The following is a 122,179-nucleotide window of genomic DNA, read 5'->3' as shown; positions in this document are numbered from 1 at the left end:
TGAAAGATGTTGAAAGAAAATGCAGGGCCACACCCACAGTGTGGTAGTAAAAATTCTGGTACCTCTTCACAGGGGCCACATCATGGCTGTGTTTGACTTCGGGTGTACATGTGTGGAGTGGGCATGGCCAGGATAGGCATGGCCATCTTGACGTCACTTATGTCACAGGCGCCTGTGGTGGCCTGAGCGCTATGCCAGAGAAAACGGTCTCCCGAGCTCCGTTTTCACCTGTGACAGCCTCCTGCAACCCTCTTGCCAGCAAAAACAGGCCTTGTGAGAGTCACGTAAGGACTTTGCAGGCTGAGTTTTCGTTGGCAGAGGCACCTCAGGCCAGTACTTTGCTGTTTCCGGGGCAGCCTTGTAGACTGGATCTAAGCAACCTGTGGGCCACTTCTGGCCCTGGGGCTTTGAGTTTGACACCCCTGTCCTATACGTTTGAATATAACTGACCACGTATATTACATCCGCACGGCAAGCAGGGGGCCTGGAGAAGTGTTCCTGTTGGCCACAGCCAGTCATAGGCTCCTATGGGTGCGGTCATGTATGCAGAACTATTAGAATTTTTTTTTTTTTCCCCATTCTGGGCTCTGGGTATGTTTTTCCTGTTGCAGTAAATGAGGTTGAATGTGTATAATTTTAAAAGAGCTGTACGTGTGTGTGTGTGCGTGTGTGTACATACACATCCAGTATATATAGTAGATTTATATTTTTATGTGCCTGTGTGTAATATGTATGTACACATATGGCATATATACATAGACTTAAATAGTATATTTTGGTTGTTCAGTAATAGTACATAGATAGGGAAATTGTATCTCTTTGAGGCCTGGAGAGGCCAGGCACCCTAACCCTAAGCCTTGACGTGAGTGACCTCAAGTTGGCCAGTCACATGACTTTTTAAGCCACCCCCGGTCATATCATCCTCAAGCTACCCACCACCTGGTCACATGGCCAGCAAATCCACACCCACAAAATAAGCCACTGCCACAGTGTGGTGGTACAAAGTTTTGCAGCCCTTCACTGGTCACAGCTGACAAACACAGCCAGTGGGAGAATAATGCTCCCTGATTAGTCCAGCCGCCGACAGCTGGGTATAAAAGAGCTGTCGGTGCCCCAGAAGCTCGTTCAATCTCCCAACCGCTAGCAAGCAGAGCAAGCCACAGTTAGAAGTCACTCTTAGCCTTTGTTATCAATAAATGTTAAGCATAACTTGCCTTGCGTAATTCTTACCTTGTTCAGTGAATAGAACACTGGCGACGAAGGATGGGATTCTGAGATGGCAGGATTGAGCAAAGCCACTCGAGCAGAATTGAAGTCACTCGACGAGTTGAATCACTGAGCTGTCACTGAGCTGAGCCACAGGGACGAAACATCACAAGAATATGAGCTAGACATTTCTCCCAGCCCCCCAGCACAATGTCTACTCGTTCCACATTTGATCTGTTCAACCAGGTTACAGAAATCTGGGGTTCTTTTTTAGATCACTTTGATTGTTTCCTGGCTACTAACAACTACAAAAGTTTCCCAGGGAATAGAAAGTTACCTGTTTTCCTCGGTGTTTGTGGACCTGTTATGTTCGAGACTGCCCAAGCTATAATGCCACTTCAGAAGGTGCAGGAGGCCCCTTAGGAGACAATATTATTTTTTTTATAGGGCCATTATGCACCCTTGCCATATAGAATTGCCAGGCATTATGCATTTCGTTTCCATTTCCAGGAGGAAGGGGAAACCATTAGTCAATTTATGGCAGCTTTAAGATTTGCTGTCTTATATTGTGAATGTAGGGATCTTGATGATCTTCTATTGAATCAACTAATTTGTGGGGTCAGGGACATTCAGTTGCAATGCCGTTTATTAGCTAAGATGGATGTCCCTTTGCAAACTGTATTAAAGGCTCGAGCCTTAGAATGATTTTTTCAGTCAGTTTCTGAGATTAGGACTTGTAAACCACCCAATCAACAAGGTACCCAGAAATCCACTACTGTAAACCAAGAAGAGGTTGTCCCAGAGCATCCAACTGAGGATACTGAGGAAGACATTGCCAAAAAGGCACTAAGACTTGTTAACCTAAACATGGATAGCTTCTTCTCTAGCAATATTACATTACAGCATTCAAACATTTGTTAGACCAATTCTGGAATACAGCTCACTTGTCTGGAACCATTGCTGCACATTGTACATTAATACAATTGAGATAGTCCAGAAATATTTCACAAAAAGAGTCCTCCACTCCTCTACTCGCAACAGAATACCTAATTCCTCCAGCATTGAAATTTTAGGCTTAGAAAATTTAGAGCTACTTCACCTTCGATTTGATCTAAATGTGGTTTGTGAAATCATCTGCCACAATGTCCTACCTATCAATGAATACTTCAGCTTCAATTGCAATGAGACAAGATTAAAACTCAATGTAAACTTCTCCAAACTTGACTGCAGAAAATATGACTTCAGCAACAGAGTAATCAATACCTGGAATGCACTACCTGACTCTGTGGTTTCTTCCCCAAACCCCAAAAACTTTAACCTTAGACTGTCTACATTCGACCTCACCCAATTCCTATGAGGTCTGTAAGGGGTGTGCATAAGCGCACCATCGTGCCTACCCTCCCTGTTCTACTTTCCTATTGTCCATATTTACCTCTACCTACTTTGCTTTTGTTTATGTTTATACCTGTTATCCTGTACACATTTTGACAAATAAATAAATAAAAGATGTGAGTCTCCTCAAAACAACCCAAAGGAAAGGTTGAGGTTCTGATGGGAAAAAGACTCAGGCACCTTGTACAGGTTGTGGGGGACAACATTTTCGTTCTGACTGTAGATTTAAAGATGCTGATTGTAGGAGATGTGGAAGGAGGAGCCATCTCGCAAGAGTCTGCAGAGCCAATAGGCCAGCAGAAAATAATTCATCCAGACCTACACCTGAATATCGGCCCAGAAATATACAACAGAGAAGAGATGAAAACTGTTAAATATGCCTTGAAGCCATGTAAATAAGTTGAATGTGGATTGAGCGTTCTGATTGGTTGAAACAATGACAGTTGAGTTTAGGCGGGAAAGTGAAAGTATATAAGGAGCGCTCTGACACTGTTTCAGTCAGTCGCGTTCTGAGCTGAACTCACTTTCCAAAAAGAGCTTTCTCCTGCTGAACCAAATAAAGAATTTAAAGAACCGACTGCTCCAGTCTTCTTCAAAAACTGTTTCACTATTTATAAAGATGCCTATCACCTTGAGACAGACATAGATCAGACCGGCCCAAATCTAAGAAAGAAAATTTTCCTCACAGTTCTTGAGGGAAAGCCATGAAAAATGGAAATTGACAGTGGCTCCGCCATGTCAATAATCTTGTGGAGCACCCTTCATCTTAATTTTTGGGGAGGGGTGAGAGAGAGAGAGAGAAAGAAAGAAAGAAAGAAAGAAAGAAAGAAAGAAAGAAAGAAAGAAAGAGAGAAGCTAATAACCACAACAAATTCCTTTACGCAGAGTCCAAGGTCAACTGAACAAATGAGGAAGTCAGTGAATTCCTGCACCGGATTGGTCCACGAGATTGCACTTGTGGGTGTGGGGATGTGAGATGAACCTTAACCTGGGTGGGGAACTGGAGAGAATTTTGTGCTGGTGTGGCCCTTACGAATCCAACGTGGCTCTGCTAATAAATCGAACCTTGTGTGAGAGCACTGGAGGGGAATGTGATTTATTTCTCAGATGCTGTTTCGTTCGCTGACAAATACCAGCACTCAAATCCTACCTTATTTTCACCCCAAAACTCCACCTGAATTTTCAGCCTCTTTTAGGGAGGAAAAAGGTGTGTCTTATACTCTGGATGTAGCTTCCCTCCCCCCCCCCCCGAAGCTTTCCCCCCCCCCAGTCCTAACTAGGTGCTAATGAATAATACTATCTACGACTAAACAACTAAACAATGTTTGGTTTCATGTCAGTTTCACCTTAGAAATTACCAGGGGAATCCTTGTTCTAGGATGCGGAAAGTTTCAAGTCCAGTATAAAACCTTCAGAGGTCAGCTAAATGTAATTGTAGTTGATGGTCGCCTCGGAGCAGTTCTCAGCCTGGGACTTAAACACAAACTCACCAACGCTAAATCTGCCCTTTGCTTTTGCAGTAGTAAAAGTTGTGATTCTAAGTGAGAAAATGGCAGCCTGTGCCACAATCGCTGGGCTGCGGGCACCTCCCTCTTCCTGGGCCAGCTGCATCCCCCTGGGTGGCATTTTCTTTTTCACATGGTGGGCCTAAGCAGAGAACAAACGTGTGTCTCTTGCAAAACCGAGGGGGCGGCTGCAATTGGCATCCCAACCCTCTGGAGCGGAATGCAGAACGGATGGGTCAGGCAGATGGTCAAAGCAAACAGCCACAGGCAAAAAAATCCATAGCCCACCCCGTCACTTCTCTCTCAAACCAGGAAGCTGCATTTAGTTCAGGACTTCTCGATCGCTACAGCTTTAAGTTGTGCAGACTTCAACTCCCAGAATTTCCTATGCCAGTGATGGCGAACCTATGGCGCGGGTGGCACAGGTGGCACGCAGAGCCATATCCGCTGGCATATGAACCATTGCCCTAACTCAGCTGCAGCATGCATGCATGTGTGTGCCAGCCAGCTGAGTTTTGGCTTGCACAGAGGCTCTGGGAAGGCGTTTTTGGCTTCCAGAGAGCCTCCGGGAGGGATGAGGGAGGGCGTTTTTACCTTTCCCCGGCTCCAGGGAAGCCTTTGGAGCCTGAGGAGGGAGAAACACGAGTCCACTGGGCCCACCAGAAGTTGAGAAACAGGCCATTTCTGGCCTCCAGAGGGCCTCTAGGGGGGAGGGGAAGCTGTTTTTGCCCTCTGCAGGCATTGAATTATGGGGGTGGGCACTCACGCATACGTGATGTTCGGCACCAGAGAAAAAAAGGTTCGCCATCCTTGATTGTAAAAAATATGACTTCAGTAACCAAGTTGTCGAAGCGTGGAACTCATGACCAGACTCCATAGTGTCATCCCCAACCCCCCAACAATTTACCCTTAGATTATCCACGGTTGACCTATCCAGATTCCTAAGAGGTCAGTAAGGGGCAAGTACAAGTGCACTAGAGTGCCTTCCGTTCCTTGTCCTATTGCTCTCCTATATCTCCTATACCTTTCTTCTATTCCTATATCTCTTAGAAACATAGAAACATAGAAGTCTGACGGCAGAAAAAGACCTCATGGTCCATCTAGTCTGCCCTTATACTATTTTCTGTATTTTATCTTAGGATGGATATATGTTTATCCCAGGCATGTTTAAATTCAGTTACTGTGGATTTATCTACCACATCTGCTGGAAGTTTGTTCCAAGGATCTACTACTCTTTCAGTAAAATAATATTTTCTCATGTTGCTTTTGATCTTTCCCCCAACTAACTTCAGATTGTGTCCCCTTGTTCTTGTGTTCACTTTCCTATTAAAAACACTTCCCTCTTGGACCTTATTTAACCCTTTAATATATTTAAATGTTTCGATCATGTCCCCCCTTTTCCTTCTGTCCTCCAGACTATACAGATTGAGTTCATTAAGTCTTTCCTGATACGTTTTATGCTTAAGACCTTCCACCATTCTTGTAGCCCGTCTTTGGACCCGTTCAATTTTATCAATATCTTTTTGTAGGTGAGGTCTCCAGAACTGAACACAGTATTCCAAATGTGGTCTCACCAGCATTCTATATAGTGGGATCATAATCTCCCTCTTCCTGCTTGTTATACCTCTAGCTATGCAGCCAAGCATCCTACTTGCTTTCCCTACCGCCTGACTGCACTGTTCACCCATTTTGAGACTGTCAGAAATCACTACCCCTAAATCCTTTTCTTTTGAAGTATTTGCCAACACAGAACTGCCAATACAGTACAATTCTTCTTCTATTCTTTCATTGATATGTTCTATTACTGTATCTTCTTTTCTATTCTTTCTTAGATATATTTTACTATGAGTATCTTCTCTATAACCTTCATCATGTATTTTACTATGTGTATATATATACATATATACCCACTAAAACTCTCCTTGTGTATTGGACTAACTTACTTACTAACTAACTAACTAACTAACTAACTAACTAACTAACTAACTAACTAACTAACTAACTAACTAACTAAACTAACTAACTAACTAACTAACTAACTATAAATAAATAAATAAATAAATAAATAAATAAATAAATAAATAAATAAATAAATAAATCAATCAATCAATCAATCCCTGTCCTATACCAGCGGGAGGCAAAGTTAGCTCTTCTATGACATGTGAACTTCAACTCCCATAATTCCTGAGCTAGCATGATTGGCTCGGGAATTCTGGGAATTGAAGTCCATACATTTTGAAGCTGCTGAGATTGAAAAACATTGATATGGATTATTTGGACAGGTGGCAGGATGCCTCAGTCCCTAGGCAGGAGAAGGGTGGGGGGAGATTCTGAGCTAGGAATCCTTCCAGTGGCTTCTTCTGCCAAAAGTTAAAAGAATCTACTTTATTTCTGGTAATTTGGGGATGCACCTACCCTGCTTTCCCAGCAGTAAAGAGAGACAAACAATATGCTGCTGACTTGTGCCAAGTTTTTTTCTCCCCCTTTACAGTCTAGCCTTGGGATTTCCTTGTGGTCACCCATCCATTCAGATCCAATTCCACCCAACTGTTTGGAGAACAGCCAAGGTGCAATTCGAAAACCCGGGAGCAATCTTTTCTGCCAAGGGCTGCTCCAAATCCAGACACACCACCCCTACCCACACCCCCATTTGGAAATGTGACCCACAGTGTCTAGGCTGAGCGGCTACAAAGGAAGCTGCTGCGCCCTGCACAGCTGTGAAAAGGCGAAACCTGGTCCGGCGCCTCCTGTTTAGATGCAGCCAAATAAGACACACCCTGTAAGGTAACACACAAACGCGCGCGCTTAATTAATGCGTGCCACCTTCCTCTGGGTCTCATCCCTTCCCTTTCCCTCCAAACGACTTTTTAATTCCCCCCCCTCTCCCTTTGCCCCGTTTCTCCAGATCGTCGCTCTTTTATTTTTCACCCCGCTTTGTTCCCTCTATGGAACCTGTTGGCAAACCCACCGATCTCCTCCAAGCTGCCCTTCTCCGCATCCTCGCTGGGAGGAGCGGCATAAATCCGGGTTTTACGCCCCCTGGGACCCAACCTTGGCAGGCAGCCCCCCCCTTTCCCCACCCCGGCTGCTGCCATCCCTTAAGCTGTTTCCAGCCTCTAGATACGCGCGGTTCCCATTTCCCTGTAGACCGGGGATGGTAGTCATTGTAGTCCCCTTGGTCTACGAGCGGCTGGTTAGATCCCTGTTTACAGCATGCAGGCGTTTTAACGCTGGTCGGGCTGGATTATTGATTGATGGATTGATTTGATTTGATTTATAAACCGCCCCACTCATTCCGGACTCTTGAGTGGTGTACAACCTTAGAATGGAATGGAATGGAATTCTTTATTGGCCAAGTGTGATTGGACACACAAGGAATTTGTCTTGGTGCATAAGCTCTCAGTGTACATAAAAGAAAAAGATACATTGGTCAAGAATCATGAGGTGCAACACTTAATGATGGGCATAGGGCTCAAATAAGCAACGAGGAAACAATCAATATTAATAAAAATAAAAACAATATAAAAACAATTAAAACGGTTAAGAATAAAATCATTCATTCATTCTTGGCCGGAGCTAGGATTATGCGCGTCTGAATATATAAAAATATTGTATCCAATAAAAAAGAAATGTCTGTGTCTTTAATCCAGGCGCGCGGACACACAAACACATACACACACAAACACATACACACACACAGCCAATCTCTCTCTCTACCCCCTCTCCCCGCAAGGGGGCGTGCCCCGCGGCGCCTCCAAGCCCAGCCCCCTCTTTATTCTCTCCCCCTTGTGGCCCCGCCCAGCCCTCGGCCGCCGTCGCTAAGCACCGCCCATTATAACGAGGCGCCGCCCATTACGAGGCAACGCCCCGCCCCCTCGCTCTCCCTCCGCCTAGTTCGAATGCTCCTGTGGCGTTCCAACCGGGAAGCCTCGGCCGTAGGAGGGGACGAGGAAGGTGGGCAGGCAGGCAGGCAAGCGCGGGGCGGCAGGGGACCTGCCCGTCATCCGATTCCAGCCCAGAGCCGCGTCCGGCAGGGTACGAGGGAAGGAGGGAGGGAGGTCAGCAGCCTTCCACCACCGCCCGCCACCCGCGGGAGACCCGCCCAAGCCTTGCAGCTGATTCAGCGTTGAGCTCCTGGACTCCCGCCGCAATGTCTCCTGCAGGCCGCCTTGCGCCCGGCTCTTCTCCTCGTCTCCTTCATTGATTCCTGCAGCGGCGTTTTTCCTCCCTCCCTCCCTCCTTCCCTCCCTTCCATCTCTCTCTTGGCTTCTTTTCTCTGGGGGTGGGTGGGAAAAGAAGAGAGAGAGAAGGTAGTTGGGGAAACTTCGGTGACCCTTCTTCTTCCTCTTGGCCAAACCCTTTTGGGGAAACTCCCAGCCTGCTTGCCTCAGACCTCCGTTGGGTCTTTTGATTCCGCCCCAACTCCTAGTTTCTCCTTTAATTTTTTTTTTTTTTAAATCCCCATCGAATCATCTTCTCCTCCACCCCATGGCAAGGGAGCTTCTCTGATGCTGCTTGCTCCTTTAGATGCTGTACATTTATTTCCTGGAGGCAAGCGGATCCCTTTTGGGAATGGGGATCTAAATATCTCTCCTCCTTCCTTCCTGTCCTGCTTTTTGTTTCTAACAGTCAAGAATCATTGTTTTTAGAGGAGTCCAATCTTATTCCCTTTTGAAGGCTGGGATTAAAAGACTAAAGGGGAAAAAAATAAAAGGAAACGGGTTTTTCTTTCTTTCTCTGCCCCCTTTCCCCCCACTCTTATTTTTTGTTTTGTTCTCAGCTATATTTTATAAACTCCACGGCTTTTTTGGTAAGCCAGGAATTTTGGAGAAATACCAGCCCCCCTTCCCTTCCTATTGGCTCACAAACGTTTAACCTTTTCTGTTTGCTTCCCTTCCCACGACAAGCAAAGCCAAGATCTTAGCAAACTGTGATTCCGGTATTGGAGGACAAAACGCCAAGAACAATCAAACCTACGTCCCTACAGTTGTTTGGCAGAAGAAGAAACTGCTTCTCAAGGCACAAACTGGGCTGTGTTTCTCTGTCATTTGACCCCCAAGGGAAGGAGAAACATTTGGAAGGAAAAGGATTTTAAAAAATATATATATCTTCCCATCTTGGGGTTAAGTTACAAACATTTCCATGTTTTTTACAGTATTTTTTTTAAAGACTGAATTATTCACGGATTGACTCAAATTTCCCTTCCTCGGAAATTGTTGCAAATCTTTGAGGGCTATTTGGCCTGAGCGAGCTGCAATGGGGCTTTGAAGCCAATCCTGTGGGAAGTTGAGGAAAAAACCCTCCAGGGAGGAACCGAGTGCGAGATACAGCAGAGACGGAAGCTGTCCCAGCACCGTGAATGGCTGCCAAGGATTATGACCACTTGTTTAAATTGCTTATCATTGGAGATTCGGGTAAGAATGTTCGTTTTTTCATTGTCATCCCTCATTAATCTTATCTAACTCTGTCCTTCTGTAGTAATTAGATTTTCATCCTGCCTTGATTACTTTGTAAGTAACTCGAGGCAGAGAACGTCCACAATACAGGTAGTCCTTGACTTACAACAGTTTGTTTAAATGACTGTTCGGAATTGTAGTGGCACTAAAAAGAGTGACTTAATGACCATTTTTCACACTTATGACCGTTGCAGCAACTCTATGGTCATTTGATCAAAATTCAGATGCTTGGCAACTGATTCATATTTATGATGCAGTCCCAGGGGTCATGTGACCTTCTGACAAGCAGAGTCAAATGGGAAGACAGATTCACTTAACAACCATGTTGTTAATTTAACAACTGCAGTGATTCACTTGACCACTGTGGCCAGAACCACTTAACCACGTAAGATGGGTCAAAACTCACTTAACAAATGTTTCATTTAGCAAAAGACATTTTGGTTTCAATTATGGTTGTAAGTTGAGGACTACTTGTTCTTCTTTCCCTCCTCTTAGGCCGAGAGAAAGTGATTGGACCAAAGTCACCTAGTTAAACTGTTATATGACTAAGACAGAGGTAGAATTTATATTCTTTGATTTCTTGGACAGCACCTTAACCACTACACCAAACTGTCATCTTGTTGACTTCACCCCCCTCCTCCAAACAATTATTTCAACTGTTTTGCTGTCTCTTTTGTGAATTTTCAGATTTTCTAACACTCTTCAAGCTGTTATTCTTTTGCCATTTTCATTCTGAACGTTTAGCCTGGTTCTTTCCAATTTTTCTCCCTTCCTAGGCTTTTTTATGTCAATCTTTCACCTCCTTCCTCCAGTTCATTGTGGGCTGAATGCTCCCCTCCTTCCGTATATATAATCTCCTTCTTACCTGTCCTTTATCTTCCTTCTTTTGTTCTTCCCCACCCTTTCTGCCTCACGTTCATCCCTCCGGCCAGAATAAAGATCTACACAACTCTGAGAAGAAATAGGACCAACAACCTCCTTATCTTTATTTCTTAATTCTAGTTCTCTTGTCCTACAGTACTTTTCAGGAACCATAATTCTTTATAGCAGTCTCAACCGTGTCATCTTTAAGATGTCTGGACTTCAATTCCCAGAATTCCCCTCTTTGCATAGTATTCTGGGGATTGAAGTCCAAACATCTTAAGGCTACTACAGTTAAAAACTGCTCTATATATTCTACTGATTTACAGAAAGATTCACTAAATATGTTAAAGGCTGGATTTTATTTTTGCAACATATTATTGGTTTTCTTAGGACTTAATTCAATTTGTACAATTCCCAGCATCCTTTGGGCTGTAGTTTTCTCAACCCTGGAATATTTTCATTTGGCTTTAGTGATGAGGGAACAATTTTGGTAGTTTCCTCCCTATGATTTTTATTGTCTTGGGATATCATCTCCAAGTGGATGGCCTCCAGCCATGCTGGGACTATACAACCAGGCTAACTTTAATTCTGGAAGATGTAGTACAAGCATATCTGAAACTGAGAATGGGTAATTATCATTCCTCAAATTATTTATAATACTATTTCCTGCATTTATTAAATATATAGGTCATTTCCTGTGTAGTTATCTCAAAGCAGAGCACAAATGTAGAAATAAAACCTATTGCTGCATTAACATTTAAGGGTGACATTGCAATACATTAAAAAACTGGATAGCAAAATAAAGATGTGGGTGGAGAAGCAAAGTGGAAAATTAAGATTAAGGAGGATAGACTTTTCAATTTTCACTTGATTATAGCAGCCCTTTGACATTGGTCATGTGTTTCACATCCTGTTATATTCCTATAGCTCTCTACCTCAGGTTAAGCTGAATTTACTCAAAGATATTAGCCTTTAATCATGTATAGCAGGCATATCCAACTTTTTGCCTTGCCTAGGTCGCTGTAAGTGAATTCTTGCAAATAAAATATGTAATACAGTTAATAAGATGGCTTAGCAGTTAAATATGCTGAGCTTGACAGCCAGAAAGCTTATATCCTGAGTTTAAGATCTGAGCATTGTAGGATAAGGTGAGCTTATGTTATTTGTCCCAGCTCCTGACAACCTACAATTTCGAAAGCATGTAAATGCAAGTAGATAAATAGGTACCACTTCGGTGGAAAGGTCACAGGGCTCTGTGTGTCTTGATGGATAGTCATGTTAACGGAATGACCATAGAAGCATCTTTGGACAACGCCTAAGAAATGGAGATGAACACTTCCCTAGAGTTGACACAACTGGACAAGAGAAAACTTTTATAATGTATATAAAACCTAAATGATCTTGTGAGGCTGTATTACTAGGTGTTTAGGGCTGCATGCAGTCTGTGAGCCGCAGGTTAGCGATTCCTGATTGCACAGGATTGCACTGTTACTTTCTTTACGTGGACTTTTCAATTCTTCAGATATCTTAGATGTTGTCCCTCGACAGCCTCAGCCAGCTTGGCCAAACCAGAGACGGATTTATAATACAAAACATCTGGAAGGCGGCAGGTAGCATATGTTGGGGCAGAACCATTCCATTCAACTGGTCTGGTAAAAGTCCCGTCTTCCATTTTCCAGGCTGCATTTTGAGTTCTAGCATTCTTTGGCCGTAGCTTAAATAAAAGTTTGGCTTCCTGCTGAAGATGGAGCTGCCAATACAGAGAACTGGGGATTTGCTGGAGTGCACCTGCTGTGAAATAGGAGATGTTAGCATGGATGCGGAATTCCTCAGTTTAGGATGAATGATTCATACAGATAGTATTGCAGTTTGTAGACACGTTGTGGTCTCCCACAAACTGCTGACATCACACAGCTGCTTGGGAAGGTTTCAGAATGAGAATGGGATGGGAACTCTACCTTCCAGCTGACTCACTACAAAACCAAGAAGCAGAAAAGAAGACTGGTTGGAGCGGACCTGTCCAGTTGGGTCTGATCTCATCTTCCATGACTAGTACAGGTAGTCCTCAACTTACAACTATTTGTTAAGAGACCATTCAACAGCACTGGGAAAACAAAAAGACTTACAATAAGTCCTTGCATTTGCAAAATCCATATGGCCCTGTGAACAAAATCCAAGCACCTGGCAACCAACATATATTTATGACAGTTGCAGCATTGCAGGGTCATGTAATTAATCATCATTTTAACCCCCTTGACTGACGTTGGACAACCAAAATCAATGCAGCAAGTAGGATTTGCTTAACAACTGCACTATTCACTGAAGAATGCAGCAATTAATTTAATAACCATGGCAAAAAAAGTGTAAAAGTGAACGTGACTCGCCTTGTTTACAATAGAAATTCTGAAATCATTTGTGGTTATAAGTTGAGCACTGCCTATAGTACAATCGTACAGGAACATTTTCCTCTGAACCAGAGGTCTTCAAACTTGGCATTCAAGTTCAAATTCAAAATTCTGGGAGTTGAAGTTCACAAGTCTTAAAGTTGTCAAGTTTGGAGACCCCTGCTCTGAACAGTCACAGAGGTGTTGCAAACTGAACCTTTGTCTCTGCAGCAGTCTAATCCTGTGACAGAAGTGGATTATCTTCCTTAGTTATTATATTCTTCTTGACCATAGTGTTACCTCACGTGGTCTTGCTTCTCTTTCCAGCCAGAAAGGCCAGAGTGATGAAGATTTCAGCTCCTAGCTTTCTCTTCTTCCCCTTTGCAAGTGATGTGGCTTATCTTCTCTCTTTAGGACTTTGGAAAGTTTTAATGGCTCCCTCTGTTTGCTTTCTACACTTGATCAAACTGATTTTGAGATGGATCAAAGTAAGACTAGTAGAAGCAGCAATCTTGGTATTGCATTCACATAGGTTTCTGTGTATCCAAGAATCAGGGTTTGCTCCAATCTGGCAATCATTTCAATCAATTTTGCAGCTACTAAGATTGGTGGCTGAGCAGGGACAAAAATAGCCGGGGAAATGATTGAAGGCTGAGAAACCTGTCCTGTGGCAATTAGCAGAAGTGCTGATTTACCACCAGCTTATCAGGTACTTAGGAGCAGAAGGAAACAACAGCCAATGATTTAATAACCGGCCATCAACACCCCAATCAACAACTAAAAAGTCACACACAGCCAGGCACCATACAAATACTACAAATAGAATAACCCAAAGCATACATTTTGCTAGAGAGAAGTTCCCTGTGGATGGACTCCAGAACAAAATTGAAAGCTTGGTCCCAGTCACCGACCCAGATTGGATCCTGCAACATTATCCTGGAACCAGAGGTGGGTTCCTCCCCATTTGGACCGATTCACCCGAACTGGTAGCAAACCGCTGGTGATATCATGATGACACCATGGAATCAATTCATCTGGTAATTTTAAAAAAAATTGGGAGGGGGATTTTTCCCCCGGGTATTTTTTTCCTCTGTGCATGTGCAGAAGTCAACTTTCTGGCACTGTGCATGCGTCGCCTTCTTGTTTTCAGCTTTGTTGTTGTTGTTTGAATTTGTTCGGATTTTTCAGCACTGCACATGTGCGCGCGCCCATGCGGCTTTGCCACATGGCACGGGAGCAACCAAATCGGCAATGAGGTAAGTTAGAAACCACCTCTGCCTGGGACACATATATTTGCCTTCATTTGTGAAGAAATTGTTTCAGGATACAGTGGACGTGGACATGAATTCTCCGTCCGTTGAAAGTAGATTCTGGCTGCAGAAAAGATAAAATTTGACAAACTGTTTGATGGATAGATTGGCATGGTAAAAAGCTGGTGCAAAAAGCCTGTTGATCTATGGTGATCATATTTCAGTAGTGGAGGATCCCAGTTTGGTGGTGTGCCCTGGGATCTAGTTGGATCAGGTTGTTCCAAGTCATGTCTGATTTACAGAGGATTTTAGGATTTAAATGCCTAGTACAAATAGGCACTCTAAATCAGAGGGACCCACTAAGTTGTAGACTGAGAAGTATTTGGGGGCAGAAATAGGTTAACCTTATTAAAATGTATTCATTGGCAGATGGGGGCAAGGGTCTTCTATTCATGTGACAATTCACATAAATCATTATGTAAAGAATGTAAATTGGGTCACTGGCATCAGTTTTCATTGTTTTCATAATTATGTTATTGTGCTAATCAGTGTGGAAAATTGGTCTGGTGCATGTGAAGGCTGTTGAAAGAGTCTGAAAGAGGGCAGATATTTTAGAATATTAAATGTGGGTTGGGTGGGTCTTAGGTGGGTCTACAGCTTGTTTGAAAACTATTCAGTTTTGGCCACCATGATTTATAAAAGATGTTGAGAGCAATGTTCCCTCTAATTTTTTTTTTGGTGTGGGCGGAAAAGTATAGTGTCTGAGCGGCACGTTTTCATGCCTGAGCACCTGAATTTTTTTCACAGATGTCACCCAAGACAACAACAAAATCCGTGCTATTTGAAACCCAAAGTTATGTTTATTCAATGTACCCACATAATTAAAAATGCTCTATATCAGTATCACTTATAATACTGCAAGTCTGCATCTGCAATATTAAAATGCTGTATGGTATTTGGTGGCACAATTGAAGAGCTCCTGCTGTGCAGTAGGGAGAGGGGGAAGCAACTGGCTACCAATGGCTATGCAAACCTCAGCTGAAGTGAGTCATCAAGACTGCGCGGCTCTTGAAAGTCCTGTGCTAAAGTTTGATTTCCTGTGAGCGGCCGCACAGCTGCTCACCTTAGAGGGAACAGTGGTTGAGAGTCTGGAAAGTGTGCAGAGAAGAGAAACAAAGACGATTAGGGGACCAAAGGCTAAAACACATTAAGAATGGTTGCAGAAATTGGGTACATCTAGTTTAACGAAAAGAAGGACCAGGGGTGACATGGTAGCAGTGTTCCAGTATCTAAGGAGCTGCCACAAAGAAGAGAGGGTCAACCTATTCTCCAAAGCACCTGAAGGCAGAACAAGAAACAATGAATGGAAACTAATCAAGAGAGCCAATCTAAAAATAAGAATATCCTGATGGAACAATTAACCAGTAGAAAAACTTGCCTCTGGAAGTTTTGGGTACCATCACTGGGCAGTTTCAATAAGAGATTGGACAACAGTTTGTCTAAAGTGGCACAAAATTTCCTGCCTAAGCAGGAGGCTGGATTTGAAAACATGCTCCCTTGCAACTCTGTTATTCCATTAATTCAAAATTTGATTGCATATGAGTTAGAGAGATAAGACTGCCAAAATAAAAAATGTAACTGTAGAGTTTTCCATACTACTACTACTAGGTGTTACTCAATTCTGGCTGTTATTCAGCTGATCTATTTATCAAAATATTTTGATGTAGTGATGGAAACATCATCCCCAAATCAGTGTGTTCTTCACTGATACATCACTTTTAGTGTTGTGTTCCTTTCTGGGCCCCACATTTTAAAGATTCGGAGAAATTAAAGCAGATGCAGGAAAGGTTATGAGTAGTCCTTGACTTATGACCACAGTTGAGACTAGAATTTTGGTTGTAATTCCCAATGGTGATATGCTGAGGCTCCATGTGACCGAACCCAATTTTACAACCCTTTTATGGCAGTTGTTAAGTGGATTGTGTTGGTCATAAGTCCAAATCCAATTTTTGCCAGAAACCAGAAGAAACCAGCAAAAAGTGTCACAAATCATGTTCATTATCAAAGCATCAAAGATGGTAAAGGGCCTGGAGGCTAAAATGTATAAGGAATGATTAAAGGAACTAGGTATGTCTCGTCTAATGAAGAGAAGGACTAGGGGTGACGTGAAAACTGTCTTCCAGTAGTTGAGGGGCTGTCACAGAGAAGAGGATGTCCACTTATTCTCCCAAGCATCGGAAGGGCAAGACAAGGATAATGGATGGAGAATTATCAAAGAGAGAGAGCCAGCCAGGAACTAAAGAGAAGTTTCCTGACAAGAAGAACAATTAATTAGTGGAACAGCTTGCCTCATGAATTTATGTGTGCTCCATCACTGGAAGTTTTCAAGAAAAAATTGGACAGCTACTTGTCTAGAATGGTACAATAGTACAGGAACGGTCTCTTGCTTCAGCAGAGCCTTGGACAAAATATCTCCAATGTCCCTTCCAATTCTATGATTCTATGGATCTTGTTTGGCTAGATCAGGTGTAGGCAAAGTTGACCTGTGGACTTCAACTCCCAGAATTCCTGAGCTAGCATGATTGGATCAGGAATTCTGGGAGTTGAAGTCCACGAGTCATAGAAGAGCCAGCTTTGCCTACCCCTGGGCTAGACGGAAGAGACAAGTAACCGATAGGCCTTGGATAGTCTGCCCTTTGTTACTGACCCTGAGATGACAGTGATGGGAACTTGTTTCCATGTTAGATGAGGTAGGATTTGTAGGGGAAGAAAACCTCTCACTAAATCTTGGTTTAGAATTGTGTAGTTCTCGAGTTACAATTATTTGTTTAGTGAAGGTGTAACAGCACTGAAAAATTCTGTCTTGCCTAGCAACAGAAATTTGGGGCTCAATTGTGATCGAAGAGTACCTGTCCCAAATTTCCAGAAATATTTCTATCCCTCATGGCGGGAAGATATTTGTAGGAACCTTGTGAACAAATGTCTTCATCCATTGGGTTGGCCAGCCGGTTACAAGAGCTTCTCCATTCTCTTTCGCTTCACAGAAATGGACTTCAACTCCCAGAACCCACCAGTGAGCAATACAATTGCTTGAGATAGGATATTGCTACCTTTGGAAATCTGAAAGTTGAAGTCCACCCATCTTAAAGTGGCTGAGATTGAGAAACGTTGAAGCTGAAATCTTTAGGGGAAAACTTTCCTCTTTTTTTGTCACATGTAAGAAAACCTACATATTACATGAAAAACTATCCAGTGATTGTATTCATAAATAAGAAGCAGGAATATATAGAAACATAGAAGATTGATGGCAGAAAAAGACCTCATAGTCCATCTAGTCTGCCCTTACACTATTTCCTGTATTTTATCTTAGAATGAATATGTTTATCCCAGGCATCAATTCAGTTACTGTGGATTTACCAACCACGTCTGCTGGAAGTTTGTTCCAAGCATCTACTACTCTTTCAGTCAAATAATATTTTCTCATGTTGCTTTTGATCTTTCCCCCAACTAACCTCAGATTGTGTCCCCTTGTTCTTGTGTTCACTTTCCTATTAAAAACACTTCCCTCCTGAACCTTATTAAACCCTTTGACATATTTAAATGTTTCTATCATGTTCCCCCTTTCCCCTCTGTCCTCCAGACTACACAGATTGAGTTCATGAAGTCTTTCCTGATAAGTTTTATGCTTAAGATCTTCCACCATTCTTGTAGCCTGTCTTTGCACCCGTTCAATTTTGTCAATATCTTTTTGTAGGTGAGGTCTCCCGAACTGAACATAGTATTCCAAATGTGGTCTCACCAGCGCTCTATATAGCGGAAATACCAGATATAATAAACCACGAAGCTCTGGATCATTGGTTCTCAACCTTTCTCATGACCCCTTAATACAGTTCCTTATGTTGTGGTAACCCCCAACCATAAGTCTAGTGCCAATAGTTCCAACAGAGCTTTGGCAGGAAGATCAGAGGGAAACCCCCACTCTAAACGCCTGATTAGTTGGACTGTAAAAATACGTTCCATGGCACCAGAATAGACGCTTTAGTTCTTAACACGGTGGGGAATTTGTCTTTTGTCGTGGTCTTAGGCGACCCCTGTGAAATTTATTTATTTATTTATTTTATTAGATTTGTATGCCGCTCCTCTCTGTAGACTCGGGGCGGCTCACAACAGCAATAGAACAATTCATAACAAATCTAATAATTTAAAAACCTTTTAAAAAACCCCATTATTAATCAAACATACATATAAACATACCATACATAAATTGCATAGGCCCGGGGGAGATATCTCAATTCCCCCATGCCTGGCGGCAAAGGTGGGTTTTAAGGAGTTTACCGAAGGCAAGGAGGGTGGGGGCAGTTCTAATCTCTGGGGGGGAGCTGGTTCCAGAGAGTCGGGGCCGCCACAGAGAAGGCTCTTCCCCTGGGACCCGCCAAACGACATTGTTTAGTCGACGGGACCCGGAGAAGGCCAACTCTGGGTTGGTCGTTTGACCCCCAAAGGGGTCCCAGCCCCCAGGTTGAGAACCACTGATCTAGATAACCTAATTACTTCCATTTTCTTAATTCTAATAGGTACTAGGTCATAATAGTGCCAAAGAGAATAATTTTGTACAGTACCTTCACACAGCTTTGTGGTTAAGAGTGCTCGAACAAAGTATGAAGCTAATTGAAATTAAGTCTTATTTTTTATGAGTCTTGATTTCCTTACATGTATTTAACCCACAATTCTAATTTTGAGCATCCTGGGCAGCTTTTCTGTGTCTGGCTATGTCATGTACTATGAAAATAGGTTGCACATGTATACATACAGCTAACTCACATGGTGGGATACAGACGCCACAGACTCCTTTCCTGTTATGTGCTGACGTTTTTCCCCTTTGAGAGGAACAGAAAGGGATAGAAGAGGGCCATACAGCTGCAAAGCCGTTTTCCTCTACTTCTTGTTTCCCAGCTACCAAGTCTCTTTAAAAATTAACATGCCAGGGAGATAACAGAGATGGGGGTGGATGGAGAACAGCTGTCATGATCCCTTTTCATTTTAACTGGAGAACCTTTCTGAAAGTGAAATTATACGTGTTACAGAATGAATCTTTAGGTCAATTTTCCATTCAGGCAGTTTGCCCTTGTTCTAGTAACTTCCTGGCCTATTTTCTTATTTTGTTTTCTGAATGCCTCTAGCAAATTCTTTGCATTCCATGGCCTTTCGGCTTACTCCATCTTCATTAGACCATTTGGGAGAGCTGCTCCTTCACCTCCTTCCTTTTCTTAAAAGTTTGTTCTTCTGCAAACATTTGGTTTCTCCCGAGTCTGCTTGATATTTCTTTCTTTTGGCTCAGTAGCCCTATTTTGGCCTCCTTCCTGGTGGCATTCCTGCTAAATTCAGTGCTAGAAGGAGAATTAGATTTCAAAGATGGCCTCCATCGCTTTGAGTAGCTCAACATATTCTAGCATGTTCCGTTCCAGGTTTTTTTATCTTTGGCCATTTTCGGTGCTCAAGCTTAGAACTTGTGCCATCTGTATCTTGAATTGGTTTACAAAATGGATTACATGCTTAACCACATTGTGTGGAAAAAACCCGAAGCCATCTTAAGACAGAATAATTAAAGAGAACAATAAATAGCCAAGCTCTACATAGCTCAGTGAATATGTGATTCATACAGTGCCTAAGTTATAATATTGATATAAACTCGGTTTGATTTAGCGTGCTTCATGAAATCAATCAATTACAATAGGCAAACTGATTCCCTCAGCGTTCGCCCAGGTTTGTCTGGTGCACCAGTTGCGGCCCTATTTGGACCGGGAGTCATTGCTCACAGTCACTCATGCCCTCATCACCTCGAGGCTCGACTACTGTAACGCTCTCTACATGGGGCTACCTTTGAAAAGTGTTCGGAAACTTCAGATCGTGCAGAATGCAGCTGCGAGAGCAATTATGGGCTTCGCTAAGTATGCCCATATTACTCCAACACTCCGCAGTCTGCATTGGTTGCCGATCAGTTTCCAGTCACAATTCAAAGTGTTGGTTATGACCTATAAAGCCCTTCATGGCACCGGACCAGAATACCTTCGGGATCGCCTTCTGCCGCACGAATCCCAGTGACCGGTTCGGTCCAACAGAGTTGGCCTTCTTCAGGTCCCGTCGACTAAACAATGTCGTCTGGCGGGACCCAGGGGAAGAGCCTTCTCTGTGGCGGCCCCAACCCTCTGGAACCAGCTCCCCCCTGAGATTAGGATTGCCCCCACCCTCCTTGCCTTTTGCAAACTCCTCAAAACCCACCTCTTCCGTCAGGCATGGGGGAACTGAAACATCTCCCCCTTGCCCATGTTGTTTTGGTGTTTGATTGAGTGTGTGCTTGTTTTTTATATATTCTGGGGTTGTTTTTATGAATTTTTTAGCTTAAAATTGTAATTGGATTGGTGGGTATTGGATTTGTCTCTTTGTACTGTTTTGCCATTGTTGTGAGCCGCCCCGAGTCTGCGGAGAGGGGCGGCATATAAATCCAATAAATCTAATCTAATGTAATCCCTCCCCCCCCCCCCCCCCCCAATTAGTACAAGGATAGCCAACCTTGGCAACTTTTTTAAGACTTTATGGACTTATGGCTGACTGGAGAATTCTGGGAGTTGAAGACCACAAAATTGCCAAGGTTGCACTTCCTTGGTGTGTGGGGTGCACTCAGCCAACTCTAGTTTGTCGACAAACCAATAACAACAGGGTACTGAGGTATATTTAGTAAAACAATGCTAAAATGGCAGTTCAGTTGAATGTCACGTTGAATGACGTGGAGACCCAAGAGGCTCCTACAGAGCCAAAGGAAATCAGCTGACATACAAAGGGGCCTAGCTGGCTTGTGAAATCTGGGAAGAAAAACAGATTTCCGTCAGTGTGTTTATATGTGTGGGAGAGGGAGAGAGAGAGAGAGAGACGGCCTAGCCTACAGCCGAGATCAGCCAAGAAAACTTGCGCTGCGGAACTCAGTCTTGGCTTATCTCCCACTGCAGCTGTAAAGACTGAAGATGCAGTTGTGTACTCTCAACCTTCACAGGAAGAGTGGGGTCTGATCAAGGAGCTATGGGGAAGGAAAGGAAAAGTTAGTTGATCTCCAGGGTTATGTCAACAGGTGACCTCAGAAGAGAGAATTTCTATCCCGTGACATCTGTGGTCCCACCCTTGTTAGGTGGCTTGATTACTTTAAGCCAAGGTATCGAGGTGTGCCTTCCATTTTCTTCCTGCTCACAACCTTTCAGCTTCCTATTTAGAAGCAAAAAAATTGTGACTATTCAGCATTCCACCGGTCCAATTATTATTATTATTATTTATCCGGTGTTCTCACCACTGCCTGAAAGTTCACATCCACGTCCTGGCAGATAATCCGCAACCTCCGATGCCCCCCTCCCCCCAAAACTGTGCAATCCTGTAGTTTTACCCCCTCCTCCTCCTCCTTGTAGTAGGACACAATAGGTTGAGACAGGAGTGGCTCTTTCTGAATAAATACTCCACGGTTGTTTGCTTTGGGCGGGAAGCTTCTCAGCAGCTTTGTCGAGGGCCATCTGTTGCATCAGAAGCAGTTGATAAATGAAGGGGAGGATTAAACTCTCATTTTGAGTTTGTGTGATTTGTTCCTTTTGTTTCCTGTCCAGGGGTTGGCAAAAGTAGCCTTCTGCTCCGATTTGCAGATAACACCTTCTCAGGTAAGGAACTGCCTCCCGCGATGATGATCATTGGATGGGTTGGGAATCCTAATTCTTGCCGTACACCAAAAATGCTTTCAATTTCATCCAGGCCAAGCATCTTTGGCTAAGATGGATTCTTGGATTTAACATCTTATCTTTAAAAACAGTTGCACAATTGTAATTGGCCCACTACAGAAGAACATTTTAATGCAAAGATGCAAAACAAAACAAAAAAAGGGATGGCTGTGCTGATCCATGAAATGTAAAACAAAACAAAAAACCACACACACAATGTCCAACTGGGCAATTAGGAACAAAAATTCCACAAACGAGCATGTGAGTTTCCTGGAGATTTTGCTTAGGTCTTTTCCAAAGAATGTGGAATCTCGCTCCTCTCTTTGTGGCACTTTAATTGATCATAATAATGATATTGCCCAATTGGGGATTGGGGATTTAATTTACACAATGTTCCTTTATTCAGTTTGTAAAAGATGTAAATGGTGCTTTCTTCTCTAATTAAATGTGTTTGTGGGCTGATTGTGTTTCTCTGCTAGTAATGCTGTAATTGAATCCTCGCTGCTATGTTTTTGTAGAGTATTGCAACATAAATTCTTTTCAAAATAAATTCCTTCTCTTTTGTCCCTCCCTCCTCCCTTGGTTGAGTTGCTTTTTTTCCATTTTATTTGGCTTGTTTTCAGTGTGCAAAGTCAGATCATAATTTGCCAGTTGGCCAAAGCGTTGATTAAATGACCAGGGGGAAAAATCTGCCAAAAACGCAGGCTGTATTGATTCTGAGCAAAATTGCTGTATTTTTCCTGTTACAAATCAGTTGCGGCTGTAACTGATATTAGAATCCTGTAAATTCTAAGAATATTATATCCCTTTTCCCCCACTGATTTATTCACTGGGTCCTTGACTTACCATGCATTTACTGACTATTCCACTGAAAAAAATTACAATAGTTTACAGTTGGTCCTCATGCTTGCAGCTGTTGCAACATCCTAATGACACATCATCACAATTACTTGTCATCAGCAACATTTACATTTGCAGCAGCATGAGGTCATATGAACACCCAGCTGTTTTCCAACAAGTAAAGTCAATGGGGGAAGATGGATTTGTCAAATAACTGTACGATTCACTTAACAACTATATTATTATTATTATTATTATTAATTAGATTTGTATGCTGCCCCTCTCCGAAGACTCGGGGCGATTTTGATTTCCTTACACCAGTCCTTCTCAAATAGTGGGGTGCATGTGACCCCAGGGAACATATGTTGTCCCTCTTGATCGATTCCCCCATATGGGGAGTGTTTTCCCAGTTATACATTGCTCCGAGTCCGGAAGAGAAGGTGGCCAGGTGAGGCAGGGTGGCTGCGTGGGTTTTTGTTGTTCTTGGCGGGCACCCCGGTAGCCATTCACACCAACGGCATGGTGTACCTGCTGCTGGACAGGGAGGAGCATCCTCTGCAGCTGGGCAAAAGCTTTGAACAGCACCCTAAAGCCTCATTCACACCATTTGCTCTGACCCTTAACAATCCTGGCCACTGTTTCCCCCCCCCCCCCTTAATAACAACAATATTGGATCACTCTTCTTTTTTGCAATAATGCATCATAACATTTAGCTTTAATATTTCTGAGTTTGTGCAATAAATTATACCGTTTTTCCGATTCCTTTAATTCTTTCTTCTTTCTTCCCTGTGTCTCTCTAGGTAGCTATATCACAACAATTGGGGTAGATTTCAAAATCCGAACACTAGTGATCAATGGAGAAAGAGTGAAGCTTCAAATCTGGGATACAGCTGGACAGGAACGGTTCAGAACTATTACCTCCACGTAAGTCCAGGACGCAAGCTGAATGGAAATGGTCTGAATGCTGAAGAATGGGGATAAATTGATGAGAAGCCTGTGAAAAGGCCAGGGAGAGAGCCTGGGTATTAATTAACTAGAGGGCAGTAAGCAATCTTTTCAGTTTTAAAATTTTACAGGATAAAATAAATCCAGGTCAACTTACGACTAGTTGAGTCCAGAATTTATGTTGCTAAGTGAGGCAGTTACTAACTGAGTTTTGTCCCATTTTACGACTTTGCTTGCCATAGTTGTTAAGTGAATCACTGTAGTTATTAAGTTAGTAACATGGCTGTTAAATGAACCTGGCTTCCTCAATGACTTTGCTTGTCAGAAAGCCATAAAAAATAATCACATGACCCTGGCACACTGCAACCATATAAATTGTGACTCAGTTGTCAAACATCTGAATGTATATCATGTGACTATGAGGAAGCTGCAACAGTCGTAAGGGTGAAAAATGGTTATGTCACTTTTTTCAGTGCTGCTGTAATTCAGAACGGTCACTAAATGAAGTGAAATTGAGGACTACCTATACTTGGACAAGATTCTAGCCATTTAATTTTTTTAATTATTATTGTGGTATTTTAATATTGAAGGGTGTCTTCCCTTCTGAGGTTTTATGGATACCTTAGGGCTAATCACTACACCAAATTTAAATCTTGGTGGAGCTACAGAACCATTTTGAAATCTACCGCTGAAGGGAAGAAAAAGTGGGACTTAATGAATTTTCTCTGTTCAAAACATGTCATTTCATTTTCTTTGGGCGCAGGTATTATCGCAATACTCATGGTGTCATCATTGTTTACGATGTGACAAACGCCGAGTCCTTTGTTAATGTCAAACGTTGGCTGCATGAAATTGGGCAAAACTGTGACAATGTGTGCAAGATTTTGGGTGAGTGGTTTTGTTACCAACCTGTCTTCCCTTCGTCTTTCAGTTCAGTGGCTATTGGCCAAGATTGTGTGTCTTTGTGATTCTATCACGTTACGTTGGAACCTGATCAGGATAATAGAAATACAGTACAAGATGTTTTTTTCCAATAGGTCTTATTCATACTTGAAAGAGAAATGGGTTGTATGTACTCCATGGTGTCCTGTTCTTTTCTCATAGGCAATGAGATATTTTTCTATTTCAGGAATATCCAGTCTAGAAAAGTATATTCAGATGATTGATGTTTCACAATTGCTTAATTCTTCTTAGTTGCTCTAGAAACAAACATAACTCCAGAGATATCTTATTGAAGGTCAGCTAGGGAAACCTGATATAGTCTTTATTTATTTATTGCAATAGAATCATTGGATTTGAGCTGCTAGGGTTGCATCTAGGAACAGGGCAGGTGCTATTGTGCTTCCACCTTACTTGCATTTCAGATTATGAAGTGCTGAGTTGGGCCATTTGAACAAGATTTTGATTGGAGAAAGTATTCTATCGTGGCTTGGTACATTTTGGTACAGGGAATGTTCCAGCTACTTTATGTTGGAATTACAATCCCCACAAACATGTTAGTTAGGGCTAGTGTAGGCTCTGGGCATTGTTTATAGTGATAGGAGGAATAATATACTGAGATACTTGCAGGGTGATATCGTAGTGGGTGTTTGAGGGTTGAAGATAAGCTAGCTAATGCTTGGTTGAAGCCAATCAACTGAACATTTGTCACATGCCTGTCACTTTGATATGAGCGATGGCTTATGACAAAAAAGCATTGTGGCTTACTGACTGTGGGACAATTCTTTCTTTATCTGATACACTGCCAGCTATGAAAATCTGCCAGCGGGTTTATAAAAGGGTAAAATAAAAATTCAGCTGAGACATTGACATAGAACTAAACACAATGATTGCGATTCCTAGAGAAGAAAAGCAATAGGAATCCATTGTATTTTTTATCTCGCCATTCCCTAAAAACTCAACTGTAATAAAGATGAATATATAGAAAATTGATCTAAACAAAATTAAGTTAGGGTTTTTTAGAATCACACCGAACCACTTGGCTTTATCCAAGTGATGAAGAAGTAATCAATCATCCGTTGTGGATTAGAAAGCCAAGTAAATATGGAACTTTGGCTTTGCCTCCTGCAAAAAAAATGAAAGACTTTAGCTGGGATTAATTCTTGCTTTGTTTGCTGTATTGTTCTCTGGTGAGACAAACCAAAACCCAGTATTTGTAGATCATTTGATCAAAGTATGAATGGCTGGTTACCACATCCACTCTAATGAGTGAGAAGGAAGATTTCTTAATGAATCAGTCTTCCATCTAAAGTGATTAGTTCACAAAATTAATGTGTAAGACCAAAGATGTACTCTTTGACATTATCTGTTGTGCCTTGGGAGACATCAATGTTGGGGCATTTATTTGAACAACATGCTGCGCCACTGGACTATTATTATTATTATTATTATTATTATTATTAATTGGATTTGTATGCCGCCCCTCTCCGCAGACTCGCTGTTTTTGTGATGAAATTATTTTGCACACATACAAATTTTAAAAAAACCACAACTCACTGCAGAAATCATTAAAAGGAGCCAGGTTGAGCTGCTTAAGATTAGGGGGAGGACTATAGCCTCTAATAATTGGTCTTAAGATGTCTTAGGTTCAAAATGGAGACACAGCATTCCCGAATTATCTGCTACTTGGGCAGAATGTATCATATATTAAAGGATTTGGGTTGCTTTATTTTTGTTCTAATTCTCTTCTCCCATCCACTCAAATCAGTGGGTAATAAATGTGAGGACCTGTCCCGAAAGCAAGTAGAGACTGCTGATGCCCGTCGGTTCAGTGAGCAAATGGGAGTGCGGCTTTTTGAGACCAGTGCTAAGGAGAACCTCAACGTTGAAGAGGTATTGGAAGAGGTGGTTAGGAGGGCAAAGGTGGGAAGGGAAACTGAAGCCTTCGGTGCTTCAAGAGGGGATGGATGAAGTTTTGGACTTGGGGGGGGGGGGAGGATCAACCTGGTAAGAAAGGTTATTCAGTCCCCTTCCCCTTGTATATTCCATCCGTAGATGTTCAATGCCATTACCAGCATGGTGCTCCGAACAAAACAGGAAAACCTGGCACGAAGGCAACAGCAGAACGAAGTTGTCAAAATCAACAAGCCCAAAAAGAAGCCTTCGGTCAAGAAATGCTGCTGAAGAGGCAGCCCCTAGAGATACCTCTTCCTTCTGGAGGGGAGATGATGAACTGTGGAGAATTGTATGGGTGAAAATCGTGGCTCATATGATGTTGGGCAGAGGTGCTTCTGGATCTTGGCTGGAAGGGCAGGAGAACCAGTATGAATCCTCCTATTTTCTGTTTCTCTTTGCTGGGGGAAGTCGAGTTGTGGGGATAGAAACACTGCGTCCCCTGCCTGCTGATAGATTGGGGAGGTTGTAGGTTGTACTTACAGAGAGGGGGTGGGGGTGGGAAGTACCGAGCAGCATTAAAAAAAAAAAAGACTACTGAAACAAATCATTAAAGTGAATAAAATAAAGAGGATGTGGGGCAAAGCTGAGCCCAAGGAAATTGTCCTTCTCCCCATAACTGAAAAAAAAAAGCCTTTCTCTACAACTTTGCATACTTTCATTTTATTTCTTCATTTGTAGTCTGATGGAACACAACTGGTATTCAAATTTAAGCTCTGGTAAGAAAGCTGCAGGTTGAGGGAGAAGGTGGGCATTATTTTGGAGCAAGCTCTTTCATGCTCTGGAGCTGTGCCTCTGTTTATACAATAATAGGAGGAAGAGGAAGAAAAACGAGCAAAATGTGCCAGAATTTCCCTGCCCATAGTATTAGGAGTTTTCCTTCTCATCTCTCTCTAGGACTTGTTCTGATTATGGAGGAATGGTTTAGGACCAAGCTACACTGCTCTTCCCTTAGGGTTTGAATCTCTTCATTAGCCCTGTCCTTCAATCCAGATGTTGGGAGAAAATAGCCAACTGTGTCCATGTGGTGGGTTTGAAAAAGGACTTCCTAACCTTTGCAGCTATAATTGGGATACCATTCAGTCATTCCGGTTTACCTCCCGAAACTGAGGAATAAAATAAGAAATGGCGGCATAAACTTTAATATAGGAATATGAAATTATGTCCTGATTCAGCTGATAAGTTGCCAACTTATGATTCCTAACTTTGGTATAACAGAGACTGTCCCCTTTCCACATTGGGACCCTCTGTGCAATTTATTTGATTAAATAATTATTTTATAGTCATCCAACTCTGTAGATAACTAAAACATCTCATTTTAACTCACTGCTAATGGCATCAGACTTGTTAAGGATATACCACTATTCAATAAAGACATTTAGATATAAAAAAATTCTGCTTCTTTTATTTCCTTGTTACACCCACTCCCTAGGTACCAACAGGAAGAGTTCATCATGCCAGCTTCTCTCAAATAACATTTGGCAACGCAAAAGTTTCCAGTTCTCTTTATCGAAGCAAAAAGTCAAGGGGAAAAAACCCTTACAATTCTTCCAACTTCAATAGACATTTTAAAAAAAGTGTTTATAAAGAATAAAAGAAGTGGCTAGAATATATTATTCCACCATGGCGGCATTCATCATTTTCAGCCAGTTCCAACGGTCACCTGGTATACCCAAATATGGGAGGGAACATACTGCTTCTTTTTGTCTAACAAGGCAAGCAGCCAAAGTTCGAAATCTAGAAGAGTATTGCTAGCTAATGAGGTCTAAATCATTTGAAATAGATCTATACTAGTCTCCCTTTATTTATCAGTTCTTTGCAAGTTTTTGTGTATATGTATATATGCATATATGTATACACACACACATGGGAAACTATATTTTCACTTTTAAATAAGCAATCAGCAAATGCTTTTTTTATTATTTATTCATTCATTCATTCATTCATCCATCCATCCATTCTACTTCTATGCCACCCAATCCTGAAGGACTCAGGGCGGCTTACAACAGTGATAAAAAATACAATAAAATAGATACAAAGATGAAAGTTGAACATTTCTATACTAAAACATTATAAAATGAAACCCCATAAAGATTTTAAAAAACAGTCACTATCATACACATGCACACCATTCATAAAAGTGGCCATTTAGAGCAGACCTGGGCAAGGGGTGGCCCACAGGCCGCATCCGGCCCAACCGCTGTCTGTGACCGGCCCGCCCGCGACCGGCCCGCCATAGCAGGCCCTCCCACCTTCACACACACACACACAAACACACACACCCCGCTTTTTGAGGCAGGAAATGGCTCGGCCATTCACGTAGCCCGTCTTTTCTGGGGACATTTTTTTTATTTTGCGGGAGATAACGCCGGCTGCCATCCAGGTGGTGAGCTTTCAGCCCTAGCCTGGGTGTATATGTGTGTGTGTGGGAGAAAGGACTGGGTGCTTTGCCCCGTGCAGAAGCGAGAGTCGGAATTCTGCGAAGGAGGAAGGAACCAGGTAGCCAATCAGAGAATCGGGATCGGAATTTCTTTTTTCTTTTTTTAATCCCCCCTTTCATCTTCCCAGCTGGGATGGACGAGTCCATTTTTGCTTTGGGGGGGAGAAAGAATGGAAGCGCCCTGAGGGACTTAGGTGGTTGATCTGCGAAGGCGGATGGGGGGGAAATTTCTGGGAGGGGGGAGGCCTGGAGTGCAGTGTTACAAAGCGGAGCCCGTGGAGCCCTGAGTTGATCCCCATTCCCCCTCCCCGGCAGGCGGGGCAGGAGGAATTGTCTAATCCGGCCCAAGAGTGTCCAAGCTTGGTCGCTTTTAAGACTGGAGAATTCTGGGAGTTGAAGTCTTACAAGTGGCCAAGCTTTGACAGCCTTGGATTAGATCAGAAGTCCACTTTTAAGACTTGTGGACTTCAACTCCCAGGATTCCCCAGCCAGCCACCAATGATAGAGTTGGAAGAGGCCAGAAAGGTCAGCTTAAGTCAGGAGAATTCTGAGAGTTGAAGTCTTACAAGTGGTCAAACTTGGACAGCCTTGAACTAAATCTGGAGTTTCCCAAACTTGGCCATTTTAAGACTTGAACTCCCAGAATTCCCCAGCCAGCCACCAATGATAGAGTTGGAAGAGGCCAGAAAGGTCGTCTTAAGTCAGAGGTTAGCTATGCTATCTGCTTGGTCTAACATATATACAGTATTGGGTAGAACTGAGCTAATTATATTAGTCTGGCCCTCTAAAACAATCCCAATTTTTCATGAGGTCCCATGGTAAAATTAATTGCCCACCCCTGATCTAGAGTGTAAAATCTATGGCCCACAAGCCTGCTGGCACAGCCAGGTCTTCATGGCCTTGCGAAAGGCCAGCAGGGTGGGGGCAGTGCGGATGTCGGGTGGAAGCTGGTTCAAAAGAGCTGGGGCAGCTAGAGAAGGCCCTCCCATGTGGACCCGCCAACCTGCATTGCTTAGTCGACAGAGGCTAACTCTGAGCTATTATTGGTCTCAGGGAGGTATGTGGCAAGAGGCGGTCCCGTAAATAGCCTGGCCCTGAGCCATACAGAGCTTTATAGGTAATAACCAACACCTTGAATTGTGCCCAGAGACTAATAGGAAGCCAGTGCAGCTCGCGGAGCAAAAGTGTTATAGGGATGCACCGAGGTACACCCATGATAGCTCTCACGGCTGCATTCTGGACTATCTGCAGTCTCCAAACACTTTTCAAGGGTAGCCCCATGTACAGCGCATTGCAATAATCAAGATCGGAGGTGATGAGAGCCTGAGTGACTGTATGAAGGGCCTCCTGGTCCAAGCAGGGCCGCAACTGGTGAGCCAGGCGAACCTGGGCAAAGGTCCCCCTGGCCACAGCTGAAAGGTGATGGTCAAAACTCAGCTGTGGGTCCAGGAGGACACCCAAGTTACGGACCCTATCTGAGGGGGAACAATGTTTCCTCTCCCAGAACAATGGACGGACAGATCGAAAAATCCTTAGGCGGAAAAGGCCAGAGCACTAATTCTTGTCTGGGTTGAGCTTGAGCCTGTTGGCCCAGCGGCTTCATGTAGAAATTGAACAGCAGGGGGGAGAGGGCAGACCCCTGCGGCACCCCACAAAGGAGAAGCCGAGAGGACCTCTGCCTCCCCCACTAACACCAACTGCGAACGACTGGAGAGATAGGAGAACCACTGTAAAACGATGCCTCCCACTCTCAATCCCTCCAGTTGCCGCAGAAGGATACTATGGTTGATGGTATCAAAGGCCCCTGAGAGGTCAAGGAGCACCAGGATAGAGGAATATCCCCTATCCTGGGCCTGCCAGAGATCATCCATCAGTGTGACCAAAGCGGTTTCTGTGCTGTGACTGGTCCTGAAACCAGACTGAAAGGAATCTAGATAATCAGCACTTCCAAATGCCACCACCTTCTCAACAACCTTACCCAAGAAGAGCAGGTTGGAGACTGGCCTATAGTTCTTCAGTTCAGCTGGATCCAGGGACAGTTTCTTGAGGTGGGAATCACACCACAGCCTTCTTCAGAGGCTGCGGGAACGGCCCCTCACTCAAGGTAGCATTAATCAACGCCTGGATACAGCCACGTGTCACCTCCCGACTGGCTGAGACCAGCCAGGAGGGGCACAGGTCCAGTAAGCAGGTGGAGGAACACACAGCTCCCATACCTTGTCCACTTCCTCAGGGGTTACCAGGTCAAACTTTTCCCATATGATAGAACCAAGACCTGACCCTGTCACCTCGGTCTGTATTGCCCAATTGGATCCCAGATCCTTCTGAATCTGAGCGACTTTATCTCCAAGAAACTGAACAAACTCCTCAGCCCGCCCCGTCCACTTCCCTGGACACTGTAATATTTTTAAAAAATAAGGGTCAAATGGGCATTTTAGTGAAATGTTTATACCAAAGGTGCTTTTTGTTGAAAGACACACAGACAGACAGAAGTGAATGTGATTTCAAAGAAAAATAGAATTGGAATTGTTGATTCATGTCTCCATTTCCTCTTGGTTTGCCACTGCTTCTAGATTGGGCTGGACCGATGAGGGAGTTATCAGTGTCCTGATAGTATGCAAGAGGGAGTTACTGTGAGGGCTCCATAGGACAACTTTGGTACAAGGATTCCTGTGAAAAATGAGGGAGGAAGCTGATTAATTGTTCATCCATTCTCCTTGTTACAGCTTCCTACAAGTAGCCTTTATCTACGATTGCAATGGAATCTGTTAAGCAAGATGGTCTCGGTTAACAATTCCCACCCCCTGGGTGTCTCTCATAACTTTGAATGACCACCAAGTAACTGGTCACTAAGCAAGGACTACCTGTACTTCATTAATACTCAGAGTATACTCACATAGATAGCAACATTTCTTCAGGGGCGATGCTGCTTCCTTCTTCTGATGTGAAGGAAGATGGCACCAGCATAGGACAGTCTCCCAACATGAATTCACCATCCACAATGACTGTGGTCAGCTCTTCTGTAGAGTTGGTTTCTTCACTTGCTTCATCTTGAGAGAGCCTGAGACGAAGAAGAGGAAGTCATAATATTCTGCATCCCTGAACACACTTTTTTTAAACAGCACAAAGCTGCCGTGCTATCTGGTACCTCCGTTGTAGCTCTTTCAACCGTGCGTATGCCTGCTGCCATGTGGGGTTTTCGCTGTGAACAGGGAAGCCATTAGAACTGTAGATGTGGTCATTGTCCAGGCTGAGGGAGTTAAAACGGGCAGCCATCTTCTCCTCTGACAGAAAATGTTTAGAGTTGGGTTCCCTATTGAGGTGGAGAAAGCAGTGACAATTCAGCCTCCATTCCATAAAATCCTAGTTAGTACTGAATAGTGTCGAGGTCATGATGATTAAAATAACACGCTCCTTATGGGAGGTGGCACTTCATTAGAAACATTTGGAAAGTTTCTGTCAATAGGAGGACTTCCAAAATACAAGATGGTCCTTTATACAGCATTTCTAATAATTTATGTGGCTGCACCGTGCTTAGTTATGTTGTCAGGAGTATCTACACCATCATAGCATGAGAATATTTCAATGTGATAGAAAGTAACATGAAAATGCTGTCTTGTAAACATATAGTGGCTTAACATCTACACCTCTGAACAAAATTTAAATTATTTATTTAAGTTTAAATTATATATCCATATCCATATGCCTTTCTTAGCTGTAGCTTTTATTTTCCTCCATACTTACTGATCTTTGCTTTCCAGACGTCGCTTGAAAGCAAGGGATACTGACTGGCACCTAAAAACAGAAATGAGACTTGCATTAAGAAGCTAAACATCATTCTTAGTTGACACCAACATACCTTTAAAATAAAATATTAACAGCTCTTAGACTATTATACTACTTCATAGTGCTTTACAGCACTCCCTGGGTCAGCAAACTGACCCCAATAATCTGGGTTCTCATTTTACCAACCTCGAAAGGATGGAAAATTTTGAGCCAACTTTGAGACAGCAAGAATCAAACTCCAGGTTGTGGGCAGAGTTAGCCTGCAATACTGCATTCTAACAACTGTGCAGCCACCAGAGTTCATAAACAGAAAAAGATTACTGATGCTCCCATCTTATTGCCTTTGAAAACCCTAAGCTGCAAAACTTTCCTCTGGTGTCAATTTTATATTACTTTGTGGTCCACTCCTAAGCCCTTCACTACTTGGGTAGATAATTTTTGAAATTCTGTACCTGCCAAGTTATTTCAACAGCAGACAAAACTCTTGCCCAAACTTTTATCATCTTTTATGGTTTAACTCTCAATATTTTTTTTAAATTAAGCTGTGCTTTTAAAATGTTTTTGTAAAGAAGGCAGACCAAGCTGGCATCGACTTTTTGCAAATAAATATTCTCTAAGAGTAATACATATTAGGGTGCTACTCAAAAATACCATTAAATATTCAAATAAGCCTGTTGATATGTAGCCTACTGTTGCCTTCTTTGCCTTACCTCCCTTCATCATTTTTCCTTTGAAGCAGAACTGGGGATTTTATAGGACCCCTGGCGATCTCTGTCTGGCCTGCATGAGGTTGATTGGAAATTAGAAATCAAATGTAAATAAGTGTATGGCCTTATTGGTTCAGCCCTCCACAACACTCCTGTTTTTTCATGTGGCCCCTTTGGAAAATTGATTGCCCAGATCTGCTTTGAAGGAAGTTGAGCCACAGAGCCACTCTCTTAACATCTTTTCAAATGCTTCAGCAATGGTCACCTGGCCATGTGTGAATAAATGCCTAATGGATAAATTTTCCTCTATCTCAAATCTACAGAATCTGCTTATATTAATCTGAAAGCCTCACAGCATGATTACCGAGACCTCTGTACACTTCTGAAATTCACCAATCTGTGTCTGGGTTTCATTCGTGGAATTGTGCATGGTACATCAAGTTCCCATCTTGGGATAATGTTGTGGCTACAGCCCATATTCCTTGACAACACAGAGCAGTGCAAAAAATGCCCAGGGGAAACAGTTGATGGTGATCCTGGGCTTATTGTAGGATTCATCTGTGAATTAAAACAAAAGAAAAGTTAAAAAGAATCTGTTTGCCAATAAGGATGTAAATGTCTTGAATGAGTCAAATTCATGCTGAACTTGAACAATTCTAAAAAGGAAGTTAGTCAGAACTGCATAGCATTTGTTTTTATTTTCTTATATGTAGCCTTATTAAATTTCAAAAAACAAAAAAAATAACATAAAAAGAATAGGGGAAGAAATAAAAGGGAAAAATTTAAATGTGGCAAAAATATATAAAACAAATATGTAGAAAAGTAACCTTCAATTCTTTTCAATAATTATAAACTACAGCAACTTCTAAGTTAAAATAAATAATATCTATTCTTAAAAGCCTTTAAAATATTAATCACTAATAAATCTGGGTAACTTTTGTATGGGAGATTTCTATGGGAATCCAAGGCTGTTGGCTAGACTGAGAATTTCAAAAAGTGTTTTTAAAAAAGCCAAACTTTTTTATTCCGCCCCAAAAATCTACATGAAGCAATTATCAGGAGCTGAGCTAAGCTCTGCTAAAAAGTACTTTCATTTTTTAAAATAGTAGCAGAGAGTATAAGAAACTATAGAGAATGCTAAGCAAGACAAGTGAATTAAGTGAATTTTGTTCCATTTTACAACTGCCAGTTAAGTGAATCACTGCAATTAATAACATAGTTGTTAAGTGAATCTGGTTTTTCACTATTGTCTTTGCCTGTCAGAATGTGGCAAAAGATAATCACATGACCTCAGGACACTTCAACCATCACAAATACAGGAGTTGCCAACTGGCTGATCACATGACCAATTGCGGTATGAAAGTTGTCACTTGTTTCAATGCCATAACTTCGAAGAGTCATTAAACAAATAGCTGTAAATCGAGGACTACCAGTATAATAAACATATCCTTGGGAAAAATAAAGGTCAACTTAGAGAGACATAATAAGAATAAATATGTTTATAACTTTGTTTTTACAGAGGAAAATTCAAGAGTAAAAAACCATGGAAAACCTTGCAAAATCGCATGTTCTTTGTAAAAATACTCCAGATCAAATAAATTTATAGGCAGGAAGGCAATTAGAAATGAGTTAACTGCGTACAAATTATTTGGGGTATTTGTTTTTTAGACTGTTGTTTTGCAAAGTTTGCCTAGGTTTTGCTCTTGAATTTTCCTTTGTAAAGCAGTGTTAAATATTGCATAATCATCATCAACATTATTATTACAAAGCAAGCGCCTTTATTTTCAGAGTTCAGCTTCTGATCACAATCGGCATCACTAAAAAAAAACACACCTTGCAACTTCTTATGCAGGGGATCAAGGATTACAAGGATCAGGGGGGATTTCCTTAACCCTCCAAGGTCAACAAGCCCCTTCAGGATAAGACAAATTCGCTTTGACTGGACTTCGCTTTGTTGATATAGCCCAGCCTGAATATGGCGGTATTAAAAAAACAGCGAGTTCCCAGCAGGCTTTGCGCTCTTTGGCAGCCATCTTTTAGGACGTTCCCGGCGCCTCATAGCGCTCCACGAAGAAATCCGAATCCCAGCATGCCTTGAGCTGGCCTAACAAAGCCACCACGAGCCGAGGTGGCGTGACCATGATTCATAGGAAAGGGCGTGGCTTTCTCTTGAGGGTGGAGCAGGGCGGCCGGTTGATCCTTCGCACGTGTGCGCCGTGGAGAAAGAAATTGAGCAAGCACCAACGGTCAGTGCACGCGCACGCTGCCGGGGTAGGAGGTGGGGAAATGAGAGGCTAGAGTGCGAACCGGACGGTAGGATGTAAGCACGCTCTAGTCCACTGCAAATTTACTAAGAAGAAGAAAAAAAAATTCTTACCGTCTTTTAATGTTATTTCTCACGCTGGTCTCACAATAAGCGCACCGCGGTCAGACGGGAAAACTAGAAGCACCACAATCACGTGACAAGAAGTGATGCTTGATGTCCAGAGATTGTGGGAAATGTAGTTTCTTAAATAAGGCTGAAATGAGGAATCCCGTCATGCTTTGCGTTCGGGTCTCTCTATCTTCGTTTAATCATGGAGATGCTGAATTGATGACTCGCGCCCCCTAGCGTCTGGTTTTTCTAATTTGGAAATGATGGGACTGAGCAGTGGTTTTATCAGACTCGCTGGGGTAGAAGGGAGTTACAGTTCAGCATAGGCAAAAGCCGATTGATTAAATGGATTAAAATGCAAAACATGTTTCCCACCATTTGTGCTCTAAATTTGGACCGGGATTGAAATTTGGAAAGGAGTAATTAAATTAATAATTTAGCATGTACTATACTTTAAATATCTTTTTCTTAATTACCTTATCTCGATTTTAAGATACTGTATATTCATCTCCCAGGAATCCCTTGCCATCATGTTAGCTGGAAATTTTGGGGAATGGAAATCCCCACGCCATAAAATTGCCAAGGACTTCAAGCAATTCATTTTTATTGTGATGTGGTTTCTATTTTACCCACTGATGTCTGTTATTAATTATTTTAATCAGGATCTTTTTCAAAATTTCATATAAATACAGTGGTACCTGTACTTAAGAAGGCCTCTACTTAAGAACTTTTCTAGATAAGAACCGGTTGTTCAAGATTTTTTTGCCTCTTCTTAAGAACCATTTTCTACTTAAGAACCTGAGCCTGGAAAAATTTTCCAGGAAATTTGAGAATGGCACAAAGGCCCGGCCAGTTTCCTGCCATTCCCCCTTTAATCCTGCCATCTTGGGCTTTTCTGGGCTGCCAGAGGAGCCTTTCAGTGGTGCTTGAGGAGGCTTTGGCAATCTACTCTGCCAGAGAAAAGAAATGCCCAGAGGGAAGGGAGCATTTTCCTTTCTCTGGGAGCTGCCTCAAAGTCCTTCCTTTTTTTTAAGCCTTAAAGTGTTGCATTTTTTTTATTCCCCTCACCTCACCTTCTTACTTCCGCAGCAACTGTCCTCCTCCTCTTCTTCCTCCTCCTCCTCCTCCTCCTCCCCCCACCCAAATTCCAAGCTTTTATTTCTTTCCTAATGGGTTTGCACGCATTATTCGCTTTTACATTGATTCCTATGGGAAAAATGGCTTCTACTTAAGAATGTTTCTACTGGTCATGGAACGAATTAAGTTCTTAAGTAGAGGTACCACTGTATTTACATCCAACCTTTTTGTGATAATCAATTGGGAGGTGACAAAATACACTCCTTGCAACAAAATCAGAAGCGAACAGGAATTAAGCAGACATAGCAACAAGGCAGATAAGGATGAAATTGCCGCAGAATAAAACTCAATTGCTTCTTATTGATCACACTGGCTTGTATTAAATCCGGTTTGTTTCTAAGGAAATTGAATATATTGGTCAATGTGGGCATGCAGAATAGTGTTGTATTAAAGTGGAGACTGTTGCCGGTTTGTTTTCTGCAAGAGGTTCATCTGGATGTACATATAGTTCTGAAGTTATAATCATAATAAAGTCTACCCATTGTGGTCGTAAGTCTTAATGGTTGATTTTGTGTAGTGATTGTTAAGTGAACCATTCGTTTAGATGCTGCTGTGCTGAAAACTGAAGTAACTGGTTTTCAGCAAAGCATCATTAAATACAGCCATGTGACAGTGGGACCTTGCAAAATGCCCCTACATGAAGCCCATATTGATGAATGTCTAAAGTGCAGTCATACGATTGAATGAAGGTGAGATGGATCATAAGCTCCCTTTTTTGGGTTGGGTTGTAACTTCAAATATTGCTAATGTTGTAAGTTGAGGACTACTTATACAAGGCAGGTGGGGAAGGTTTTTACTTTTCTACTTATCTCCCTGTCAAGAAATTACGAATTTAGTACAGATATCCTTTAGGGTGTGTGTGTGTGTTTTTAAATAGCTCACTTCATTGTACATGATAGTGCAGTGAATGTTGTTTTTTGTAATTGTTGCATCTCCATTCCTCCCAAACCTTCCCAGTCTGTAGAAGCCCATTGATGTCCGTCTTTGGGATTTATTTGTTTGGAGTATGGCATATCATAACACGGAGTAGGAATATAAATTAACATTTCAACTAGATTGGTAGAACCCAATAAAAAATAAATGCTGAATGTTTTTTATGATTATGATCATGATTGATCAGTTGTTGCTTGTATATACCCTGAGAGCTTATGCACCAGAGACAAATTCCTTGTGTGTCCAGTCACACTCGGCCAATAAAGAATTCTGTTCTATTCTTTTTGAATTTGTTTTTCTCTTTGCCAGATGGACATTCAGAGATCGCTGGAGCTCTTGCACATGACCATATACACTCAAAGTTTCTCACCTTGTGGCAAATATTTAGCAGCTGGAAACAACTATGGAGAAATTGCTATATTCAGGTATTTGGATGTGACTAAGCTTATCTATTTTTTTTTAAAAGCAAGGCCATCTTTGGATTAACTTTCACTCTTTTTTCCTTGGGTAGCCTGTCGGCAGCATTGAGTTCAGAAGCCAAAGAGGAGAGCAAGAAGCCGATAGTGTCCTTTACAGGTTAGTGCCAATGGTTGGGCTAGCAGAGAAAATATAGAAGTGCCGTAGCAAAGTTTTTGAACACTGGAAATTTTAATGTGTGTGGACTTCAACGTAAACATTAGCCTATAGTAAACTGGGTTGTTCTTCTGTGCTCAAATTAGGGCTGCGTGTAGTCAGCAGGTAGCAGGGTTGGGCCGTCTGTCTCTAAGCCAGAAGGAATTCTTTATTTTTATTTATTTATTTATTTATTATTTTATTTATTCGATTTTTATGCCGCCCTTCTCCTTAGACTCAGGGCGGCTTACAACATGTTAGCAATAGCACTTTTTAAAAACAGAGCTAGGCTATTGCCCCCACAATCCGGGTCCTCATTTTACCCACCTCGGAAGGATGGAAGGCTGAGTCAATCTTGAGCCGGTGATGAGATTTGAACCGCTGACCTTCAGATCTACAAGTCAGCTTCAGTGGCCTGCAGTACAGCACTCTACCTGCTGTGCCACCCTGGCTCATTCATCATTTGGCATCAATGTGGTTCAGTTGAGGATTGCCCAGAAGGCATGACCAATCTTAAGCCCAACATTTCTCTTTTTTCCATGTAGCCCACAGTGGAGCTATCTATGCCATGGTGTCCACCGATCGGCAGCTGTTAAGTGCTGGCAACGGAGAGGTCAAGGCCTGGAACTGGAACGAGATCGTGAAAAAAGTCTGAGATGGTTGCCTCCCTGCCCCTTTCCTTCTAGTCTGGCTGTACGTTTTATGACTTCTGTTATTCTTAAGATGCCTTTTCTTGCCTTCCATTTTAGAGTTGCAAAGAAGCTTGGAGTAGGAGGCCGCCTTATGGGTAAAGCCTAGTTTTGCTTTTTCCTTTTCTTTTGCTATTATTATTTTTTTCTTGCCCATGGACATGTTGAGATTGAAGGTTTGCCTTTCGTTTTCTCTTTAGAAGTAGACTTGAAGTGCCGGAAATCAACAGCCTGCAGTTGAACCTCAAGGTATGGCCATTGGGCTGTCTTGGGATGGATCAGTACAGCTTCAAGAGGTTTCATCATGCTACATTCTTTCCTTTCTCTCCAACTTTCTCTAGGACAATACTCTACTGATGGCTGGAGGTGACTGCGTCATTCACATGATGGACCTGGAGACTGGAGCCTTTACGGTGAGTCCTCCAAGTGTGGGGGAAATAAGCCAACATGGACCTTTTAGCCATTTTGGTTTTCTCAAAATTCTTCTTAAGATCTGGATGAATGTTGATAATTTAACAAGCAGATCATACCAGGGACAAAAGTTCAGGTCCACACACAAAGCTCCAATTAAGCAGGTTCACCTCGAGGTTCGATTACTGCAACGCTCTCTACATGGGGCTACCTTTGAAAACTGTTTGGAAACTCCAGATCGTGCAGAACGTGGCCGCGAGAGCCATTGTGGGGCTTCCCAGATTCGCCCACGTTTCTACAATACTAAAGCGTTGCAGTAGTCGAACCTTGAAGTGATGAGGGCATGAGTGACTGAGCAATGACGCCCAATCCAAATAGAGCCGCAACTGGTGCACCAGGCGGACCTGGGCAAACGCCCTCCTTGCCACAGCTGAAAGATGGTGCTCTAATGTTAGGTGTGGGTCGAGGAGGACTCCCAAGTTGCGGACCCTCTCCGAAGGGGTCAATAGTTCCCTCCCCCCCCAGGGTAGTGGACGGACAGATGGAATTGTCCATGGGAGGCAAAACCCACAGCCACTCTGTCTTGTCGGGGTTGAGTTTGAGCCTGTTAACACCCATCAAATCTAATAAATAAATAAATCCAGACCCTAACAGCCTCCAGGCACCAGCACATCACTTCCACTACTTCGTTGACTGGACATGGGTTGGAGATTACAACTGGATATCATCAGCGTACTGATGATACCTCACCCCATGCCCTTGGATCATCTCACCCAGTGGTTTCAGGTAGATATTAAATAGCAGGGGGGAGAGGACCGACTCCTGAGGCACCCCACAAGTGAGTAACCTAGAGGTCGACCTCTGACCCTCCACTAACACCGACTGCGACCGACCGGAGAGGTAGGAGGAGAAGAACAGTGCCTCCCACTCCCAACCCCTCCAGCCGAAGCTTCTCCAGGAAGGAAAGGCCGGAGGCTACACAAAAATTGTCCAAATCATTGGGTTTAGCAATGATTTCTTGAAGAGAAGGGGGTCTCCTCTCTTATTCACCACAGCATGGATCTCACAAACAGATCGGTCAACTGCCTTAAAGATCCTGCCCATTCTTTAGCCTGATGAACCTTCCACAGGAGAACCATACCTCCCAGAATTCACTGGGGGAGATGTTGAGGATTTGGGTAATAGTATAGATCAAAGACCTACTATCTTTTGTTAGACATGAATAGCAACTTTGACCGCGAGGCTGATTTTCATGGGCCATTGTTAGCATTTTAGCAATAGCATTTTAGACATACAGTAGTACCTCTAGATACGAGTTTAATTCGTTCCAGAACGGAGCTCGTATGTCGATCAGCTCGTATCTGGAACAAATAGCTTTAGACTTTGTTTTTCCCCTGCGGAGATAACCAGAAGCAAGGATTCTTGCGCCACCTAGTGGAAGCTCGGCTCGTATCCCGAATTTGAGCTCGGGTCTGGAACAGAAATTTCGCTCCCGTCGTGGCTCGTAACTTGGAATACTCGCAAGTGGAGCAGCTCGTATCTAGAGGTACTACTGTATACCGCTTCATAATGCTTTTACAGCACTCTCTAAGTGGCTTACAGAATTGGTATATTGCCCCCAACAATCTGGCTCCTCATTTTACCCACCTCGGAAGGAGGGAAGGCCGAGCCGGTGGTGAGATTCGAACTGCTGAAACTACAGCTAGTGGTTAGCTGAAGTAGCCTGCAGTGCTGCAGCACTCTAATCACCGTGGAACACCTGTATAGGTAAACCTGAAGTCACTTTGTCCCTTCTCTGCCTCTCCTTCTCTTAGAATGAATTTCAAGGCCACACTGATTATATCCACTGTTTGGCCCTTCGGGAACAGCTCCGAGAATGCCTATCTGGAAGTGAGGATGGGACCGTACGGCTTTGGGGTAAATATTTTCTGTGTCAGAAGCTGGGACTCTATTCCTTTCATGCTAGAGGTGTAACAAGCAGGAAGAGGGAGATTGTGATCCCCTTATATAGAGCGCTGGTGAGACCACATTTGGAATACTGTGTTCAGTTCTGGAGACCTCACCTACAGAAAGATATTGACAAAATTGTACGGGTCCAAAGACGGGCTACAAGAATGGTGGAAGGTCTTAAGCATAAAACATATCAGGAAAGACTTAAAGAACTCAATGTGTATAGTCTGGAGGACAGAAGGAAAAGGGAGGACATGATCAAAACATTTAAATATGTTAAAGGGTTAAATAAGGTTCAGGAGGGAAGTGTTTTTAATAGGAAAGTGAACACAAGAACAAGGGGACACAATCTGAAGTTAGTTGGGGGAAAGATCAGAAGCCACGTGAGAAAATATTATTTGACTGAAAGAGTAGTAGATCCTTGGAACAAACTTCCAGCAGACGCGGTTGATAAATCCACAGTAACTGAATTTAAACATGCCTGGGATAAACACATATCCATCCTAAGATAAAATACAGGAAATAGTATAAGGGCAGACTAGATGGATCATGGGGTCTTTTTCTGCCGTCAGTCTTCTATGTTTCTATCTGGGCCCTGTCAGGGCAGAACTTCATCTCTGTTGGCCCTACTGTTGTGGAACAGGCTCGGGATGCAAAGCTATCGAAGTCTGGTTTGACTGGAATACAGAACGATAAGGCTTCGTAGAGGGACTGTAAATCCAGATGTTTCTGAACTACAATTCCCAGGAATCCCTCACTGTAAATTGTATTGCCTTGATCTTGCTGTGAGCTTCAGCAGAATTTGAAGAGCTGTACATTTCTAGTCTACTTGGTGATGCTTCTGTTTCCGCTCCTAATTTGTTGCCTTCCAGTTGCAAAGGGAACAAATGCTGGGCAGCTCAACCCCATTTGAAGGAGGCTGTTGCGATTTTCAATCGGAAAGAAAATGCTGTTTTAAGGACTGGTTTCTTCCCCTCTCCCTCTTTTAATCTGTTTTTCAGATTTACGTATAGGACGCCAAGTCCAATCAATCGAAGTCCATAAATATGAGGTATTTTCTTTTTACCCTGAATGTTGAATTGAAAGCCTTCCAGAGTCATTGATTGAGATGGGTGGCTATAAAGGAATTCAATGAATGAATGAATGAACGAACGAACGAACGAACGAACGAACTTTCTCTAAAATTCAGAATGGATAACATTACTGTAGTTATCCTTTCCCCCCCCAAGATTTGCCCATAGATATTTTTAAAAATTAGGAATTTCGATCTCACCAATTTCAGTGAGCTTGTTGTGAGGGAACTAATCCAGACGTCAGTTTTTAACAGTGTGAGTCTAACTACTACTTAACTGAGCAGGTTTCCTCTAAAAACTCTCTTTAATTCTTTTTAGGAATGCAGCCGCCCTCAGAATGGGAAATGGATCAGTTGCCTGGCGACAGACTCTGATTGGGTGGTGAGTCCCTCAGCTTCTCAGTGACTTGCATCTCCAAAGATGCACAAGGCAGGCAAGGCCGCCCCAGTTTTTAAATTATTATTATTATTATTATTATTATTATTATTATTATTATTATTATTATTATTATTATTATTATTATTATTTTTATTATTATTATTATTATTTTTATTTTTTTTATTTTTTTTATTTTTTATTAGATTTGTATGCCGCCCCTCTCCGAAGACTCGGGGCGGCTCACAACAATGATAAAAACAATATTATAGTGGCACAAATCTAATATTAAAAGAAATAACTAAAACCCTATCATATTAAAACCAGACAACACATACATACCAAACATAAATTATAAGGAGCCTGGGGGAAAGATATCTCAAATCCTCCATGCCTGGCGGTATAGGTGGGTCTTGAGTAGTTTACGAAATAATATTATTATTATTATTATTATTATTATTATTATTATTATTATTATTATTTAGATTTGTATGCCACCCCTCTCCGAAGACTTGGAGTGTCTCACAACATGCAATATACAGAGTACAAATCCAATATTAAAAACAGTATTTAAAACCCTTATAATAATTATATATATATATATATATATATATATAATTATTATTATAAGGGTTTTATATATATATATATATATATATATATATATATATATATATATATATATATATATATATATATATATATATATGTTTTTCTTATGTCGGATCACCCTGGTATATTTAAGGAAAACATATAGCCCCTCCCTGGTACAGAGCTGGAAGGATTCAGATCAAATAGCTCTAACTGCTAGTTCTCTGCTTTACAATGCAGAGTTCACCAGATCGAATCCCAGTAAAAGAAAGGGGTGTGGCTAGCTGATGAGGCCTAATAAGGCCGAAATGGGACCATCCTAGTCTCCCTTAATTTTAAAATTCCAGCTGAAAACATTTTAACATATATATATATATATATATAGTTTGCCTCAATAATGGGGGTTTTCATGATTCTCGGGCTAGTTTTTTTTGTATCACTAGCTCATCTGCATACTGTTCCAAAGAACAATAAAAAAACTCATAAGGAAACAAAAAGACTAGAAACACCTCCTTGCCAGCAATCAGCATCCAGATCAGCAAAGATTAATGGCAACATTATTTCTAGGCTAACAATCAAAGAGTAAACAATACCTCAATCAAGGAGCTACCAAATAAACAATAATCAACAGCCTAAGCAAGGAACCACTCGCAACATTCCCGCCAATGTTGTCAGAGCAAACCAAGCCACTACTGTGTTTCCCCCAAAATAAGACCCAGTCTTATATTGTTTTTGAACCCTGAAATAAGCGCTTGGCCTTATTGCTGTGCACTCAAAAGCCCAATTGGGCTTATTATCAGGGAGTGTCTTACTTTAGGGCAGAGGTCTCCAAACTTGGCAACTTTAAGACTTGTGGACTTCAACTCCCAGAATTCTCCAGCCAGCATAGCTGGCTGGAGAATTCTGGGAATTGAAGTCCACAAGTCTTAAAGTTGCCAAGTTTGAGGACCCCTGTTTCAGGGTATTATATATTTTTTATTTATTATATTTCTATGCAGCCCATCTCCCCTACAAGGTGACTCTTACTTACGGGGACCGTCTTCTGCTGCACGAATCCCAGCGTCCAGTTAGATCCCACAGAGTTGGCCTTCTCCAGGTCCCGTCAACCAGACAGTGTCACCTGGCGGGGTCTATGGAAAGAGCCTTCTCTAGGGGGGGCCTGGCCCTCTTGAATCAGCTCCCCGCAGAGATTCACACTGCCCCGACTCTCCTCGCCTTCCATAACAGTCTGAAAACGTATTTTTGCTGCCAGGCTTGGGGTCACTAAACCCCAACCTCTGACCAGTGAATGTTGTAGGGCGCTGTAGAATGTTTCTTGAATGTTTGACTTTTAAACGCTTAGCTTTTAAAAAATATTTTAAATTAATTGTTTTGCTAATTGGTTTTAGAAGTGTTTTATATATTGTATTTTTCATTGAATTGTTATAAGCTGCCCCGAGTCCACGGAGAGGGGCGGCATATAAGTCCAATAAATAAATGAATAAACAAATAAACAAAGGGAAACTCCCACCCCCTATCTAGCACGAATGATGCTACCTAGCTGGGCAATGAAATGTTTGCAAGAAAACAGCCAAGCCCTATAGCTCGTCCCTTTGGAGGTCATGATCTCTAGTTTATTCTGAAGTGGGTGATCGGTTTGCAGATTGAGAGTTCCAGTTTGCAGAGAGCACCAGGTTGGGGAAAGAATACTGTGAAATATACCTTTTTTTTTTTAATGTCACAGGTGTGTGGCGGTGGCCCAGCGCTCAGTCTTTGGCACCTACGTTCAGTGACACCCACCACTGTATTCCCCTTGCCCCAGTGCCAGCTGGGAGCCATGTTCTACCAAGATCTGGTAAGTCTCACATCCATGAATTTCAGAATTTGCCTCGCTGCCCCATGATACATTTTGACATCACTTGCTGCTTTTAAAATACTACTAATAATAATTATTATTAATTAATTCATTCATTCATTCAGTCATTAATTAATTAATTCATTCATTCATTCATTGGATTTGTATGCCGCCCCTCTCCGGAGACTCGGGGCAGCTAACAGCAACAATAAAGCAGTGTACAATAGTAGTCTGATGTTAGAAATAATTAAAAGCCCATTAATATAAAAAACCAAACATACATACATACATACCATGCATAGAATTGTAAAGGCCTAGGGGGAAGAGGGTCTCAATTCCCCCATGTCGGACGGCAGAGGTGGGTTTTAAGCAGCTTACGAAAGGCAAGGAGGGTGGGGGCAATTCTAATCTCTGGGGGAGTTGGTTTCAGAGGGCTGGGGCCGCCACAGAGAAGGCTCTTCCCCTGGGACCTAACTGGTCGCTGGGATTCGTGCAGCAGAAGGCGGTCCCTGAGATAATCTGGTCCGGTGCCATGAAGGGCTTTATAGGTCATAACCAACACTTGTAATTGTAATTGTAATTGTTATTATTACAAAATAGTAATTATTATTATTATTATTATTATTATTATTATTTAATTAGATTTGTATGCCACCCCTCTCCGTAGACTCGGGGCGGCTCACAGCATACAATAAGACAATTCATAACAAATATAATAAATTTAAAAAACACCCATTATTAAACCAGACATACACACAGACATACCATACATAAATTATATAGGCCCGGGGGGAGGGAGGGGGAATGCCTCAATTCCCCCATGACTGACGGCAGAGGTGAGTTTTAAGGAGTTTACGGAAGGCAAGGTGGGTGGGGGCAGTTCTAATCTCCGGGGGGAGGCGGTTCCAGAGAGTCAGGGCCGCCACAGAGAAGGCTCTTCCCCTGGGACCCGCCAGACGACTTTGTTTAGTTGACGGGACCCGGAGAAGGCCAACTCTGTGGGACCTAATCGGTCGCTTTGTGCCACTTTATTTAACCATTATTAGCTTCTTCCTCCTCCTCTGCTTCTATTCTTTATGTGTGGGTGTGTGAAAGACCCCTCATCTGCTAAACCTTAGTACAAAGATTTCCAAATTGGTTTAGAAATTCAACAAACGCCAACATTAAAAAAATGTTAGTGTGAATGTATGGCTGGAGATGGCATGGTTTAAAACAAGGGTCTCCAACCTTGGCAACTTTAAACCTGGTGGACTTCAACTCCCAGAATTCCCCAGCGAGCTTTGCTGGCAGGGGAATTCTGGGAGCTGAAGTCCTCTAGGCTTAAAATGGCTAAGGTTGGAAACCCCTGGTTGAAAAGACACCTAAAATATCTTGTACTCGCATACATTAGAAAGGGGATCCTTTTGCAAGACTGGTGCATAAGGAGTTTTCTAAGATAACTATACCACATAAAGTGGGATTTCCTTCTTGTTGTATTTCTTTTCTCTTTTTGTCCTTTTTAAATTTTTCCCATCTTCTGATCCCCTCCCCCCCTCTTTAAAGAATATTTCTTTTTCTTTTTTTTGTTAATTATATTTTATCTTTCTTTGAAATTCATTAAAGTGGGTTTTAAAGAAAAAGCAAACAGTGCAGAGAACAGGAGATTCTCTCCAAAGATCGTATATCCGAGAGGATTACTGTCTATGGAGATTCTCAGTCGTCCAGGTCATGTGGTCCCAAAGGTGTTTTTTCAAGAAGCAGTTGGACTTTCTTCAAAGAAGAAACAGGAAGTCCAGTTGCCTCTTGAAAAAGCACCTTTGGGACAAAGAGGAAATGCTGTTTCTGTTTTGTGCAACTTAAGTTGTACTGAATATGTGTGTGTGTGTTTCTGACGAATCACCCAGCATACCCAAATATGCTCCCTTTTGCCTTTTCAGCCCCACTGCAGGGGCCATCCAGACACCAAACCATATTTTTCCAAACTTGCAAAGAACAGATAAAGAAATAAAGGGAGACTGGTATAGATCTATTTCAAGCTTTTTAGCCTTCGTCAGTCAGTCATACCCTTCTAGGATTCAAACCTGGGCTGCTTATGCCTCGTTAGACAGTGATCTTTCCTCTGAGCCACAAGATTCTACTCCCTTTTTATCAAGTTTCAAGTTTTATTGGATTTATATGCCGCCCCTCTCCGAAAACTCGGGGCGGCTAACAACAATCATGAACAATATACAATAAAATCCAATACTAAAAGTAAATTAAAACCCCTTAATATATAAAACCAAACATACATACAAACATACCATGCATACAGTTGTAACGGCCTAGGGGGAGAAGAAGTCTTAATTTCCCCATGCCTGGCGGCAGAGGTGGGTTTTAAGTAGCTTATGAAAGGCAAGGAGGGTGGGGGCAATTCTAATCTCTGGGGGGAGTTGGTTCCAAAGGGCCGGGGCCGCCACAGAGAAGGCTCTTCCCCTGGGTCCCACCAAGTGGCATTGTTTAGTTGACGGGACCCGGAGAAGACCCACTCTGTGGGACCTAACTGGCCGCTGGGATTCGTGCGGCAGAAGGCGGTCCCTCAGCTGAGCCAGGGGGAGATTACATGTTTTCCTGTCGAGTTACCATTCCCTTTATTTCTTTATCAGTTCTCTGCAAGTTTGTAAAAATAGGGTTTGGTGTCTGGATGACCCCTGGAGTGGGCCTGAAAAGGCAAAAGGGAGCAGTGAGCTCCCTCCCATATTTGGGTCTGCCGGGTGACTTGAAGAAAAACATGCAATCTCCCCCAGCTCAGCTGATAAGAAGGGAGTAGAGCCTTGTGACTTAGAGGAAAGATCACTGCCTAGCAAGGCATAAGCAGCCCAGGTTTGAATCCTAGAAGGGTATGGCTGTCTGACGAAGGCTAAAAAGCTTGAAATAGATCTATATCAATCTTCCTTTATTTCTTTACCAGTTCTTTGCAAGTTTGGAAATGGACACACACGTACACATGTATAAGTGTTGTGGTTGGCTCTGGCCCAGCTCCTGCCCCAAGGAATGTGGAGGTGGATGCAGGGGAAACATCAACATGCCATAGGCATGTTTTATTGACAGAAGTAGTGCAGTTACCTCGGACGAAGAAGAAGGTGGGGGTGACTTGGAAGAGGGGGGCTTGGCACACAGCCCAGGAAGCCAATCTCCATTATCTTTGGTCGATTCGGATGAGGAAGTGTTAGACCCACGCATGCGCAGAATTATGCATAGAAGAGACCAATTGAAGAAATATTATCAGAGATAAGAGAGGCCACCTGTGTTTGGGTGGGGCTCCAGTAATTAGAGCTGCTGGTATAAATAGCAGCGTGCTGGCTTGGCTGTTGTGGAAGATTATCTGATTGTTGTTCTTCAGGACCGTGCCTTGCTGTTTCCGGACTTTGTTGATTTTTCATGACTTTGAAACCACAGCAGAGCAAAGTGTGTGTGTTTCACTTCATGGAAGAAGGAGGGCTGTGACGTTCCTTCACAGCTGCTAGCTAAGTACTTAAGGACTGATTAAGGGGATTGTACAGACTACCAGGTTGTTTTGGGACAAGTGCTCTTTGCAATACAAAAAGGGTGCTTTGTTTCTTTTGAATTTTTGTGATAAAGAACATTGTTTTTGAACTTTCAAGTGTGTGTGTGTGTGTCTGAAATTTGTACCCTTGAATTTTCAGGAGACTCACACCATAGAGCCCGGCAGAACAATAAATACTTCTGTCTCAATAATCAGCCTTCTTTTCTCATCTTTTACAGATTCTCTCTGCTGGCCACCATCCAACCATTAATCATTTACAGATCAGTGGGGAAGTGAAAGCTCAAATCCCCTGCCTCCCTCGTTCTGTCCACTCCATTTCCATCAACGAACGTTCTGCAAAGCATAAGGTATGTAGCTGACCAGAGTTACCCTGTGGCAAGATGGACAGATAATAAATGTAATAATAAGGTACCTTCAGAATTGCAAGCAGGATTGGGACCGAGGGAGCTGTGTGCATGCGTATTGTGGCCTATTCGTTGGATGAATGGAGTGGAATTCAAATCGGATAGGTGTGGCCTAGTGTAAGAAAGGAATCCTAAGATAAGATAACCTTTATGAGCTGTAGTAACACAGTGGTTAGAATGCAGCACTGCAGGTTACCTATGCAGGTTACTTTGATTCTCACAGGCTCAAGGTTGGCTCAACCTTCCATCCTTTCTGAGATCGGTAAAATGAGGACCCAGATTGTTGGGGAAGCATTATGCTGACTCTGTTAACTGCTTGGAGAACTGCTTGTTCAGTTCTGGAGACCTCACCTACAAAAAGATATTGACAAAATTGAACGGGTCCAAAGACGGGCTACAAGAATGGTGGAAGGTCTTAAGCATAAAACGTATCAGGAAAGACTTAATGACCTCAATCTGTATAGTCTGGAGGACAGAAGGAAAAGGGGGAACATGATCGAAACATTTAAATATGTCAAAGGGTTAAATAAGGTCCAGGAGGGAAGTGTTTTTAATAGGAAAGTGAACACAAGAACAAGGGGACACAATCTGAAGTTAGTTGGGGGAAAGATCAAAAGCATCATGATAAAATATTATTTTACTAAAAGAGTAGTAGATGCTTGGAACAAACTTCCAGCAAGTGTGGTTGGTAAATCCAGAGCAAATGAATTTAAACATTCCTGCGATAAACATATATCCATCCTAAGATAAAATACAGAAAATAGTATAAGGGCAGACTAGATGGACCATGAGGTCTTTTTCTGCCGTCAGACTTCTGTGTTTCTATGGAGAGGGCTGTGAAGCAGTATATAAATCTAAGTGCTAATTGCTATTGTCCTTTTTTTCTGTGGGCACACATTAAAAATGAAATTGTGTTGCCTGTTCTCAAACATGTGCCCATACACCACACACATATAGATATTGTATATACAGTGTTCCCTCGATTTCCGCAGGGGATGCGTTCCGAGACCGTCCATGAAAGTCGAATTTCCACGAAGTAGAGATGCGGAAGTAAATACACCATTTTTGGCTATGGACAGTATCACAAGCCATCCCTTAACACTTTAAACCCCTAAATCACCATTTCCCATTCCCTTAGCAACCATTTACTCACCATTATTACTGGTACTCACCATTGAATAAGACACTTAGTGATCCTGATATTTATAAACATAATTATTTATTAACAATATTTTTTTTGTTGTTATTTATTTGCAAAAATCATTAGTTTAGCGATGACATGACGTCATCGGGTGGAAGAAACCGTGGTATAGGAAAAAAACCGAGAAGTATTTTTTTAATTAATATTTTTTGAAAAACCGTGGTATAGGCTATTCGCAAAGTTCGAACCCGCGAAAACCGAGGGAACACTGTACATACATATGTATATATCTGCACCCTAATATATAAATACGTATACACACACATACACACAATTGTCCATCTTGAATGGATAGGGAAAGGGGGAGCTTGATTGTTCACAAGGTTGATGCCAAATGGAATAAAACTGTGGCTGAATCTGTTCTGCTTCGGATTCAAAACCCGCACTGAGAAGGTAGGAAGGAAAACACATTGTGAAGAGGATGTGTAGCATCTAGGACAATCCTGCAGACCCTGTTTAAGCATCGCTTATGTGCTACATCCTGGATGGAAGGGAGTGAACGGCCAATCATCTTTTCCACTCTTCCCACCACTCTCTGCACTTCCTTCCTGTCTGTAGCAGTAATATTTCCAAACCAGACTGTAATGCAATATGACAGGAGCAATGGAAAATTATAAAAAGTGGCAGGTGTTTCCATTTTGGGAAGGAGGCGGGTATTTGGGTCTTTTTGAATTTTGAAGAAACTCAAGACCTTGGGAACAAGGTGGAGATTGTTTGGATTCATTTATCATAGCATTTGTATCAAACTTTAATAATAATAATAATAATAATAATAGTAATAGTAATAGTAATAATAATAATAATAATTTATTAGATTTGTATGCTGCCCCTCTCCGAAGACTCTCATAAAGGAGGCTCCAAGGAAGCTCATGTCTCATAAAGGAGGCTCCAAGTCACCTAATAAATACAGGGATATAATAAAACCAAAGCCAGAAATTGAACCAGATGAAATGAGAATTTTAGCTGTCTCTTAAACTTTTAACCAACACTTTGAATTGTGCCCGGAAACTGATCGGTAGCCAATGCAGTCCATGGAGTGATGGCGAGATGTGGGCATTTTTGGAAGGTCCAAGACTGCTTGCACAGATGCATTTTGGACAAGTTGAAGTTTCCAAACACTCTTCAAAGGTAGCCCCAACCCTTAATGATTGTCATGGTGGCTTGCGCCAATCAGCCGCCTTTTGAAACCAAGCAGTGCGCAAAGCTGTAGTTGTGGCTAGCTAGTGTGGTTCAGCGCAGCATCACAAAAATATTTTTCTTCTCCCATCAGGTGTTGACAGCAGCTGGAAGCAGCCACTACATTGACGTCTTCACCAACTTTGGATACCGAGCCTTTTCCCTAATATGCACGTGATATATCTCCGGGACCTCCTACTGCCACAGAAATCCCAGCGACTGGTTAGGTCCCACAGAGTTGGCGTTCTCCGGGTCCCATCGATGAAACAATGTCATCTGGCGGAAAAGCCTTCTCTGTGGCGGCCACGACCCTCTGGAATCAACACCCCCCAGAGACTAGGATTGCCCCCACCCTCCTTGCATTTCGCAAACTTCTCAAAGCCCACCTCTGTCGCCAGGCATGGGGAAATTGATTCCCCTGGCCCGTGTCCGCTTTGTGTATGTTTTCTATGAAATGCATGCGTGTTTTTTATATTAAGGGTTTTAAGTATTGGATTTGTACTGTTCTTGTTGTGAGCCGCTCTGAGCCTGCGGAGAGGGGCGGCATACAAATCAAATCGATCGATCAATCAACAAACAAACAAATAAATTATGGCCTTTTGTAAATAATTTTGGTTTTGTGTAATTTCAAATCCGGTGTGGTCTAATGCAGTGTTTTTCAACCAGTGTGCCGAGGCACACTAGTGTGCCGTGAGACATGGTCAGGTGTGCCGCGAAGCTCAGAGAGAGAAAGAAAGCAAGAGAGAGAGAAAGAAAGCAAAAGAGAGAAAGAGAACAAGAGAGAGAGAGAGAAAGCAAGAGTGAGAGAAAGAGAACAAGAGAAAGAAAGCAAGAAAGAGAAAGAGAAAGAAAGCAAGAGAGAGAGAGGGAGGGAAGGAGAGAGAGAGAAAGACATAGAAAAAGGTAGGGAGAGAGAGAGAAAGAGAGCAAAAAAGAGAGGAGGGAAGAGAAAGAAAGAGGGATGGGGAGAGAAAAAGAAAGGAAGGGAGAGAAAGAGGGAGAGAGAAATAGAGTAAAAGGGAGGAAGAGAGAGAGAGATAAATTTTTTTTGTCCAAACTTTTTTTAGCCCCACCCCACCCCGCTCAATGTGCCCCAGGGTTTCGTAAATGTAAAAAAATGTGCCGCGGCTCAAAAAAGGTTGGGAAACACTGGTCTAATGGACATCTCCATTCTTCTGGCATTGCTGAGGAGTCTGCAGTTTGCCTGCAAAGGAGGCTGCTCCCCAACAAGGGTGTGAGAGAAACTCCAAAAACAAGACACCTCACAGCAGGATTACTTAATACGGAAGTGAATGAAAGGAACGGAAGCTTGCCTGAAAGAAGATGTCCCAATTCTGCTATCGATCGCCGTGTTTCATCACAGGACTGGACTGCCGAATCTGTTCATTGAAGACGGCGAAAACCATCATCACCCCCTCCCCTTTGTTTTTCTACACTTAAAAATCATCGTATTTTCATCTATACTTTCCTTTTTATTTTCTTAAGTATTTCAACAAGGGTTCTTGATTTTTGGTCCTTTTTTTTTGAGGGTGGGGATAGCAGTGTAAAACTTTTGCAAGTCTAGCTACTTGAATTTATATCTTTTTAAAAATTGCACTGAAAGTTCTTCCCCAAACAGCTGGAACGAACTGCCAGAATTCGGGAGCAAAGTGTAGGTTTTAAGAGGTCTTCAGACGGCTCCACATCCTGATTCTACTTTTATTTTTACAGACGTGCGTGCGTGCACACACACACACACACACCTTCCCTTCTATTGTCCCCACAACTCTTCATGCCTAAGGCAGAACTATAACTCAGACACCTGGTGATTGGTCCGAAAGTAGGCCTAAAATCTAGCCAGGTGCCTTAACCATTTGGACAAAATTCGTTCAAAAATATTTTAAGTCCATTAGCTACACTGTTTCCCCGATAGTAAGACAACCCCAATTGTAAGACGTATCGGGGGTTTCAGGGGGGTCGGCTAATATAAGCCGTACCCCGAAAGTAAGACATATGTCTTACTTTCGGGAAAACACGGGGGTATTGCCGCCTCCCTCTCATGTAGCTGCGCGCCGCCTCCTGCCCACGTCCGCACCGTCCCCCTCTCCATACGTCGCCGCGTCTGCCACCTCCCTCTGAACTTAATGAGCGCCGCCTCCTGCCCACTTCCGCGCCGCCCCCCCTCTCCATACGTCACTGCGCCGTCCCCCTCTCCATACGTCACCGCGCCGTCCCCTGCACTTGTCACTGCCGCCTCCTGCTTAAAATACGGTAATGCACACAGTATTAATCATACATCAGTAAAACATACACACTGGCATACTGGGGTATCATCTGCTGTTTTGTGGTGAATACAATACTGTTCAGATTGTTAATAAATGTTAATTTTATGGTTAAAACAAAAAAATTGACAATTTTTTTTCCAATATAAGACATACCCCGAAAGTAAGACATAGTGGGGCTTTTGGGGATAAAAAGAAAGTAAGACACTGTCTTACTTTCGGGGAAACACGGTATTATAGATACAACCCCAACAGTCCACCCAATCCAAAATGTCCATAAGCATCAGGTAGGTCCATCTTCGCTGGCGTGTCACACATCTGGAATGCACAGCCGTTAGCCTTGAGTTGGTGATAAGCAAGTCTGCTCTGCGCATCTGTGCCAGCCTGCAACTTCTCCCTCCTTTTCCCTTCCTGATACAAAATCAAAACTCCCATGGGCTCCTCTAGCATGCTCCCCCCAAAAAACTCAAATGCCCCCCCCCCCATTTCTTTATGGCAGCCGATGCAGTGAAGATATGAAAAATAAGGCAGACTGACACCTGGGAACTAGATTTTATGGCAGTATAAAGCATTTGTAGAAAGCTCAGCTGGGTTTATTCTTCGGTAGTTTCCACTTCCTCATACATACGTGCGTCCTCCATTCTCTTCAGCTCTTCCATTTCTTTCCGATGTCTTTCTTTAAACTCCCGGAGAGCCGCGGTTTCCTCCTGGTAGTCTTGGTTGGCCAAGCCGCCTGGGGTTTCGGGGCCTGGGACGAGATAGGCTGCGGCATCTGCCAGCATGGCTGAGGCCTCAAGGGCCAGGACCTCCAAGGACAGAGGCCAGTAGATGTCGTGGTTGGTTTTGTAACGTTTGTTGAAGAGGTTGAGGGGCTTCAGGAAGTAGTGAGGGAGGCGCTTCTCACCCAGGGTGTGTTTCAGCAGCCCCAGGAGGGTCTTCAGAGAGCACAGCAGTGTGTCCCAGGCCTCCGTGTGGGGGAAGATCTCACAGCTCCAAAGCAAGAGGGTCTGCAGGAGAGGAAAAGCAACAGGGCCGCGCTTAGATCTTAACGTCGGCTTTGGAGGTTCAGCGGAAGTCAAGGAGAGGCAAGAAGGGAGGAATGTGGGCAGCGCGATGGTTCTATGGCGGAGTGGCGTGAGTCTGCAATTGGTGCTATTGAGACTGAATCACACAAAGCCTTTCTATAATGGGTGTCAAACTCAAGGCCTTCGGGCCTGGTCTGGCCCGTGGGATGGTTACATCTGGTCCGTGGGGCGGCCCTGGAAACAGGAAAGGAATGGCCTGGGGTGCCCCTGCCAGATGGTTGCAGGAGGCTGTTGCCACCAAAAACAGACCGGGAGCCCGTTTTTGCTCCCACAGCACTCAGGTTACCACAAAATGGAGTGGAATGGAATGGAACAGAAAATATGGAATGGAGTGAAATGGAATGGAATGGAATGAAGAATAGAATAGAAGAGTAGAATAGAACTGAACTGAATAGAATAGAAAATATGGAATGGAATGGAGAATAAGAATAAAGTAGTGTAGAATAGAATAGAATAAAATAGAATAGAAAATATGGAATGGAGTGGAATGGAATGAAGAATAGAATAGAAGAATAGAATAGAACTGAACTGAATAGAATAGAAAATATGAAATGGAATGGAGAATAAGAATAAAGTAGAGTAGTGCAGAATAGAATAGAATTAGAATAAAATAGAATAGAAAATATGGAATGGGATGGAATGAATAGAATAGAACTGAATAGAATAGAAAATATGGAATGGAATGGAGAATAAGCATAGAGTAGAGTAGAATAGAATAGAACAGAATAGAAAATATGGAATGGATGGAATGGAATGGAGAATAGAGTAGTGTAGAGTAGAATAGAAATAGAATAGAACTGGACTGAATAGAATAGAAAGTGTGGAATGGAATGGAGAATAAAGAATAGAATAGTGCAGAGTAGAGTAGAATAGAATAGAAAATATGGAATGGAATTAAGAATGGAATAGAACTGAACTGAATAGAATAGAAAATATTGAATGAATGGAGAATAAGGATAGAGTAATGTAAAGTAGAATACAATAGAATTAGAATAGAATAGAAAATGTGGAGTGGAATGTAATGAAGAATAGAATAGGATAGAATAGAATTGAACTGTATAGAGTAGAAAATATGAAATGGAGAATAATAATAGAGTAGTGCAGAGTAGAATAGAAATAGAATAGAATTCACATTCACCATTTGCAACCTTCCCAACCAGCATCGAACAAATTAAGTCAATGGGGGAAGACCAATCCATTTAACAACTTCAGTGATTCCTTTAAAAACGGTGCCAAAAGAAGGTAATAAAACCAGGCATTGAAACCAGACATAACAACCGTCTTGCTTAGCAGTGGAAATTCTGGCCCCAATTGTGGTCATAGGTCAAGGACTACCTGCATAGGTGGAATTTCAAGCACCTTCATGAGGATGAGGTGAAGGCTTAACCTGACCTGGTGCAGTTAGTTCAGAAGATTCACCTTAAGGTGGTAGGAAGTCAAGATTTTGCCATACTCTGGGGTCCACTGAGTCTGGTTCACAAACTTGAGCAGTCGTAAAGCTGCCCGTCTCTGCCCTCCATCGGCGTCGACTTCTTTAAGGATCATCTCCTCGGCACAGCTGAAAGACAACCTGGTTCCAGAGGGGAAACGGTAGTTAGGAATATTGTAACAATTCTGCAAACAGGAACTTTAGGACTGTGTATCCTGCTCAGGTGTCCTCCTTATATTTCGTACGTTTGCAGCTGGCCTTTCTTAATTTGGGCAGAAAACATGAAAATGATGGACTCTACACCCATGCATAATGTGGCAAAAGATGTGCTGCTTTAAAGAGTTCGAAAGAAGTACAGTGGCACCTCTACCTAAGAATGCCTCTACTTACGAACTTTTCTAGATAAGAACCGGGTGTTCAAGGTTTTTTGCCTCTTCTCAAGAACCATTTTCCACTTACAAACCCGAGTCTCTGAAACTGTAATCGGAGAAGCATCTGTGGGGCCCCTCTAGGAGTCTCGTGGGAGGAAAAAGGGCCGGAAAAGCGGGGAGAAGCCTCCGTGGGGCCTCTCTAGGAATCTCCTGGGAGGAAACAGGCTGGAAAAGGTAGGGAGAATCCTCTGTGGGGCCCTTCTAGGAGTCTCCTGGGAGAAAAAAGGACCGGAAAAGGCGGGGAGAAGCCTCCGTGGGGCCCCTCTAGGAATCTCCTGGGAGGAAACAGGGCCTCCATCCTCCCTGTGTTTTCCCCAATTATTTGGTTTTACATTGATTCCTATGGGAAAAATTGCTTCTTCTTATAAACTTTTCTACTTAAGGGAACGAATTAAGTTCGTAAGTAGAGGTACCACTGCACTAGATTGGTAGCATTAAGAAGTCTCTTGTTTAGAATTTAGAATTGCTCAAAATAGATGGGTCGCCCAGATATGATGGGAATTGTAAGCAACAAGTCCAGTGTTTCTCAATTTTGGTCAGTTGAACATGGGTGGAGTCCAGACATGCTGGCTTGGGGAATTCTGGGAGTTGAAGTCCACCCATCTTCAAGTAGCCAAAGTTGGGGAACACTGGAGTACAAGCAACAGAAGCAGACAGCTTCTCAAAAGAGGTTTTCCAGTGAATCAATGACCGTGTTGTTCTTTAATTAAGGGAGATAACATCAGCCTAGGCCAGTGATGGCGAACCTTTCTTTCCTTGGATGCCGAAAGAGTGTCTGTTGTGCACTATTGTGCAGGTGCAAGTGGCCACATTCATAATTCAATGCCTAGGGAGGGTGAAAACAGCTTCCCCCAACCCCCTCTGGAGGTCGGAAATGACCTGTTTCCCAACTTCTGGTGGGGCTAATAGCCTCGTGTTTTGCCCTCCCCAGGCTCCAAAAGGCTTCACTGGAGCCAGGGGAGGGTAAAAACACCCCCCCCCATTCTCCCAGAGCCTCTGTGCGAGCCAAAAATCACCTGCTGGCACACACATGCACCTTGGAGCTGAGCTAGGGCAACAGCTTGCATGCCAGCAGATATGGCTCTGCGTGTCACCTGTGTCACCTTCACCATAGGTTCGCCATCATTGGCCTAGGCCTCCTTAGATTAGGGTTCAAGAATCCCCTTAAAAGCAGAGTTTGGCAAATGCTTGAAAACATTTTTAAAACCCAGATAAGCAGTCTGAGGCTCTAGTGCAAGGGTGGGCAATTAATTTTGCCATGGGGCCACATGAGAAATTGGGATGGTTTTAGAGGGACGGATTAGTATAATTTACTCAGTTCTACCCAATACTGTAAATATGTTATTGCTATAAAAGAAAGAAAGAAAGAAAGGAAGAAAGAAGGAAGGAAGGAAGGAAGGAAGGAAGGAGAAAAAGGGAGGGAGGGGAGAGAGAGGAAGAAGGGAAGGAAGGAAAGAAGGAGAGAGAAAGGAAGGAAGGGGAGAGGAAGGAAGGATGGAAGGAAAGAGAGAGGAAGGAAGGAAGGGTGGGAGGGGAGAAAGAGAAAGGAGGGAAGGAAGGAAAGAAGGAGAGAGAAAGGAAGGAAGGAAGGAAGGAATGAAGGAAGGAAAGAGAGAGGAAGGAAGGGTGGGAGGGGAGAAAGAGAAAGGAGGGAAGGAAGGAAAGGAGAGAGAAAGTAGGGAAGAAAGGGGAGACAGAGAAAGAAAGAAAGAAAGAAAGAAAGAAAGAAAGAAAGAGAGCAACAATGACCTTGAATACTTGAGTCACCAGAACCCTAGGGTTAAGCAACCCAACACTTGGGCGAGCATCACCTGCAGAGACCCGCGCCCCTATTCCAACGTTCATGCGCACCTATGCGCATAAAAAGTCCTCCCATTCTTGACCACCTTTTCACCTTTCCATCTGGTTCCTCTCCACAGCTTCCTGCTTTGAGAAGGGACCAGCCAGTGATTAAGTCTGCTGGGGAGGGGTGGGTGATGGACGCTGTGGTAGAACCAGCTGCTCCTCTCCTCCCCTCCCCTCAGCAGTGCCGCTTCTCTCTCTCGGTGGCTCCTGCGAACAGGAAGTTGCCGCGCCACATCTTAAATGGGCTTCACACTCCGGGAGCGAAGCTTCAGCCATGCAAAGGGCCCAGGGGGGTGCGGGGCAAGCGCTGCAGAAGGGGCGAAGCATCGCTGCCTCCCGGGGCTGTGGCAGGCCAACCGCAGGCCACGGGGAGGTGGCATTAGCGGCAACGAGGTGGGCGAGGGCTCGGAAACCGGTGGGAAAAGTTGGCCAGAGAAAAGTTCTCCCGGCCTTAAAATGCCCCCAAGGGATCCCTGCGGTGCCCAAGCGTCTGCAGCTTCTGCCCGGGTGGCGACCTCCACAGACTGGTCACAGACAGTGGGTGGGCCGGTTGCGGCCCGCGGGCTGCCCCTTGCCCAGGTCTGCTCTAGTGGAAAATCCTGACACTGTTCCCATCAGGTGTTTTATTCTGCCTCCTTATCCAGCATCGCACAGGGCTTAAAGCCATGTCCTGAGCCTTGGTCGCTCCGTCCCTTCCACCAAACGAGTAGGGTTGGGGTCTTTTTTCCTTACCTCCAGAATCCTCCCTTTGAGACGAGCTCCATTCCCACTTCCTTAAGGACTTGGACCTTCTGGCGGATACTCCTATTTTCATTGCTCAGGTCACCACCCCACCAGTCGGAAAGGTGGGTGAGATCTTCCCTCATCCATTCGTTGGAGAACTCTATTGCTTCCCAAACGGCCGGCACCAGCTTCACCGGGACAGTTTCGTTCCCTTCCTTGAAAACCAACCGGATGGCTGGACCACTTAAATCCAAGGTCCCTAATTCGATGTTCCCTGGAAATGTGTCGGAGGAAAGAAGATCCAGAGTTTTATTTCCCAAAATGAAGCCCAGCCCTGAATTGCAAATACAGGAAGTCTTGATAGCATAGCATAGCATATGATAGCATTGAAAGCATAGGATAGCATAGCATAGGCATAGCATAGGCATAGCATAGGCATAGCATAGCATAGCATAGCCATAGCATAGGCATAGCATAGGATAGGATAGCATAGGCATAGCATAGGATAGCATAGGATAGGATAGCATAGCACAGGCATAGCATAGCATAGCATAGCATAGAATAGAATGGAATAATTTATTGGCCAAGTGTGATGGGACACACAAGGAATTTGTCTTTGGTGCATAAAAATGTACATAAAAGTGTACATAAAAGGAAAAAAAAGATTAACTTACCTCTTATGTTATCATGTATTCTGGGGACTCGGGGAGGGTGCAACCGATATTTGAAAGTTGGATCTAAAGGTTGAACAGGTATCCAGTATAGATTTAAAGAATACAGTCTAGTTTTATGGTTTTATTATCTGTAATCACGGCTGACATTTATTAAAACCCAATAAATTAAAATTAAATTAAAACCCAATAAATCCAGTGACAGCCCACTGGAGCCCAATCCAATCTCTCAACATGTTCTCCCAACAGAAAAAAAAAATTACATTTTATGGTTTCTGGACTTACCGTTTTGTAGAGGGTGGGTGTATTCTGAGGAGATGGCAAAGAGAAATAGGAAAAAAATCAACTTGTAATTTCAAGAATTATCCCATAGAACAGACCAACTTTCATCCCAGCAGACACAACTTTCTATGGTATCTTGATATGTAAATAGTCCTTGACTTGCAACCATCTGTTTAGCAACGGTGTGAAATTGCAATGGCACTGAAATTAAGTGACTGGCAATCAGACTTGCAGTATCCCTATGGTCACATGATTAAAGTTTGGTTACTTGGCAACCAGCATGTATTTATGGGAAGGAAGGAAGGGAAGGAAAGGAAAGGAAGGAAGGAAGAAAGGAAAGGAAGGAAGCAAGGAAGGAAAGGAAAGGAATGGAAAGGAAGGAAGGAAAGGGAAGGAAGCAAGAAAGGAAGGAAGGAAAGGAAAGAAGGAAGCAAGGAAGGAAAGAAGGAAGGAAGGAAAGGGAAGGAAGGAAAGGAAAGGAAGGAAGGAAGGAAAGGAAGGAAGGAAGGAAAGGAAAGGAAGGAAGGAAAGGAAGGAAGGAAGCAAGGAAGGAAAGGAAAGGGAAGGAAGCAAGAAAGGAAGGAAGGAAAGGAAAGGAAGGAAGGAAAGAAAGGAAGGAAGGAAGGAAGGAAGAAAGAAAGAATGAAAGAAAGGAAGAAAGAAAGAAAGAAAGAAAGAAAGAAAGAAAGAAAGAAAGAAAGCCCCAGGGTCACGAGATGGCCAATTGTGACCTTCCCAATGGGCAAAGCCAATTAGGGATTCCGGATTTGCTTAAGGACATGATTCACTTAACAACTTTATTAGTTTGCTTAATAACTGAGGTAAAAAAGGCCTTAAAATTGGACGTGACTTGTTTAACATCCACGTTGATTTGCAATGTAACTTCGCATCACAATTGTGGTTGTTAAATTGAGGACTAACTGTAGTAAGAAGCCTGTATATTTCTACCTCAGGATTGTTGAGAATTGAGCAATGCAGAATAACAACAGCAGTTATTATGTTGAGAGTAAAAGTTGGCAGATTGATGTCTTTAGAAAATTCACACATAAAAATCTCTAAAAGCTTTTGCCTGGTTAGGAGTCTCTAAATTTTACTCACAAACAACATTTTTGAAACATCTGGCCTGCATGCTTTCCTGTATTTGTATCGTATTCTGTATTAATGAAAATATAAACAAAGTAGGTCACATCTGGTTTTACTTTTCTGCAATTATTTCATTTAAAAGGCAAATACAGTACGAATGTATCTTGTGTGTTAACAAATGTAACTTGTCTTTTTATGCACACTGAGAGCATATGAAACAAAGACAAATTCTTTGTCTGTCCAATCACACTTGGCCAATTCCATTCCATTCTATAGGATGTGTGGCACATTGCAATACTAATTTCTGCCGTTATATTTATTCACAAAAATGTATCTGCATGACAGATCTTTGAATACTGATGGTTGATAGTGTAATGTTAGTTTTCAAGTCTGCGGAATCTCAAAGAGAAAGAGAAAGGGCCGTCTTTACCCAGTTATATTTACCTGACCCGCCAGATCAGGGAAACAGGAGATTTTATGGGTCCTCCTCTCTATTAAGGTGGTCCATCTGGGCGGGGAGAACCAAGAAGAAGGGCCTTCTCTGTGGTGGCTCCATCCCTATGAAATACAGTTCCCCAAATTTGGCAACTTTAAGACTTGTGGACTTCAATTCTCCAGACAGGTATGCTGGCTGGAGAATTCTGGGAATTGAAGTCCACAAGTCTTAAATTTGCCAAGTTTGAAGACCTCTGCTATGGAACATCATCTCTGCAGAAATATGATTGGCGCCCACCTTGAGACTCTTTGGAAAGGCCCTGAAGACATTTTGGCCAGTGGGATTGGGAACCTCTGATGTGATGTGCATCCCCATCAAGAGTTGTTTCCTTGTTGTCAACAATGGGGTATTGAGGATGGTGGTGGTTGGGCTTTGTTTTAATTTATTGTAAACCACCCAGAGTTGGGCAACCATATAAATTTTAAGAAATAAATAGTAAATGTGAGGGATGAAGGCTCTACAGCAGTGATTCTCAATCTCTGGGGTCAGGTTGAGACATCGCCTAAGACTATAGGGAAGTGATGGCGAACCTATGGCATGGGTGCCAGAGGTGGCACATGGAGCCATATATGCGGGCACATGAGGTTGTCCTAGCTCAGCTCCAACATGCATGTGTGTGCCGGCCAGCTGATTTTTTTTGGCTCGCACAGAGGCTCTCGGAGGGCGTTTTTGGCTTCCAGAGAGCCTCCAGGGGGGGTGAGGGAGGGCGTTTTTACCCTTCCCCCACTCCAGGAAAGCCTTTGGAGCCTGGGGAGGGTGAAACATGAGCCTACTGGACCCACCAGAAGTTGGGAAACAGGCCATAAATGCACTTATGTGACTAATGTCCCTGTCCTACTGTCTTATTACCCTTTCTATTACTATGTTTTAATTATGTGATGTTATGCTAATATGTACCATAATACTATACTTGTTTGAGAAATAAATAAATAAATAAAAATAAATAAATAAATGGTGCACCTGGATTCAAGGCAATCCCTACGCATCGATGAAAGTCCTTCAGGATTTGCTCTGGATCCAGATTGTGGTGCTCGAGACTCTCCTAAGGAGAGAGAGAGAGGGAGAGAGAGAGAGAGAGAGAGAGGGAGGGAGGGAGGGAGGGAGAGAGAGAGAGAGAGAGAGAGAGAATGAACTTTTGCTCCACAGAAAAAGACCTTTCCCCAGATTTCAGCATTAGGGGGCGCCACCTTCCCTCCTGGCCATCCTATTGGTACCTACCTTGCACAATTCTAACTTATCAGGCTCATCATCTTCATCCTCTTCCTCATCTTCCCCCAACTTTGGTTTTGGCTTATCACAATAAATGTTCACGTGCGTCTCCGCCACCTCCTCCAAATCCACGAACATTTTGGTGCCCTGGCAAAATACCGGCAGCCCTTTGTCAGGACCTTGGCGGAATCCTCTGTCGCGGAAAATGTAGGTGGGCAGCTGGTGGGTGAGACGGCTGCAGGAATTACTGGGGGCGGTTCTGCTCCGGAGCGCCAACTTGGGGTTATACCGTACTGGGATGAGGAAGTCAAAGTCGTTGGAACTGTTCTCCACTTGAAGGTGTAGCTGTTCATTATAGCTGCCCACGGGAATGGGCGGAGACGGGAACAAGCCGGTGCTGGATTCATAAGCCCACTTCACAATCGTCTCCACCGTGCTTTTCACGACGTAGGAATTCTTATTGACGAGCCTTTCCTTGTCTCCCGAAAGGAAAACGGTCTCCGCGTGGAATTTCTGTAGGATTCTCTCTTGCTCGCTTAGGTCGGCGGCGTTGCTCATTTTGAACCTCGCTTCTTATTTCCTCCGTTTCTTCTTCCCTGAAGGCTTCCTCGCCTCTGCGCCTCCTTTCGCTTTTCCTTTTCATTTCTGAGTTGTTTTTCTGTTGGTCAAAGGGCTCTTTGTGACTTTTGCACTCGGCAGAAGGAAGTGGGAGATAAGCAAACGAGAAAAGCATTAACCCCCAAGATGCTGGTCTTTGCTGCTACTGAAATACTGATGTTACTAATATTAACTCATTGTTGGCTAAAGGTGGAAAATAACAACAACATTTTGTTTGGTAAATTCTCCTCCACCATCTCCCTTTTTAATTTTTTTAAAATTAAATACATACAAGACAAAACAAACGTACAACAAATAGTTGGGGCATTTATAGCCTCCTATCTATTGCAAGCTAATATCGGATATATGTATATTGGACAATATTTTATTTAATGATAAGATTGCTCTCTGGTTACTTATACTACAGTGTTTCCCTGAAAATAAGACACTGTCTTATATAAATTTTTGCTCCAAAAGTTGTGCTACGTCTTATTTTCGGGGGGTGCCTTATATTTCTCAAATAAGACAAATTCACAGGCAGAAAAGCTGACACCCCCAAAGAAAGTGTACCGTACGGTACACTGATTACGGTACGGTACCTGTCAGTATGGCACCACAAACGACGGCACTTATATGTACAACAGTATACTCCCGCTATTGCAGCTTCCGGCCACCAGAGGAACTACAGTCTACGCACTGTAGTGGAGACTGTAATGGCGGTGAGACAGCAGCAGACTGTGTCTGCTGTACTGGACGGTACAAAGCGATGGAAGGGGCCAGCAGGGGACGCCACATTATTACGGTACCACTATGAACAGCTTTGAATGGTACCATATGTTTTTCTACCGTACCGTATGTAAACTTGACTACGCCTTATTTTCGGGGGGTTCCTTATATTAGCAAATTCTGCAAAACCTCTGACATGCCTTACTTTCGGGGTACGTCTTATTTTCGGGGAAACAGGGTACTATAAAAAGTTCCTTCTAAAACCTTTACTGAACTACTTGAGAGTACTCCTATGTAATTTTCTTTTATTTGTTGCTTCTCTCTTTCAGCCAATTATAGAATTTATTCCACACTGTATAGAAATCAGACTTCTCTTTTTCCTTTCAATTTCCTCATTGGGCATCTCTTTATTTTTCCAATGCTGTGCCTATGTGATTCTAGCTGCTGTCAAGATAGGAATAATAAGATATTGTGTTTCTTTTTTGAAAATGCCTAATGAAAAGAGCTCAGGGTGTTTTTTTTCTCTGCATCCTCTTTTTTTGTTTCTTTTAGCCAAATAATTTATCTTGTTCCAATACATCTTTGCCTCCGTGCAGATCCACCACAAGTGATAAAATGTACCAATTTCTTTTCTGCATTTCCAACATGTGGGTGATGAATTTGGAAACATCTCTGATATCTTTAAGGGAGACGGGTGCCAACGATAAAACATTTCCCTTAATGAGCATCCTGTTGTTGCAACCTCCATGAGATTAGGTGCCAGCCAGAGAAAGTATCTTAAATCATTCTGGCCGTGGGAACGGAATGAGATCATAGGAGCAAGGGGCCCACTTAAAGCAGGCAGTGTTCTTTTCACACCCTTACAGGGCCTTCACACCTTAAGACCACAACTGAGCTCAAAGTTTATTGTTAAATGAGACATTTGCTGAATGAGTTTTGTCCCATTTTATGACTTTCCTTGCCACTGTTGTTAAGTGAATCGCATTTGCTAAGCTGTTAAGTTAGTAAAAGAGTTGTTAAGCATATAGAAACATAGAAGTCTGACGGCAGAAAAAGACCTCATGGTCCATCTAGTCTGTCCTTATACTATTTTCTGTATTTTATCTTAGGATGGATATATGTTTATCCCAGGCATGTTTAAATTCAGTTACTGTGGATTTATCTACCACGTCTGCTGGAAGTTTGTTCCAAGGATCTACTACTCTTTCAGTAAAATAATATTTTCTCATGTTGCTTTTGATCTTTCCCCCAGCTAACTTCAGATTGTGTCCCCTTTTTCTTGTGTTCACTTTCCTATTAAAAACACTTCCCTCCTGGACCTTATTTAACCCTTTGACATATTTAAATGTTTCGATCATGTCCCCCCTTTTCCTTCTGTCCTCCAGACTATACAGATTGAGTTCATTCAGTCTTTCCCGATACGTTTTATGCTTAAGACCTTCCACCATTCTTGTAGCCCGTCTTTGGACCCGTTCAATTTTGTCAATATTGTTTTGTAGGTGAGGTCTCCAGAACTGAACACAGGATTCCAAATGTAGTATTCCAAATTCCAATAAGAGTCAAAAACTGACGTGAAGGTCCGTGTGCTTGCACACTCTCTACAAAAGTACCAGATATTTTCAACTCAGGTCTGTAGTTTTATATGTAAAAACCAAATTAATGATTCCTGCTGATTTGGTTTCGAAACCTGTCTGTCTGTCTATAGGTGCCCATCCATCCAGTAATGGGTTGCAGATGGTACAGGCCATTCGATAGAGTGGTAGTAAAAATGAAGATGCATGCGCAGATGTTTATGACCGGCGGGCGGGCGCATCCCCCCGCATGAGATGTGGCTTCTGTGTGTGTGCAGGAAGCCAAGTCTCGCCTGAAGATGCTTGTGTGGGCGAGGTTTTGCCAGTCCTTGGCTTTTTTGCTTCTGCGCATTTGTGGAAGCAAACAAATTGGTGAAAAACAGCAAAATCTCTCACACACGAGGTTCTCACATGATGTGCCCCTGCCAGTCTCCAAGAGTGCACTGTAGTCATGGAGACTAGGAACCCTCCCACTGCATCCACCCATCCATCCACCCACCCATCCATCCATCCATCTATCCATCCAAACCCATCCATCCATCCAAACCCATCCATAAGACCAGACTAGAAAACAAAATTATGAATGCTAATCCAGCTTTTATTATAAGGTTAGAGACATAGAATCTTGTAAATCTGAATACTCTCGTATTTATGATGATTGAGGTGTCCTGTGACAAGCAAAGTCAATGCGGAAGCCAGTTTCATTTAACAACCATATTACTAACTTAACAACTTCAATGATTCAATTAACAACTGGCAAGAAAGATTGTAAAATGGGGCAAAACTCACTTAACATGTACCTCACTTAGCAACATAAGTTTTAGTCCCAATTGTGGTCATAAGTCGAGGACTACCTGTACTTTCTTATAACGTATGGGACCCACCCAATGAGGAGCTCTGGGAGTTGAAATGCCAGAAGAGACGTCTAGAGAAGCGATGGAGGAAGAGTAAGTCCGAATCCGATCGAACACTTGTAAGAGCTCATATTAAGACTTACAAAGTGGCACTCAAGACACCCAAGTTGTGGACCCTCTCTGAGGGGGTCAATAATTCCCTCCCCCCCCCAGGGTGATGGATGGACAGATGGAATTGTCATTGGGAGGCAAAACCCACAGCCACTCCGTCTTGTCGGGATTGAGTTTGAGTCTGTTAGCACCCATCCAGACCCCAACAGCCTCCAGGCACCGGCACATCACTTCCACTACTTAGTTGACTGGACATGGGGTGGAGGTGTATAGTTGGGTATCATCAGTGTACTGATGATACCTCATCCCATGCCCTTGAATGATCTCACCCAGCGGTTTTATGTAGATATTGAATAGTAGGGGGGAGAGGACCGACCTCTGAGGCACCCCACAAGGGAGAAACCTCGAGGTCGACCTCTGAACCTCCACTAACACTGATTGCGACTGACCGGAGAGGTAGGAGAACCACTGTAAAATGGTGCCTCCCACTCCCAGCCCCTGCAGCCGGCGCAGAAGGATACCATGGTCGATGGTATCGAAAGCCGCTGAGAGGTCAAGAAGCACCAGGACAGAGGATAAACCCCTGTCCGGGGCCCACCAGAGATCATCCATCAATGCAACCAAAGCAGTTTCCATGCTGTAACCGGGCCTGAAACCAGACTGTTGAGGGCCTAGATAATCGGCTTCTTCCAAGGACCTCTGGAGCTGGAGCGCCACCACCTTCTCAACAACCTTTCCCATTGGAGACTGGATGATAGTTATTAAGTACGGCTGGGTCCAGGGAAGGTTTCTTGAGGAGGGGGCACACAAGTGCCTCCTTGTACAGAGCCAGAAAGGACCCCCTCCCCAAGGAGGCATTGACAATCTCCTGGACCTAGCTCCGTGTCACCTCCCTGCTGGCCGAAACCAGCTAGGAGGGACATGGATCCAGTAAACAGGTGGCGGAACTCACAGCTCCAATGGCCTTGTCCACTTCATCAGGTGCCACCAGATCAAACTCTTCCCAGAGAGGTGGACAAGTACGGGCCCCAGTCACCTCGACTGACTCATTGTCAGTCGACTCTGCTATCCAATCGGAGTCGAGGTCCGCCCGGATCCAAGCGACTTTATCAGCGAAAAATGTGTTAAAATCCTTGGCACTACTCTGCAAGGGCTCCCCAACTCCCCCCTGGTTAAGCAGGGAGCAGTTTACCCTAAACAGAGCGGCCGGACAAGATTCCGCTGAAGGAAAGGACTGTCAAAACCAGGGCATTAATGGCAAACTGTATCACTGCCTATCCTCCCTTCTTTTCTTCTCACATACTTCCCCCACAGATCCAAAGGAAAACAGCAAAAGAGATTGTATAGCATTTGTATTGATTTTAAGGGTGAGGATTAAAGGTGGAGCGATCTATATCTGGATCACTGGTGGTGGATCCGAAGAATGGACAGATTCATTCCACCCTTTCATCCACTGATCTTCATCCCAATGGAAACCAAGGGCGTTGACCATCGATCCTGATCTCCCACTGATGAACCTTAGAACTGTGTTGGGGTGCGAGGGCTCTGTGGTGAAAGGCACCCCTGTACCGGAATCTGGCCCAAAGGCAAAGACATGGCCCATGTTGGTGCGGAAGGCCAGGTATTCCACGGCGTTCCCAAAACGGCCATTCACCTGCACCAATCCTTCTCCAAAGGCCATGTGCATGTCCGAAGGGCGTCCTGTTGTGCTGCCTTCATTATTGGACCATGTGTCACCATAACGAACTTGGATGCTGCATTAACAAGAGAAAGATGAAGTTAGGCATAGAGTCACCTTAGATCGGGATTCAACAACCGTTTCACAAATTTCCACAAAAGACAAATTCCCCATGGAGTTAGGAACTTAAAGCTTCTATTCTAGCTCCTTGGAACATATTTTTACAATCTGACCAATCATGCGTTTACAGTGGGGGTGTCCCTCTGACCTTCTTGCCAGCAATAGGTTTCAAAAACTTTTGGTGCCGGTTTGGTGGGTGTGGCTAGCTGGGGGCATGTGACTAAATGGGTGTGGCCAACTTGACATTACTCACACCCACAACCACTCAGTCACATGATATCCCCCACTTAGTCACATCTGCAGGAAAAGGAGGATTTTGGGGGGGAATTTCCACCTATCTACCCTTGCCCTCTCTTCACCAGGTGCCCCTGTTTCTCCTCTTTTAGTGGCGCTAGTCTTAGCCCCACTTCCTGCCCTATGCCATCTCTTTATTCCAGCTGCTTACCTTCTGCGGCAGCTGGTCCAGAGTCCGGAAGGCAAGCTGACCGGAGTTTTTGGCGGCCCCCAGCTGGCTGCCACAGCTGCAAAACACCTTTCAAAGAGGTGGCAGCTGGCTGCAGGCCACCAAAAAGTACTGATGGTCACAGGAAAAGCTGTTGTCATGCCGTTGCTGCCATATTCTTCGCGCATGCGCATCTCATTGGTCTTGCAAGGCAATGGGGTGCATGTGCATGAAGAACATGGCAGTTATAAACATGTTGGGTGAAGCGAGTGATCATGAACTGGGGGACCAGTTCAGGGGCGTGTCCAGCCAGCCATTGCTACTGGTTCAGCGACCTTGGCCAAATTTCTACTAACAGTTCGCATGAACCGGTGCAAACCCATAGCAACCCGAGTCTTCTGCATTGGTTGCTGATCGGTTTCCGGTCACAATTCAAAGTGTTGGTTATGACCTATAAAGCCCTTCATGGCATCGGACCAGAATATCTCCGGGACCGTCTTCTGCTGCAGGAATCCCAACGAACAGTTAGGTCCCATAGAGTTGGCCTTCTCCGGGTCCCGTCGACTAAACAATGTCGTTTGATGGGACCCAGGGGAAGAGCCTTCTCTGTGGCGGCCCCGACCCTCTGGAATCAGCTTCCCCCAGATATCAGAGTTGCCCCCACCCTCCTTGCCTTTCATAAGCTCCTTAAAACCCACCTCTGTCGTCAGGCATGGGGGAATTGAGATATTCCCTTCCCCCTAGGCTTATAAAATTTTTGCATGGTATGTCTGTATGTATGATTGGTTTCTTAAATTGGGGTTTTTTACATTACTTTTAATATTAGATTTGCTCATATATTGTCTTTTTACTGTTGTTAGCCGCCCCGAGTCTACGGAGAGGGGTGGCATACAAATCTAATAAATAAATAATAATAACCCACCACTGATACATACCTTAGTATACATCTGTCATTCGACCTTATTTTCATCGCTGATATAGGGCCTTCAAACTGGTTGCTTGACTGATCAAAATAGTTCCCATCATTACCACCATATTCCCCAGAGTAGGAAGAAAACTTTTTCTGGTCTGGATTTATAAGGAAGAAGGAGAACCATTTAATTGAACGAGTTAATCAACCAATCATTCCTGATCTTCCTATATACCTGCAGAATAGCTCATGAAACTATAATCCATTTTGTGTCCCTTGATTATATTTGTCTGTAGCAGTGATGGTGAATCTATGGCGCGGATATCACAGGCAGCAGGCAGAGCCATATCTGCTGGCACAAGAGTCATTACCCTGGCTCAGCTCCGGCACACATGCAGGGCGTCCTGCATAAGCCACGCCCACAGTGTGGTAGGAAAAGTTTTGATAGCTCTTCACTGGGTGTCAGGATTATAAATATAGTATTTTATAATTGTGTAAATGTTCTTTCTATTATATAAATCTATCATGGTATATATCTTGAACTTTTTACTTATGTACAATTTCAACTGAAATTTACTTTTTATTTTTAATTAGCGTACTTTGGGAGCACATTATAAATATCGGCATTATTTATAAATAATATAAATTATTGGTTGGCTAGTTTTTAATTCTTTTATGCTAGTAAACTCTACAGACATATTTACAAAGTTGTTGTACACATCAGGACTATAAGTTGACACTTTATTTCAGATTGACTCTCGGAGAAAGTGAGAGAAAAAGAAATTTAACACATATCCTGTAATGAAGTTTTATATGATTTATGGAGCCTGTTCGGCTTCTTAATCCATATAAAGGCCAAGCAGATGCTGCTTTCTGCTGAGTCAGAAGACAATTGAAATGCATGCAAATGAAGACCATGTTGAGAATTGGGTTAGCCATCCATTAATTAATTAATTAATTAATTTTATTTATTTATTCAATTTTTATGCCGCCCTTCTCCTTAGACTCAGGGCGGCTTACAACATGTTAGCAATAGCACTTTTTTTAACAGAGCCAGCATATTTAGGATTACAGGATTTGTCTACTAAACTACAAAGTTGGCTGCTAAACTAGTATTACTAGTATTACATTAGAATTACAAGTTTCAAACACAGCACTTAACATTTTAATCATATAATCCTGGGCTGTAATTGTAGAGATATATGCAATCAATTAGTGATTTACCAGTAATTTGTAATCCTTGTAACTCATATCTGCTAAAATCTGTATATTACAGGCTGGGAAAAACTGCTTTACCGATACATTTCTAATGAAATAGGTTACAGGTTCTAAAACAGAGGAGGCCTTATGAAAGAGATCACTTTAATACGGAATGCATGCCAGACAGGCAGGTACAGGCTTAAAGAATACCAACAATACATACAGGGTTATATAGCAAGCCCTGGCTGAGGCAGGAACCAATCATATACACAGTAGCTTTCCCGCTTACAAAGTAACTATGGAACGCGCCCTATCAGAACCTTGGATAGGGACGCCAATCGCACGGCTCTAACCGGCCGGCTGTTTCTAAGCAAACACAGCACTCCTAACCCCTTGATTGACACATACATAGTCTTTTAAATATGCCGGTTTATAGCGCGCTCTCTCTGAGCGCCGGGGCATGCCCGCCTGCTCTGGAACCCTTTCCAAATTTGCTTCTTGCAAACTCCCCTCTGAAACCCTCGTTTCCTCACCCCTTAAAGGTTCCGACGATGCGTTTTCCCCTGACAGTCTGACGGCCAGCTGCAGCGGAGTCAGAAACGATTCCGGCTGCTCCTCTTCTCCTTCCTTTTGACCATCAACCGCCCTATTAACCCGAATCTGGTCTAAATGCCTCTTCCAGACCCTTCCATCTTCCAGCTCAATTTCGAAAGATCGAGGTCCCAACTCCCTCCTTACGGTTCCCCTTTCCCAATTCAGCCCTCCAGAGTAAGCCCTGACAAACACCGTGTTACCTATTTTAACCTGTCGATTTGGGGTTACTGGCCACTGTACCGTTTGAGAGTACCATGGGTGCAGTCTGTCCAGAATAATGCGGAGCTTGCGACCCATCAACAGTTCGGCTGGGGTTTTACCTGTTGCCACGCACGGGGTGGAATGTTGCGCTAGCAACAAATCTGCTATCTTTTCTTGCCATGACCCTTGTGGCATCCTCTTAAGGGCGTCCTTCACAGATCTAACTGCCCGTTCCGCCTGGCCATTACTGGCCGGATGCCAAGGCGAGCTGAATGCATGTCTGATGCCAGCAGAGGCCAGGAATGTCTCAAAGTGCACCGCTGTGAACTGGGGACCGTTGTCCGAAACGAGAAGGTCGGGGAACCCATGGGTGGCAAATAGAGTCATCAGGGCATCTATGACAGCTTGAGCGCAGGTAGATCTAAGTAGGACCACCTCCACCCACTTTGAATGGGCATCAACGACTATCAAAAAGGTCTGTCCCATAAAGGGACCAGCGAGATCAATATGTATGCGAGCCCAGGGACCAGCAGGCGGCTCCCATGCCAGCGGCTCGGCTCGAGGAGGAAAAGGGCGGCTTTCCTGGCAAACTGTACAACTAGCGACCCTTAACTCCACCTCCTTGTCCAGTCCAGGCCACCACACATAGTCCCTAGCCAAACTTTTCATGCGCACGATGCCAGGGTGATTTCTGTGCAACATTGCAAGCACCTGGCCCCGCAGGGTTTCCGGGATTACCACCCTGCTCCCACGCAGCACCACCCCTTTTTCCACTGAGAGCTCAGACTGACATCTAAAAAATGGGACAAACACATCGGCTGGAGCTGTGGCTGGCCATCCTCTTAATACCCATTGCCTTATTTGGGATAGAATGGCATCCCGGCCGGTCACTCCGGCCACTTCGGTTGCAGAGATGGGAATTCTGCTCTCAGATAGAGCAAACACGGAGCACGTTGGAGCAGGGTCGACCAGAACATCAGGCAGCGGACATCTGCTCAGGGCATCAGCGTGTGCTATGTGGCGACCTGGCTTGTAGGTCAGCGTGTAACTATAGTTCGCTAGGAAGACGATCCAGCGCGACATCCTTGGTGATAGGACCACTGGGCTCTGACGGCTTCCTGACAACAGTCCTAGCAGTGGTTGGTGGTCAGTGACCAACTCGAACTGTCTTCCATATAAATAATCGTGGAACCGCTTGACCCCTGCAATAAGTGCCAGCGCCTCTTTGTCTATATGACCATAGTTCCTTTCAGCTGGCGCCAATGTGCGAGAGAAAAATGCCAGGGGGGCTTCGGCTCCATTGGGCAACCTGTGACTAAGGACAGCACCCACCCCATGCTGTGAAGCATCACAGGTCAATGTTAAAGGTAAACCTGGGGAGTACTGGGCCAGCACGTTATTGGACAGCAGTAAGTCCTTGACCCCATTAAAAGCCGCTTCCTCCCTTCCACCCCAGTGCCATTTCGCATGTTTGTCCAAAAGCCGGTGCAAAGGCTCGGCCACCGACGCCTTATGCGGAATGAATATCGCGTAAAAATTTAAAAGTCCTAGGAAGGCTTGTAGCTCCGCTTTAGAACGTGGCCTGGGGGCCTCCCTAATTGCCCGTGTCTTTTCAGGGGTGGGGTGAATTCCCTTCCCATCAACAATAAAGCACAGGAATTCCACCCTTGGGACACCGAATACACATTTTCTTTCCTTAAGCTTAAGCCCCGCATCCCTGAACTTGGACAAAACCTTTCGTACTCGATCCATCAACTCGTCGGTGGAACTCCCCGACACCAGGACGTCATCGAAGTATGGCACCGTGCCATCGAGCCCATACAGTAACCTCTCCATCAGGCCCTGGAATAGCCCTGGGGCAATAGAGACCCCAAATTGTAAACGGTGACACTTAAAAACCCCTCGATGGGTAATGATTGACTGCGCCTCTGCAGCCAGGGGGTCAACTGGAAGCTGCTGATAAGCCTGAGATAAATCCAGCTTCGCGAACACCTGACCTTTTCCCAAAGTGTGCAGCAGCTGTTGCACCACTGGCAATGGATATGAATGGTGTGCCAACGCTTTGTTAATGGAACACTTGTAGTCCCCACACAGCCTAATTCCCCCATCCCCCTTAAATGCAATGACTACCGGGGTTTCCCATTTAGCCTGATCAACCGGCTCTAGCACCCCCTGGGCGATCAGTCTGTCCAGTTCCTCATCAACTTTCGGCCGGAGGGGAATGGGCACCCTGCGGGCTTTCAAACGAACCGCTGGTTCCTGTGGGTTTAACCCGAAAGAAATTGGGGATCCCTTGTAACAGCCCAACTGACCATCGAACACGGTAGGAAACTCCCGTGCCAAAATTTCAAACTTTCCCATATCAGTTACAGCATTTACCCCAGTCACAGAAAGTCCCAAAGCCTTGAACCAGTCCAACCCCAAGAGATTCGAGAATGGCCCATTAATAATAATAAGAGGCAAATTTCCCACAAAAGTCTTGTAACGAACTGGAAAACAGCCCTCCCCCACAATAGGTATTGGAGTCCCTTGATAGTCTTTAAGTTGCACCGCGCAGGGAGACAGGCGACCTCTGCTGGCAGCTGGAAAACAGCGCTTTAATGTTGTCCAGGAGACCAAGGAATGGGCAGATCCAGTGTCCACCTGCATAGGGCACCTTGAAGAACCCAACTGGACCACTAACGAAATCTTCTCCGCTGAACTGGACATCTCCTTCACGAAAGTGGAAGCCAAACGTGGCCGACTATAGATAGCGTTGCAATCCTCACGCCGGTTGGACGGAAATTTTTTCTGCCATCGGGGAATAAAACTCTGGGGCTCTCGTTGCTCTCGGCTAGCGGCTGAAGAAACTCTGCGAGAACGGCAGACCCTGGAAAGGTGCCCCTTTGCACCACACTGCCAGCACATGGCATCACGGGACGGGCAGGAGGACCTTAGATGGTTGCCCCCGCAGCCCTGACAAGGAGCCTGGGGTGGCCTGGGACGGGTAACAGGAACGTCTCGGTTCCTACTCGGTGCCAATTTACACACCTCCTCCTCCTCTGCTTCGTGAGTTCCCTCCTCTTCTGGGAGAACGGTAGCCTTATCAGCGGCAACCGCAGCTTTTCGGGTTACATTGACGGTGCTGTCCATGGCTGCCAGCGACTGCGTTGACAGCTCAAACGCACGAGCCTCCGCCAGCGCAGCCTGAAATGTTAAATCCCTGATGGCCAGGAGACGCCGCTTAAGCCGACCGTCTCTCACCCCTATTACAAGCCTGTCTAGGAGATAATCGTTCAGGTCTGCAAACTCGCAATAAAGTGCCGCGCGACGCAGGGCGGCCACATAGTCATTTATAGATTCCCCCTCAGCCTGATTTCGCTGGTAGAATTTGTAGCGCCTCGCACACCGGGACGGGGCTGGGGCATAATGATCCTGCAAGGTTTTTAGAAAGTCTTCCCAAGAGACATCGTGGATCGAAGTAGGGGCAAACAATGCTCGAGCCGTTTCGAACATCTCGGGGCCACAAAACCCCAGGAAATAAGATCTTTTCCTGTCACCGGATATCTCCATGTACCCATTGGAGATTAAAAAGCAATCGAAACGGGCAACATAGGAATCCCATGTCTCCCCTTGGGGATTGAAGGGGGCGAAAGTAAGTTGCACTGACATTGTCACTTACGTCCAAGCATAGAAATCCAGAAGAAATGGCGAGAATCCTCGTCGCCAGTAAAACAGAGGAGGCCTTATGAAAGAGATCACTTTAATACGGAATGCATGCCAGACAGGCAGGTACAGGCTTAAAGAATACCAACAATACATACAGGGTTATATAGCAAGCCCTGGCTGAGGCAGGAACCAATCATATACACAGTAGCTTTCCCGCTTACAAAGTAACTATGGAACGCGCCCTATCAGAACCTTGGATAGGGACGCCAATCGCACGGCTCTAACCGGCCGGCTGTTTCTAAGCAAACACAGCAGGTTCCTTCTTTTAAATCTTGCAATCTGAGGGGACCCAGAAAATATGCTTTTTTTTTGTGGCTGCCCTGTTATTTGGATCAGCCTCAATTCTTCTCACTTTTCACTTCTTTTCACTTCTCACTTCTCCCTCCCTCTTCTCTTCTCAGAAAACTATGAAAGTCGCCATTCCCCCAAATTTTAGGGGCAAACAGTAGAGTTCCCTTTAGTTCCTCTCTTATTATCATTGTATACTTTGGATCTTATATATTGCACATGCTTTAATGTTATATGGGCTTGGGTGTGGGTGCTTTTTAGGGTTTTTTTGTTTATGTTTGTTTTTGTGTTGTTTGTCATGCAGTCGCAGTATTTCATCTTTATAAATCTGCATAAAAATATAAAGTTTTAAAATCTATTTTCAATAACTCTATGCTTTAATCTGTAGGTTGGGGGCATCCCTGCCTCTAACTTTTGTCTATAGTACACCTCTGGTCCTTATAATTCAAAGTGTTGGTTATGACCTTTAAAGCCCTTCATGGCACTGGACCAGAATATCTCCGAGACCGCCTCCTGCCGCACGAATCCCAGCGACCAATTAGGTCCCATAGAGTGGGCCTTCTCCGGGTCCCGTCAACTAAGCAATGTCGGTTGGCGGGCCCCAGGGGAAGAGCCTTCTCTGTGGCGGCACCGGCCCTCTGGAACCAACTCCCCCCGGAGATTAGAACTGCCCCTACTCTCCCTGCCTTCCGTAAACTCCTTAAAACCCACGTTTGCTGTCAGGCATGGGGGAACTGAAACATCTTCCCCTGGGCACGTTTAATTTATGCATGGTATGCTTGTGTGTATGTCTGTTAGTATATGGGGTCTTTTTTTAAATCTTTAATATTTTAAATTGTCAGATTATTTATGATTTGTTTCCACGTGTTGTGAGCCGCCCCGAGTCTTCAGAGAGGGGCGGCATACAAATCTAAGTAATAAATAAATAAATAAATAAATAGATAGATAGATAGATAGATAGATAGATAGATAGATAGATAGATAGATAGATAGATAGATAGATAAATAAATAAATAAATAAATAAATAAATAAAATATTGGCAAAATTTTATGATTGGCTAAAGAAAAGAGCAACAAAGAAATAAATAAAAATCTACGCAAAGCAACACGTCGAATAAAAGAATTGAAAAATTAATACTATGTGAAAGAAGCAAAATTCTCTGATCAAACACCTAAAAAGTGGGGAAACTTTCAATGTTTCCCAAATGTTGTATGTGTATGTCTTTATGTATGTTTTTTAAAATTTTAAATTGTTTGATTACTTATGATTTGTTTTTACATGTTGTGAGCCGCCCCGAGTCTTCGGAGAGGGCCGGCATACAAATCCAAGTAATAAATAAATAAATAAATAAAATAAATATCCACATACAAACAAACACACCATTCTAAGTTCAAATCACAATTTTCTACAATTCTTTATTCCTCAGGCATTGGATAGAATTCAGTGAGAGCGTTTCTAGATCAATGTTTTTCAATCTGGGCAGTTTGAAGATGTGTGGACTTCAACTCCCAGAATTCCCCAGTCAGCTGGTTGGAGAATTCTGGGAGTTGAAGTTCACACATCTTCAAACTGCCCAGGCTGAAACAACCCCCCTCCCCGTTGTTCTAGAGCTTACCTGAAGAGGTTGACACTCCAGCGCAAAGAAGGGAAAGAAACACAAAAAACAGCATCTAGAAAGATGAAATTGGCTTAGTCAAATACTTATACAGCAGGAGAGCAGTTATAGTTAACATGTTATCTATTACAATACAGTTCTAAGTATGATGTGCCATTGAATCAAAGAGGTTTTTTTCTTGTAAATACAGTACATCTGTTTAGAAGACCAGGCTTATGACCATTGTAACCTCACCATGGCCATGTGATCAAAATTCAGGTTATGTTGCATACAGCCGGGGTGGCACAGCAGGTAGAGTGCTGTACTGCAGGCCACTGAAGCTGACTGTAGATCTGAAGGTCAGCGGTTCAAATCTCATCACCAGCTCAAGGTTGACTCAGCCTTCCATCCTTCTGAGGTGGGTAAAATGAGGATCCGGATTCAGTGTTCCCTCTAATTTTTTTGGGGGGTGGGTGGAAAAGTATAGTGTCTGAGCGGCAGTCCCTTCGGGACTGGGCGGCACAGAAATAATAAATAAACAAACAAACAAATAAAAAACCCACCCTGTTTTGCCTCAGAAAATTTCAAAATAAAATACTGTACTGTGTGTCTATAACAGTGAGCTCATAATAGGGCAACTCTATCAATATCAAAATGCCACTTAAATAGTTGAGCTAGTTTCAAACTAGATTTTGATTTTCTTTCTCTCTTCCTTCCTCTCTTTTTTCTATCTGTTCCTCTCTCTTCCTCTCTTCCTCTCTCTCTCCTTCTCTCTCACTCTTCCCCTCTCGGCTTCTGGGCAGGTTTGGAAAACTCTGAGTTGATGATGATTTTTAAGTGAGCGATTGCTCACTGCTCAGCTTAGAGGGAACTATGCCCGGATTGTGGGGGCAATAGGCTGGCTCTGTTAAAAAAAGTGCTGTTGCTAACATGTTGTAAGCCGCCCTGAGTCTAAGGAGAAGGGCGGCATAAAAATTGAATAAATAAATAAATTTGGCATGTACAGTATTTATGATGGTCATGGCATGCCAGGATCATGGGATTGCCCAGCTGATTCCAACAAGCAAAATTAATAGCTATAAAATTATAAAATTAATAGCTGAGGGCAGAAAAAAGACCTTATGGAGGAATTGATATATCCTTAGCTGCCTTTGACTTTATGGATGGTGTGTTTGGGTTGGACTGCCAAATCCTCCTTTAGTGCCACCGAAAGACTCCTCCGGCAGCCCAGAAAACCCTGAGATGGCCGGGATTAAAGGGGGAATGGCAGGAAACTGGCTGGGCCTTTGTGCCCCTCTCAAATTTCCTGGGAAATTTTTTCGGGCTCAGGTTCTTAAGTAGAAAATGGTTCTTGAGAAGAGGCAAAAATCTTGAACACCTGGTTCTTATCTAGAAAAGTTCTTAAGTAGAGGTGTTCTTAAGTAGAGGTACCACTTTACAGTCCTCTCTAAACAGTTTACAGAGTCAGCCTCTTGCCTTCATAAGAACATAAGAACCTAAGAAGAGCCCTGCTGAATCAGGCCAAAGCCCATTGAGTCCAGCATTCTGTGTCACACAGTGGCCCACCAATTGTCCATGGGGATCTTGAGCAGAAAGAGAAGGCAAAACCCTCCCTTTCCCTTGACCCCCAACTAATGGTACTCAAGGGAATCCTGCCTGCCTCCAACAATTTGGCTCCTCAGTTTACCGATTTCAGAAGGATGGAAAGCTGAGTCAACCTTGAGCCTGGTGAGATCCCAGCTGCCAAATTGCAGGAAATTGGCAGTCAGAAGAAATTGCCTTAATGGGGAAACTGGAGGCATTTAATGACTGCATGATTCACTTAACAACTTTAATAATTCTCTTAACAGTGGCAAAAAAAATCAGACGTGACTCACTTAAAAACTGCCTTGCTTAGCAACAGAAATTCTGATTGTAAATCAAATTGTGATTGTAAGTCAAGGAGTATCTGAAATAAAGATGCTGGGATATTGTCTTTAAAAAATGATGGCAGGCCAGTGGTAGGTTCCTAATAGAATAGAATAGAATTTTATTGGCCAAGTGTGATTGGACACACAAGGAATTTGTCTTGGTGCATATGCTCTCAGCGTACATAAAATAAAATATACATTTGTCAAGAATCATGTGGTACGACACTTAATGATTGTCATAGGGGTCAAATAAGCAATGAAGAAGCAATATTAATAAAAATCTTAGGATATAAGCAACAAGTTACAGTTATACAGTCAACCTGGGAGGAAATGGGTGATAGGAATGATGAGAAAAACTAGTAGAATAGAAGTGCAGATTTAGTAGAAAGTCTGACAGTGTTGAGGGAATTATTTGTTTAGTAGAGTGATGGCATTTGGAATGGTACGGCAGGCAACTCCAGTCCAGTAGCAGCCGCCAGATTGCACAATTTGCATGCGACTGCTCTGGTGGCACCATCTTTTTTCCTGATTTTTAAAGCTTTTTTGGTTCCTTTGCATGTGCAGAAGCAAAATCTCATAAGGGAATGCCCGCATGCGTGAGATTTCAGGGATTTTTTGCAATTGCACATACATGAGCATCCCCTTGTGATATTTTGGCACATTTTTGCTTCCTAAACATGCACGGAAGCAAAGTTGTGTGAGGTGCAGGTGCACATGCGGGCATGCCCAAATCTAGAAGATGTGCAAGCAGCACACTGGTTTGCAGGTAAAGGCAGTTAAATTAGAGGCAGGTAAAATGCAGCAAGATATGAAAAATAGATTTTTTTTTTCAGCGAAAGGCAACTGAAAGAAGGAATGGTCGGTTGAAAAATACTATTTTAAATTCACAAGTAAGCTTTCCCAAGGTTATTGTTAAAGATCACAAGTTATACTATCTAAGATTCAGTCTTCTATTTCATTGTTAGGGTTCTGTATAATTTAGGATTTCATGATATTGGCTGAAATAAGAATTCAAAGGCAAAAATCTAAAAAGAAAAAAATATATATCATGCAAGCAAAATAAAAAAGGTTTTGATTGTGGTGTGAGCAGGTCCTGTTAATTTTAGTGAAATTTATTTGTAAGCCCATGTATTTTAGACTGGATTTACAATACAGTACTTCTCTTTCTTTCTTTCTTTCTTTCTTTCTTTCTTTCTTTCTTTCTTTCTCCTTCTCTTTCTCCCCTTCACCTTTCCCCCTTCCACATTATTTCCTTTCTTCCCTCCCTCTCTCCCTCCTTTCTCTCTCTTTTCTTACCTCATTCCTTTCATTCTATTTCTTCCCTCCCTCTCCTCTTCCAGCTATTTTTTATTTTTTCTTCCCTCTCTTCCTTCCTTCCCTCTTCTTATCTTATTACCGTCTTCCCTTTTATTCTGTTTCATTTCTTTCCTTCCTTCCTTCCTTCCTTCCATCCATGAGATTCTCCCCATAAAAATAACCTCAGATGCACCGTGCATCTTTTCCTTCCTGTAATTATCATCATAGGTACATCTACAAATAATATTTACATATTTCTGCAGCACAACTCTGTAATTTACCTTGTGAAACTGAATTATTATTTGGTAGAGGAGCCCAAGGCAACAGGATTCGTTCTCCTTGTCTTCCTGAGGCTTCAGATTTCAAATAATCTCTTGTTTCCAATCTCTGCTCCTGCTGCAAATGTGGTCTGATTTGAGAGAAAGGAGCTCCTATTGGTTTGGCAACTGCTTGGGACATTTTTGGACTTTCTTTTTACCTGTTGTTAGTCACAGGGCACATGAACAGGGCCTCTATTGTGAGCTTTCCTGCTCCTGTTTAGAAGATCTTCATTCCAGAAAATCATCATTGGACAAATCTATGCCTGAGTGCTTGCACCGTACTGTCATTTGAACCACAAAAATTTCATACTTTTAGTTTTCAGTCATTTGCACGGCAAATAAAAATACCGTTCTGTCTAAGCGAGGAAACCTCAGAAAACAAGTTCACACCCACAACAAGCCGAAAATGTTGCAAGATATCAATATATATTGGTAAAAAATATTCACAGCATAAAATGGTTAAAGGTAAAAGGAATGTTATCAAAAACTGGGCAGCGATCCACGGCTAATGACCTTTTCAGGCCGGAGCTCATTAAAAGTTTCTTTGAAGGGTCTATTAATCACTCAAACTCACAGCATTTTGGCAGAAGTCCCGGATGAGCAGAATGTAGATGTTTAAGGTTATCTTGTAGCAAACATGATCTCTACAGCATGGAATCTGCACGTTGTCATTGTTGGAACATTGTCCTTTGCACTGATTCTTCACAAGACCTCCCCTTATATAGACCAAGGCGTGGCCAAGTGTTCTATAGGGCTATTCATACCCAAACCTCTTTCTTCTCAAATAATCTTGCCTGGTCATAGTTCTGCACACCTTTGCATCTATAAATGTCTCTTTGTCATATTCTGAGTCACTCAATAACATCTCTGGAGGCGTCACTGTCTCTGGTTGGCTTTCAGCCTCTAACTACACATTTATTATTTATTTATTTTATTATTTAGATTTGTATGCCGCCCCTCTCCGTGAACTCGGGGCGGCTCACAACAGGCATAAACAAATCGTACACATCCAAATAGATTCAAATAAATTTAAATATTTTTTAAAAAGTTTAAAAAAGAACCCCAATATACTAACAAGCACACACACAAACATACCATACATAAGTTGTACGTGCCCGGGGGAGATGTTTCAGTTCCCCCATGCCTGACGACAAAGGTGGGTTTTAAGAACTTTACGGAAGGCAGGGAGAGTAGGGGCAGTTCTAATCTCCGGGGGGAGTTGGTTCCAGAGAGTCCTCTTCACACTCAGATTTGGGTGCCAAATACACTGGCCTAGGATACCAAAACGCACCTGTCTCTCAATCCTCGAAATCCATGATCAGCAGAGCAGGACGTGGACAGATCTCAACACATAGTATGGGTTGCTTTTTTGATTCACCATGGGTAAAGAGAAATTCAATTTATACAGATAGTCCAGTGATGGGTTACTGCCAGTAGCGGAAATTTGGCATTGCTCGCCAAACTGACAGTGATAACCTGTGGTTCATGCTCCCGAACCGGTCCTCTGGTCACTGCAGATTGCAAAAAAAATTCCCTCTGTACATGTGCAAAAGCTTCTGCGCATACGCAGATGGTCATTTCTGGGAAGTGCAAAATGATAGGAAAGATAAGTAGAACTCACCCTGAGGTAGTCCTTAATTTATAACCCTTTGTTGAGATGAGGCCCCAAGGCTACAAAATGTGACTTACAACTGGTCCCTGTGCTTATGACCCCTATAGCCTCCCCAACGTCGCAGGAACGAAATCTGGGCACTTGACATATAGAATGAATTTATGATGGTTTTATTATATGGTGTAGAGCTGAAGGGATTGGATACTGTAGCCTAGAGGATAATTCTCTGCCTTACAAGTCAAAGGTTGCAGGTTCAAGTCCCAGTGGGTATGGCTAGCTGATGAGGCCAAAATAAGGCCGAAATAGATCTATCCTAGTCTCCCTTAATTTTCAAATTCAGCAAAAAAACATGTGACATATATATATATTTATTCTTATATGCCGCTCAATCACATCATTTTATCCCCTGGTTAAGGTGGGGGGAAAAGCACTTTGAAAACATGTCTGCAAAGACTTAGGCCTGGAAAAAAACTTTAGAGTAGCAATGAAAACAATCCTGCAAGCCAGGAAGATAGTATCTTTTTAGAAGGGAATAGAAATGAAAACAGGCTTGCAAAGACTTAGGGCTTGAAAAAAACTTTAGAGTAGCAATGAAAACTAGCCAGTAAGCAGGGAAGTTCATTAGCACCTTGTGAGGGCTGGGGAAAAAAAGCTTCGAAAAAACTACATTCGGACTATAAGAGCACCCAAAATTTCAGCCCGTTTGGGGGAGGGAAAGGTGCGTCTTATATTCGGAAAAATAAGATGCATTTAACAGCCACTTTGTAGTAGAAATTCTGGTCCCAGTTGTTCTGATGCGGCAACATTCGTATGCGTGAGGAAAGGTCATAAATCACTATTTTGAGTGCTCTTGTAACCTTGAAGGGTTGCTAAGTAAATGATTGTAAGTCGAGGACTACCTGTATTAAAGCTTCTGGGAGAAATGCAAGATTTTAAAAAAATCTAATAACTACATGCAATGAGGACCCGGATTGTGGGGGCAATATGCTGGCTCTGTTAAAAAGTGCTATTGCTAACATGTTGTAAGCCGCCCTGAGTCTAAGGAGAAGGGCGGCATAAAAATCGAATTAATACATACATAAATAAAAATGGTCTTGCTTAACACAGTGTACAAAGCTATGAAAAATTATCCAATGTTCAAACTCAGCAAGCTTAGCATGTTATTTTATCTTATATCTTATACAGTGATACCTCATCTTACAAACGCCTTGTCATACAAACTTTTCGAGATACAAACCCAGGGTTTAAGATTTTTTTTGCCTCTTCTTACAAACTATTTTCACCTTACAAACCCACCGCCGCCGCTGGGATGCCCTGCCTCCAGACTTCCGTTGCCAGTGAAGCACCTGTTTTTGCGCTGCTGGGATTTCCCTGAGGCTCCCCTCCATGGGAAACCCCACTTCTGGACTTCCGTGTTTTTGTGATGCAGGGGAATCCCAGCAGTGCAAAAATGGGCGCTTCGCTGGCAACAGAAGTCCGGAGGTGGGGTTTCCCAGCGAGGATAGCCTCAGTGAAATCGCAGCCTCGCAAAAACACAGAGGTCCGGAGGTGGGGTTTTGAGGACTTCAGTGTTTTTGCGATGCTGCGATTTCACTGATGCTCCCTTTGCTGGGAAACCCCACCTCCGGACTTCCGCTGCCAGCGAAGCGCTGGTTTTTGCGATGCTGTGATTCCCCTGCTGTGATTTCCCCGTAGCATCGCAAAAAGACAGAAGTCCGGAGGTGGGGTTTCCCATGGAGGGGAGCCTCAGGGGAATCCCAGCAGCGCAAAAACGGGCGCTTCGGCTGGCAAAAGGGGTGAATTTTGGGCTTGCACGCATTAATCGCTTTTCCATTGATTCCTATGGGAAACATTGTTTTGTCTTACAAACTTTTCACCTTAAGAACCTCGTCCGGGAACCAATTAAGTTTGTAAGACAAAGTATCACTGTATCTTATATCTTATATCTTTTATATTTTATCAAGGATATATAAGATAACAGATAAAAGTATACAAATAAAAAAGGGACATTAGGACAGGGACCATAGGCATGTTGGTGTGCTTATGCATGCCTTCTTAGGAATAAGGTTATAGTTTTGGGGGTTATGTTAAGTTATGCTAAGACGATCCCTGGATATTCATTGCCAGTAAATGCTCAATTTTGTGGTTTGTTAACCTGAAGATAGTAAGAGCTGCTCTTGAAGCAGATAAACTCACAGCCCTGTGGAGTTATTTCTTGCACAGATGGTATGTTCTCCTACTAGGATAGCAACCCATAAATGAACATTATGCAAAGGCACATAACTACCACATGATGGCAGCAGAGCCCATAATGTCGCTCTGGCTCAACCCTTACTGTCTTAATTAGTTTTTCAACCTTGGCAATTATAAGATGTGCGGATTCAATTCTCAGAACTCCAACAAGAATTCTGGGAATTGAAGTTCACACATCTTAAAGTTGTCAAGGTTGGAAAAAACTGGTTTTAATTGTCTACATTATCATGCATCAGTATCAGCTGCCTTGTTCAGCAAAGTTTATCTACTGGTTTTTATCACTCGACTTGTGTTATTACTGCTTGTACTGTACATATCTTTAACCACAGTAATCCAAACTGTCTCTTTCTGAATGTCTGAAAAGTGAGTGGGCCAAGGATTCTGGGAATTGAAGCTCCAAAGTGTCTAGAAATGGCAGATCACAGCCTGTCCTGAGGTTTAGCACCATAGCAAGAGAATGAAAGAAAGGTAATGGTGGATAGCATAGCAATAGCATTTAGACTTATGTTGGTTATGACCTATAAAGCCCTTCATGGCACTGGACCAGAATATCTGCGAGACCGCCTTCTGCCGCATGAATCCCAGTGGCCGGTTAGGTCCCACAGAGTTGGCCTTCTCCGGATCCCATTGATGAAACAATGTTGTTTGGCGGGACCCAGGGGAAGAGCCTTCTCTGTGGCGGCCCCAACCCTCTGGAACCAGCTCCCCCCTGAGATCAGGACTGCCCCCACCCTCCTTGCCTTTCGTAAACTTCTTAAAACCCACCTCTGCCATCAGGCATGGGGGAACTGAGACATCTCCCCTTGCCTATGTAGTTTTATATGTATGGAATGTTTGTGTGTATGTTTTTATATAAGGGTTTTTTTAAGTTTTTAATGTAAAATTGTTATTTTAGACTTAATATTAGATTTGTCATTGTATACTGTTTTATCACTGTTGTGAGCCGCCCCGAGTCTGCGGAGAGGGGCGGCATACAAATCTCATAAATAAGTAAGTAAGTAAGTAAGTAAGTAAGTAAGTAAGTAAGTAAGTAAGTAAGTAAGTAAGTAAGTAAGTAAGTAAGTAAGTAAGTAAGTAAGTAAACAAACAAACAAACAAACAAACAAACAAACAAACACTGCTTCACGGTGCTTTACAGCCCTCTCTAAGTGGTTTACAGAGAGTAAGCATATTGCCCTCCAACAATCTGGGTCCTCATTTTTACCAACCTTGGAAGGATGGAAGGCTGAATCAACCTTGAGCCTATTGAGATTCAATCTGCCAAACTGCTGGCAGGCAGCGATCAGGAGAAGTAACTTGCAGTACTGCACTCTAACTACTGCACCACCGAAACACCACCAAAGTCCTGCCTCTTTTGAGGGACATTTCGGGTTGCCCCCACCCTCCCTGCCTTCTGTAAGAGTTTAAAGACTCGCTTATGCCGCCAAGCTTGGGGTCATTAGACTCTACGCCCTGGCCAATGAATATATAGTAAGCTTGCTGAATGGGATGTGTGCATGTTAATAGGCTTTTTCGTTTCTTTTTAAAATGTAACTCTTAATTTTAACTTATTTTTATCTCGATGTACAGTGTTACCTCTACTTACGAACTTAATTTGTTCCGTGACCAGGTTCTTAAGTGGAAAAGTTTGTAAGAAGAAGCAATTTTTCCCATAGGAATCAATGTAAAAGCAAATAATGCGTGCGATTGGGGAAACCACAAGGAGGGTGGAGGCCCTGTTTCCTCCCAGGAGATTCCTAGAGAGGCCCCACAGAGGCTTCTCCCTGCCTTTTCCAGCCCTGTTTCCTCCCAGGAGATTCCTAGAGAGGCCCCACGGAGGCTTCTCCCTGCCTTTTCTGGTTACAGTTTTGGAGGCTCGGGCTTGTAAGTGGAAAATGGTTCTTGAGAAGAGGCCAAAAAATCTTGAATACCTGGTTCTTATCTAGAAATGTTCGTAAGTACAGGCGTTCTTAGGTAGAGGTACCACTGTATACTGTTTTTTATGTGTTGTGAGTCGCCCCGAGTCTTTGGAGAGGGGTGGCATATAAATTTGATTTTAAAAAAAATAAATAAATAATAAAATAAAAATAATAATAATAATAATAATAATAATAATAATAATAATAATAATAATAATAATTTAAAAGGGGTTGGAGCTTTGATCCACACCGGTGTTTATTAACCTCCAGAACTCCTCAGCCAATCTTTGATATGTCTCAACTGTTGGAAGAAATATGCAGCTCCAATTCGCACTGGAGCCATAATGGAGGCTGGTAGCTGATCGGAAAGAGGGTCCATTTATTGATGCAGAACCACCGTGCACGTATGATCCTGGGCAGATGACCACATGGAGTTAGAACTTGAGAGTGAGGAATTTTTATACCTCCTCTTGGGCTTTGCACTTGAACTTCCTATTCAAGAACATGTACAGTGATCCCTCGAGTTTCACGATCTCGATCTTCGCAAAACGCTATATCGCGATTTTTAAAAATATATATATATATAAAAAAACCACTTCCGCGTTTCGCTTCAGGACTCAGTTGGGAAGCGGCGCGGCTGTTTTAAAAGGTCGCAGCCGGCCTGGGGGGCTTCCCAGCACCCCCCCGACCCCCCAACCTGGGTCTTCCCGGCCGCCCACGCAAAGGGGAAACCCCGGCTCCTCACTGATGCCCGCCGCTCGCCCGCCCGCCAGCAAGAGGGGGAAGACCCACCGAAGGTTCCTTCAGCCACCCAGCAGCTGATCTGCTCGGTAGCGCAGCAGCAGCGAGGAGCCGAATCGGGGTTTCCCCTTTGCGTGGGCGGCGGGGAACGCAAACTCCACCATCTACGCATGCGCAGCCATAGAAAAAAAAGGGCGCGCATGCGCAGATGGTGTTTTTACTTCCGCAACCCTACATCGCGAAAAATCGATTATCGCGAGGGGTCTTGGAACGGAACCCTCGTGATAATAGAGGGATCACTGTATTCTATTGGCCGTTGTCAGATTCCCATGGTGCTCTGTACAAATCCTAGGAGTTTGGTTTGAGCTAAATTTTATTGAAGTTTCTGAGGGCAGATACAATCATTCCTATCCTGGCTTTTGGCTCTTGGGTTAGGGCAAATCTGCTTTTGTTCGGACTTTGTTGTAGGGAGTCGTGGATTACCAAATCTGCATTTCTAAACCTGCCCCAGTTCACTATCTGCTGGAGGGCAGGGAGCTGGGGCTCGGAGTTTCTATCTTCCTTAAGAGTTTTTACTAGACTGTGCGGAGATGGACAGGTTATCTAAAAGATTAGAGGGAAAAGAAGAATCAGATTACTATATGCAGTCAACGAAGCGGTGGAAGTGATGTGCCGGTGCCTGGAGGCTGTTGGGGCCTGGATGGGTGTCAACAGACTCAAGCTCAACCCGGATAAGACGGAGTGGCTGTGGGTTTTCCCTCCCAAGGACAATCCCATCTGTCCGTCCATCACCCTGGGGGGGGGGGAATTATTGACCCCCTCAGAGAGGGTCCGCAACTTGGGCATCCTCCTCGATCCACAGCTCACATTAGAAAACCATCTCTCAGCTGTGGCGAGGGGGGCGTTTGCCCAGGTTCGCCTGGTGCACCAGTTGCGGCCCTATCTGGACCGGGACTCATTACTCACAGTCACTCATGCCCTCATCACCTCGAGGTTCGGCTACTGTAATGCTCTCTACATGGGGCTACCTTTGAAAAGTGTTCGGAAACTTCAGATCGTGCAGAATGCAGCTGCGAGAGCTCATCAGGGGCTTTCCCAAAAATGCCCATGTAACATCAACACTCCACAGTCTGCATTGGTTGCCGATCAGTTTCCGGTCACAATTCAAAGTGTTGGTTATGACCTTTAAAGCCCTTCATGGCATTGGACCAGATTATCTCCAAGACCGCCTCCTGCCGCACGAATCCCAGCAACCGATTAGGTCCCACAGAGTGGGCCTTCTCCGGGTCCCGTCAACTAAACAATGTCGGTTGGCGGGCCCCAGGGGAAGAGCCTTCTCTGTGGCGGCACCGGCCCTCTGGAACCAACTCCCCCCGGAGATTAGAACTGCCCCTACTCTCCCTGCCTTCCGTAAACTCCTTAAAACCCACCTTTGCTGTCAGGCATGGGGGAACTGAAACATCTTCCCCTGGGCACGTTTAATTTATGCATGGTATGCTTGTGTGTATGTCTGTTAGTATATGGGGTCTTTTTTTAAATCTTTAATATTTTAAATTGTCAGATTATTTATGATTTGTTTCCACGTGTTGTGAGCCGCCCCGAGTCTTCGGAGAGGGGCGGCATACAAATCTAAGAAATAAATAAATAAATAAATAAACAAACAAACAAACAAACAAACAAACAAACAAACAAACAAACAAATAAAATATTGGCAAAATTTTATGATTGGCTAAAGAAAAGAGCAACAAAGAAATAAATAAAAATCTACGCAAAGCAACACGCCGAATAAAAGAGTTGAAAAATTAATACTATGTGAAAGAAGCAAAATTCTCTGATCAAACACCTAAAAAGTGGGGAAACTTTCAATGTTTCCCAAATGTTGTATGTGTATGTCTTTATGTATGTTTTTTTCTTTTTTGTATGTTATATTTGAAATTTTTTTTTTTTAAAAAAATGAGTTTTTATTTCTTGTCAACAAATACCAGGCTCTTTTTATCATATGTGGTGGACATATGTGGAAACTAGACTATTGGACTCGGATTCAAATATGGAAAGAAAAACATGGTGAAACAGAACGTAGAGTTAAAACCAGAGATATACCTATTGGGCATTTTTTGCCTGAGAAATTTAATAAAGAACATACTGCACACACCATGAGTTGACAGCAGCTAGAATTGCAAAATGGAAAGCAGTCAAAAATCCCATCTGAAGGAGAATTACTCAAGAAAATTTTGGACTGTGCAGAGATGAATAGACTGACAATGAAAATTATAGATAAGGATGATACAGAATATTATAATGTATAGTTGAAATTTTATGACTGGATAGAAAATTGGAAAATCGGAAACTTCAGATCGTGCAGAATGCAGCTACGAGAGCAATCATGGGCTTCCCTAGGTATGCCCATGTCACATCAACACTCTGCAGTCTGCATTGGTTGCCGATAAGTTTCCGGTCACAATTCAAAGTGTTGGTTATGATCTATAAAGCCCTTCATGCCATCGGACCAGAATACCTTCGGGACCGCCTTCTGCCACACAAATCCCAGTGACCGATTAGGTCCCACAGAGTTGGCCTTCTCCGGGTCCCGTTGACAAAACAATGCCGTCTGGTGGGACCCAGGGGAAGGGCCTTCTCTGTGGTGGCCCAGGCCCTCTGGAATCAACTCCCCCCAGAGATCAGGACTGCCTCCACCCTCCTTGCCTTTCGCAAACTCCTAAAAACCCACGTCTGCCACCAGGCATGGAGAAATTGATTCCCCTCGGCCGTCCTGTTTTATTTATGATTTGTTTGGGATGTATGATTGTTTTTAAATCAAGGGTTTCAACTTCTCTGTTTTTAATCATTGGATTTGTATTGTGTATTGTTGTTGTGAGCCGCTCTGAGTCTTCAGAGGGGGGCGGCATACAAATCTAAATAATAATAATAATAATAATAATAATAATAATAATAATAATAATGTATAAATTAATATAGTATATATAGAAATTAAATTAGAATGAATTGAAAAAAAGGAAATGGAGAATAAAACTGGTGATAGACCCAGGTGACAAAATTAGATTTTGAGGAGACAGCATTAGAGTACGGTAGTAGTACATACCTAAAATTGATACATATATAAAAATGATATAAAATTTATGATTTTAGAAAAGACACCGATAGCGTAAAGATGTATGGAAATATGTTATCACAGTCTGTTAAATACAAGATGAATTAGGATAAGAATCACTCAAAGAACAGCAAAGAGAGGAAAGGGGAAGTAGGAAGAGGAAGAGAGAAAAGAAGTAGAAGGAAGAAGTAAGGGGGAGAGAAAGAGTAAGAAGGTAGAGGCAGGAGAGGGAGATAGAGGGAGGCGAGTGTATAAAGAAATGAAGAAAAGCAAACATAATAATAGCATAAAATTAGCCAAACAGGATATTGACTTATGACTGATTGGATAAAAATGAATAATTATGTTTATTACTGATATATTTTAAGGTATATGCATTGAATGTATATATGGAAATTGTGGAGAAAATAAAAAATGTTTACAATTTTTTAAAAATTTCTCTTTTAGGGGAAATATTTTATCCTACCCACCCAGTTGTTAAGTGAATCTGGCTTCCCCATTGTTCTGTCGGGCTCTCTGATAGGAGCCTCCCGAAAATTCAAGGGTACAAATTTCACACACACACACACATTTGAAAATTCAAAACAATGTTCTTTATCACAAAATTCAAAATAAACAAAGCACTCTTTTTGTATTGCAAAGAGCACTCTTCCCAAAACAACAGGGGAGTCTGTACAATTTCCCTTAAGCAGTCATTAAGTATTTAGCTAGCATCTGTGAAGAAACTTCACACCCCTTCTTCTTCCAAGGAAGTGAGACACACACACACACACACACACACACACACACACACACACGTTGCTCTGCTTTGGTTTCAAAGGCATGAAAAAGCAACAAAGTCCAGTAACACAAGATTCCTGACGAACTCCAATCAGATATTCTTCCACAACGGCCAAACCCACATGCTGCTATTTATAGCAGCAGCCCTAATTACTGGAGCCCCACCCAAACACAGGTGGCCTCCCTTATTTCCTGTAATATGTTCTTATTTGGTCTCTTCTACGCATAATTCTGCGCTTGCGTGGGTCCGAAATGTCATCATCTAAAGCTATAGAAGATAAGGAAGATTGACTGCCTTGGCTGTGTGCCAAGCCCTCCTCTGCTGAATCACTCCCACCTTCTTCTTTATCCGAGGAGACTAAACTCTGAACTGATTCTGTTGGCAATAGCACAGGCCTGTGACATGTTGAATTTTCTCATGCATCCACTTCCCCATTCCCTGGGGCAGGAGCTGGGCCAGAGCCAACAACAACACCCATGGACTTTGATTGTCAGAAGGTCTCAAAAAGTGACTCATGGACACTGCAACCATCATAAATATGAACAGTCGCCAAGCATCTGAATTTTGATCCCCTGATCATGAGGATACTGCCACGGTCGTAAGTGTGAAAAATGGTCATAAATCACATTTTTCTGTGCCATTGTAACTTTGAATGGTCACTGAATGAACTGTTGTAAATCAGAGACTACTTGTATATTGGAAAACTCTGGCAACTGACAACCAGGGAATCAATGGTGTTTGTAGGATGTTGTTGGAAGAAATATCCAGGTCCAGTTCCAAGCTGGAAGAAAGTGACTGGAAATAAAATAGAGATTGGAGGCTGATTGGAAAGAAAGGTTCCTTTTATTGATGAAGTAGACCCACTAACCACGTATGATTGAGGGCAGCTGACAAAATGGAGTTTAGGTGGCATTTTATACCTTCTGGATTCCTATGGGGTTATGTAGGGGTCATGGCTGACTCTATAGGCAAAAGGAGAAGTGCAAATCCTGTCTGAATTCATTTTGTCAACTTTTTGTTTGCTTATCTGAGTTTCTGTCTTGGCCCAGGCTTTCTGAACAGATTTACTAGATAAATGGTCTAAGCAATGGAAACTGCAGTTTAATGTTTCCAAATGTAAAATAATGCACTTGGGGAAAAGGAATCCTCAATCTGAGTATTGTATTGGCAGTTCAGTGTTGGCAAATACTTCAAAAGAAAAGGATTTAGGGGTAGTGATTTCTGACAGTCTCAAAATGGGTGAACAGTGCAGTCAGGCGGTAGGGAAAGCAAGTAGGATGCTTGGCTGCATAGCTAGAGGTATAACAAGCAGGAAGAGGGAGATTATGATCCCACTATATAGAATGATGGTGAGACCACATTTGGAATACTGTGTTCAGTTCTGGAGACCTCACCTACAAAAAGATATTGACAAAATTGAACGGGTCCAAAGACGGGCTACAAGAATGGTGGAAGGTCTTAAGCATAAAACGTATCAGGAAAGACTTCATGAACTCCATCTGTATAATCTGGAGGACAGAAGGAAAAGGGGGGACATGATCGAAACATTTAAATATATTAAAGGGTTAAATAAGGTCCAGGAGGGAAGTGTTTTTAATAGGAAAGTGAACACAAGAACAAGGGGACACAATCTGAAGTTAGTTGGGGGAAAGATCAAAAGCAACATGAGAAAATATTATTTTACTGAAAGAGTAGTAGATCCTTGGAACAAACTTCCAGCAGATGCGGTAGATAAATCCACAGTAACTGAATTTAAACATGCCTGGGATAAACATATATCCATCCTAAGATAAAATACAGAAAATAGTATAAGGGCAGACTAGATGGACCATGAGGTCTTTTTCTGCCGTCAGACTTCTATGTTTCTATGTTTCTATGTCTATTACCAAATCTGCACTTTTAAAAATTGGCCTCTTCGGTTTCTGCTTGGGGCAGGGAAACTGGGGCTGGTTTATGTCCCCCCCCCTTAAATATTTTTTTTTTTCATTTCTTTTTTAGGTGAAATATTTTATCCTGCTTTTTAAAAATATTTCCCTAATTTAATTCTTCAGGGTGGGGAGAGATGGGCTCCCCACAATGTGATCAAAAATGTCAAGATGAGGCTGTAATGGTGCCACTAAAGCCCCAATTAATTTTCTATGTGCAATGTTTGCAGCCCATCTTGACTTTTTCTGGTGATGCCTTGCAAACTCCTTTTGATCCACAATAAGAAATTTTTTAAAACCTGTTTCTCATCCCTGGTATGGCTCCATTGGATTAGGGGAATTAAAAGATGGCGGTGACAGGGGCAATATTTTTAAAGCCTGGAAGTTTTCAGAAGTTGAAAAAAATCTGTGCCCTTTTTTCAAAAGGATTTTTTTGGGGGAGGCTAGAAAACGGACAGAGCAAAAGAACTCGGGCATAAAATGTCCAGATAATGGATGAGTCAATGGATGGTTATCTCATAAAATGCAGCTTAGCCATGTTTGAGAGAAAGACTGGGAGGAAGCAGGAAAAAAAATTGAGAAATTCCTCTTACAGTTTCCAAAAATTCTGTGTTTGTTCCAGACTAGGCTTAAAGCTACTTTAGGGAAATTAATGCACTTTTTGCTTCTTTGATGTTTCTCTGATGGATGGGGCTTCACTGATCTTTACCATCGACATTCCTCTTTAAAAAAAAAACAAAAAACCTCCAGGAACAGACTGGTAATTAAAATTGTGTTGGCTTGCTCCTTCCTAGAACTATTTATTTTAGAAAAACACCAAGGTCTTTTTCCCCCAACAGGTTTGGTCCTTTCTACACCCTCACCCCTAAGATTTGTACAATGGTGAAACATCAAAATGTGTTAGGTCTTAAAAGAGGCAAGATTTTTTTTAAAAAAAACAAACCTTAAACTGTTTATTTTTTTTCAAGCTGTTGAAAAAAAATGGAACTATGAGGGTAAAATGGCTACCAATAATCCTCAATTTGTATCAATTGGGATTGCAACGGCCACCACTAAGTAAAGCGGTCATTAAGTGAGACATGTCTGACTCTACAACCTTTTTTGTTGTAGTTAAGTGATTTACCATGGTTGTGAAGTGAATCACACAGACATTAAGCCAATCCAGTTTTCCCCATTGACCTTGCTTGGTGGAAGCAATTGGGAGGATTACAAATAGTGACTGTAAGAGCTCAGGATGCTACAACCCTTGGTTGCTAGTTTCCAAATGCCCGAAATTTTGATCACATGACTTGAGGCATGCTGCATAAGGTCGTAAGCATAAGGACTGGTTGTAAATCACTTTGTTTGGCACCGTCATAATGTTGAACGGTTGCTAAAGGAATGGTCGTAAGTGGAAGACTACCCCTATTGATGAATCAGGGTATCTGGAAGTTTTCTAGATAAGAAATGTGGTGCATTGCTCAACAGTAGTAACTGTGAGAGGGACCTTGGAGTCCTAGTGGACAACCATTTAAATATGAGCCAGCAGTGTGCAGCAGCTGCCAAAAAAGCCAACACAATTCTAGGCTGCATCAACAGAGGGATAAAATCAAGATCACGTGAAGTGTTAATACCACTTTATAAGGCCCTGGTAAGGCCACACTTGGAATACTGCATTCAGTTTAGGTCGCCATGATGCAAAAAGGATGTTGAGACTCTAGAAAAAGTGCAGAGAAGAGTGACAAAGATGATTAGGGGACTGGAGGCTAAAACATATGAAGAATGGTTGCAGGAACTGACCAGTTTAATGAAAAGGAGAATCAGGGGAGACATGATAGCAGTGTTCCAATATCTCAGGGATTACCACAAAGAAGGAATCAATCTATTCTCCAAAGCACTTTAGAATAGGACAAGAAGCAATAGGTGGAAACTAAACAAGAAGAGGAGCAACTTAGAACTAAGGAGATTTTTTTTTATTTTAGTATTATTATATGTGATATTTTATTTATTTATTTATTTTATTTATTTATTGGATTTATATGCCGCCCCTCTCCGCAGACTCGGGGCGGCTAACAACAGTAATAAAACAGCATATAATAATAATCCAATATTAAAAACAGTTAAAAACCCATTATTATATAAACCAAACATACATACAGATATACCATGCATAAAATTGTAGAGGCCTAGGGGAAAGAGTATCTCAATTCCCCCATGTCTGGCGGCAGAGGTGGGTTTTAAGCAGCTTACGAAAAGCAAGGAGGGTGGGGGCAATTCTAATCTCTGGGGGGAGTTGGTTCCAGAGGGCCAGGGCCGCCACAGAGAAGGCTCTTCCCCTGGGTCCCGCCAAGCGACATTGTTTAGTTGACGGGACCCGGAGAAGACCCACTCTGTGGGACCTAACTGGTCGCTGGGATTCGTGCAGCAGAAGGTGGTCCCTGAGATAATCTGGTGCGGTGCCATGAAGGGCTTTATTGTATTGTATCCTTTTTTTGTTGTTCTTTCGTTTTGTTTGCTTGTTACTTGTTTTATTTAACTGTGTCAAAAAATGAAATAAATAAAAAAAGAACTGAGGAGAAATTTCCTGACAGTCAGAATGGCTGATCAGTGGAACAGCTTGCCTCCAGAAGTTGTGAAAAAAAAAGTATCCAGAGATTACCTCAGAATTGTCTTTTAATTCAGGGCACCTCATAAAGGCTGAAAGCCTTTCATGTTCACCGTCTCTGCCACGGCTGAATTCCTCCCTGACTATTAAGGACGCAGAAGAGGATTACAGTGAAAAGGGAGAGCCGATCCTCCCCCACTTCCGCTGTTCCACCCCGTCCTTCTTTTCTGACTCATTCTGTCTTTCCAACAATCATTGTTCTCTTTTGCATTTCGCAAAGGCAGAAAAACCAAAGGGCATATTATTATTATTATTATTTTTGACGGGGAAGCTCTAGCCTTGCCAGGGAGGCTACGAGTGGGGCATCTCCTGGGCACCGCCAGGGGTGGAAAAACTCGCCAAATGGTAGCCCAGGTTGGGCTGGGAGCCATAGATGGTGCCCAGACACCCAGGTTCTCCTGTGTGTGCTTGGGGCTGCCTGGAACAGCCTTGGCTTCCCTCCCGTTCTCTTTCTCAGTCTGTGAATCATTTTGCCTGTTCTGGCTGGGTTGCTTTCCCCCAGCCAACCGGCACGCACACACGGCACAACGCAAGAGTGTTGTGCATTCCTTCCCTATGACTTTATCCGTCTGGGCTTCCTTGTCTTCTGGTTTACATCTCTTTAATCTCCCTCCCTCCCTTTGCTGGCGATCTCGTCCTCTTTTGCCCGATTGGGATGGGAAAGACGGATTTTCCACTTTATGGACCTCGTGGTCCTCACTGGCTTCATTCTCTTTATATGGCCAGGGAGACCGGGTGCTCAGTAAAACTGGGGCTGGAGGGGGACCACTCTAGCCAGACTGGAGGGTGATTTGGAAGCTGCCTTTGCTTGCTGGATTCCAGAGATGTCACGGCATGGCTGGGTTCAGACAACCAGACAACCTCTAAGTAAACCAAACAGTTTTGGAGTGACCCTGCCACCTTGGTTGGATTCTCACAAAATAAACCAGCTACTGCATTTTAGTCTGAGTGTTGTGTGAATCCAGTCAAGATGACAAAAGAATCGCCTTCCTTCACCCTAAGAAAGAAACTTCTTTAGTTTTATATATATAAATCTCCATGTAAAAATACACTTGCTCGAATTGGATAATTTTGTCTCAGAGCTCACTTATTGAAGGTTTATCTCTCTCTGTCTCTCTCTACCCCCTCTACCCCCTCTCTCTGTTTCTCTCTGTCTCTCTGTCTCTCTCTGTCTCTCTGTCTCTCTGTCTCTGTCTCTCTCTGTCTCTGTCTCTGTCTCTCTGTCTCTGTCTCTCTCTGTCTCTCTCTGTCTCTCTCTGTCTCTGTCTCTGTCTCTGTCTCTCTCTGTCTCTCTCTCTCTATATATATATGTATATATATATATATATATATAAATTTTCAAATTCAGCAAATATATATATATATGTTTTTGTAGATTTTGATAGATAGATAGATAGATAGATAAATATAGATAGATATAGATATAGATATAGATAGATAGATATAGATATAGATAGATAGATAGATAGATAGATAGATATAGATATAGATATAGATATAGATATAGATATAGATATAGATATATAGATATAGATATAGATAGACAGACAGACAGACAGACAGACAGACTGACAGACAGACAGACAGAACGACAGATAGATAGATAGATAGATAGATAGATAGATAGATAGATAGATAGATAGATAGATAGATAGATAAACTTTCAATAAGTGAGGTGTGAAACAAAATTATCCAGTCCGAGCAGGTGTATTTTTACATGGAGATTAAAAAAGAAATTTAAAAAATTGATATCTTTTTTTAAAATCCAAAAACTAGCACCTTTACTATTCTACTTTAGGCTCTACCACAAGTTTCCAACTTGGCAGCTTTTTAGATTGATCAGATCATAGTGAGTGATGGGAGTTGTAGTCTGACATCCAGAGAGCTGCCTGGTTGAAGAAGACTGCCTTGTAGCTACAATCCAAGTTGTTCCTCAATTTAGTATTGAAACAAATCTTTCAATACTAGATTGATCTTATTTTGGGGCAAAGAACAGAAATTACACACAATCGGACAGGAAATGAAATTCATACTTAAAGTCTAAATTAGACAGCTTATTGGAAACTTGACTGCTAATTGAAAGTCATATTTTAATTAAATTATCATATCTGGACTGCAAAGCTCTGAATAGCCACTAGTTGGCAGCAAGGAGTTGGAACTTTGGCATAACAGTGCTGCCATTTAGTGATCCTCGGCAACTTTGCACCCCAGATAAAGGTAGTCCCATTTTTATCCCTTAAAAAACCTGAATGCATATACAGTGGTACCTCTGCTTATGAACTTAATTTGTTCCGTGACCAGATTCTTAAGTAGAAAAGTTTGTAAGAAGAAGCATTTTTTCCCCATAGGAATCAATGTAAAAGCAAATAATGTGTGCGATTGGAGAAACTACAGGGGAGGGTGGAGGCCTTGTTTCCTCTCAGGAGATTCCTAGAGAGGCCCCATGAAGGCTTCTCCCTGCCTTCTCTGGCCCTGTTTCCTCCCAGGAGATTTCTAGAGAGGCTCCACAGAGGCTCCTCCCTGCCTTTTCTGGCCCTGTTTCCTCCCAGGAGATTCCTAGAGAGGCTCCACAGAGGCTCCTCCCTGCCTTTTCTGGCCCTGTTTCCTCCCAGGAGATTTCTAGGGAGGCTCCACAGAAGCTTCTCTTTGCCTTTTCCAGCCCTGTTTCCTCCCAGGAGATTCCTAGAGAGGCTCCACAGAGGCTTCTCCCTGCCTTTTCTGGCCCTGTTTCCTCCCAGGAGATTCCTAGAGAGGCTCCACAGAGGCTCCTCCCTGCCTTTTCTGGCCCTGTTTCCTCCCAGGAGATTTCTAGGGAGGCTCCACAGAAGCTTCTCTTTGCCTTTTCCAGCCCTGTTTCCTCCCAGGAGATTCCTAGAGAGGCTCCACAGAGGCTTCTCCCTGCCTTTTCTGGCCCTGTTTCCTCCCAGGAGATTCCTAGAGAGGCTCCACAGAGGCTCCTCCCTGCCTTTTCTGGCCCTGTTTCCTCCCAGGAGATTTCTAGAGAGGCTCCACAGAAGCTTCTCTTTGCCTTTTCCAGCCCTGTTTCCTCCCAGGAGATTCCTAGAGAGGCTCCACAGAGGCTTCTCCCTGCCTTTTCTGGCCCTGTTTCCTCCCAAGAGATTCCTAGAGAGGCTCCACAGAGGCTCCTCCCCGCCTTTTCTGGCCCTGTTTCCTCCCAGGAGATTCCTAGAGAGGCCCCACAGAGGCTTCTCCCTGCCTTTTCCGGTTACAGTTTCGGAGGCTCGGGTTTGTAAGTGAAAGAAAATGGTTCTTGAGAAGAGGCAAAAAAAATCTTGAACACCCATTTTTTTATCTAGGAAAGTTCGTAAGTAGAGGTGTTTGTAGGCAGAGGTACCACTGTACAGGTATCCCTTGACTTACAACCATTTGTTTAGTGACTGTTCAAAGTTAGAACAATACTGGGGGGAAAAGTGATTTACAAATGGTCCTTAACTTATGACCATAGCAACAATGCTTAATCACATGATCAACGTTGCAATCTTCCTGGCAAGCAAGGTCAATGGGGGAAGCTGGATTTGCTTAATAACCACACGATTGAATTAATAATTTCAGAGATTCACTTAATAACTGTGGCAGAATAAGGTTGTAAACTGGGTTCTATTCACTTGCTTACCAACAGAAATTCTGGTGTCTATTTTTGTCATAAATTGAGGATTGCCTGTATAATCAACCAACCAACCAACCAACCAACCAATCAAATGATTAAATATCTATGCAGATGGATGTGTGTGTACTGTAACATCTTTAATTAAAACCAAAATAAAATTAAAATAGATCTATGACATTTCAACAAAAGAAAAAATAAAGGGCTTAAACCATTGCATCCCTGGCATTTTGGTGGAGGGAAGAAAGACTCTGCCTCTATTTGCATAATTTTGGGTAGTCACCCCGAGTAATTCATTTCCACAGAAATAATTGATGCAAGATTCTGATCAGTTCATTGACTAATCTGAACCTCGCCATGTCTCTTCAGACGGAGGGCGTGGCTTAATGACTCCGCCCCCTCGCCTTGACCACAAAATAGCTCCCAGGCAGGAAATGAGAAGATCCGTTTCACTGGAGATTTTACAGTAGCTCCTGCCAAGAAATTCTGGAAATTAGACTAAGTACTAAACGGTTCCTCTCATCTAGCAGAACTTTAAATCCTCTGGTTTGTGGGTGGAAGCTTCAATAATTAAACTCATCCAGGCCCTATAAATCAAACTATTTTTCTTTCTTTTACATTCATGCGATGATTGGAATTATCATCCACATCAGATGAGCCTCAGCTATAAAGCAATTTTGCCCTCGCTGGGAAATCCTTTTCTAATTTTTTTTGCTAGAAAACCCTGGCAAGCCTCTGCCTGTCAGTTATTCATCAGAAACGGAACACCTGGTACCTCCGAGGCCTTAAAACAGTTGAGATGCAAGTAACATTTTTCCATTTCCTTGGTGGAGGAATCTTGTCTAATCCAGAGATGTGCATATGCTGCTGTTCTAAACGAGTGTTTCTCAACTTTTCCCAGCAAAGCATAGATGGCTGGGGGATTTTGGGAGTTGAAGTCTACACATCTTAAAGTTTCCAAGGTTGAGAAACATTTCTCTAAACTGAAGTGCCACTCAAATGAATCTGAATTATAAAAACATCTGCAAAGATAACTGCCATCTCTCCCCTCTGTGATGTTTTAGGGCTGTGATTTAAAAAAAAAACCCATGGAGGGTTCTCCCTGCCTTTTCCGGTTACAGTTTCGGAGGCTCGGGTTTGTAAGTGGAAAATGGTTCTTGAGAAGAGGCAAAAAAAAATATTGAACACCCATTTTTTAATCTAGAAAAGTTTGTAAGTGTTCTGTCGGGCTCTCTGGTAGAATCCTCCCAAAAATTCACAGGTACAAATTTCAGACACACACATGTTTGAAAATTCAAAACAATGTTCTTTATAATGAAAATTCACTTAAACTAAGCCCTCTTTTGGTATAGCAAAGAGCACTCATCTCCAAACAAACTGGTAATTTGTACAAGTCCCTTATCAGTCCTGTGATACTTAGCTTGCAGCTGTGAGGCAATTCACAGTCCTTCTTTCACAAAGTGAAAGACATTTTGCTCTGGTTTAGTTTCAAAGCAGGCAAAAAATCAGCACACAAAACGTCAAAGTCAGTAAAGCAGTCACGAAACACAACGATCAGATAATCCTCCACAACGGCCAAACCCACACACCGCTCTTTATAGCAGCCTCACTGATTACCACAGCCCCACCAACCACAGGTGGCCTCATTTTCTTTGATAATAATCTCTCAGTTGTTGTTGCCTATGCATCACTCTCCGCATGCGTGGCTGTATCATTAACTCTTGTTCTGAATCCAAGGAGGAGCTAGATAATTGATCTCCTTCTGAGCTGTCTGCCACACTCCCCTCCTCCCTGTCACTCATGTCTTCTTGGTCAGAGGAGCCTTCATCAGCAGATTCCACCGGGGGGGCAAAACAGGCCTGCAGCATGTGGATGTCTCCCCCACACCCACAGTCCTTGGGGCAGGAGTTGGGCCAGAGCTAACCACAACAGTAAGTAGAGGCGCTTCTGGGCAGAGGTACCACTGTACAGGTATCCCTTGACTTAAACCCATTTGTTTAGTGACTGTTCAAAGTTAGAACAATACTGGGGGGAAAAGTGATTTACAAATGGTCCTTAACATATGACCATAGCTACAACGCTTAATCAAACGTTGCAATCTTCCTAGGCAAGCAAGGTCAATGGGGGAAGCTGGATTTGCTTAATAACCACATGATTGAATTAAGTGTACATAAGTGCACTAGTGTGCATAAGTGTACCTAAGTGCACTAGTGTGCCTTCCGTCCCCTGTCCAATTGTTTTTCCTTTATCTCATATATCATATATCTTTTCTTCCTTTCATATATCTTCTCCTCTATTTTTACATATTATCTTTATATATATTACTTCATCTCTATTCTCTTCCATATGTATTGTGTATTGGACAAATGAATAAATAAAGCCCTACATGGCATTGGGCCAGAATACATCCCGAACCGCCTTCTACCGCACGAATCCCAGGGGCCGATAAGGTCCCACAGAGTTGGCCTTCTCCGGGTCCCGTCGACCAAACAATCTCGTTTGGCGGGCCCCAGGTGAAGAGCCTTCTCTGTAGCGGCCCCGGTCCTCTGGAACCAACTCCCCCCAGAGATTAGAACGGCCCCCACCCTCCTTGTCTTTCGCAAATTACTTAAGACCCACCTTTGTCGCCAGGCATGGGGGAGTTAAGTTATCCTTTCCTCCCTAGGCTATTACAAGTTATGCATGGTATGTTTGTGTGTATGTTTGGTTTTTTATAATAAGGGTTTTTTAGTTGTTTTTGTTAATTGGATTGTTCATGTTGTTTTACCACTGCTGTTAGCCGCCCGGAGTCTGTGGAGAGGGGCGGCATACAAATCCAATCAATCAATCAATCAATCAATCAATCAATCAAACGTGGCAGCCATCGCCATGAAGCAGAGTTTCATTTACATGGTTGAGGCATCCATGTTGACATTTTTAAACTTCTGTGGAATTCTTTGTGTCTCTACCAGACAACAACTATCTTCACATAACAGGCCCAGCCAAGTCAGCTAAATTCCCAGCCAATGCATTCACGCAATGCCACACACTTTTTTTTTTCATTTTAAGTGTGTTTGTTTTCCTGTCTTAGAATGCTGTTGTGAGTCCAGCTTATTCTGATTCCACCACCCCTTTTTTTTCTCGACAAAGAAAAACAACAACAGAATTAAGCAAACACACATTTTCAAACTGGAAAAAATAAAAGAGGCAGAAGAGGATAAAATAATAAGAACAAGAAGCGTTAGGGAATGATTCTTGGGAAAAGTTATGTTTTAAAGAAATTCCTAACAGCTATTTGCAGTCAGGTCTCCTTGAGGGTCCCAGGACACACTGCTGTTGCAGAGAAACTGTGCTTTATGGGATATAAGGGGCGAGCATAAGTGCACCAGTGTGCCTTCCATCCCCTGTCCAATTGCCTCTCCTATATTTTATATATCTTTTCTCCCATCCATATATCCTTCCTCTCCTCTTCATTGATGTATTCTATTCTCATATCTCTTCTTCTATCCCTTCCCTGATATTTACTACTACACGTTTTTATTCTCCTTAACTTTCAATTTGTATTGGACAAAACAAATAAATAAATAAAAATAAAATCTTAATTATGCAAACCTAGAAAATCAGTCATGTATGAACACAGCCAACATATAAAAACACTTTTTCTCCTCACTGGACAAAAGCAGAAATTTATTTATTTATTTGTTTGTTTATTATTTGTTTATTCATTTGTATATATGCCGCCCTGTTTTTCATGCGACCCCAAGACAAAGAAACTGATCTAAAGGGCGTACATAAATGCACTAGCGTGCCTCCCATCCCCTGTCCTATTGTCTCTTTTATATCTCATATATCTCCGGGACCGCCTTCTGCCGCACGAATCCCAGTGACCGGTTAGGTCCCACAGAGTTGGCCTTCTCCAGGTCCCGTCGACTAAGCAATGTCGTTTGGCGGGACCCAGGAGAAGAGCCTTCTCTGTGGCGGCCCCGACCCTCTGGAACCAGCTCCCCCCAGATATCAGAGTTGCCCCCACCCTCCTTGCCTTTCGCAAGCTCCTAAAAACCCACCTCTGTCGTCAGGCATGGGGGAATTGAAATTTCCCTTCCCCCTAGGCTTATAGAATTTATACATGGTATGCTTGTATGTATGAGTGGTTCTTTAAATTGGGGTTTCTTAGATTGTTTTTTAATATTAGATTTGTTTACATTGTCTTTTTATATTGTTGTTAGCCGCCCCGAGTCTTCGGAGAGGGGCGGCATACAAATCTAATAAATACAAATACAAATCGTATCTACTATTCTTCTATTCTATTCTTCTTATACTACTCTCGCAATATCCTTCTATTCTCTAATTGATATATTCTATTCCTAAATTTTCACTTCTATTCTTTCTCTAATATATTTTACTCGAGTATAACCTCTATAACCTTCATTGTGTATTGTTGTGCATTGGACAAAATAAATAAATAAAATAAAATAAATAAATAAATAAATAAAATCTAATCCAGAAGCTTGCACACTTGTCGTGCAACTAAGGGATGGTGAAGCTTCTTCCCTGCTGAGATACAGTATGCTGATCTGATGGAAAGAACTCTCTACATGCCCCAAACCCCCAAGATATACTGTCAAGCTTCCACAATTAGTCCTCGATTTATTACCATAACGGAGCCCAGAATTTCCCTCATAAATCCACGAGTCGAGGCGCCTGTGTGACTGACCCGATAATTTGCAGCAGTTGTATATCAAATATTGCAGTTTTAAAGCAAATGCAATAATTTTATGGCGAATGGAGTGGTTGTATTCATTTTCAGTTCAAATCTCACCACCGATTCAAGGTTAACTCAGCCTTCCATCCTTCCAAGGTGGGTAAAATGAGGACCCAGATTGTTGGGGGAAAGATGCTGGTTCTGTAAATTATTTAGAGAAGGCTGTAAAAGCACTATGAAGCGGTATATAAATCTAAATGCTATTGCTTTTAAATAGTGGTCAACAATTATAACCCTTTTACCACCTCTGGTCTGCAATTCCCAGAATTCCATGCTGGCTCAGGAATTCTGGGAGTTATTATTATTATTATTTATTAGATTTGTATGCCTCCCCTCTCCGTAGACTCGGGGACAAATCTAATAATTAGAATCTAAAATAACAATAGTACATTTAAAAAGTCTAAAAAGCAAGGAACCCCAATATAAAAAACATACATACAGTCATATCATGCATAAAAACTACATAGGCAGGGGGAGATGTCTCAGTTCCCCCACGCTTGGCAACAGAGGTGGGTTTTAAGGAGTTTACGAAAGGCAAGGAGGGTGGGGGCAGTTCTAATCTCTGGAGGGAGCTGATTCCAGAGGGTTGGAGCCACCACAGAAAAGACTCTTCTCCTGGGTCCCGCCAGACGACATTGTTTAGTCGACAGGACCCGGAGAAGACCAACTCTGTGGGACCTAACTGGCTGCTGGGATTCGTGCGGCAGAAGGTGGTCTCGCAGATAGTTGAAGTCCACAGGTAGTAAAAGGGGACATAGTTACCCACTCCTGCTTTAAATCAATTTAAATATTCCTGTTGTGATTGAGTTTTTGTGCTGTTATCTAAATCAAATCCACTATTAAGCCATTTTTGGCTAATTAGATTTGGGTTAGTTTAAATCCTGCCTGAAGCCATCTCAGGTCGTTATTCCATGAAGAAGAAAAAAAGAAGTTGTGGAAAATTTAATCCGGCTCAAAATCTGATGGACTCAGGTGCTGTGAAGTTCTGGAGTGCAGCCAATTTTTGCACGGACGCACGACCACCGCAAAGGGAGAGGAACACCTCAGCTTTTGCCTTATTTCTCCCTTCCTCCCTGCTCCCGCCACCTTCAGATGACTCACTGGGTGGTGTCCAGGACAGGCTGGTATGAACTAAGGGGACAGGAATGTAGAACCAGGAGGCCGTAAGGGCAAGGAGAAGAAAAGGGAGAATGAGTCAGAGAGGCAGAGAAGGAAATTCTGGGGGAGGAGGAGGTGGGGGCAGCGAGGAACTGAACAAAAGGAACCAGAGACTAGAAAGCAAAGCCGGCACAGAAGGGGAAAAAATTACTACAGGGAAACGAGAAAGGAAATTAGTGGGAACTAAAAGTGGGAAAGGAAATTAGTGAAAAGAAAGCAAAAGTGGGAAATAATAACAACAATCATTTTAAAATTACTTGCTTTAAAAAGAAAGGTTGGGGAAAAAATGATAGAATACCAGGATTGGCATAGAAACATAACAGAAGATTGACGACAGAAAAAAACTTCACGGTCCATCTAGTCTGTCCTTGTATTATTTCCTGTATTTTATCTTAGGATGGATCTATGTTTATCCCAGGCGTGTTTAAATTCAGTTACTGTGGATTTACCAACCACGTCTGCTGGAAGTTTGTTCCAAGCATCTACTACTCTTTCAGTAAAATAATGTTTTCTCACGTTGCAGACTGAAGTTGAATGCCTATGGAAAAAAGAAATCCATTGTTGTAGCAATTGTGAATAGAATCCTTGGAGGGACACCTAAAAGACTTCCTCAGAATCTGGAAATACTGAATTAATCAGATTTGAACACCTTATTTTTTTTTTTTACTAATAATTACCCTTCTTGGAACTATACTATTAGATGCTGCCTTAGGTCCTTGGTTAGGGCTTGGATTATTATAAACAGAAATAATAATAACAACCCTGATCATCTTCTTCTTATTCCAGGTCCATGGGAAGGACTCAATGGGTGGATTAAAAATACCAAATCTGGTGTAAACACCTGGCTTTGTGACCAGTTATAATAATAACAAGTCATCTCTGGTAATTCCAGTGGTTATTAGCTCAGTGCCAAACCAAAAATTATTGGAAGGTCATTAGAAAAATCTGTGCATTGACAAAATTCCCATCTGTCAATTGGAAAAAGCCACACTGCTTGGATCACACATATATTGTGTTGATAAATTACAACATCTCAAATTCTTGGGAAGAACTCAATCTATATGAAGGCCAACCCCAGCTAAAGAAATGACCTATAAAGCCCTTCATGACATCGGACCAGAATACCTTCGGAATCGCCTTCTGCTGCACGAATCCCAGCGACCAATTAGGTCCCACAGAGTTTGCCTTCTCTGGGTCCCATCAACAAAACAATGCCGTCTGGTGGGACCCAGGGGAAGAGCCTTCTCTGTGGCAGCCCCGGCCCTCTGGAACCAACTGCCCCTGGAGATTAGAACTGCCCCCACCCTCCTTGCCTTTCGTAAGCTATGAAAGATCCACCTATGTCGTCAGGCATGGGGAAGCTGATACATATTACTTATGTATGGTATGAGTGTCGTATGGTTTTTAAATAATGGGTTTAAGACTTCTTTTAATTTATTAGATTTGTTACATTGTTGTTATTGTTGTGAGCTGCCCTGAGTCTTCGGAGAGGGGAGACATATAAATCTAATAAATAAATGAACGAACGAACGAACAAACAAACAAACAAACAAACAACAACAACAATAATATAATAATAATAATGACATTGTTGTGTGTATAATAACAACACACAAAGGTTCATTTAAACCTTTAAAACTCCTGTGATATTCCCCCTCTACCAGTCTACTAAATAATTTCATTTCATTTCATTTTATTGGATTTGTATGTCGCCCTTCTCCGTAGACTCGGGGCGGCTAACAACAGTAATAAAAACAACGTGCGACAATCCAATACTAAAAACTAAAAACCCTTGATTTAAAACCAATCATACATACAAATGTACCATACATAAATTGTGGAAGCCGCGGGGGAAAGAATATCTTAATTCCCCCATGCCTGACGACACAGGTGGGTTTTAAGAAGCTTGAGAAAGGCAAGAAGGGTGGGAGCTATTCTAATCTCTGGGGGGAGTTGGTTCCAGAGGGTCGGGGCCGCCACAGAGAAGGCTCTTCCCCTGGGTCCCGCCAAACGACATTGTTTAGTTGACGGGACCCGGAGAAGGCCAACTCTGTGGGACCTAATTGGTCGCTGGGATTCGTGCGGTAGAAGGCGGTCCCGGAGATAACCTGGTCCGATGCCATGAAGGGCTTTATAGGTCATAACCAACACTTTGAATTGGGACCGGAAACTGATCAGCAACCAATGCAGACTGCGGAGTGTTGGTGTGACATGGGCATATTTGGGAAAGCCCATGATTGATCTCGCAGCTGCATTCTGCACGATCTGAAGTTTCCGAACACTTTTCAAAGGTAGCCCCATGTAGAGAGCGTTACAGTAGTCGATAATTTGATATTAGACCTGAAATTGTGGGCATGAAGGATGGGGAGGTAGTAAAAATGGAATGAATTTAGCACTGAGAAAATGAAAGGCTGAATAAAAATCTATTTGTACTAGAAAACATTATCCTGAAAAAATAACCTTTTCTGGATCCCTCAAAAGAACCAACTCAGTTATTGGGGTGCAGGTGTTTGAAAATGAAAAGGATGACATTGAAAACTAGTGAAAAAAAGGATTGGGGCAGCATTATATCAGTCTTCCAATATCTCAAGAACTACCACAAAGAAGAGGGAGTCGAACTATACTCCAAAGCACCAGAGGGAAGGACAAGAAACAATGGATGGAAACTAATAAAGGAGAGAAGCAACATGGAACTAAGCAGAAATATCCTGACAATTAGAACAATTAACCAGTGAAGCGACCTACCTTCCGAAGTTGTGCTCTCTCATGGGAGGTTTTAAAGAAAAGACTGGACAACCATTTGTGTGAAGGGATATAGGGTCTTCTGCTTGAAAGAAGGTCCCTTCCAACTCTATTATTCTGTTACTGCATTGTAAATTATATTGTGCCAGCAACAATGGAATTTGAGCGCTGTGACCACTTCAGCATGACTTTCCTCTATGATTGTGTTGGAGTCTGTTTATTCAACACATATTTTTAAAAGTAGTGTTTCTCCACTGTGGGCACAAGTTTACTTAACTGCACACGACATGACCGTCAAAAACATCACATCAGCCAAAACAAAACCAAACCAAAAAACCCCCCAAACAACAATAGAAAAACCCCAAACCACAACAATTAGCCATAGAGAAACCCAGGTCAGCTGTTTATTCCTCAAATGCCAAAACATCAAAATAAATTTAATTTTGTGGGTGCCCACAATCCTTCAGAGGGAAGAAAATCTTAAAAGAAGACATTATCCTTAGAGATGGCAGTGTCCATAGCTACCTACCTGCGGAATCTCCAAATTACGCAGAACTGGTTGGATATTTTTTATGAGGCTTCCCTGTACAGTGATACCTCGTCTTACAAACGCCTCGTCATACAACCTTTTCGAGATACAAACCCGAGGTTTAAGATTTTTTTGCCTCTTCTTACAAACTATTTTCACCTTACAAACCCACCACCGCCTCTGGGATGCCCCGCCTCCAGACTTCCGTTGCCAGCGAAGCACCCGTTTTTGTGCTGCTGGGATTACCCTGAGGCTCCCCTCTATGAGAAACCCCACCTCCGGACTTCCGCGTTTTTGTGATGTTGCAGGGGAATCCCAGCAGGGGAATCCCAGCAGCGCAAAAACAGGTGCTTCGCTGGTAACGGAAGTCCGGAGGTGGGGTTTCCCATGGGGATCCCAGCAGCGCAAAAATGGGCGCTTCGGCTGGCAAAAGGGGTGAGTTTTGGGCTTGCACGCATTAATCACTTTTCCATTGATTCCTATGGAAAACATTGTTTCGTCTTACAAACTTTTCATCTTAAGAACCTCGTCCCGGAACCAATTAAGTTTATAAGACAAGGTATCACTGTACTTAAAAAAGCCATCATTTGTGGGGTTACAGAAATAGGAGCTCAGAGTCAAGGTTTATGTGTCATTTTCTTCAAGTCCTAAGTGGTGAGCTTCCTGGTCCACTCATTGAGCTTCTTAACTCTTCCGACAGTCCTCCAGGTGAGATTAAGAAAAGGAAGAACGAAATAGAGATAGGGTGAAAATTAAGAGTACAGTCTATTTGGTAAGCCAATAATTATGTAAAAGGGCCAGAAGTGACTCCCATTTTGATCACTTATTGAAATTAAAACTAATCAAGGTTTGACAATCAATAGCTGCTGGAATTCTCCCAACCGTTGCTTGAGAAAAATATACCTGTAAGGTATTTATGCTTCAATTGTGAAGAGTGTTAGTCTTTCAAAGCACTTTTCTTTCTTCCCAAATCTTGGCTAGACTCAGATCTACTTAGATGCAAAAAGGAAGCACATCAGGATGCCTTTAGGCTATACTTTAGCTACAAAGGAAACAGGAAGACTTATTTCCATGCCTGCCTGCCAGCTAGGCACTCCTCAATTTGCCTTTTCATAAAGGAAACCTTGGAAACTCTCTTATCCTCTAGTGCTTTGAAGGAAGGTTCCAGATTTTAACCGGTGCCTCCTATTTAAGTGACAAGCAAAACTCTAACAGGGTTACAGGGTCAGTCGTGTGTCGGGGTAGCAAGAAGGCGAAAACTCAGCCATATGAGAAAATAATTCCTGAGCATGGAGATTTATATATATTTTTTGGTCTGTACTTCTTGAATTTAGAAAAAAGATGGCCAGGCAGGCTGATGTTCCTGAATTCTTCTCACAATAAAACCTAACTCTGGACCAGACTACCTCCGGAACCGCCTGCTACCGCACGAATCCCAGCGACCGATAAGGTCCCACAGAGTTGGCCTTCTCCGGGTCCCGTCGACTAAACAATGTTGTTTGGCGGGCCCCAGGGGAAGAGCCTTCTCTGTGGCGGCTCCGGCCCTCTGGAACCAACTCCACCGGAGATTAGAATTGCCCCCACCCTCCCTGTCTTTCGTAAACTATTCAAGACTCATTTATACCGCCAGACATGGGGGAGTTGAGATATTCCTTCCCCCTAGGCCATTACAAGTTATGTATGGTATGTCTGTGTGTATATTTGGTTTTATAATAAGGCTTTTTAGTTGTTTTATTATTGGATTATCACATGCTGTTTTTATCATTGTTGTTAGCCGCCCCGAGATATTATTATTATTATTATTATTATTAACTCCTTGATTTATAACACTGGATTGTTTGTCTGAATCACCCAATTATATGAAAAAACCAATCACACTCACCAAGAGTGTCAAACTCAAGGCCCAGGGGCCAAATCGGGCCTATAAGGTGCTTAGATCTAACTTGCGGGGTTGCCCTGGAAACAGCAAAGGTGGCGCCCCTGCCAGCAAAACCTGAACTTGATAGGGCCACGCACAGCCCTCCTAAGATCTGTTTTTACTGCCAGAGGGTTGCAGGAGGTAGTTGTAGGCGAAAACGGAACTCGGGAGCCCATTTTCTCTGGCAGAGCACTCAGGCCATTAGAGGCGCTCCTGACACAAGTGGCATCAAGCTGGCCACGCCTACCCTGGCCACACCCACTTCCCGCCTGAAATCAGACACCACCCTGTAGCGGCCCTCAATGAAATTGAGTTTGACACCCCTGGTTAAATACTCCATTTGCTAAGTCAGTGTTTTTCAGAATTGATAACTTTTAAGAATTCCCCAAATTCTCCTGCCAGCAGGGAATTTTGGGAATTGAAGTCTACACCTTTTTAAATTGCCATGGTTGTAAAACACTGGTCTAAATGAAGGGCAAGTGGTCATAATCTGATTCTCAAATTGGGAGAGGCGAGATCCCTTAACTCTAGAAGAGCTCTCCAAGGGCTATACGTTGGAGAAAACTGAAAAACTTTGATAAATGTCCAGAATTTCCTAAGTAGTATTGTTAAGAATTTTGGGAGTTGAAGTCCAGACATCTTAAAGTCCCTACATTTGATTGAGGCATTGATTTATTCATTAGAACAGTATTTACCTGTTCTGATCTGAATTTAAACAAAGTTGTTTCCCACTATCTTCCCACCATTTTACTTGGATTATTGGCATGGAATACATACATAATATATGCTTTACTACTTAGCTTGTATGGGAGAGGAAATGTAAATGACAACACCTCTGTCTCTACCTAAAACCTCATCATGAACAACCTTAGATTATCCATGCAAAGAGACTTATCTCATGTATGTGAAATGCTTTAAAGGTTAAAAAAAACCCAATCTCACACTAAAACTTAAGATGATTTATTCAGCCTCAGCTTTTTATCATGCAAATCTGGCCAATTGTGGTTTATTTAATACATTAAACAAACTATGTTTTAGAGTGGTGTTCAATATCAAACCCATTAATATTCACATTCACTTCCTGGGGGAAAATTTGCACCTTTTTTCTTACCAAAGTTGAACATTTTAATTTTGCTTCTGTTCACAAATGTGTCAGGAAATGAAAACACTTTTTTTTAAAATGCAATTTAAAAAACAACAATCACACCATAAAATTAAAAATCTCTTATGAGAGCAGAAGACATAAATAGGGTCTCAACAGGAAGCACCAAAGAGAAGAGAAGAGAAGAGAAGAGAAAATAACAGTCAGAGGAAGCAAACCGGTGTCCTCGTTATGGAGCAAAATGCCCATAAACCTAAGGCAATTTGTGACTTTACATAGCATTATGGGAGTTGTAGTCCAGAACACCTTTTTGATGTAGTGGCCAGCCACTGATTAGGAGTAATGGTGCAGGAATCTCTGTTGAGGCTAGTCTGCCTCTCTCATGGAGAGTTTTAGCACCCAATAGATCTCTATATACAAATAATCTAAAAATCACATTCATCGTTTTCCCTAAAACGTTCCCCAGAGGGAAACGACAAAGGAAGAGGCCCACAGCGCAGATCTAAGAATTGTAAAGTTCCCCAAACTCTAAGGCCTGTAGAAAAATAAATGACCCCAATATGGGGCATTAGGCCTGGGGTATGTATAAGGCCGGAAGTGAGGTTTTCCCCCCCCACCTCACATAGCACAAGGCGCTTGACAAGGAAAATGGCCGCCGTTTCCCCAGAGGGGGCCTGTTTCCTTAAATGGGAACAAGAGACAGTAGGTTTCACAGCCCGTTGCTGAGTGTGCAAAATGTTAAGGCCCCCAAATGCCAGGGCAGGTGAAAAAATGTCTCTCCCCGCAGCTTCAAGAAAAGTCGAGGTAATCAAGTGATGTTTTCTTTGCAGTTTCCTGAAGTGGTGGAAAAACAAAACAACAAAACCAGATCTGTGAGGAAAAAACATAAGGAAGGTAAATTTCCATCCCCCCAAATTCCCATAACTCTACGGCAGTGTTGTTTCTTCTTGGCCACTTCAAAAATGTAGATTTCAACTCCCAGAATTCACAGAATTGAAGTTCACACATGGCTGGCTGGGGAATTCTGGGAATTGAAGTCCATTCATCTTAATGGGGCCAAGGAGGGAGACTGGTTGGGAGCAGTGATGGGCTCCTACAGGTATGGTCAGGTACGCAGAACTGGTAGAAAAATTTTGATTTTCTTCCTTTTTTCCCTTCTGGACTCTGGGTATATTTTTCCTATCATAGTAAATGAGGTTGAACGTGTATAATTTTAGAAGATCTTTGCGTGTGTGTACACACACATACAGTTTATATGCTGGATAATCTATATTTTTGTGTGCCTGTGTGTAATATGTATGTCTACATGTGGCATATATACATAGAATTAAATAGTATATTTTGGATGTTCAGTAATAGTAAATAGATAGGGAAATTGTATCTCTTTGAGGCGAGGAGAGGCCAGGCATCCTTATCCTAACCAAACCCTTGACGTAAGTGATGTCAAGTTGGCCACCTTTAAGCCAGTCACATGACCTTTAAGCCATCTCCAGGTCACATGATCGTCAAGCCACTCCCACCTGGTCACATGACTGGCAAGCCACACCTACAAAATAAGCCACAGTGTGATAGTAAAAAAAATTTGCAGCCCTTTGCTGGTTGGGAAATGCCAAAATATATCAAAGATATTATTTTGGGAAAGTAAAACACTGGAAAGAGATTGGTGAAACAGAGGTTGGGACTTTTTTGGGGGATCACATTGCCTTTCCTCCCAGGATTGTCATAAAGTTTAAAAAAGGGCCACAGTGCTGTCTATCTATCTATTTATTATTTATTTATTGGACTTCTTAGCACACCTTTATGGCTTGGTACCTTTACTTGAGCCAATCCTATGAAGAGCAGGATGTTTTTAAAATAAAAATATGCCAAGTATAAAACTGAGGGGTGCTTGGTGCTCTTTGAGATTTGCTTGTTTTCTTGCAAATGTTTCATTACCCAAACTAGGTAACAACATCAGTACCAGTAGTAGGTATGGAATGAAATAGTCGGTGTGGCGCAATGGTTAGAGGGCAGCACTGCAGGCTACTTCAGCTAACTACTAGCTGTAGTTCCAGCAGTTCAAATCTCACCACTGGATCAGGGTTGACTCAGCATTCAATCTTTCCGAGGTGGGTAAAAAGAGGAGCCAGATTCTGTAAATCGCTTAGAGAGGGCTGTAAAAGCCCTATGAAGCGGTATATAAATCTAAATGCTATTGCTATTGCTATAAATACATACTACTCATTACAAATATGAAATCTGAAGTTTTCAGAAAGGGTACAAGATTAACAAAACCATCCTAGGCTGCATTGCCCAGGAATTAGACTTAATCAGGTGTCAATCCCTGTAAATATGTGTACTAAGAGAACCTTCCAAAATGATTCAAACATGAAAGTACTTAGGAACAAACATGAAACTATGCCAAAAAGGAAAAAAAAAGACTTCTATTATTACAGAGTGACTTCATTGTACTTCATACAAATAGATTTAGCTTCTGTAAATGTTTACTACCTAGAAAAAAAAAAGTGTTCTCTTCAAGGTTATTGGGCAGGTTTCTGAAAAAGAGGGAAAGCTAAACATTTTGTGTTTGTTTTTGAGAACTAGAAACTTGGTTTCTCTTCAACCCTTCTTAATGTGTCACTTTATTTCCTTATTCATTTACTTACTTAATTTGCTACTCATCTCGCCATAGGCGACTCTGGGCAGCTTAGAACATTAAAAGCGATAAAGCCAATGGATATTATTATTATTATTATTATTATTATTATTATTATTATTATTATTATTATTATTACCACATACTCAGCTGCTGCAAAAAGATCGCACAGACTGACTACAAGCATAGACATGATGCTGTGGCACAGATGATCCACTGGAACTTGTGCCGGAACTACCATTTCCCAGTGGCAAAGAACTGGTGGGATCATAAGCCCGAAAAAGTGGTCGAAAATGAGCAAGCAAAACTACTGTGGGATTTCCGACTTCAGACTGACCGAATTCTGAAGCATAACACACCAGACATTGTGATTGTGGAGAAAAAGAAAGTATGGATCATCGACATCACAATCCCAGGAGACAGCAGAATTGAGGAGAAGCAGCTAGAGAAATTAGTGAAATACGAAGATCTAAAAATCAAGCTGCAACGACTTTGGCATAAGCCTGTGAAAGTGGTCCCAGTGGTACTTGGCACGCTGGGCGCAGTGCCAAAGGATCTCAGGGGACATTTGAAAACCATTGGAATTGACAAAATCTCCATCTGTCAATTGCAAAAGGCCGCTTTACTGGGATCGGCAAACATAATTCGCCGCTACATCACGCAGTCCTAGGTGCTTGGGAAGCGCCCGACTGGTGATGAAATACGAAATCCAACATAGTGATCTCGTTTGCTGTGTTGTACTGACATAATAATAATAATAATAATAATAATAATAATAATAATAATAATAATAATAATAATAATAGAAGTGTTCTACCAACAGGCTGAAAGGAAAGAAGTCTACGGAGAGGGGCGGCATACAAATCTAATAAATAATAATAATAATAATAATAATAATAATAATAATAATAATAATAAATAAAAAGAAGGATAAGGAAAGAAACTGAGGTTAGGAGCATCCTGACCTCACCTTCAGTGTATCAGTGATTCTTGAGCTGAATGGCCTCCAGTTTCTTCAATTGGGGCTAGAAAGAGAGTTAAAAGACAGTTAAAAGATTTATCAGGGTGAAGGAGACGTGGAGAATTTACAGCACAGATGCTCACTGTATAGTAGACTAGTAACTGTGTCATACCTGATTGTACAAACTTTTTGGACGCAGTTGTTAAGTGAATTACTCCATTTTGTTAACTGAATCACACGGTGTTAAATGAAACCATCTCCCCCCCTCAATTTTTGCTTGTTGGAGGACAGCTGGGAAGGTTGCAATCAAATGACCCTGCTATGCTGGCAAATACATGCCATGGTCATTTGATTTTGATCACGCGACAGTCGTAAGGATGAAAACCTATCAAGTAAGTTCCTTCAGTGCCATTGTGACTCCAAATGGTCACTAAATGAACGGTTGTTAGTTGAGGACTACCCATGGCGACAATTTCAACTGCAGCGAAACATCACAAAAAAAGGAAGAACTTACTGGTGAATTTTTCTCGCCTTCGGCAGCGGGAATAAATAATTGTGCCTGCAATGACACTAGCCAGAAGGACAGCGCCCAGTGATGCCCCAATTAGCACCCACAAATTGAGGGATTTGCTCGGCTGGGGGTCTCCACCTGCAACAGTGAGAAGAACACGTTTAATTCCCCTGGAGAAAAAAAAGGCTTTGGTTGATCTCAAAGGATCGTTGGCTGACACAGCCAATATCTTGACCTGAAACAGACACCCACTGTTCAAAAACCCTTCCCCTTCCTGCCTACCTAGGCCCCTCAAGGCGGAGAGTTGTCACAGGCAGTGGAATAAAACTGTGTACAAAGACTTTACTTTTTCCAGTTTTAAATGTTGGAATAGAGGTGGGGAGGGGGGAAATCAATTATCCTTTTCATTGCCAGCAGCATAACGGCACAACCCTGCTCATAAAAAGGCTGGCCAAAAAAACTGAAGCTCTGCTTCTTTCTGAACTCTAATTAACTCCAGGCCCCCAAAAATGAGCTTTGAGATGATGCAGAACAGCCACCAGGCTAAATTTGGACTACTGCAAGGGAGCGTCACCAGTGGTTGCTCTCACACTTCGAGGAAGATGTCAAGGCTTGCTTCCGTTAATTAATTAATTAATGGAATGAATTCGCATGAATCCCAGCGACCAGTTAGGTCCCACCGAGTCGGCCTTCTCCAGGTCCCGTCAACTAGACAATGTCGCTTGGCAGGGCCTGGGGGGAAGAGTCTACGGAAAGGGGCGGCATACAAATCTAATAAATAAATAAATAAGAGCCTTCTCTATGGGGCCCCCGGCCCTCTGGAATCAGCTCCCCCTGGAGATTTGTGTTGCCCCCACCCTCCCTGCCTTCCCTAAGAGTTTAAAGACTCACTTATGCCACCAAGCTTGGGGTTATTAGACTCTACCCCCTGGCCAATGAATGTATAGTAAGCTTGCTGAATGGGGTGTGTGCATGTTGATAGGGTTTTTAGTTTCTTTTTAAAATATAACTCTTAAATTTTATCTCGATGTATACTGTTTTTTACCTGTTGTGAGCTGCCCCGAGTCTTCGGAGAGGGGCGGCATATACATTTGATAAATAATAATAATAATAATAATAATAATAATAATAATAATAATATAATTAATTAATTAAAGGTATATGCCACCCGTCTACTATCTAGCGACCACTTGCCCTCGAAAGAAAGGGGAGGAATTAAAATGAAGACTACAGTTAGTAGACTTACAGCTAATAGCAGTGGGTCGGATATCCACAAAAACCAAGATGGCGGCCACAATCATGTGACTGAAGCCCCACCCCCTTTCATGGGTGCTGTGGAGCCATGATTGTGCAACCCAGGTGCAAATGGGACATTTTCTAAAAATCAATTGCAGTTGAAGCTCAATGTTTCACTTTTTTTAACCATCCCTGGATAAACCTTGGTCTCTACATGCCCAAATTTGGAAAAAGAAAGAGGGCTGCATTCTCCATTGGCGGATGTGACAGGGAAGGGAATCATGGCTAGCTCCTGAGAGGATGGGATCCTATCTCCAGATTAATTTAAATGATTATTAACTTCTGAATATGCAGCGACAGGAAGCAGCATCTTGACTTTGGGCTTGAGGGCAAAATGTCCCAAGTCAGTGCCTGCATTCAACCGTTTCATTATCCAAACATTCAATTCCAGAGAATCACGTGAAGCATCAGGCTGAACATCCAATCTCTCATCCCAGAGTGCTCCAAGAATTAGCCTGGCAATACCAAAAACATATATGGAGTCCCCCTCCTCTGGCCACGTTACCCACCAGTTAGCCACTTACAGGTAGAGCAAAAATCGTTCTTATTTTGACGTTGGCAGACAGAGCAATCCATGCATTTCTCCAAGTCAGGGCTCCAGGACTGGCCTCCAGGACAACTAGTTTCTGAGGAGGAAAGAAAAGGCAGAAAGGGAGTTGAGAGTTCACCCAATTCTCCTGCGCAAACAGTGGCAGGAGGTTTCTGCCTCCCTAAAGCGCAGTGAGTTAACAAAAGTTCTGGTATTTCTGATTCTACCCCCTTTGCAGATATGTTGGATTTCCAGTTCAAATAATCCCAGGCTTCCTAGGGTTATGGAAATTGAAATGCAGAATGTTTCCAGCTGCTCTCCTAAAAATTCATGAATCAGAGAAAGAAAGAAAAGAAAGGAAGGAGAGAAGGAAAGAAGAAAAGAAAAGAAGAGAAACAAAGAAAGAAAAAACAAAATACAGTAGTCCCTCACCTATCGCTGGTGTTACGTTCCAGACCCGGCCGCGATAGGTGAAATCCGCGATGGGGAATTTATCGACTGATAGTACTTATTTAAGTATTTATATTGTAATTGTTTGGTAAGTTTTCATTGTTTTAAGTGTTTATAAACCCTTCCCACACAGTATTTATTTTAGATACAGTATTTAAATACAGTATTTACAATTTTAGATATTTTTTTTTAAAAAACCTGCCGATCGAGTTCGGCGGGCTGTTTAAATCTGCCGATCGACTTCCTCAAAAACCCGCGAACCAGCGAAGATCCACGAATGATTTTTCTCATTAATATTTCTTGAAAACCCGCGACGAAGTGAAGCCGCAGTAGGTGAAGCGCGGTATAGCGAGGGACTACTGTAAAGGAAGACGGAAAGAAGGAAAGAAAGAAAAGAAAGAAGAGAAACAAAGAAAGAAAAAAAAACAAAAGGAAGGAAGGAGAGAAGAAGAGGAAGAAGAAAGAAGAGAAAGAACAAAAGGAAGGAGAGAAGGAAGGAAGGATGGATGGATTTAGGTTATGGGAAGAATTATCAGCTGGGTGAAAGTAGGGAACCAACATAAAATTCATAAATGGGGATCCATTTTATTTAGTCCGTGTGATCCAACTCCCCCCCCCCCCATGACACCAGGGCTATTTCCAGAGGGGTAACGTCATTGGGGTGAGTGTGGGTATTGTGTTTCACCCCGAAACGTGAACCAGTGTTAGGAACAGGAGAACACGAGGGACGGGGGTGGGGGGTTTAGGTATCAACTCCGGGAGCATCACATAGCAAAATGGGAGGGAGGAGAGGGAGCCTTCCCCGCCCCCCCGGCCATCACGTCCCTCATTTTTAAATGACTTCATTGATAAAACATGCCTCGAGCGAGCAGGCAAACAGATGGCGCTGAGCCCAGAAGCGGAGCTGGCGAATGACTCAGTGTGGGTCGCATGACGCCAACGTCAGATCGCTCAGCCTGGCCCGCCGACCCCACTTTTCTTCACTTGAAGGAGTTGAGAGTTTCACCCGGAAAGCCCTCCAATGGGAAAGAGGCAGGATCGAGCGGGGCGGAGTCTCGCATTCATAGACATCCCACTTTTTGACAAGTTCTGTGATTGTTGTCCCGGGAGGGGCGGGGCTTAACTCTCAGCCGGAGTTTGGCAATTGACGAGAACGCGCCACTAAGCATGTGCAGATTGATTAGTCCGAATGAACTGTTGTTTTATTATTTATTTTTCTTTTATTCCCCTTTTATCACTTTGTAGTTAACTCAAAGCAGTGAACATGGGTAATACTCTTGCCTACTTTCCCACAACCACAAACCTGTGAAGTGGGCTAGCCCGGGAGAGAGTGAGAGCGCGACTGGCAATTAAAGAAATGTTACTTTACACTTTCGTAAATCTACCCGGCACCGTTACACTAGGGGTTCCTTCAACCGTTGCTTCAGCTCTGAGAAGTAGCGGAACCGAGATAGTTTGCACCTGCCGAAAAACCTTTGCAGGATGTCGTTAAGATGAAGACCGCGCCAACTTTATATTGAATATAAAGTTTTGTATATTCTCTTTTCCTTGGAGGGCTCGTAGATCTAAGTCGTTTCCTTAATATCATGTGTGAACACACCATGCTCTACGCAGCTCTGTACCCACCGACACGTGTATCAACTACAAAGCTGGGTTCCTGGGAAACAGGCAAACTTGTCCACTTACGAAGTCACTGCGAGATTTTTCATTCCACGTTTTCTACCCGAAGGTCGGGATTCCGGATAAGCGGTCCATCCCGGAAGACATCTAAACTTCAAACTACATTCGTTCATTCATTCATTCATTCGTTCATTCATTCATTCGTTCGTTCGTTCATTTATTCGTTCCTATATACTCATTCATTCCCTCGCAGCCTCCCTCTCCTCTCTTTTGCCTCCACCTGCCGGTTCTTCCTCACCCGCCCCGAGCCCCTTCCCAAAGTCCCTTGAAACGGCACCGGGAGACCCGCGAGAGGTCAAAGGCTGCGATTCAACAGGTAAAAGAGCTTCGCGGGCACCTTCCTGTCCCAAACCTGAAAAGCCTATTTTGACTCTCCAGTTGTTCAAAGGTTTGCCGAGAGGGGAAAAAAGGGAGACCCACCCCTCCTCGTCCTAAACGCGTCCTGGTGGTCCCCCTTTACCTGCGATGGGCTCTCCCCGGGCGGACCCCAACAACACGGGCAAGAGCCCCAGGATGACTCCCCAAGCAAGCATCGCAGGTGGATCTCGCCGCTGCTTCTTCTTCTTCTTCTTCGCCGAGGATGTCCGATCGCTTGCAACCGGCCGCCAGCCTCTCAGTCTGACTCAATGCAGGAAACTCTTCCCGGCTCGGCTCGGGCCGGCTCGGTTCCCGGCGAGAGACGCCCCCGCAGTCGGGGATTGGCGGGCGCGCGGCCAGGATTCCGCGTACCGTCCTTTGATCTGCGGGGGAGGCGCGGGGGGTGGGGGGTGGGGGGTGGGGGAGAGGAGAAGGGGGAGCGGGAGCGAGTCAGCGCAGGAAAGGAAACGCGCCCGGCCGGAGAAGGGAAGGGGGGTGGGAGGCGGCGACGAAAGGGAGGGTGATTCCAGCTTTGGCCCGGGCCGGTTTCTCGGAAGTCCCGCTGGGCTGGAAATCCTGTGGCCCCTCTGGAACGGGCCGCTTTCCGTTGTTTAGGGCTTTTCTTTCTTTCGGGTTTTTTTAAATATTATTTTTCTCCACATTGAAAAACATACATGTACACCTTCAGCATCAATCCATATGCATATGGCATCTCTTATATTTAATAATATATTTAATGTATCCTAAGATTTTTATTAATATTGATTGTTTCCTCATTGCTTATGTGACCCCTCTGACAATCATTAAGTGTTGGACCTCATGCTCCTTGACAAATGTATCTTTTTCTTTTATGTAGGCTGAGAGCATCTGCACCAAGACAAATTCCTTGTGTGTCCAATCACACTTGGTCAATAAAAAAAATTCTATTCTATTCTGTTCTGTTCTGTTCTATTCTATTCTACTCTACTCTACTCTACTCTATTCTATTCTAATCATACTGTAATAATTTAGATTGCATTATACATTTTAAATTTCTGTTATTCCGTCGGAACCTTATATTTATTTTCCCCACTCACTTCTTTCTATCTCTTCCACCTCTGTTACCTACTTTCTTAACACTTTATCTCTCTCCCCTTTTCTACTACCCTCTCTTCCTTCTTCAATTTTTCCTCCCCTTCTACTCTCCCTCCTCCCTCTTCCCTACTTGCTCCTGCACTCTCTGCAAATCATTTGTTAGGGCTATTCTTTTTGTGTTTACAGCGGGGTATTTTGAAGGCACCAACCATAGTTATAATAATTAACAAAAAGTTGCAAGATTTGGAACAACCTGTAATTTAATATGATCACTTTAACTATCCAAGATCAGGATGGAGATTTTGATAGACAAAAGTGCTGTATCAAATCCAGTCCATTCAAGCAACAACAAAATGTCAACAACAAAAACAATAATATGAAATAATTTGAAATAATATAATTATAATGTAACATATGTAATAGAAATAATATGAAATATTATAAAATATTATGAAATATATAACATAACATAATGTATAATAATTTTATTATTTATTTATTGGATTTGTATGCCGCCCCTCTCCGTAGACTCGGGGCGGCTAACAACAGTGGTAAAAACAACATGCGACAA

At 42.9% G+C, this 122,179-nt stretch overlaps 6 protein-coding genes across 11 annotated transcripts; 2 read left to right on the top strand and 4 right to left on the bottom strand.

Annotated features, from left to right (window-relative positions):
• Positions 1 to 7,994: 7,994 nt before the first annotated feature.
• LOC139154673 (ras-related protein Rab-35-like) lies at positions 7,995 to 27,878 on the top strand. 2 transcript variants are annotated; one of them, XM_070729545.1, is made up of 7 exons: positions 8,035 to 8,913; positions 9,011 to 9,517; positions 21,701 to 21,751; positions 23,449 to 23,572; positions 24,357 to 24,481; positions 26,301 to 26,425; positions 26,588 to 27,878. In XM_070729545.1, exons 2-7 carry the CDS (start codon positions 9,463 to 9,465, stop codon positions 26,714 to 26,716), a joined length of 609 nt encoding a protein of 202 aa, XP_070585646.1. In that variant the 5' UTR covers positions 8,035 to 8,913; positions 9,011 to 9,462; the 3' UTR covers positions 26,717 to 27,878. The 2 variants fall into 2 exon arrangements, with proteins under 2 accessions (XP_070585645.1, XP_070585646.1); XM_070729544.1 differs by having other exon boundaries at positions 7,995 to 9,517.
• Positions 27,879 to 31,353: 3,475 nt separating this feature from the next.
• Positions 31,354 to 35,903, bottom strand: LOC139154994 (uncharacterized). Of its 3 annotated transcripts, none has more exons than XM_070730164.1 (6): positions 35,796 to 35,903; positions 33,783 to 33,976; positions 32,670 to 32,720; positions 32,074 to 32,238; positions 31,822 to 31,986; positions 31,354 to 31,595 (listed from the first exon to the last, which is right to left on the bottom strand). In XM_070730164.1, exons 2-6 carry the CDS (start codon positions 33,974 to 33,976, stop codon positions 31,460 to 31,462), a joined length of 711 nt encoding a protein of 236 aa, XP_070586265.1. In that variant the 5' UTR covers positions 35,796 to 35,903; the 3' UTR covers positions 31,354 to 31,459. The 3 variants fall into 3 exon arrangements, with proteins under 3 accessions (XP_070586265.1, XP_070586264.1, XP_070586267.1); XM_070730163.1 differs by having other exon boundaries at positions 33,772 to 33,976; positions 35,796 to 35,886; XM_070730166.1 differs by lacking the exon at positions 35,796 to 35,903 and adding an exon at positions 35,252 to 35,519.
• LOC139154993 (THO complex subunit 6 homolog) lies at positions 35,476 to 52,310 on the top strand. 2 transcript variants are annotated; one of them, XM_070730161.1, is made up of 13 exons: positions 35,476 to 35,664; positions 38,172 to 38,287; positions 38,374 to 38,438; positions 39,020 to 39,123; positions 39,224 to 39,261; positions 39,364 to 39,412; positions 39,505 to 39,576; positions 41,389 to 41,491; positions 42,526 to 42,575; positions 42,916 to 42,978; positions 45,287 to 45,397; positions 49,139 to 49,267; positions 51,796 to 52,310. In XM_070730161.1, exons 2-13 carry the CDS (start codon positions 38,172 to 38,174, stop codon positions 51,877 to 51,879), a joined length of 984 nt encoding a protein of 327 aa, XP_070586262.1. In that variant the 5' UTR covers positions 35,476 to 35,664; the 3' UTR covers positions 51,880 to 52,310. The 2 variants fall into 2 exon arrangements, with proteins under 2 accessions (XP_070586262.1, XP_070586263.1); XM_070730162.1 differs by having other exon boundaries at positions 35,652 to 35,738.
• Positions 52,311 to 54,048: 1,738 nt separating this feature from the next.
• On the bottom strand, positions 54,049 to 63,898 carry LOC139175970 (uncharacterized). The gene is made up of 7 exons (XM_070767399.1): positions 63,226 to 63,898; positions 62,968 to 63,049; positions 60,432 to 60,455; positions 60,150 to 60,212; positions 59,485 to 59,749; positions 56,467 to 56,617; positions 54,049 to 54,969 (listed from the first exon to the last, which is right to left on the bottom strand). Exons 1-7 carry the CDS (start codon positions 63,772 to 63,774, stop codon positions 54,556 to 54,558), a joined length of 1,548 nt encoding a protein of 515 aa, XP_070623500.1. The 5' UTR covers positions 63,775 to 63,898; the 3' UTR covers positions 54,049 to 54,555.
• Positions 63,899 to 66,687: 2,789 nt separating this feature from the next.
• On the bottom strand, positions 66,688 to 108,761 carry LOC139175797 (zymogen granule membrane protein 16-like). The gene is made up of 5 exons (XM_070767086.1): positions 108,570 to 108,761; positions 81,299 to 81,426; positions 77,833 to 77,887; positions 70,251 to 70,383; positions 66,688 to 68,829 (listed from the first exon to the last, which is right to left on the bottom strand). The coding sequence occupies exons 3-5, from the start codon at positions 77,885 to 77,887 to the stop codon at positions 68,466 to 68,468; spliced, it is 552 nt and encodes a 183-aa protein (XP_070623187.1). The 5' UTR covers positions 81,299 to 81,426; positions 108,570 to 108,761; the 3' UTR covers positions 66,688 to 68,465.
• Positions 108,762 to 111,957: 3,196 nt separating this feature from the next.
• LOC139153544 (tumor necrosis factor receptor superfamily member 12A-like) lies at positions 111,958 to 120,816 on the bottom strand. 2 transcript variants are annotated; one of them, XM_070727610.1, is made up of 5 exons: positions 120,638 to 120,816; positions 118,043 to 118,144; positions 116,226 to 116,360; positions 115,721 to 115,775; positions 111,958 to 112,949 (listed from the first exon to the last, which is right to left on the bottom strand). In XM_070727610.1, the coding sequence occupies exons 1-4, from the start codon at positions 120,708 to 120,710 to the stop codon at positions 115,723 to 115,725; spliced, it is 363 nt and encodes a 120-aa protein (XP_070583711.1). In that variant the 5' UTR covers positions 120,711 to 120,816; the 3' UTR covers positions 111,958 to 112,949; positions 115,721 to 115,722. The 2 variants fall into 2 exon arrangements, with proteins under 2 accessions (XP_070583711.1, XP_070583712.1); XM_070727611.1 differs by having other exon boundaries at positions 111,958 to 112,985; positions 120,638 to 120,795.
• Between the last annotated feature and the right edge of the window lie 1,363 nt (positions 120,817 to 122,179).

Source organism: Erythrolamprus reginae, chromosome Z (assembly GCF_031021105.1).
Source record: "Erythrolamprus reginae isolate rEryReg1 chromosome Z, rEryReg1.hap1, whole genome shotgun sequence".
Classification (NCBI taxonomy): Eukaryota; Metazoa; Chordata; class Lepidosauria; order Squamata; family Dipsadidae; genus Erythrolamprus; species Erythrolamprus reginae.
Note: the sequence above shows the minus strand (reverse complement) of the source record. Positions and strands in the feature narration are given on the sequence as shown.

What these genes read in the sequence shown, in the direction of transcription:
- LOC139153544 (XM_070727610.1), bottom strand. Translation starts at nt 120,710, where the DNA reads ATGCTTGCTTGGGGAGTCATCCTGGGGCTCTTGCCCGTGTTGTTGGGG. An exon ending in CCGGGGAGAGCCCATCGCAG is followed by an intron (nt 118,145 to 120,637) that starts GTAAAGGGGGAC and finishes TTTCCTCCTCAG; the next exon opens with AAACTAGTTGTCCTGGAGGC. An exon ending in AAGGCGAGAAAAATTCACCA is followed by an intron (nt 115,776 to 116,225) that starts GTAAGTTCTTCC and finishes CTCTCTTTCTAG; the next exon opens with CCCCAATTGAAGAAACTGGA.
- LOC139154993 (XM_070730161.1), top strand. Translation starts at nt 38,172, where the DNA reads ATGGACATTCAGAGATCGCTGGAGCTCTTGCACATGACCATATACACT. An exon ending in TGGAGACTGGAGCCTTTACG is followed by an intron (nt 39,577 to 41,388) that starts GTGAGTCCTCCA and finishes TCCTTCTCTTAG; the next exon opens with AATGAATTTCAAGGCCACAC. An exon ending in CGACAGACTCTGATTGGGTG is followed by an intron (nt 42,979 to 45,286) that starts GTGAGTCCCTCA and finishes TTAATGTCACAG; the next exon opens with GTGTGTGGCGGTGGCCCAGC.
- LOC139154994 (XM_070730164.1), bottom strand. Translation starts at nt 33,976, where the DNA reads ATGAATCCTACAATAAGCCCAGGATCACCATCAACTGTTTCCCCTGGG. An exon ending in TTGAAAGAGCTACAACGGAG is followed by an intron (nt 31,987 to 32,073) that starts GTACCAGATAGC and finishes TCTTCGTCTCAG; the next exon opens with GCTCTCTCAAGATGAAGCAA. An exon ending in GAAGAAATGTTGCTATCTAT is followed by an intron (nt 31,596 to 31,821) that starts GTGAGTATACTC and finishes CATTTTTCACAG; the next exon opens with GAATCCTTGTACCAAAGTTG.
- LOC139175797 (XM_070767086.1), bottom strand. Translation starts at nt 77,887, where the DNA reads ATGCTGTTTTTTGTGTTTCTTTCCCTTCTTTGCGCTGGAGTGTCAACC. An exon ending in TGGAGTGTCAACCTCTTCAG is followed by an intron (nt 70,384 to 77,832) that starts GTAAGCTCTAGA and finishes TTATAAATCCAG; the next exon opens with ACCAGAAAAAGTTTTCTTCC. An exon ending in AATGACAGATGTATACTAAG is followed by an intron (nt 68,830 to 70,250) that starts GTATGTATCAGT and finishes TTGTTAATGCAG; the next exon opens with CATCCAAGTTCGTTATGGTG.
- LOC139154673 (XM_070729544.1), top strand. Translation starts at nt 9,463, where the DNA reads ATGGCTGCCAAGGATTATGACCACTTGTTTAAATTGCTTATCATTGGA. An exon ending in TGCAGATAACACCTTCTCAG is followed by an intron (nt 21,752 to 23,448) that starts GTAAGGAACTGC and finishes GTGTCTCTCTAG; the next exon opens with GTAGCTATATCACAACAATT. An exon ending in AGAACCTCAACGTTGAAGAG is followed by an intron (nt 26,426 to 26,587) that starts GTATTGGAAGAG and finishes TTCCATCCGTAG; the next exon opens with ATGTTCAATGCCATTACCAG.
- LOC139175970 (XM_070767399.1), bottom strand. Translation starts at nt 63,774, where the DNA reads ATGAGCAACGCCGCCGACCTAAGCGAGCAAGAGAGAATCCTACAGAAA. An exon ending in AGGGATTGCCTTGAATCCAG is followed by an intron (nt 60,456 to 62,967) that starts GTGCACCATTTA and finishes CCATCTCCTCAG; the next exon opens with AATACACCCACCCTCTACAA. An exon ending in CACCCACCCTCTACAAAACG is followed by an intron (nt 60,213 to 60,431) that starts GTAAGTCCAGAA and finishes TTCAACCTTTAG; the next exon opens with ATCCAACTTTCAAATATCGG.